Here is a 144179-nt window from a genome sequence, read left to right on the forward strand (position 1 = left end):
TCATTGCTAGGGAATGCAAAGAAAGGTAGAAGACTCATATCTGGGGCACCAAAAGGTTAAGGGACTTTCCCAACTACAGCCAATATGGGTCACATGGAAGACTTGAACCCAGGTCTTCCTGACTCCAAACCCAGCTTTCTGTTCACTTATACCATGACATCTCTTCTATTCCCATATTACAGATTAATAAAATAAACTAGGAGTCCATAGGACCCTAGTAAAGCTCCTTATTTCACAGGGTTTTTACTTTACTATTGTAAAGCATTATATCAAAGTGGATTGTTCATACCAGTGCGTAGCACTCAAAGTCTGGAAACCTCTAGAGCTGAGCAGCCTGGGTCAGGCCACAATGAAGTACTCACTTAGCTACTAAGGCCTAATTCTATCAGCAGTCCTTCTAGTGTTGGAATGGATTCCTCATTGTCCTGTCAGCTGCTGGAAGCTGCCAGACTGGAATGCCTTCTGCAGCCAGAATCCTGCTATGGAGCCCAGTTCAGCTTTCCAACCTATTAAGTCTGTAATGCTGGCTGAAGTAAAGCCATTTCGTTGCCATGCTCTTTAATAAAGGGTCCCCATCAAGGCCAGCCCTGTCTGAGACATAAGTAAAGTGAGGTTTGCTTTTCCAGGTCTCTTTTCCTCTCAGGCCATTTTTGTGTTCTCACTCCACCCAACATTGCCCAGAATTCTTTCTGAAGTACTTTCCACTATAGGCAACCCATGTTTAGACCTTTCCAGTTCCCCCCAAAGACAAACTTTACTAAAGAACGGGAAATTCTGAGAGGATGCCTGTGTGTGTGTTCATCCTTCATTGCCCAAAGAAGACCATGCCCAGCAGAGAAATAATGACATGACTTGCACTTGACTTTGTTTTGAGTGATGGAGGGCTGTGCAGGTCACCAGCCTCACTTCTCCAGAACCATCTGAATCCAGTGACCAGATATTCATCAGGATGCCTGGAGATGACCCAGGATGAGGCGATTGGGGTTAAGTGACTTGCCCAAGGTCACACAGCTAGTAAGTGTCAAGTGTCTGAGGTGAGATCTGAACTCAGGTCCTCCTGACTCAGTGCTCTATCCACTGCACCACCTAGCTGCCCCATGTGAGGATGCCTATCAGTTGGGGAATGGCGGAACAAGGTGCGGCCTATGATTGTGAGGAAAATTGTGCTCTAATATCATTCTATAAGAAATGAGGAACAGAAAAACTTGGGAAGACTTACATGAAGTGAGCAGAACCAGGAGAACATTGCACACAGTATAGCAATGTTGTATGATTGTAGGTTGTTACTTGTCCTTCATTCTCAAAGAGGACTATGACATCAGGAAGATGGTGCCATGACTTGTAGGTGAATTGGATTTAAGTGAGGGAGGGCTATGGAAGGTCACCAGACTCACTTTCTCCTCCAAAGTCATCTGGCTCCAGTGGAAAGATATAGATCAGAATGACTGGAGATGGCCTCCATCATGTGATAATCAGTTGTGAATGACTTAGCAATTCTCAGCAGTACAATGATGCAAGACAATTTCAAAGGACTCACAAAGAAAACTACTATCCCATCTTCAGGGAAAGAACTGATGGAGTTGAAATGAAGATCAAAGCATATTTCTTTGATTTTCTTTATTATTCTTGGGGGTTTTTTGTTTGTTGTTGTTGGGGTTTTTTCTTCTGCATTTTCCTTTGCAATGTGGTTAATATGGAAATGCTTTTCATGACTGCACGTGTATAATCTATATCAAATTGCTTGCCTTTTCAATGGGAGGGAAGGAGAGAATTTGGAGCTCAAAATTAAAAAAAAAAGAACATTAAAAATTTTGTTTGAATGTACTTGATAAAAAAGTAAGTAAAAAGGCAAAAAGAAAAACCTTGTTAGGTATTAGCTGGAGAATATGATAAGCCAACTGGGTAAGTCAATAACATTTATTAAAGATCTACTATATGCAACATGGAATAATGGAGAAGGAGCTAGACTGGGAGTCAGGAGCTTGCTTCAGACCTCTGACACATTCTGGCTGGATGACCCTGGGCAAGTTATTTCATCTCTCAGTTGTCCCCAAGCAACTCCCTAAGATTCTGGTGCAGAAAGACTGCTGATCTGCATTGGGAAAGAGGATTTCCTTATTAGAAGTTTCAAATTCTAGTGAAATCATTGATCTAGATCACCCTAGTCACTCTCCCCACAGGGAAAGACAGAGAGGGGAGGGGAGGTGTTAAGGAGCAGGGGAAGGGAGGGAAGGACAATGGGAGGAAGGGAGAGAGACAGAGACAGAAATGATGAATGAATGAATGAATGAATGAATGAATGAATGAATGAATGAATGAAAACATGCACAAACTACGTTTCTGGGTGCCATGGGTGCAAATACAAAAATGAAACAGTCCTTGCCTTCAAGGAATTTACATTCTACTAATTATATGTTACTAAGATTTGTTATAATGTCAATATTTCTTCCTTATAACTCTTCCCAAAGCAATGACTAATTCTATGGAAATTCCAGTTAATTAGGTTGAATAAGGAAAATGTGAAGAAGGAGGGCCTCTGTTCTTAGATCCCACCATGACCATGTATTAGATTCCACCATGGCATGATATATTAGAAAGACTGCTAGATTGGTGGTAGATAGTGGTAGGAGTCCTGGTCTCAACTTTGTCACCTACTTGCTTTGTGATGCTTGAATTTTCTGGGCCTCAGTTTTCTTCTGTTTAAATAAAGGTGCTAGACTAGATGATCTGTTTCCTTCTATTTCTAAACTTTATTTTATCATTCCACCATTCTATGTCATTTCTAGGAAGGGGCAACCACGAGCCAGCTCCCTTTATCCTAGAAAAATGGTTATTTAGTCTCTCTGTGTCCTTTAGCAAAGTCCTCCTGCATGACTTAACAATCAATATCCTTTGTGAGGAAATTAATCGCTGAAAATAGAAAAGGTCAGTGCAAGAATATACCCTGCTCTCTTAACTGTGTCTTTGAGCCTCCAGGAAAATGAATTATTCATGGAGAAATCTCAGACTCTTTCTGACACAAGGAAGTCCTGACAATCATTTTAAAAGTAGCTGAATAACTTGGATTCTCATTGGGTGCCCATTTTCTCTATGAGGAGAGACATATACAGTCACCTTGGGTGACTATAGCTGCACTAAGCCCATTGGGAACTGCCTCTCCATTCTGGGCTAGGAAGACTAATATAATCTACCTTCCAGGGTTGTTACAAGGAAAAAATACATAGCAAACCACTGTTAAGTATTAGCTACTAATAGTATTACTATTACTTCTACTACTACTACTATTATTATTGTTAGATCTTGATTCATTTTTCTAGTCTATGACTTTAGGTGAATAAATCATTCTGAGCCTTAGTTTCCTTGCCTATAAAATGGGAATAATAGCAGTATTACTTCCATATGCAACATACTCCACAGAGTATAACTATTTGGGGAGGAATATCTCAGCTCTGACACATCCTGGGCCAACGTAAGGGACTTCTGTCCTTTCAGCACAGTGTAGGGATGGAGACATAGCTAAAATTCCTCATTTTCCTCCCAGTCCTCCAAACCCCATTCCCTGACCTCAAAGGAAGGTGAAGAAAACTTAGGATCACAGAAGTAGACTCAGATGATGACAATGGTCCCAATAACAGATCACATTTATCCAGTGCTTTAAGATTTGTAATGAGTTTTCCTCATTTGATCCTCACAAACCTGGTGAGGTTCTTATTTTTACTTTATGGATGAAATAAGAGAGGTTTTATAAAGATTAAGTGACTTGCCTGGGGTCATGGATCCACTAAGCATCTTACAGATTGTCAAGTCAACTTTCTCATTTTATAGAAGCAGACAACTCAGAAATATAAATAGGTGAATGGACTTGTCCATGGCTAAAAAGTCATACTAGAGTCTCCTACAATTTGTACTGCTCTGGCAAGAGATGCAGGTTCCCAGGTTCTATGTTGCTGATCATGGCCCCTCTGGCTTGGGCAAGGGAGAGGTTTTAACTGGGATATTCCAGAACCAGTTAGTGGGACCAAGGGTGAAGATGGAAGCCTGGTATGAGTCAGCTGAGAAGCAGAGGTCAGGATCAAGGAATATAGATCATAAAACTGAAAGGGTCCACATGGTAGAATTACCTAAAGCTGGAAGCAGAGTTGGTATCCAGGATCTTCAAGCTGAATGAGCACCCAACTGAGTCAAAACTCAGCAGAAACTAGATTAGCCAAGGGTAGATAACCTGTGCAAATACAAGATGGGAGAGACATGGATAGATAATAACACCTGTGAAAAAAAATCTAGGAGTTTTAATGGACTACAGGCTCAATACCAATCAACAGTACGATATGGCAGCCTAGAAAGCTGATTTTGATCTAAGACTATATTAAGAGACATGGTATCCAGAACATGGGAAGCGGAAATTCCACTTCCTTGGTCAAGTCACAATTCAAGTACTGTGCTCAGTTCTGGAACCTACACAGGAAGGATACTGACAAGCTGTTCACAACCTGGCCACAACCTTCCTTTCCAACCTTATTATTTGTGAATCCCTTTCAAATCAGGCTTCTTACTGTTCCTTATATACAACATTTTATCTCCTATCTCCTTGTCTTTGAATTAGTTGTCTCTCATCCCTGGAATGCATTCTCCCCTCCCTCCATCTCTTAGAATCCTGTTTCCTTCAAAGATCAACTCGAGTGTTACCTTCTACAAGAAGCCTTCCTTAGTGCTACCATTTGCAAGTGCCTCCCCACCAAATTGCCTTATACTTATATTGTATATATTTTGCATATATTTATCTACAGCTATCTATATGCATACACACACACACACACACACACACACACACACACACACACACACACATATATATACAGATGTATGTGTTCATACTTTATTGTCAAAGAAGACCACGCCAACAGAGAAATGATGACGTGACTTGCACTTGACTTTGTTTTGAGTGAGGCAGGGCTGTGCAGGTCACCAGCCTCACTTCTCCTCCAGAGTCATCTAAATCCAGTGACCAGATATTCATCAGGATGACTGGAGATGACCCAGGATGAGGCAACTAGGCTTAAGTGACTTGCCCAAGGTCACACAGCTAGTGAGTGTCAAGTGTCTGAGGTGAGATTTGAGCTCAGATCCTCCTGACTCCTGCACTGGTGCTCTATCCACTGCACCACCTAACTGCCCCATATGCAGATAGAGATTCAGAAAGTGAGAGAGAGAGACACAGACACAGACACAGACACACACACACATACACACACACACACACGCACACATACACACACACACACGCGTCACTGATAGAATGTACACTCCTTGAGGGTAGAAGCTATATCATTTTGGTCTTGTCTTACCTAGCATAATTCCTGACAGATAGTGAGTGATTAATAAAAGCTTTATGATTGATAGGTTTCTTGTTGACTTACTGGGACCTAATAACTGACATTAAATATCTGAAAATCTGCTATTTGAAAGAATAATAGGTGTTCTAGTTCTCCCAGAGCACAGAACCAGGAAGAAGTTGGCCCAGTTCTAAATCTCAAGGAATAGAAATATAGTGACTGGCTCCTTAAAGTTAATACTACAAAGTTTATTGACAGTATGTGAATTATTGGTGGTTCACTTTAAAAAGGTGTATCAAATACATGGGTTAGTCTACTCTATCAGCCACCTAGCTCCTCAAATGTCTATACTAGTCCCTCAGAGGCATAGAAGCACATTATTGTTTCAGGAAAATCAGTGCTTTGCAGAATGATAAGGTACATAGAAATGGCAATTGCAATTAGAGGTAACCCTGCTTTATGCTCAAAGAGGCAAAGGGTGTTGGAATTTTTTTTTCCCAAATGTACCAACACCAAAAATAACCAAGAGAAGAAGGAAATTAGTAGGTTCCTGGGGAGGAAAGAAAGGTAGATGTACTCACAAAACTAAGTCATTCTAATTACTTCCATCAGGTAACTAGGTAGTGTCATGATGCAGAGAGGGCTAGGCTTGGAGTCAGGAAGATGTATATTCCTGAGTTCAAATCCGGCCTCAGACACTTACTAGCCGTGTGACCCTGGGCAAGTCACTTAACCCTTTTTGCCCAGTTTCCACATCTGTAAAATGAGCTAGAGAAGGAAATGGCAAACTACTCCAGTATCTTTGCCAAGAAAACCCCAAACACGGTCATGAAGAGTCAGACACAACTGAAAAATGACTCACCAACAACCAAGTTACTTCTATCTGTGGGACAGGGGCCATAGTCTAGCAAAGTTCTAACAACTAGCAATGAGTGAAAGTTACAAAGAGGCAGATTAGGCTTGATATAAAGAAAAATTTCCTAGAAGTTGGAGCTATCTGACAGCAGACAGGCTGTTTGAGAAGGCAATGAGTTCCTTGGAGGTTTTCAGACAAGGACTATGCTTTGGAGATGTAGCAGAAGAGATTCCTGTTTACATATGGGTTGGACCAGAAGGCTGGGTGATTCCTTCTCATTCTGTGATTCTGTGCACAGCAAAGAGAGGAGGTCAATAGGAAGGAGCCAGCGTTGCAGTATGAAGGCAGTGACAGGGCATTGAGCTAAAAAGACAATACTCTGATTTGTTTCAGTCCTTAAGACTAGTGGAGCTCCATCCTTCTGTTTCTCCTGAATTCTCTTCTGCGGGAGAGTTCCTACTGCCACCAGGAAATAATTTCCATAGTTATGATGGAAGGGAGAGAGTAGTGAACAAGGTATAGAATGGGGCTTGATATACCCTGCTAGCTTCCTTCACTTCTTTTTATCTATTCCAGGTTCATCCAACCTCCTTTCATCCCACTCCTACCCCTAAGTACTTTTTTATCCTCCCCAGTCCTGAAAACTGCCCAGAATTTCCTTTAAAAAGCTGACTCTCCCTGTAGGTAGAATGTGTTCAGACTTTTCCTATTCCTTCAAAGCCTTGTTCAGTATTGACTTGTGCATGTGAAAAACCAACCAATAGCAATTCAACAAATATGTATTAAGTGTATACTATGTAGGCAGTGTGGAGGATAGAAAGTCAGCTTTAGAGTCAGGAAGACTTAGGCTAGTATCATATAGGGACAGGGCACCTGGTACAAGGCAGAGAAATTCAATAAAGAACTGATGGTGTCACTGATAATCAGAGACAACCCTAGGGTATTTTTAGTCTGAATTATCACCACTGGTCCAGTACTTCAAGGATCTATGGGCATGCAGTTCCAAGGAGGCAGGAGATGGGAATTCTAGAAGAAGGTACCTCAGTGGTGACAGGTTCTAAAAAGCCTGGGGCTCATATGTATGAAATCCAGGCAAGGATAGGGTGTGGTAACTAACTTCAACCCAACTCCCCCTCACCCCCAGCCTCAACTTGTACATACCTCAAAGGCTGCTTGCTATCTTTTGTGGTATCTCACTCTCTTTTCTTCTCCTTCAAGTCTTCCCTTGATGTTCCTTTTAACCAGATTTCACCTAGATACAAATGTTTTAAACTTAAGGGAGAGGTTCACAAAATAGGTTTTCCCCTCCTTCCACCCACCAGGACAGTCATAATGGTAATGAGGTTAACAACAATAATGATGATGATAGCTCACAATTATATAGGACTTCAGAGTTGGCTAGGTTCTTTCTTCCAAACTGCCTTGTGATGGTGACATGAGTAAAGCTAGTACAGGTAGTTCCATTTTAAAGATCAGGAAGCCAAGGCTCAGAAAATGGAAGCAACCATTCTGATGTCAAATAATAATAATAATAGCAACAATAATAAATAGAAATAGCAAAAAGAGTATGTATATAGCACTTTAAGGTTTGCAAAACCAAAAATTGTTTCATTTTATCCTCAAAATACTACTGAGATTTTACTATTAGATTTTATAAAAACATGGAAAGATTTACACAAAACAATGAAGAGTGAAATGAGCAGAACCAAGATGTTAGACACAAGCTTGAAACACAAAAAGGTACCAAGGAAATTTATTAAAGTAGAGCTCAGAGGAACTGAACGCCTTGGCCAAGGTGAACTCCACCCTTCAGAAAGAGAAAGTGGGGGGGAGATGGAGGGGGAGAGTGGGTGGAGGGAGAGGGGGGGGAGAGAGAGAGAGAGAGAGAGAAAGAGAGAGAGAGAGAAGAAAGAGAGAGAGAGAAGAAAGAGAGAGATGGGAGACAGAGAGAAAGATATTTTTATAAAATTAGTGCAGGACATATCCTCCGATGAGGGGACAGTTTGGTCCATTCTCTTTCCAGTCACAATCTTTTGACACACCCATTATATGTCATTAACAAGCACAGTTGGATTTTTTTTTATTTTTTAAATTTATTTATTAATTTTTAGTTTTAAACATTCATTTCCACAAGACTTTGAGTTCCAAATTTTCTCCCCATCTCTCCCCTTCACCCTAAGACATCATGCATTCTGATTACCCCTTCCCCCAATCTTCCCTCTCTTCTATCACACCTCTCCTTTCCCTTATCCCCATCTTCTCTTTTCTTGTAGGGCAAGATAGATGTCTATACCCCATTACCTGTATTTCTTATTTCCCAGTTGTATGCAAAAACAATCTTCAACATTCCTTTCTAAAACTTTGAGTTCCAACTTCTCTCCCTTCCTCCCTTCCATCCCCACTGAGAAGGCAAGCAATTCAATATAGGTTATACATGTGTAGTTGTGCAAAAGACTTCCATTATAGTCATGTCATGAAAGACTAACTATATTTCCCTCCATCCTATCCTACCCCCCCATTTATTCTATTCTCTCTTTTGACTTTGTCCCTCCTCAAAAGTGTTTACTTCTAATTACCCCTTTCTCCCATCTGTCCTCCCTTCTCTCATCTCCCATACCCCATTTATTCCCTTCTACCCTACTTTCCTGTAGTGTAAGATAGATTTTTATACCAAATTGAGTATGCATGTTATTCCTTCCTTAAGCTAAATGTGATGAGAGTAAGCTTCACATTTTCCCTCTCACCTCCCCCCTTTTCCCTTCCATTGAAAAAGCTTTTTCTTGCCTCTTTTATGAGAGATAATTTGCCCCATTCCATTTCTCCCTTTCTCCTCACAATATATTCCTCTCTCACCCCTTAATTTTACATTTTTAGATATCATACCTTCCTATTCAGCTTAACCTCTGCCCTCTATCTATATGTATATAAGCCTCCAACCATCCAAATACTGAGAAAAGTCTCAAGGGTTACAAATATTATCTTTCCGTGTAGGAATGTAAACAGTTCAACTTTAGTAAGTCCCTCATAACTTCTCTTTCCTGTTTATCTTTTCATGCTTCTCTTGATTCTTGTGTTTGAAAGTGAATTTTTCTATTCAGCTCTGGTCTTTTCATCAAGAATGCTTGAAAGTCCTCTTTTTCATTGAATGACCATTTTTTCCCCTAAAGTATTATACTCAGTTTTGCTGGGTAGAGGATTCTTGGTTTTAATTCTGAGTCCTTTGACTTCTGGAATATCATGTTCTAAGCCCTTTGTTCCCTTAATGTAGAAGCTGCTAGATCTTGTGCTATCCTGATTGTATTTCCACAATACTCAAATGGTTTCTTTCTAGCTGCTTGCAATATTTTCTCCTTGACCTGAGAAATTTGGAATTTGGCTACAATATTCCTAGAAGTTTTTCTTTTTGGATCTCTTTCAGAAGGTGATCAGTGGATTCTTTCAATATTTATTTTACCCTCTGGTTCTAGAATATCAGGGCAGTTTTCCTTGATAATTTCATGAAAAATTATGTCTAGGCTCTTTTTGTTTTATTATGGCTTTCAGGTAGTCCTATAATTTTTAAATTGTCTCTCCTGAATCTATTTTCCAGGTCAGTTGTTTTTCCAGTGAGATATTTCATATTGTCTTCTATTTTTTCATTCTTTTGGTTTTGCTTTGTAATTTCTTGGTTTCTCATAAAGTAATTAGCTTTCATCTGCTCCATTCTAATTTTTAAAGAACTATTTTCTTCAGTGAGCTTTTAAACCTCCTTTTCCATTTGACTAATTCTGCTTTTTAGAGCATTCTTCTCCTCATTGGTTTTTTGAAACTCTTTTGCCATTTGGGTTAATCTATTCTTAAAGGTTTTATTTTCTTCATCATTTTTTGGGTCTCCTTTAGCAAGCTGTTGACTCACTTTTCAGGATTTTCTTGCATCACTCTCCTTTCTCTTCCCAATTTTTCCTCCACTTCTCTTACTTGATTTTCAAAATCCTTTTTGAGCTCTTCCATAGTCTGAGACTGTTGCATATTTTCTTTGGAGGTTTTTAATGTAAAAGTCTTGACTTTGATGTCTTCCTCTGATAGTATGCTTTGTTCTTCCTCATCTGAAAGCATGGAAGATAATATCTTTTTGCCAAGAAAGTCACCTTCTGTAGTCTTATTTTTTTACCTTTTGGGGGCATTTTCCCAGCTACTTACTTGACATTTGAGTCCTTAATCAAGGGGAGGGTATACTCAAGGGACCTGTAAGTTCTCAGTTCCTCCAAGGTGGCACAATCAAGAGAGAGGAGTTTACTCCTTTCCTGGCCTGCATTTTGATCTGGAAGCAACCACAAACTTTTCTGCCCAGGATCCTCTCCAAAGTCTCCACCAGCTCCACCATGCCCATACTCCTCCTCACCCCAGGACCACTCCTCAGAATCAAGTCTCAGATCGGCTTTTCAATTCCCCCAGGGTCTTTAGGCTGAGAGCTTCAAAAATGGACACTGTTGACCCAGTGGCAGCCACTGTCTTGGGGCTGGGATCATGGCCAAACCCTGCCCCCTTCTCACCCAGGTGAAAGAGCTTTCTCACTGACCTTTGAAGCTGTCTTTGGTGTTTGTGAGTTGAGAAATCTGGGAACCACAGCTGCTGCCCATGATTCTATGCCCTGAAGCCTGCTCCTGTCCTGGCCAAGGCTGAGCTGCTCTCCACTCCGAGCATGGTGCAATAGACCTTTCCTGTTAGCATTCCAGGCTGTCTTGGGCTGGAAATCTCTTTCACTCTGTTGTTTTGTGTCTTCTGCTGCTCTAAAATTTGTTTAGAGTCATTTTTTACAGATATTTTATGGGCTATGTGGGTAGAGCTAGAGCAGGTCCATCTATAACCAATGGTTCTACATGTGGATACACCATCTAGTTGTATGCATCTGGTATAGGACTCAAATATGAGTCTGGTGCTCTTTCCACTATCACCCTGATGCCTCTCAAGAATGATGACAATAGTTATTTGGACTCTTGAAATCCAATTTAGAAAATTTGACCATGATTTGAGAGATAATATTTAACCATGCTATTTCTTTCACTTAAGAAAATTCTGGTTTTGGGACATAATAGTATCTCAGTTCTTCAAGGAGCTATGCTTACATAGATATGGATATTTCCTTCACTGATATAGATTGCAATCCATCCTTCCATACATTAATTGGTAGTTTCAGAGGTCATTAAAGTTAGAAAATGGCGACCAGCTTTCTGGAAATGAGCTCCTCTTAACTTAAGCAATGAAGATTCAGTCTAACTGAACACATCTTTGGAAGCTTTGCTGCAAAGTAAGCTCTGCAATGGTTAGTACTATGCTGGCATAGTCTTAAAGAAGTCTCTGCTAGAATCCATGGGGAAGAATTCACTCTCCCAGCCCACCTTTGTCCACAGATCCCTCTGGCATCTTCGTTTCTCCTCAACTCTGCTACCAATGTTCTTTTCTTTTTTCCCCTCCTGACTGGCTACTGATTCCCCAACCATACCCCCTGCAGGAAGGAACACAGAGCAGCAATTATATTCTGACCCTCAGGTCCCCTTCCCCTTTCTGGATGGCCTTTGGCCCTCATGCATCCAACTTCCCGGCTGAGGGGGAGACATGGCCACTTATGCCACTACTTCTATGATCTGAGTTCAAATTTGAATTCTCCCACTTATTCAGGGAAAATCACCTAAGCTCCCTGGGTCTCAGTTTTCCCATCTATAAAATGGGAAGATTAGAGATACACCTTATGGTCTCTTCTAGCTCTGAATCTATGACCCTTTAATCTTATATGTTACCAATTACAATTGTTCTCATAAGACAGGGGCCTTACTATCTTCCCTGTGCTTGCTATCTGTCTTGCTACCTTATCCTAAAGGCTAGTCGAGCTCTTTGAAATTAGGGATTGCCTTGCTTTTATGTGTATATCCCCAGGATTTAGCATTGTGGTTGGCACACAGTACTTAATATGTGCCTTTTCATTCATTCTTTTGTTCTTAACTTCCAAACTATGATGACATCAGAGTAGGATTTTAATGTGTGTATGGCAGTTAGGGGGTGTAGAAGATAGAGCATGGGGCTTGGAATCAGGAAGACTCACCTTGGTGAGTTCAAATCTGGCCTCAGTTATTTAGTAGCTGTGTGACCCTGGGCAAGTCACTTAACCCTGTTTGCCTCAGTTTCCTCATTTGTAAAATGAGCTGAAGGAGGAAATGGCAAACCACTCCAGTATCTTTGCCACGAAAACCCCAAAATTGGGCATGAAGAATCAGACACAACTGAACAACAAAAATAATAGCTCATAATTAAACAATATAAAGAGTGCTTTCCTCACATGAGCCCTGTGAAACAGGCTGCTCAAGTAGTATTATTTCCATTGCACAGATGTGGACAATTAAGCTTTGAAAGCCCCAATGATTTGCCCAAATCTCATAGTTAAATGTCATTACAGCTGGGACTTGAAACCAGCCAGTATTCTTACCATTCATTATCCCAGCTATGATCCTAGACTTAGAGAATTCTAATTGCTATTTTTATTTTAAAACATCATCAGCAATAACTAGATTTCTCAGACTTTTCTGTTTGTCTACATATGAGGAGTATGATCCATCCACTGATTCAGATAAATGATCAGATTAGAAATAGTGACAACAACAGCTTATGATAACCAAGGCTTCATGCAATAATATTTATGTTCTGCTTCTCAGTATTTCCTTTTTGCCCAGAGGCAAAAACAAGATCTCTCTTACATCTTTTCCCAAGACCTCAAAACAACTGACTTCTACGCAGGGCACTAGATGCCTACTGCATCACCGTGAACTCCTGAGAGTTCTGGGGATCTGTGGTAAGGATGGGCAGCTATCTGCTCTCAGGCAAACCCACAATCCATCCTACCACACAGTCTCCAAACATAAAGCAGATCCAAGCAGGTTCTCAATCACCAAACAACTCTACATAGAAATTTGCAGCATTGAGGATCTTAGCATAGAGATCATTGAAACAGACCTCAGAGATTACCTAATTCAGAAGTTCTTAATTTTTGTCATGGATGCCTTTGGTAGTCTGGTGAACTCCATAGTCCTGTTCTCAGAATAATGTTTTCAAATGCAAAAAAAATATAGTTAGGTCTTCATTAGTGCTAATAATGACTCCCCTAAAGTGGTAAGTATTCACATTCACACTGTATATTTCCATTGGGTTAAAACCAATTACCATATTTTAAATTATCATAACTTTCAAACAGTGTGAATTCAAAAACATGTGACCATTACATGCAGTTCATTATTCACACCAATCTCTAACCTGGCTCTTAAATACATAGGGTTACAAAGGAAATCAGTTATTTGGAAATAAACGTATTTTTTTCATCCAAGTTCACAGAGCCCCTGAAAAGTCTCCACAGACTCTTTGGAGCTCCATGGATGCTGGGTGAAGATCCCTTGCTCTAATTGAACCATCTTGGTTTACAAGTGAGAGGAGAAACAATGGCAAACCACACCAATATCTTTGCCAAGAACACCCCAAATGGGATCATGAAGAGATGGACATTACTGAAAAAATGACTAAACAACAAAATTTATGGGTGAAGGACTTCACCAGGGAGAAGTGAAGTGAGGAAGGACTCAAACCCAGGGCTGCCTCCAATTCAGATGCTTGACCGGCACTATATTAATGATTGTTGACAGCTTTGGGGAGGGGAGTGAAATTGTCATTGAGACCCATGAGCTCTTAATAGAAGAGACGCCATATAAATGAGAGATAGACATTGCATCCCTGGGAAACCGAAATGACTTAAGTTCAAGGTGATATCCTGGCTGAGTGTTCTCCAGCCTAATCTATAATTGGAAACCTGGGAGTCTGTAAATTGGGAGTCTGTGGGAATCTTCTGTCATAAAACTTTCACTCAGAAGTGCCAGGACTCAGCTGAGCAATTAAGAATTCCTTTCAGGAGATCAAAGGACTGGCTGAGGTTATCTCAGGAACCCTCCTACCCTTGCGGAGAGGAAGGCAGGAGTCAGATCTCATTATCCTCATTTTACAGATGAGAAAAGGAGGTTTCCTGGTGACTAAGTTCCTTGCCCCAAGCAAGCAAGCAAGGGGTGAGACCAAGAACAGGAACTCCATTCACCTGATTCCCAGGCCACGGTCTATCCAATGACCCTCCTCATTCTGTTGGATCTCTGTTCTCTTGTTTTAGAATTGAGTCACCACATTCTGCCAGAATCCTAGATTGTTCTGAATTCCAAGTCACCTCATTCTCCCTGGCCTTGAGTGCTGTACTGTGCTTTAGAACTATGTCCCTTCTCCCTCCTCTACTCCCCACCCCCATTCTGTTCTTTAGGTCATCTTTAGAATTCCACACTGGAGTTTAGACCTGGAGAGTCTTTTATGTACTTACAATCCTGTTCTCTATCCCAAGGTTTTGAAAGTAAATTCATTACTCTGAGACCTGACCCCCTTTACAACAGAATGTAACTCTCTAAAATGATTTATTGATGGAACAAGCAAATGTTACCAAGATAACCTTCCGCACCACCACCACCAAATGATTCACAGTTTTGGCGTGATAGGGTAAAAAGAAAGACATCTTTGAGGTCACCAAGTACAATATGGTCATTTTTAAAGACAAGGAAACTGAGGTTCAGAGACACTAAGTTATTCATCCAAAGTCATAATCAAGGGTTCTTGACCTTTTTATTTATCGTGGACCTTTTGGCAGGCTAGTGAAACCTATGCCCCCTTCTCAGAATATTTTTAGATGTATAAAATAAAATGTATAAAATTACCAAGAAAAACAAGTACATATTAAAATTCAGGTTTGGGGTTTTTTTGTTTTTGTTTTGTCTTTAAGTTCACATATCCCAGGTTAAGAGCCCTCTGTTGAGAGAGATAGTGACAAAATCAAAATCTGAACCTATCCTAGATCCTTCAGCTCCAAACCCAGTGTCTGTTCAACAATGGCACTCAGTCTAAAGTTGGAAGGATGTCCTAGAACTGAAAGGGACCTTACAGTATAAATAAGAATCACCATATAATTATATAATACTTGACACTTTTCTCAGACACTCTTGGTAATACACACACACACACACACACACACACACACACACACACACACACACACACAGTGAAGATGATTTTGCAACCCTCTCATAAACATTGACTCTTGAGAAGTAGAATGACCTGGTCAAGATGATAGTCAGTAGGGGGCAGGGCTAGAAATTGAAACTTAACCCCAAGTTCTATGCTCTTTCTGTCAGAATCTTAAAAAGAAACTGCAGTGCTGGCATTAAAATATATATGGCATGAACAAGTACTAATAACGGGTGAGGTGCTCAGGATATCAAAACCAAAAAATTAAAAATAAAAATAAGTCTGACCTTAAAGAGTTCATATTCTGCTGAAAGGATATAGCATATGTACAGGTTAGTAACTATATAACATAGACACACCAAGTACAAGATAATTTGGGAAGGTTGGGGCAGCTAAGTGGTGCAGTGGACAGAGCCCCAGCCTTGGAGTCAGGAGGACCCAGCCTGAGACATTTCCTAGCTGTAGGACTTTGGGCAAGTCACTTAACCCTGTTTGCCTCAGTTTCCCCATATGTAAAATGAGTTGGAGAAGGAAATGGCAAACCACTCCAGTATCTTTGCCAAGAAAACCCTGACTGGTGTCATGGAGAGTCAGACACAATTGAAACTACTCAATGACAAAAAATTGGGGTGAGGGGGAACTACTGGGGAAATCAGGAAAGGTCTCATGTAAGTCATGGCACTTGAGCTAAGCTTTGACATGAGTTATGGCTTCTACAATGCAGTGTAGGAGAAAAGGCATCCTATCATTGAGTACAATCCCTGTGCCAAGGCAGAAGATGAAATATTGTGTGTGGTGAATCTCAATAAGACCAGATTGACTAAAACAGAGTGCATCAGGAGTAGTAATATGCAGTTCATTTGGACAACTGTGTTCAAACCAAATTGTGAAGGCCTAAAAACAAATAGAGGATGTGGGGTTTTATCTTGGAGGTGATCAAGAGAGACCAAGGCTTCTTGAATAGGGGAGTGACATGGTCAGATTTGTGCTTTCATGTCAGTTGGGCAGTTTCATGGAGAATGGACCGGGAAAGAAAGAGGCTGGCAAAACAGAGACCAGGCAAGTGGCCCACTTCCATAGACGTGATGAGGGCCTGCACAAGAGTGACTGTAATATAAATGGAGCAGAGAAAGAGAGAAAAAATCTAATAGAGAGAACTGACAAAACTTGACAGATGATGGATAAACCACAGATAGTTCACAAATTAGTCCTCTGGACTATGTTCTGAAAGTCTGTTTATCAGTTCTTTAGATCTCTGTCTCTTTCCACAGAAATCATGTAATAAACCATGATTAGGCTCCCAGGCCAGTCTTCAACTTCTTCCGCTGTATAAGCCAGCTAAAACAGGATCATAGGCCCAGGGACCTAATGTTGGAAGGAACTCTCAGGGCTCATCTGTCTAGTAGTATCAAACTCAAATAGAAAGCTTTGGAAGCCAATAAGGATCCCTAAGGGCTGCATATTTACTTAATCTTAAAATATAATGTTCCCTATGTTTTATTGTATTTTTATTTGTTTTGCTGAATACTTCCTAAATGCGGGAGCCTGTTCTGGGCTATAATCTAGTCCAGTTTTTTGTTTTACATACATAAGGAAACTGGGGCCTAGAGAGGTTGTTGCAGTAAATGTCAATGGGATTTGGCCTGCAACCATAATGAAGTCCCCCTTCATTTGCATTTATGTGTTTGTACGAATATCATAGACCCCAATTATTTATTTGGGAAAACTCATCTAGAAGTCTCAGGAAGCAATCAGAAAGCAGGGGTTACATCACCCTGCAGCAATCCCAGAAAGTGGAAAAAAAAAAACAACATGTCCCAGCTCCTTCCTGTACTTCTGTGACAAGCACTTCCTTTTCACCCTCAGGAACATGGAGCACTCCTCCTCTCTTTCCTTCCCCAAGAGCAGAAAAGTTTCCTCTTCTCAGGTCTTGGACAGAATCTCAGGGCTCTCCTCTTCTTTCTCTCACGATTACAGGAAGACCTTCCTTCTTTCCCTACCCCCCTCCCCCAGGGACATGGAGACTCCCTCTTGCCTGGATTATTGCAACAATCTCCTAATTAGACAGTCAGCTTCCAATCTCTCTCCATCTCCAATCCATTTCCCACATAATTATTAAAATAATCCTTCTAAAAGCAGAGGTTCTGAGTTGTCATCCCACTGCTCAAATAATTTCAAGAGTCATCTCTAATTGCTTCTAGACAATGGTCCTTAACTTAGAAGGAGGGAGAGAGATCTGTGAATGTGTGTGTGTGTGTGTGTGTGTGTGTGTGTGTGTGTGTTTCAGTAAAATTATTTTCCTTTGTAATACAATGTATTTAATTTTGCATATTTAGAGACATTCTGAGAACATAGAAGGAGAGAGGGAGATCTGTGAATATGTATGTGTGTGTATTTCAATAAAACTGTTTTCCTTTGCAATACAATGTATTTTATTTTGCATATTTGGAGATATTACTCTGAGAAGTCCATAGGCTTTATCAGATTGTCAAAATTATCAAAGACACTAAATACATTAAAAATTCCTGCTCTGGGATAACATTCCAGATGGAAGTCTTTCAGAGTAATGAATCTACTTTCACATCCTTGGGACAGAGAACAGGACTTTAGTCACATGGAATTGGCTCCATTCCCCCAGTGTGGAATTCTAAAAACCAATATGGCCCATGAACCATGATCCCATCACAACCTCTACACTCTAGCCAAGTTTTCCTCCACACTCCATCTCTTACCTCCAGCTCACTGTATGGTCAAGTCCACTAAGGCTTTCCTCACCTCTCCAAGGCTCAGAATCCCTAGTTTCTGTCAAGATTCAACACCTGTGGCCCCTCCTTGTAAGTACTGCCCACTGGTAAAGTGTTTTCTGCCTCCTGAAATTCTGGTTCATTTCTTGATCTGTTTACTTGCTTATAAACAGCACCTCGACATCACAGTTAGGGACCTAAGCTCAGAGTCAAAAGGACCAGTTTCAAATCCTGCCTCAGACACTATCTTGGTGACCCTGGGCAAATCACTTACTTTGATCTGCTTCAGCATACTCCCTAGGACTTCTCTACTAAATCATAGATGGAGTGTGATCTGCCCTGCTAGTAGGAATTCCCACACTGGGAATACCCCATTCCCACAAAAATTACATATCCTTCTATCATTCCCTCAGAAAATTCAAGGGTAGGAATTTTTTTTTCTTCCCTTCTTTCTTTTGTGCTGCTAGTGCTGAACAGTGTCTTGTTTATAGTAAACAATGAATACTTACGTGTTGATCAAATCAAGGGACTGTGGAGCCTTCTTCTTTCATCCCTCTTATATAAGGGCTAAAGGAGCCTCTTCCTTTCTCTTCTCCTCCCTTGGCTACATAGGGTCTTTTCCCCCAGGGATACAGAGTCCTCCCCATCTTGCCCTCCAGTAGAGACCTGGGGACCTCCCCTTGTTCCTCTTTCCATGGGAAAGAATCCACTTTTCCTTTTTCACACAAGGATACCAGGCCTCCCCTTGCCCTTCTCCCATGTCCTTCCACAAGGACAGAGGGCTCTCTCTGCATGGATCTGGAGGGATTCCCTCCCTGTTTGGCCTCCTCCTTCATCACAGTAACTGCAAGGATAGGTTGTTGTGTTTGTCCTTCATTCTCGAAGAGGACCATGACATCAAGATGATGACTTGCAGTTGACTTTGATTTGAGTGAGGGAGGGTTGTGCAAGGTCACCAACCTCACTTTCTTCTCCTGAGCCACCTGGGTCCAGCGGCCTGATATTCATCAGGATGACTGGAGATGGTCCTGGAGTCAACGTGAGACTCTGGCCCTCTCAAGCTAAGGTCTTATCATATTCTCACTTTGAGTGAGATACACCCATTCAGCAGAATGAGGAGGGGGCAAGATTTGCTCCTGCTGTAACCAACCTCTGTAAGAGCTGCTCCTAAACCAGATACTAGGACCTTAGGGACTGCCTGCAAACTTTCTCTCTTGCTTTGCTTGCAGGCTCACCAAAATGCCATTTAATTGACCCCAAGTGAAAAAGAAATCAAACTATCAAGATGGAGAAAAGTAACCAAATCCTGCCTTCCCCCCCCCAAAAAAATGAGAAGAATCAGCTGTAGAAATTCCAGGAGAAACCAGAAATGCAGTTTGGCCAAGAACAAAGTATTGGAAACACAGCGATATTTCCTACTTTGTGTCTCCCTAAACAAAGAAATACCTTCTTAAATGCTAGAGAATTCTCGCAGATTTAAAAGATCAGAAGGTATGTCTTCAGGAGGAAAGAAAGAGCTGACTCAAATTGATCTCAGCACAAAAGTCCCTTGATACCAGTCAGTCCCTGAAGAATAATTATTTGATAGGAAGGAAGAGGAGCCAAATGCTGGCTGTGGACACAGCTGCTCCTTACGTTAACCTTGGGCACCCTTGAATGCACATGCAGCTCGTGACAGAGACAACAACAGCTGGCATTTATATCGCTTTAAGGTTTACAAAGCTCTTACATACAACACCACCTTTGACTCACAACAACCTTGTGAGCTATATTTAGATTGGATCTGGCATTTTATGGCGGGGGGGGGGGGGGGGGGGGAGGGTTACCTGCGGCCTTGGCCAAAGAAAGGATTTGTTCTCTGAAGTTTGAATTCAGTGAAAGACCCACACTTGAGGACCTAGAGGGCCCCATGTGGCCTCGAGGCTGCAGGCTCCCCACCCCTGGACCAGGTAGAAGCTCCTATAGAGGAAACTCCTTTTACCCATGTAGCTCAGCATACTATTATGGGATTTAAAGTCTTAGATGTTTCTGCCACTTAGCTGTTAAGTAACCTGCCCAGGGTCACACAGTCATTAAGTGTCAGCAGTGGGACTGGAGCCCAACTCTGCCTGGCTTCAGACCAGCTCTCTATGCAGGAGGCCAATAGGCCTCTCTTACAAATACAGTAGAAAACAATCACAACTGCTATTCTAACAGTTTTTCACTCATTGTTTCTTTGGATATTCACAATGATAGAATAGTTATTATTATCTCCATTTCACAGATGAGAAAACTGACACCTGGAGTGGTAAAGCACCAAAACAACTATTTTTGTGGCAAACCTCAGGTTTTCTGATGTCAAAGAGAGTTCTTCTTGTACTATATCATAGCTGTTTCTAGCATGAAACTCTTAAATCCTAGTTCTCTAGCAAGCTAATGGGTCAAAGCAGGAAACAAAAATGAGACTGGAAAGGTAAAGCAGATATATTAACCCCTAGGAGAGGCAACATGTGCCCATGGGGGACAGTAATATTACTGGAACAATAAATGTGCTGGATCTATGAAGACATGGGGGAGGAGAAGAGAAACCAGTCTTCCTTACCTCCAACCATCCCAGGACTCTTTCTAGTGGATCTAGTGGATCAGTCAGGTTTAATGAAAATGAAGGACTGCTGGAAAAGGAGAAAGAAGTCACCAAAGGACAGCTCCCTTTGGAGGAACATAAGGGAAGAGAAGGTGGAGGCCTTATCTATTGTTTCTTCAGCATTCATAAACTCATCCTCTTTAGAAGAAGCTTGGATTTTTTTCTCCCTGCATAGTATACTACATGCAGATTTTCAATTTAGATCTGACAGGTCAGCTAGTCCAACTGTCTTATTTTAGAGACGAGGACACTAAGACCCAGACAGATTTAGTGACCTGCCCAAGGTCACATATGGAGTAAGTAAGTCTGGATTTGAAACTGAGTCCTCTGATTCCAAATCCACACCTTTTGCAACGTTCTTGATGTCCTTTTTGCAGCCTTTTTCTCCTTTTACTCTCTTGAGGAACAACTCAGCCATCAACAGCCCAATGCTTCCATCCTTCCACACTACTCTGGAAGCTCTGGACTAATCTGCAGTGCCTTAGGTATAACTTTCCTGTTCTGAATGGTTTTTCCCTCAGTTCGACAAGATTCTCCTCCTCCTAGCATTCTGGAGAGATTCCTAGACAGTTCTTAATCTGTAAAATGGTGCTGGTTACTGCTAAGGCCCCTTCTAGCTCAGACATTTTGTAATCTAATAGGAGTTGGGGAGTGAGGTGACTCTGGGTTTGGGATGCATATTTCTGAGCAAGCAGTTCTAATCCTCCATATCATCTCACTTGGGGTCTCCTTAACCATCCAAGAGGCCCCATCTCCCACAATACCTGGGCATCTGTTCAGAACTGACTCAGGGTGAAGTGGGTCCCTCATTGAATCATGAACACTGGCTCATACATTTTGGCACTCCTTGGTGTGGGGTTGAAGAGGGCACAGAAGAAGAATCTTCTGAACCACACACAGAGTATATTTGGCATTGCTGCCAAAGGGTCATCTCACAAAAGAAAATGAGGTCCAGGAAGGGAGGAGAGGAGAAGTAGTTGGATGGATCCATCTAGAGTCAAGAGAATTAGCTTCTATTCTATTAGGTGGCTCAGTGGACAGAGTACTGCACTTGGAATCAATCAATCAACAAATCAATCAGGAAACATTTATTAAGTGCCTACTATGTGCCAGCTGCTATGCTAAGGGCTGGATAGACCTGAGTTCAAATTCTACCTCAGAAATTTGTGCAACTCTGAACAAGTCACTTGATTTCTCTAAGTTTCAATTTCCTCATCTCTAAAATGGAGATAATGACCTCATAGGGATGTTTTGAGGATCAAATGAGATTTTACATCATGTATATATGTGTGTATGTATGTATGTATATGTGCTTATATATGTATATTTGTGTATGTATATATGTATGCATATTTGTGTGTGTGTGTGTGTATATATATGGGACATGTATGTATCTACCTATATGTGTATGTATATGGTATTTTGGGCGGTACAGGGGATAGAGTACCTAGAGTCAGGAGGATCTGAGTTCAAATCCAACCTCAGATACTTACTAGTTATGCGACCTTTGGCAGGACACAACCCAGTTTACCTCAGTTTCCTCATCTTTAAAATGATCTAAAGAAGGAAATGACAAATCATTCGCAAGTGGGGTCACAGAGAGTCGTACACAACTGAAGCAGCTCAACAATGACAATACTATATAAATACTACCTATTATCCTGACTGACTGCATCCTTTTTTTTTCTCTAGACCTCAGTTTTCTGCTCTGTAAAACCAGGGTTGGGGGGGGGGGTGGGGAGGTGGTAGATAGAAAAGAAGTCTAAATTTTCAAGGCGGCAGCAAATGTGGAGTCAAGAAATCATGGGCTGAAATCTAGCCTCCCATGCTTCCTGACTAAGTGACCAAGCCTCGTAACCTCAAAGGGCTTCAGTTTCCTCATTGTAAAACAATGGGGTTGACAAGGATACTCTCTAAGGCTCCCTACAGTGGCTCATTTTCCAGCTGATTCACATTTGAGGCTGGAGAGGTCAGTAATACTTTTTTTCTCCTTGTATTCTCTCAGTCTCCTGTAGGTGGTGCCATTAAGTTGAAAGGAAAGCAAAGAAGCTTCCAATTTTCTTTATTATTGATCCCAGAAGTAAATGACTTATTTATCTGTTGCAAAGAGATGCCCTAAACTACTAATTGTTCTATTTCCATCTTCACCCCCTTGGTATCTCAAGTCGGTCCTTATTCATTTACTTATTCAATTCAATCCAGTTCAATAAACATTCTGATGGAAGGAGAAGGGAGGTGCCCATACAGGTTACAGGGTAGAATGGGATTGGGGCAAAGATGAGACAAATGAAGTACTCTAGAAAATTTGGTGAGGGAGAGATCACTCTCGGTGAGAGGACTCAAGGAAGGCTTCACGAAAGAGGTGGTGTCTGAGTAGGTTCTTGAAGGAAGAAAAAAGATTCCAATAAATGGATGAGGAGAAAGTGTATTTCAGTCAAAGGTATGATAGTTAACATTTAACAATCTGCTCTCTGGAGGGGGGGATTGTATCCACAGTACACTTATATCATTAACATTTTCTCCATCACATTCTTAAGTGTACACAATTAACAAAACAATGGTCAAGCCCTGATTTGCAGCATTTGCCAGTTTGTGAGGTAGAAATGCTCCTACTGAAGATTCTGGTATGAATTGGCTCCGGCATGCCCTTGACTTCAGGATTGGGTAAGGCACTTAGGGCGGCAGGGAGAGTAGAGGATGAGATTGCAGAACAGCTAATGGGGCAATTTGTCTTAAAAGGCAGTCAGGTAGAAGGGAGAGCATGCTGGATTTGTTGTGTCAGAGGAATTGGGTTTGGGTTCCCATCTCTTCCCTTGTGTAAGTCGCTTAACCCATGAAGGTCAGAGTTTCCTCACCCATAAAATAAAGGGATGGAATAGATTACCATGAAGGTTCTCTCCAGAAGGCAGATCTAAATGTAAAATGTAGGAAATAAAAGAAGGCTGGAAAGATGCATGGAGCCCCATTCCATTTTATTTTATAGGTAACCGGGAAGCACTAAAGATTCTTGAGAGAATTAGTCAATAAGGATTTGTTAAACACCTACTTATGCACCAGACACTGAGCCAAGGGCTGGGGACAAAGAAAGGTAAGAGATGGCCCTTTCTCTCTAGGAGAACTACTTGTTTGTACAATTACATACAAACAAATTGCATACAGTATAACCTGGAAATGATTCACAGAGGGATGATAATAGCACTAAGGAAGACTGAGAAAAGGTTCCTGTAGAAGATATGATTTTTGTTGTGATTCAGTCATTTCAGTGGTGTCTGACTCTTCATGACCCCATCTGGGGTTTTCTTGGCAAAGATACTGGAATATTTTGCCATTTCCTTCTATAGCTCATTTTACAGATAAGGAAACTGAGGCAAACAGTGTTAAGTGACTTGCCACCATCACACCGCTAATAAGTGTCTGAGGCCAGGTTTGAACTCAGGGAGATGGGTCTTCCTGACTTGGGGCCTAGTGTTCTATCCACTGCATCATGTAGCTACCCAATTTTAGCTGGTACTTGAAGAAAACCAGGGAAGTCAGGAGGCAGAAATGAAGAGGAGAAATGTTCCAGTCATAGGGAGACAACCAGCCAGAGAAAATGTCCAGTCAGGAGATGGAGTACCTTGTTTGAGGAATAGTAGGGAGGCCAGTGTCACTGGATCAAAGAGTATGTGGAGGTGATCAAGGTGTAAGAAGCTGTAAGGGTAATCAGACTACACTTTCGGAAGATTACTTTGACAGTCAAGTGGAAGATGGACTGGGATGGGGGAGAGATTTGTGGTAGGGAGACCAAATACAAAACTGTTACATTAGTACAGGTCTGATGAGGTGGTAGGTAGTCTGTACCAGGGTGGTACAGAGGAGAGAAGGGAGTGCATACAAGAGATGCTAATTCCACAGGACTTGGCAATAAATTGGGGAGAGACAGACAAAAAGAGACAGAGAGAGAAACAGAGAAAGAATTTGAAGGTGACACCTAGGTTGTGAGACTGGGTAGCTGAAAGGATGGTGGTGCCCTTGACAGAAATATGGAAATATAGAAGGGAAGAGGATTGGGGTGGGGGCGGAGTGATGAATTCAGCTCTGGGTACATTAATTTAAGATGTCATCCAGTTTGAGAGGTCTAATAGGCCTCTTATAGTTAATAGTTTGTAGACTAGTAGACTAATCGTTAATAGACTTATAATAATAGTTAGAGATGTGAGTCTAGGGGTTAAGGTTTTTTAGGCAGGCAGTTACTATCCTGACTTGAGAGATATTTTAAATAAAATGAAGTAAAATAAGACCCAGACTCTACCTGCTAAGGCCCTATGGTCTACATGAAGAGATTTAATAAATATAGATATGACATATATGCATGTATATATATACATGTATGTATATATATATATACATAGACATACCGATATGAAGAAGACAAGGTGACATCTGGCACGGATAATCTGTGCTTTGATGAGTTCACAGGAAGAAGGGATCCCTTTTGCCTGGAGTGATAAGGAAAGACTTCAGAATAGAAAGGAGAGGGAACGAGACTAGAGGAGAAGGATTTTTGTAGGCACATAACTGACAGGGAAGGGAGAGGGTTTATCAGGCAGAGGGAATGCCATGAGCAAGGACAGCTAGAGACCAGGGGTAAAAAACAGGCAGACACATGAAATAAAAAATGAATGATTTGGCCTGCATGGAGAATTTCTATGGAGGAATAGTGAAGAATCAACTTGGAAAGGTAGATTGCTGACGATTTATGGAGGGCATCGAGCCCCAGGCCAACAATTTTAGACTTTATAAAGTGGATACTAGGGAGCCACTGATAGATTTTGATCAGTGGGAAGAGGGAATATGCTTTTTTTTTTTTTTAACTTTCCACCTTGTATTGAGCTAGAGAGTTTTTCCATTCAGATAGATCTGGTAGCTTTGGAAATTGAGCACACATTCAGCTATTAAACCCCTATGACGCACCTGGCTCTGTGCAAAGTTCTATGGTGGAGATATAAAGATATGAAAGACACAGACTCTCCCCCCTTCAAGAATCTTGCAGTACAACTGAGGAGACATCTGGAAAGGTTTTCCGGAGCCAGGAGTTTCTCAAAGGAAATAGACCATAGGATCATATATTTAGAGCTTGAGAGGACTTAAATCATCTAGAGCAACGCCCTCATCTTACATTTGAGGAAACTGACTCTCAAAGAGATTGATGAATGTCAAGACAAGGTAACAAGAATTTATTAAGTGCTTGTTCTGATCCAGGAATCCAGAGCACTAGGGATACAAATAGAAACAAAAGAAAAGTCAGTCCCTGCCTTAAGGAAGGAACCCAATACATAACAAGGAGCTGAAATCAGGGAATATGAGGGGGAAGATCTGTCTGAGGCTACAGTATGGAAGTCTGGAAAGTCAGAAGCAGAACCAGGAGGGGAATGAAAGTTAGGAGTCTTGGATCTCCCCCAAAAAAGGGAGCCCCAACAGGTACTCACAAATGGAAGGAATTAGTGAGCAGGATGGAAGGATGCTCCAGGGAGAGAATGCCTCAGGAACAGAAGGAAGTTCCAAGGTAGATGGTAGCTGAGAAATAGTCCAGAAAAAGTATTTACTCTGTGGCCAACACTGGGCTAAAGAAGAAAAAGAAGATGGCCCACACTTCACCAGGAGCTCACATTCTAATTGGAAGAGACAAAACACACAGAAGGATTCAGCTGCAGCAGGAAGGAAAGGCCTGCCTTATCAAGGTCAGGAGTCCTTAATATTCATTGAGGGAGTTTGCCCTCTCAGGAAAGGGAGCTGGAGGAAACAGTCAATGAATTTAAAAAAATTAAAAATAAAATAAAAAATACTTCTTAAAAACATATTCTATTCCAGGCACCATTCTAAGTGCTAAGGATACAAAAAGAGGCAAAAGATAGTCTCGTCCTTCCAGGAGGTTACAATGTAATGAAGGTATCTTCTTTAGGAAGGGGAGAGTGTACCTAAGGGTCAGACTGGAGCAAGAACTGTCCATGGGGAGACCAACCAGAAGGGGAAAGGGGAAAGAGGGCATTGTCAGGAAGCGGGGGGGGGGGGGGGGGGGGCACTGTATAGACCTAGGGAGAGGTTGAACAACATGCAGTGCAGAGATTCTAGAGTTTTTCTTTCTAATTTCTCTCTTTCTTTGTCAGAGCAAAGCTAAAATGAAATAGAAACAGGGAGATCCATTTCCTCAAAGGATGAGAAAATAAACGCAAGGAAAAAAATAAATGAAGGACAAAAAGATTATGCTTCAAGAGTCCTTAGTTCAACTGGGTTCTATAGTGTTGCGCTTTTAGTATTATAATTATTACTAACAATAGTAATAGTAGTAGTAATAAATTTCTATCAGCCTCCTCTTGGGGCATTAGCCATTATCATAGAAACCATTTAGAGTGAAGGGACTCTTAGGACAGGCTTGTGTAAGATGGAAGCAAAAAGAGACTTGAAAGTCTTCAGCCTCTGTTCTCACCCTGCACTGCTAGAAAGGAAAAGAAAATCTGCTCAGAGAAAAATCCCACGGAAAGAACCTGTCCCTGAGAACATTCGTCCAGTGGGAACAAGCTTTCATTGGGGATGTAAAACTTCCTGTCCCCAGCAGTGTGCAAAAGATTTCCCAATCAAATGACTTCAGAGTCATACTGCTCTGCTTTGCCTGGTAAATCATTTCCATTTCAAACCAGTGGAAAACGCCTGGTATGTAGCAAGAACCTCCTAATCACAAGATCTAATGGCCCCTTAGAGTCCTCTTTCTCCTTGACCTCTCTAAAGTATCCAAGATGGTGGACTACCCTCTCCAAACCCATAACCTCTCTTCACTGTGCTTCAGAAATAACACATTTTCCTGGATCTTCTTTCCATTCCTAACTCCACCTCTTTCTCAACAAATTTCACTCAATTCAATTCCGTCCAATAAACATTTATTAAAAGCTTGCTATGTGGATGTAGTTCCTGCCTACCTAATAAAGTTCAAATTTTCTTGCCTGTCATGGTAAGAACCACATTAGCTGATAGTTTTATAGTACTTTGAGGTTTGCAAAGGATGTTTCTCATGATTATCTTGTGAAGTAGGTAGTATGACTAGGATTGTCCCATTTTATAGATGAAAAAACAGAGAATCAGATAATATATTATTCAAGGAAAAATCTAAGAACCACTTTAAGATAAGAAATTTCTGAAAATCATTAATGGCATAGTAGATAGAATTCTGGGAAGTATGACATAGTAGATAGATTGCAAAATATGTAGTTCAGAAGAGCTAAGATCAAATATCACCTTGGATACTTACTGCCTATATGACCATGGGTAATTACACTAATTTCACTTTCCTTATCTGTAAAATGTCAGTAATAATACTTGAATTACGTAATCCCTTGAAGTTATTATCAGGATCAAGTGAAATAGCATATCAAGTATTTTACAAACTTTAGAGTGTTACATAAATATCAATTATTTTTATTCTTACAGTTTGCACACCTGAGTTTAAGTTCTGCCTTGGACATTTACTACCTGTGTAAGCCTGGGCAATTTCATCTAACCCTTCAGAGCCTCAGTCTCCTTATCTGTGAGGTGGGAATAATCTTTGCCCTACCCACCTCATAAGGTTGTTATGAGGAAAAGTCCTTAGCAAAAATGTAATTAATATTGTTAATCATGATCATTTTATATGAAAACTCATCTTTTTAACAGAGTTGAAATGGCTCTTGGACAAGTTATCTTAGAGTTCTTTGTATTTAATATTCTATGCACTATTGCCTGGGAGGGATAGAAGAGTTGTTCTTAGTAGCAGAATAAAAGTTGTAAATTATAAAAAGCTGTAAAATAAAAGAATGTACATTCACTTTCTTTGGGCTCACTGAAAGAATCCCAGATATAACTCTTCTAGTAAACAGGTTGACAGCAATTATAAATGTAACTTCTCCTATTGCCACATGGTTTTGATTTCTTCTGCTAGGTCTCTATATTCTAAAAGTGTTTTGTTTCATGGAGTGTAGAGACTGAATATTTGGAAGGCAATTTCCATCAAAAAATGCTCTTGTGTTTTTAATTGAATAATATTACACAATTGTGATTATAATCTATAATAATGCTCTGGTAGAATATATTATTTCAATTTCCAAAGATATTTCTAGGTCTTTATTAGCAGGATGGGGGGATTGTTAGCTGCCAGTCCACAAAAGACAGAGAGCTTCTGATTCTAACTACCACATCAAATCTTCCCAGTTATTTGGTAGGCACGAAACTAGCAGCCTGTGGTAACGTGTTGCACAACTACCAATTCCTTGCAAAATCCCTAAATGCAAGATTCTTAAGTACAACCCTTCAGTCATTTATGTTGAATGGCCATTATAAACCTTTCTGTATCCATGACCCAATTCACGTGACCTAGCTGTTTGCTCAACACTTCCTTATTGAAATAATTTTGGCTGAGTTCATGCAGATGTCACCCACAGAGGACCTTGTGATCCCTCTCTTGGCTACCATTTCCTAGGCTCCATCTGGAGGAAAACTGCTTTCAGTGACATTTGACAAATCCAATGCTGTGTACCTTATGGCAACCTTTTATTATTATTCAGTGATATCCTTTCTTCTAAAATCGTTTCAATAAGGTTTTTTTAATCTTATTATTATATACTCTGAGAAGGGAAAGAGAAAAGAACAAGCATTTATTAAGTGCCTACTATATGTCAAGTAGCATGCTAAGCACTTTGCAATATTTCCTTTGACCCTCTCAACAACCCTATGAGGTTGGTTCTTATTATTATTCCCATTTTACAGATGAGGAAACTGAGGCACACAGACTTTAAGCAATTTGCTTAAGGTCAAACTGCTAGTAAGGGGTCTTTCTGATTCTATACTGAGAGTTCTATTCACTTAGAGAGAACTGATTGATCCTCTGACCACAGTGAATGAATGAATCAAAGAATCAATGAATGCATGAATGAATGATTGAATGGAAAGTGTTAAATGCTCACTATATCCAAAGCACTGAACAAGGGAGTGGGAAACAAACAGAAAAGTCACAGTCCACACTCTCAAGAAACTCATTCTAAATGGGGGCTATCATATATACTATAATATAATTATGTATTATATTATTTTATTATATATTACTTATATAATTATATGTTACTTTATTATATTATATGTGTTATACATATCATATATCATATTATTGATAATATATAATCTGTATTATATTATTATATATTGTATATATTACATATATATTAAAAATATTGTCATGGGAGTTAAAAATCTTCCCCGCCCATTGATAGGCCTCAGGTGGGGCTATTGAGGGAGGCTTGATTGCAGGAGACTTGTTTTGTATGGGGGCCCATACCTTTTGCTGATTGCTGGTGAGGTACTGGGTCACAAGGGGTTGTGCCCTCCGGTTCTGAAAAGAGTATACATACTCTGAGGTGAGGTTTTGCTTTGGGACTCAAGTTTTTGGAAGAAGGTTCATGTGCCAAATGAGACTGAGCAGCGTTTTAAGAAGCCCCTGGCTTTGAAAACCCAGGCATTGGTGCTTCTCTCTCTGGTAATGATGTACGTATTGTCCATGGTCAGACAGTGGGAAGCCCTGTCTGTTGGTCCTGCTTGTATTTTCTCTGTTGGTGTATGTATTTCATTAAAGTTATTGTTGATCCCTCAAAAGCTACTTTCCTTTTAGAAAACCAGATCTATGAACCTGTACAGCAGGTCTTCCTAGATTCCAGGATGCTTACTGCTACATATTTTATATATCTACATATATATGAATATATATACATACACATATATACGTGTATGTGTGTGTATATGTGTACACACATACATGTACACACATGCAGATATATGAATTTTCAGCTACAAGCCAGATGGGAAGACTTCATGGGCTTTGTGGTGCAGAGGAAAAACAAATAGCATTTATTTCTGTTAATAAGACCTTATCAGTTTCTGATGTATAACCATTTATTTGACAGTACCAAGGACTTCGATCACGCGAACTTTCTTTTCTGAGTCTTCAGAAGCTGTGTCTGCTTAGGAAGTAGGGACTGTAGCACCTGCAGAGGGAGTTATCAGGTCATATCTCCAAAAGGTTTGCTTCCATGGACTATGGTTGTGGAAGCCTGGCAGGTGGTCTGAGGAGGTTAATATTCCCAGGACTCTTGGACTTACATACTCAAGACTCTTAGACTTACATACCCAGGACTCTTGGACTTATATACCATCACTAATGGTATGTAGTACCATCACTGACGATCAGTTGGTCACTGGTTGTTGGTGGTGATTGCAGGGGTGGTGGATCCTTTCTCCATAAAAGCTGCTCTTCTCAATGATGACTGTCAGGGCTGATCTAGAAGCTGTGCCAGTGGTTTAGGAGACAGAACTGGTGCCTTGGCTCTTGGGTACATGGTCCTGTAATCAAGTCATTCATATTGCAAGAGCCCAATTCATCAGTATTTCAGGTTCCTACCAAGCCTTCACACCTACCCTAATAGTCTGAGGGAAAATAAAGTCCCCATTGTATATCACTTTTGGTGATGTGGTTGATGTGTTAGACTTTGAGATGGTGATTACTATATTGTTACTGTTGTTGTTATCACATACTGAATTTCTACATACCCTTTACAACAAAACTCAAAGGCAATTACCTCTCTCCATAATCCCAGTCCATGGTAATAGCTCTTTTTCCCAATTATTACTCACAAAACACTGTCAACACTTCTGTAACATACCTATCATGCCTCCTTTTTATTAAAGTTTTGTGTATGTCATATCACCCCTACCAGACTGTCAAGTCCATGTGTGGTGGATGAAAGAAGAAATTCCTCCAGCACTGGGTACTGCTGCTGTGAATTATTTTAGGAGTCTAATCGCATAGGATAAGGAACTCTCTATTTATTCAGCAATAAACTAAACCTTGTTCAGTAAAGAACAATATTCATAGCAACATCCTTAAGCAAAACATATCATCTAATACATGTATGTATCTCAAAACACTCCGTATGTCATATGGTACATATCACTGTATCCCCAAAGTCAGGGGGTCCTGGGCTAGGGGCTGCCTTAGCACGATGCACCCTTAAGGGGTAGCAGAAAACACCACACCATCTACCCCTAGGTCACTGTAAGAACAATCTCTTTAATCAATACTGTATCCAAGTAAAGTCCTATTTCATCCTGACTTAAGACTGACTTTCAAGCCCCATGGCTCCTCCTCAGTGGGATGACCACCCCCAGCTCTTGCCTAGGTTCACATACAAGCAGCTCTGTGCTCCTGCTCCTCGTCTGAGCTCACAGGGACTGTTTTGCTCCAAATTCTTCTTGCTTCTCCCTGACAGTGGGCTCCAGTGGCTTCTACCTGCAGCTTCTGTTTCTAGGAAAACAAAGCTTAACCAGGCTATAACAATATTTATACACATTACCACTGCCGTCATCTCAATTTACTTTAACAATTTTTAAAAAGGGCTTAAGCTAAGCCTCCTTCCCATGTGTAGATCTCTGCTCTTCAGCTCAGTTCATTCATAAAGACCAACAGACAGGGCTTCTGTCTGAGAAATTACTACAGACCAACAGACAAGACTTCTGCCTGAGTAATCAGTACAGATCAACAGAGGGAGCGCCAACATCACAAACATTCTTTCTATTAGGCCTCCCCACAAGCAAGTTCCCCTAGCCCACTCATACTCTCTTCTCCCTCTCTCAGCTCTGCTTCCCTCTCTACTCTCTACTCTCCCTCCAAGCAGTACAATATAAATACTGTTTCCAATCAAAGACTCTTGATTCAGTCAAAGGCTCTTGATTCAATCAAAGCCAAGACTCAGTCAAAGGCACTTAATTGACTAAAACTCAATCCAGAAAAACGGCAAAAAAAAAAAGATCCTACTTTGTTTGTTGTTACAAGCACCTAACACAAAATATGTGACCTACACAAAATTGTCGTTTAATATGCTGTCACATCAACAAGCATTTACACAGATATATGTCTACACACACACACACACACACATCCATATATATTCATTATACATGGTGGCTGAATTTATTTGAATTGAACTTATGACAAAGAATAGCAAAGCAGTCTTAAAAATTAAAAGCAAAATTTCATCTGGTTCCAAGTCATGGGAGAAGTCTGATATGATGGCTTTGTAATGTATGTTTGTTTATTTACTACCCCTTTGTAAAGGAGTTTCCCAGCTCTTGGAATAGTTCACTGCTCAGGCACTTGGCTTTTTTTACCTCCTTTTAAGGTAAGAATCTTATAAAAATTTTATTCTACCTGTAATTATGAAAACTCTAAATATAAAATTATAAAACTCTAATTAAAAGTAATTATAAATATTTTATGTGAGACAGTCTTTGTGAGACAGTATTTTATGTGAGCATTATAATAAGTAATCCAGCAAGACCTCACATTCTTACTAGTATCTGTGCGACTTCATATTAAAATTCTTTATTTTACAGATTTAGTTGAATATAAGTAATATTTTAATTAAATAAATTACAAATTGGAAGATACTTAACTAAAAATCATATGTAAATTCAATTTAAATAGTGGGCTTTTAGATTTTAACAAAGGTTTTCAATATTTGTCTCAATACCAAACAAATATAGTCCTAAATATGATTTGCATTGAGTTCATTTCTATATTTTTATTTAAAACAAGAATAAAGGGAAAATGCTTGCTCACACAAATACATGGTAGAAAAGAGAATTTTGTAAGCACTCTTGCTGAGAGATGGACATTAATATGCTATTTTTAGATCCCTAATCAAAACACAAAAATAAATGTCTAGTTTTAATATGAAATATTTGTTTTTCTACTGGTTAATGAAAAGCACTGTATAAAATGAAAAATTACTTAAAGTTCAGTTGCATATACAGGTGTACTGCTTTGTTTTGTTTTCTTTTTTTTTTAAACAATGTTTTTATGTAAACTAACCTCTGGAAGAAAAGAATCTCTTCGGATGTAACTTTCTCTTCTCTATTACCTCTGACATACAAGTACAATTTCACAGTAATGGCTAAGTGTGCCAAGCAGTTCATTTGAAAACCCTCCAGATAGAATAAGTGAAGGATAAATTTAAACTGGAAAGCAGCCTTAATATTGCCATTAGAAACAATACAAGGTTTATTTATCCAGAACATTTTTGATGGTCTCAAGATGGCACCTTATAATGTGAATGCCCAGCAATCCTGGTTTTCAGTCTGACATTTGTGTTGCAGGAGGGCAAATGCTGACATCTTGTTCACATGATCACACAGCTAGTAAAGTATGATTACAAAGTAACAAAGGGAACTACTTCAGTTCAGAGTACAGAATGCAAATGAGAGTATATGTCTATGTCTCATCATCTATTGGGAATAGGTTTGCACATGAATGTTAACCCCTTGTGGCAGTTTAGAAACAATTTGATGACAGATTGAGTAACTGCGAAAAGCATTTTGTTTCTTACTCAGAAGCTTTCAGAGTTTTGTGTAATCTCTGTACAAACAGCAAAATAATTATGTCCATGATTGTGAGTTTCAAATAACTGCACATATGAATCTATAATGCTTCAAACATACATTTGCTGATTGTCACAGAGAAAAGATAGATTTATAACATAATTTATAACATAATTCTTTACCACTTAAGGGACCATTTTTTTTTAATCACAAAACCCTCGTATTATCACTGTGAACCCTTAAAAAGTTTACAAACTACTAAATGGAAATCTAGGCAGTTAGGTGGCAAGTACAATGGATAGAGCTTTAAGCCTGGAATCAGGAAGACCTGAGTTCAAATTCAACCTCAGACACTTACTAGCTGTGTGACCCTGGGTAAGCCTTGGTTTCGTCTTCTGTCAAATGAGCTGGAGAAAGAAATGGCAAACCATTGTACTATCTTTTCCATGAAAACCCCAAATGGGGTCACAAAGAGTTGAACATGACTGAAAGCAACTAACCAACAACAACAAATGGAAACCACTGAAGTAGAGGGTGGATGACCATTTGTTGAATACGTTATATTGGGGAATTACTTTACATTATTGGTTGGATGAGATGGTTGTTGTAGTGTCTTCCAACTCTAAATTCTATTGTCCCCATTGTGACATAATATAAAATATTAGTGCTGTAAAAGCCTTTAGAGTTGTAAAAATTATTTTCCCAAGGTCATACAGCTCACTATTGACAAAGCCTGGACCAAAAGTGAGGTCTCCATACTTGTCCAATGTTGTTTCTTTCCATAGCCCCTCACTGCTTTTTTAATAGATACTTCTTCCTATCCATGTATTAATTCTCTGGTCATGTACCAAAGGGACACTTAACATTAGTAGTAAAGAGGTCTGGAATTCACCTACTTAACTGACCAATGCCTTCCACCACAAATATACTCTGTTGAAGATTGTTAATTCTTTTCTCCAAAATACTTACACAATTCAAGTCAGAGGATAGCCCTAGTTCACATAGGAAGCTTGGGTGTGACAGCATAGGGAGTAGTCCCCAAAAGATGAGAGAGGTGCAGAAGAATCTGTTCTGCAAAATGAGGCATACCAATACTCACCAACAGTCTCTTACAGAAATGTAATGAAGATTCACAGGCTTTCTTTAATGCACCTTTTATGCAGAAGAGGACAACTAGGATAGTACAACCCTCAAAACACTCCATATGAAGATCAGCTAAGGGACTTGGGAGTGTTTGGCCTGGAGAAGGGAAGGTGGAAAAAAGAGATCTACCTTTAAGTGTCCAAAAAGCTATCAGGTAGAACAGGGATTAGATTTATACTGCTGTGAATCTAAAGGCAAGAAGTAGGGGTAATTGTTTGATGTTGAAGAGACAGATTGGGTTTGATATAAAGTAAACAACATTTCCTAATAACTAAAGCTATCTAGTAGTGGAATGGCCTGCCACAGGAAATATTGGGCTTCCTCCTTACTAGAGATCCTCAACCAAGTCAGCTGACAAATTGTCAGGTACATGTAGAGGGAATCTATTCTAGTTATGGGTTAGATTAGTTGTTTTGTAAAGTCCTTTCAACTCCAAGATTTTGCTATTCTATGAAATGTTTTGGTTGGTCCCTGTCCTCACAGAGTTTACAATCAATCTTATAGGAGTTGAGGTGGAAAGAGAGAGAGAAACAGACAGACAGACAGAGAGACAGAGACACAGAGAAAGAAAGAGACAGAGAGGGAGAGAGAGAGAGAGAGAGAGAGAGAGAGACAGAGACAGAGACAGAGACAGAGAGAGAGAAAGAGAGAGACAGAGAGAAAGAGAGACACAAGAGAGAGAGAGAGAGAGAGAGAGAGAGAGAGAGAGAGAGAAGCATTCAAGATTAGGAGATGATGAGTGCATGAAAAAAGGACAAATGTATTTAACAGCAAATTCAGGGGAGATCTATAGACAAATATTCACAAATAGAGCAAGTTGGTTCCTTGGTGTGTTGAAGAGAATACTAGGCTAGAAGTCAAGATACAAAGAAGGTCAAGTTGTGCCCAGTTAGGGAGATCACCTTGGTTTCATTGTTTATAAATGGGGCCAATGATAACCTGCAATGCTGACTTTATAGAAATATTGTGAGGAATCAGATGAGATGAGTTCTAGGGAAACTCTCTGAAAAGGAGCAAGTGTTATATAAGGAATTTAGCATTAGTGCTACTTTCTAAAGATCCTTCTTTCTCCCAGTGTACCTCACTACACACACACACACACACACACACACACACACACACATACATGCACACATACATGCACACACACATACACACACATACACGCACACACATACACATACACACACATACACACACACACACACACACACACACACACACACACACACACACACACACCCCGACAAGGGAAGGAAGGGTTGTTTTTCTCACTAGCGGGCCCCGGGGTTAGACATACATTTACCAAAGTTAACATTCTGTTAGCCCATTAGTGTTTCTCAGAATGAGTCATTATTTTTTTTTCAAAAATAACAAATGCTATCGACATCACTCTGTTTCAGCACTCTTGCTCAGATCTTGTAACTTCTTTTGCAATTGCATTCCAAACAAACCCAGCTACTTTCTCAGGCCTGAATGCAAGTTTCTCTTCCATTACAAAAAGACTATGAAGGAAAGCAATTTTTAACACTTTGCTAGGTTCACTTTCAAAGGACAGACCAGAAATGACTGGAATACAGGAATTGCTGGTGGGAGATATTCACCATTGGACTTGGGCAACTACTCTAACGTATTTTTTATTTCTGTATCTATCATTCAGTCATTCAGCTCATTTACTGAATACCTCCTGTTCAGTGCTAGGCAATGAGGCAGTTATAGTATAACAACAAAAATAAAACAATAAACTCAGCCCCAGGAGACCTGGGTTCAAGTTCTGATTCCATCACCAACTAACTGTGACACTGGGTGAGTCATCATTCTCAGTCGATATTTTGTCATCTGTTAAATAAGTAGAATGGATTAGATGTTCTCCAAGGTGCCTTCCAGTGACATTGCTCTAATAATTTTGTGACAGAGTCCGGGTCCCTGAACTCAAGGAACTTAGCAAAGTAACCAGGCTTAGCACACTTTCTCTTCACATCCTCAGTTATTAATCTTTCATTTCCCTTGCACCCCAAATCCAATCAGTTGCCAGATCACACTCTCTCTTGCCTCTACCCTCTTCTTCCCACTTTTCCAGCCACTACTCTAGTTCAGGTCCTCACTTTTTCTATTAAAACAGCTTCTCAATTGGTCTTACTGCCTCCAGTTTGTCCCCTTTGACAATCCATCCTCCACACAGCTGTCATCATATTCCCAAAGCATGGGTCTGACCATGTCATTCCCCTGCCCAAGAAGCTCCAGTAAGCACCTTTTGCCTGGAAGATACCATACAAACTCTCCTACTTTACTTGTAAACCCAACCCAGTCTAGCAGCAGTCTACCTTCCAAAGCCTCTCCTTAACTTTCTATGTTCTAGGCAAACTGACCCTGCTTGCTGTCCTCCTGTATATGACATTCCAGTTTCCATCTATAAAGGCTGTAGCCCGTGCCCACAATGTGCTCCCTACCTGCCTCTGCCATTTAATAGTATCCCTTGTTTCAGTTAAGGGATAGATCAAGTGCTGACTACTGCTGCATGAGGCTTAGCCTGACTCCCTATTGTTAGAATTCTGCCTTCCTGCTACTCCCCTTGTCATTACTTTGTGTTCATTTGGTATGGAATTCATATTTACTTTTCCGAGTACATTTTGTTTCCTCTCCTCCACCATCCCTACCTCATGGAATAAGAGTTATCTGAGCAGGAACTAATTTGTTTTTGTCATTCATTCATTCAATAAACATTTATTAAATATCTACCCTGTGCCAGGCACGATTCTTAGAGCTGGGGTTACAAAGACAAAAAAAAATGAAATAATTTCTGCTTCAAGGACCTTGCATTATATTGGGAAAGTGGAGGAAAATAGTGTGTATGTACAAAGTAATTTCTGAGGGGAGGGCATTAACAACTGGGAGAATTAGTAAGGGTTTTCTCTAGAAGGTGAGCTCTGAAGCTTCAAAACCGAGCTGAGCTTTGAAGCAAATTTGGAATTCTATGAAGCAGAAATGAGGAGGGAAAGAATTCCTGATGAGTTGGATAGCCTATGCAAAAACATAGAGATAGAAGGTGAAAAGCTGGATATAGGGAACAGTAACCAGGCTAGCATGCCTAGGATGCAGAGTATGTGGAGCCAGTCATTTTTTAGGCACTTAATAAATGCTTGTTGACATTTTGCAGATGAATTTGAAACTATGCCCAAAGGACTATAAAGCTGTGTATAACCTTTGATTCAACAATATTACTTCTAGGTCTATATTCCAAAGAGATTAAAAAGGGGGTGGGGTGAAACCTATTCGTACAAAAATATTATTGCAGCTCTTTTTGTGCGACTAAAATTGGAAAATGAGGAAATGCCCATCAATGGGGCAATGGCTGAATTAGTGGGGGTATATACTTGTAATAGAATATTTTTTGTGCTTTAAGAAATGACAAGCAAAATGATTTCAGGACAAAAACTGGAAAGATTTGTATGAACTGATACAAAGTGAAGTGAGCAGAACCAGGAGAATGTTGTACACAGTAACAGCAATTTTGTGTGATGATCAACTGTGACTGACTTAGCTATTCTCAGAAATACAATAATCCAAAATAATCCCAAAGGAATCATGATGAAAAATGCTATCTGCCTTCAGAGAAAGAATTGTCATTGGAATACAGATAGAAGCATATTAGTTTTCACTTTCTTTTTTTTTGTTTTCTTGCACAAAATAACAAATATGGAAGTGTTTTACGTTTGCACATGTATAACCTTTATCTGATTAATTACTATCAAGGATGGGGAAGGGAAAGAGAAATAAAATTTGGAACTCATGACCCAAAAAGAACAATGAATGTTAAAAATTGTTTTATATGTAATTAAGGGGAAAATAAAGTATTATTTAAAAACTAAAATAAATATTTGTTAAGTGAATGAATGTTCTAGCTTAGAGAATCATGAAACCTGAGTTATGATCTGCTGTTTTGACACTTTGCAACTTGTAGAATGGGAAGCCACAGATTCATGTTCATTCAGGAAAGGTAGCCTCCTGATTGGGCATCAGGGGAATATGCTCAGTCTGTTACATGGTATATTCCAGCCCTGACTATGGGCTGAATAACCCTCCAAAATTGTGTCGAGAAAGACATCTGAGTGCCTTTGTCATTTAGATATGGAGGGAAGGGTCTCTCTCTTCTCCTCTACCATGCCATCTCATTCTTTATCATGAATTTGACTTCTGTATCTCAGGAATTCTGAACAATCCTGGATCTGGGCCCACTCTGGAGTAAAGATGGCATGACCAAAGCCCCAAGGAAAGAGGATGGGATTTTAAGTCAGTACCTGGTATTGACATTTGCTTTCATTTTAACCTTGGGCAAGTCACTTCCTTTCCCTTGCCCACAGTTTCCTCATCTAAAATATTAGACTCTGGTGAACCTCAGCTTCAAGGCCACATGTGGCCCTCTAGGTCCTCAAGTATAGCCTTCCAACTGAATCCAATTCCATCAAAGGGCCACACTTGAGGACTTAGAGAGTTCCATATGGCCTCGAAGTGCCAGGTTCACCACCCCAGGACTAGATAATCTCTAAGGCCTCTTTAGTTCTCAATCCTACAGTAACAACAATAATACTATCTTATCTTTGTCTACCACTTTTAACTTAAAAAAATGTTTCCACATTTAACAGAGAGGTAGGATGATATTTTGGAGTTCACATTTTGAGTTCAAATCCTACCTCCAACACTTACTATCTATGTGACTCTAGGCAAGTTATTGAATTTCTTTCAGTCTCATTTTCTTCATCTGCCAAATGGGCATAATAATAGCACCTACCTCATAAGACTGGTGTGAAGACTAAGTTAGCTAATGTAACTAATCTTAAAATGCTATATAAAATATTATATAAATGTTATACTATTGTGGTACATTATTATGTCATTATTATAAAGGTTATTATTATGTCATTATTATAAATATTGACTCAAATTCAGTGGAATTGGATTTCTCATCAATTATCAAATTGTTTTTCTTTTCTAGGTGATATAAGCAGCTGTGATGTCCCCTATTTTACAGACAAGAGAATACAAGTTTCAGAAAGACTGGATGATCTCCTCAAGGCCACACAAATAATTAGTAGCAAAGTTAAGATGATAACCCAGTTCTACTGACTGCCAATCCTGTCAGAAGTCTAGAAGATTATATCCTGTGCCAAAAGAGACTGGCTCTCTTGCCCTTTCACACAGGAGTTAAGAGACTTGGGTTAGTGACCAACATTTAACAGTGGTGGTGGCGAGACTAAAACTCATGTCTTCTAATTGACATTTAAGAGGTTTTCGTAAAATAACATTTCTTCTCTTTGACTTACATGTTTGTTCTACAAATATTCATTGAACTTGAAGGGGATGAAAATGCCTGTTTGTTTTGGAACCTGGGAGAGAGATAAAAGGAGTAGGAAAGCATGGAATGGTAAGAAAACCATCGCTGCTTGCTGGTTTTCTCTTTGCTTTGTTTTTTTTTCCATCTCATCCTACAAGCCAACTTTGGTAAGGTGCTTCTGGGGTTACTGCAGGTGCTCCAGTGAAAGAAATGGTTCTATGGAGCTGGGCTGAGGTGACTGGAAATGTTCCAGATTCCCTTCAGGCCCCTGAGAAAGATCTTGACCTGAGCCTCAACTTTGCTCAAGCTTGGTCAGCTTCCCAGGGATTCTAGCTCCTTTTTGGAAGTAGGCCAGGAGCCCTTGCCCTCAGCCAAGGGCTTTCTCCTTTCATTATTTTCTTTTCTTTTTTTAATAATATTTCATTCCCCCCCAAAAAAAGAAAAATGCATGTTAAAATAATTTTTAAGATTCTTTTAAAGTTTGGAGTTCCAAATTCTATTACTTCTATCCCCTCTCTCCTTGCCCTCTCTGAGATGGTAAGTAATATGATATATGTTATACATGTGCTATCATGTGAAACATTTCCATATTAGTCATTTTGTAAAAAAAAGACTTGAATAAAAAAAGAAAGAAAAGAAAGGAAAGAAAAGGAAAAGGAGAGGGGAGGGGAGGGAAAGGGAGGGAGAAGGAAAAGACAAGAGAAGACAAGAGAAGAGATAGCATGCTTCAGTCTGTATTCAGACAATATCAGTTCTTTCTCTGGAGGCTTCATCATGAGTCCTTTGGGATTGTCTTGGACCTTTTTGTATTGCTGAGAATAGCTAAGACATTCTCAGTTGGTCATCATACAATAATGCTGTGTACAATGTTCTCCTGGGTCTGCTCACTGCACTTTGCATTAGTTCATGTAAGTCTTTCCGGATTTTTCTGAATTCATCCTACTTCTCATTTCTTATAGCACAATAATATTTCATCACAATCATATGCCACAACTTGTTCAACCATTCTCTAATTGATGGGTATTCCCTTGATTTCCAGTTTCTAGACACCACAAAAAGAGTTGCTACAAGTATTTTCGAACAGGTAGGTCCTTTTCATTATTTTCTAAAGTTCCATGAGCACTGAGCCCCAGCTAGACAGGTGTGGAGCTTCCTATCCTCCTAGGAACCCAAGTCTGCTTGACTCATAAGATTCAATTTTTACATCTAGTTCTTGATTACCAACATTCCCCCTCCCCCCACCTCCCATCTCCCCACAAACACACACATATACTCTGTCTCTGCCTCTTCTTTCTTCTCTTCTCCTCGTGTTTCTGTCTCTCTCATTATCTCTGTCACTCTCTGTCTCCCCCTCTCGTCTCTCTCTGTCTCTTTCTCTCTTTCCTTCTGTCTCTCTCTTTCTCCATCTCTCTCCCCCCACTTCTCTCTCTATCCTTCCTCCTCCCTCTCCCTCCCCCCCATACCTTTTCATTATGGCAACCATTCACTCTTTCCCTTTTTCTTCTTCTTGCAGGCAGTTACAAACTTTAGACCATAAGAGTGTGTTATTCTAGAGTTTAGTCAGCATGCTGTAGTGGGAGGTATCAAACAACAGTAGACAAAATATTGGCCTTGGAAGGAGGATGCCTGGGTTTAAATCCTGCTGTGTGACAATTACCAAGTCCCTTAACTTCTCTGAGCCTCAGTTTACTCATCTTTAAAACACAGATAATACTTGTGCTCAGCGAAGAGGCAGACTGGCATAGTTAATAAAGCACTGGATTTGGAATTAGGAAGACTTGAGTTTGAATCTTAGAGCAGCTAGGTGAATAGAGTTTGGAGAGGACAGAGGTGAACAGGCACTGAGCCTAGAGTCAGGAAGATTCATCTTTCTGAGCTCAAATCCAGCTTCAGATACTTACTAGCTGTGTGACCAAAGGCAAGTCACTTGACTTTTTTGCCTCAGTTTCATCATCTGTAAAATGAGTTGGAGAAAGAAATGGCATCACCACAGTATCTTTGCCAAGAAAACCCCAAATGGAGTCCTGAAGAGTCTGAAACAAATGAACAACAAATTGAAATTTAGAATCAATGTTGTTAAGAGAAAACAATGTGATCATGTATGGAAAGAACTTTGGAAACCATAAAATTAAATATATCAGCTATTGCTCTTCACAGGAGAAAAGAATTGTTATCTCTTCAGGAATATAGGTGCATTTAAAACAAATATACTTATAAAAGGGAAAGACATGGTCCTAGACTGAGTGATACCAAATCTTTAAGGAAAATATTCCATCTCTGAGATGCGCCTTCCAGATTTTCAACTGGCTAAGAACACACATCATGGCACCCAACTCCTTTGTTGCCTTCCAAACTTCTGGATTTCTAGTCCAGGAATTTGCAAGAGTGAAGTATTGTCACAATTTGGTGCTTTGCCTTCAAATTCCCAAGGTCTGTGGGACGTTGCCCTAAGTATGGGCTTGTTGGTCTCCAGCTAAAATCTGTATAAATGATGAGGCATTACAACACTCCTTAGGTTCCAGGGCTCAGGTCAATTGGCTTCTTCCTCTTCATGGCTCCTTGAGAACCTCAGATCCCTGGCAGATTTGGTGGGGGAGGAGGGTGGCATGTCTGTCACCTTTGCTGCATTCTGCTCCCAGTGATTTGAGATTGGATCTCTTAGGCATTCCGGCCTCAAGAGATTTATCCATTCTATAATCCCAGTCTCACCCTTATCCAGTTAGGAAACAGGATTCCTAATGCCTTCTACCTATTTTCTTATCTCCTTACTAAGCCAGGCCCATGCACTTCCTTTGCTCAAACAGAAAGGACAGAAAGAAATATCACAATTAGAGCTTCCCCTCCCCCCCCCACCATCCAGAAAACAGAACAATTCAGTCCAATACTCATTTGCAAAATAACAATAATAACTCATTTTAGAGTTGAAAGGGATCTCAAAGCTCACTGAATCTAACTTTTTCATTTTTATAGATGAAGAAACTAGCAATCCAAGAAATTATATGACTTAGCCATTGTCACATCGTATTGGTAGAGTGAATTTCCTCAGAGTTCCTTTGACCTACAAAGTCACAGTAAATGCTAGTCAGGATGTGAACAAAGATCTTTGGGCAGTAGATACCATGCTCTCTATATCAGAGTATCACAGCCTTCTGTGGAAAAGAGAAGAAAGGTCCCAGGAAAAGAAGACTGAGGCAACATTATACCTTTTTGTTTAATATGTCCTCATTTAAACCTCATCAGTCCTTTTGTGGTCACCCTCCTCCCCCACCAAATCTGTCAGGGATCTGGGGTTCTCAAGGAGCCATGAAGAGGCTGATTGACCTGAGCCTCAGGTCAACGTTGTAATGCCTCATCATTCAAACAGCTTTCAGCTGGATGCCAGGGAACTCATACTTAGGGCAATGTCCCACGGACCTTGGGAATTTGAGGAAAAGCACCAAACTGACAACACTACACTATTGCAATTCCTAGACTAGAAATCCAGCAGTTCTTCTAAACTAACTCAGCATCTTCTGTTTGTTCTGTTTGAAAGGAGAAGGAAAGGGTCATTGATTAGTGGCCCAATGCCCAGCCACCATTCCAGAGGACTCATGATGAAATAGGCTCCCTACCTCCTGATACAGAGGTAATGAACCCAAAGTGCAGATTGAGACATATATTTTTAGACATGTCCATTGTGGAAATTTGTTTTGCTTGACTATGCATGCTTATAACAGGGGATTCTGTTTTTCTTACTTTCTTCATGGGGGAGGGGTGGGGAGGAAGTGAGAAAGAGAGAAGGTAGCTCTTCATTTGGAAAAAATACCTCCTCTCCTTCTTGTAGGACTATGTTTGCAAACAAAACTCAGGTTTATGACTTCAAAAGAAATGTGAGACACACAAATTTAGAGCCATCTCCCCTCCAAATGTTTATATGTGACCAACCTATGGCAGAGCCTTCCAAATTTGTATTGGTCTGATCATCCACAGTTGGACACACTGTACCTTGATCCCAACACAGTGATGTCATTTTGTTCCTCTTCAAGCCTGAAGGACAAAAACCAACTGACCTTGTAATTTCTTTGGTATAAGGAACTTCCAGTGAGAAAAATCCCTCCTCCCATGCAGATTAGTATTTTCTCTGAAATATGCAACCTTTATAGGTTGCCTGAGGCACTAGGAAGTTAAATGACTTGCCAGGGACACAGTATATGTCAGAGGCAGTACCTGGACCTAGGTCTTCTCACTCCAAGATCATTTGTTATTTGGAGCCTCGGATATCCCTGCTAATCCTCATAGATAAGACCTACTGAGTTAACAAAGCCTGAGAAAAGTTGCAGTTAATAGAAATACTGATTGGTATTTTATAACACTTTTTTTTTGTTTTTGGTGTCTGGGTTTCCTTCTCTCTCCCAGGTTTGAAACCTAATCGAGGTCCTGCTCTTACTGCTGATTGGCATGGGTGCTTTAATCTGCTTCATTTCAACCAGGGCTGATTCAGCTCTCCTTAGGCAACCTATTGGCTCCCTACTCTTAGATTCACTATGTTGGTACAGTATTTAGTGCAGACAATCAATCAGCTTTGTGCTAACATACCTCAGAACTCCTATGTTCAAGTAATTCACCAGTCTCAGTTTCTCCCAGTAGCAGGTATTATAGGCATACATCCTCACACTTGGGCATATATGTCTGCATGCCTTATACTTCAGTTTTCAAAGCATTTTGTACATGTTATCCACCACTGTAGACTTGTAACTAAGACTTATTGCAGAACCTCAGAGCTAGAGAGATCACAAATATTATCTTGTTAAACACCTTCATTTGACATACGAGTACCCCAAGGCCCAAGGATTAAGTGACCTCATACCTCTATTAAGAACTCTTTCAGTCTGGACAAGAACACTCTAATGGTATAGAAGGTTCTTGTTATGTTCCCTATTCAGGGGAACACCAAGAATGAATGAATGAATAAATGAATGAATGAATGAATGAATGAATGAATGAATGAATGAATGAAAAAGCATTTTTTAAGCACTTAATTTAATATGCCAGGTATTATGAAGTGAAGGGGATACAAATATAAATGGCAGAGCAATTGCTGCACTTGAAATGCTTACTTTCTAATGAAGGAAGATAATATAGAGAGAGTAGTATCAAGGAAAGGGTGTTTTGGTCAAGGAAGTCACAGGGATTTTGAGTAGCGTCATACAACGATTGGTTGACATACTCTTTCCCAGAATGGTAGTATTGCATTCCCAAACACCCAGTCTTCTCCAAAGGCTAATAATAATTATAATAACTTACATTCATATAACATCGCATAGGACCAAAATCTAGAGCTGAAAGGGACTTGGGAGGCTATCTAGGCTTACTTGATCATTTTATGAATGAGGAAACTGAGGCCAAAGAAGTTAAAAACTTTTGTCCGGTTCCATTCTAAAAATAAATAGAAACTGAGATTTGAATCCAAATCCAACGGTCTTTCTCCTGTATCTGTGTGCCTTTGTGATTTTGTCAGATGAGGCAGTGGACTCTTGGGGTAGTGGAAAGCACAGTCAAAAGACCTATTTGAATCCCAGCTCTGTTACTTGCCTGAATTTCTCTACTTAACAGCCCTGTGAGGCAGGGAATGTAAGAATTATTATTCCCACTTTACAGAAGAGAATACTGAAGTACTGACAGGCTGTGTGACATAGTATATGTCATATCTATGGTCCCATAGATAATAAATGTCTGAGTTGAGAATTGAACTTGGATGTCCTCACTCCAAGGCCAGCTCTCTCTTTGTAACACACCAGAGGACCAGATCCTTGAGCTCCAAAGGCCAACTTGCCTGACACGCCATTCAAATATTCATTGGTGTAGAATGGGGAAAGTGGAGTTATAAGAAGGAAAATGCACAAGACTTAAGTCAGGAGGCTTGGGTAAAAGAGTCTGCCACTAACTGTGTAACTTTAAGCAAGTCACTTCATGTCTCTGGGTCTAAGATTCCTCTTTTAAATTAAAAACTTGGACTAAATGATCTTCAAGGGCCCTTTCAGCTCTCAAGAATTCTGTGATCCCAAGATGTGACTGCAGAATCAGCTCCAGGCAGTTATGAAAGAGCTCCTATATATATATACTGATTAACAATTTACAAAGTGCATTCAATTTAATAAACATAGATTAAGTGCGTACTGTGTGCAATCTGGGCTACCATGTTCAAGGCCCTTGTGCTTACTCCCATGCTTTGATATGAAGGCTTAAGCAAAGTTAGTATTTGGCATCAACCATCCCCCCCACCATATTCCCCTCCTCTCAGACTATCCCTGAGCACATTGAGATGTCTAATATGGTACTAGGGTTTGCTCTTCCTGCATAGGTTCCATGGTACATAGGGCAATGTAAGGAATAATGAATTCCAAGTCAAAGGACCTGGGTTCAGCTCTTGATACTGGCATGTATTATGTGACCTCAGGCAAGTTATTTCCTCTCTCTGGGACTCAGTTTCCCCTACTGAAAAAAAATGGAATAGGGCTAGTTGATCTCTAAGAAGTCTTCCAACTCTAAATGTATAATCCTATGAACTCCTCACATTCTATCCAAACTTTACCTATTTTTATACATAATTATTTTCATATTGTCTTTCCCCATAGACTGTTAGCTTCTTGAGAGGAGGGACTAGGTTGTTGTTTTTCTGGTTTGGGAGATGTGAGGTGAGGGGGTCCTTTGTATTTCCAGTGTTTAGTGCAGTAGCTAGAACATAATAGGTTTTTAATAAATGCTTATTGTTTTGACTTGACTTGACCATTAGGTCAAGGTCAATACTCTACTAGTATTTTTCTAAGATCACTTTTTTTTTCCATTAGTCATAGGCCTTCTGAAGACCATGCCTTAATGTCAAATCCAATGGCTATTTCTCCCTTGAATTCCTTATTTTTAATCTTTCTGTACATTTGACATCATTGACTTCCCATTCCTCCAAGGTACATTTTTCTCCCTTGTTTTCAGAGACTCCATGGCCTTCTGGTTCTCCTTCTACCTCTCACCCTGCCACTCTTCTGTCTCTGTCACTAGCTCCTCTTCTCCTTGACCCCCAAATGTTGGCATTCCCCAAGTTTCTGCCCATGTCCCTCTTCTTTCTTTATTTCCTCTCCATTGGCCATTCCATTCACTGTCATGGTTTCAACTGCTCTCTCTGTGCTAATGACTGTCAATCTACATCTACAGTCCTGACTTCCATTGTTTCCATCTGTCCATTCAAGATCTCTGTCAGATGTTCTGACAGCACCTGTCTCAACATATCTCCTACCCATGTCTCCTAGTTTAGTCCTCCAGCGCCTAACAAAACATATATGTATATATACACATACATACATATATGTATGTATATATATATGTATGTGTATATATGTAGTTATTTCTCCCCACATGCACATATGTAAGAGCCTTTCAAATATTTGAAAATAGAAATACGTCTCCCGCCCTCTAAATCTTCACTTCTCCTGATTAAATATGCCCAGGTTTTTCAACTGATTTTCATGTGACATGAACTCAAGGCTCTTTACTTTTCTGGTTGCCCATCTCTGGACATTTCCTTAGCTTATGAATATCCTTCTTATACTGTGGGACCCTGAAATTAACAAAATCATCCAAATGTGTTTTAATCAAGACAGGACAGAGTTCAATTGTTTTTTCAATCCTGTCTCACTCTTCATAACTCCATTTGGGGATTTTTTGGAAAAGAAACTGGAATGGTTTGCCATTTCCTTCTCCAGCTCATTTTACAAATGAAGAAACTGAGGCAAACAGGATAAAGTGGCTTGCCCAGGATCACACAGTTAATAAGTATCCAAGACCAGATTTGAATTTAGGAAGATGTCTTCCTGACTCCAGGACCAGCACTCTATCCACTCTGCCACCTAGCTGCCCCACAGGGCAGAATATGGGAGACCATCACCTCCTCAATCCTAGAAGCCTTGCTTCTCTTGGTGGAATCTAACATGGCATTCATGCTTTTGGCTGCCATATAACACTACTAACTCATAGGGAGCTTTTAGATTACTAAACCCTCTGAGTGATTTTCAGAACAACTGCTTCCAACCATATTTCCCCCAACTTTTGAAGTTGGTTTTGTGCCCATAAGTAAGATTTTACATTGATCCTTGTTGGATTTCATGTTATCTGCTTCATCCCATGTTCTAAGCTCTCAAGATCCTTATAAATCATGAACTCATTCATCCAGTGTGTCAATTGTCCCTCCCAGCTTTGTGTCATCTACAAATTTAATGAGCATGACATCAGTGCCTTTATCTAACTGAGATGCAAATATTAAGCAACATAGGGTCAAACAAAGAATGCTGGATTACTCCTCTGGAGACCTCTTGACAATTAAACATTGAACCACTAACAATTATTCTTTAAGTCTAACCATCCAGCCATTTCTAAATCCATCTAATTATATTATTATCATTATCATCATCATTACCATCCAAAGGTTGGCAATCTGTGGGCCAAGTCCAGTCTGAGGTCTGTATTTTTGCCATCCCAGGCTAAGAAGAATTTTTACTTTCTAAAACGTATTATGTATTTATTTTTAACATTCTTTTTTTATCTTGGATTCCAATTCTCCTCCTCTCCAGTCCCTCCCTCACCCATTGAGAAAGTAAGCTATAAAGCAATTTTACATATTAAATCATGTAAAACATATTTCTGTATTAATTAAAGAAATAAAGAAAAATTAAGTGAAAAAATTATATTTCAATTTGCACTCAGAATTCATCAATTCTCTCTCTGGAGGTGAATCTTTTTACATTTTTTAATTAAGTATAAAAGCCATAAGGTTCACTGGCTCAGAGTAGGATTTGGCCCTCAACTCATAGTTTGCCTGCTTCTGATCTAATCTACATATCTCAAGAACTACATAATTTGCCATACCCAAAGCTTTACTAAAACCTGGGTAACTAACAGCTAGAGCATTCTCACCTACTGCTAGATTTATAATCGTGTCAAAAAAAAAACTCAATGATATTAGGCTGGCATGACCTATTCTTATGGAAGCCATTCTGGTACTTTGTAGTCACTGCTTCTCTTTTGAGATGTTTGCCAATCATCCAATCCTTCTTGGAATTTTACCAGGAATTGAAGTCAAGTCACCAGACTGTGCTTTTTGATCTCTGTTCTCTTCCTTTTTTTGAAAATTGAAGCATGGATAGATCACAGGCCCTGAAGGCAGGAGGACCTGAGTTCAAATTTGACCTCAGACACTGAGAGAGAGAGAGAGAGAGATTGGAAATGAAAGCACAATTTGACCTTCTGCAATCTTGTAGTTACTCTCCTGTTTTCCATGATCTTTCAAATATCACTGACAATGGCTCAGCAATCATCTCTTTCTGGAATGTCCTACCTTCCTCCCCCTCCACTTCAGTCTTTGCCCATTGATATTTTTCAAGGCTTAATTCAAGCGCCGCTTTCTTCATGAATGTTCCCAGACTCCCAGACAGTAGTGACCACTCCAAACAAGTGAAAATGTTTTGTTTTGGGTTTTATTTTTGTTTTTTGCTGCTCCCAGCATATCACATGACATCTCCTAACTCCAATAATTTTCACTGGCTGTTCCCCACATTAAATCTCTCTCTCCTTGTCTCTGTGTCCTGGCTTCCCTGATTTCCATCAACCAAAATCCCTCCTTCCCTTTCCCTCAGCTAAAATCCCACCTTCTGCAAGAAGCTTTTCCTAGTACTTCTTAATCTTAGTCCCTTCCCTCTCAGATTATCTCCAATTTATCCTGTCTCTGGTTTGTAAATAGTTGCTTTCATATCATCCCCACCCCCACCCCACACCTCCTTTAAGAGTTCCTTGAGAGCAAGAACAATTTTTTTGCCTTTCTTTGTATCTTCACCAACTAGCACAGTACCTGGCATATAACAGTTGCTTAATAAATTTTTTTGACTTGATTTAACTTAACTTGTCAGTTCTTTCAAGACCTGAGATGTAGTTCCTCTCAGCCAGGTGACTTAAATTCATCAAGGGCAATGAGGAACTCATTCATCTGGGGTATCAACTTTTCCTTACTTATCATGGACATCAGCTCCCTGACAGTCATTTTGTTTCCAATAGAAAAATCGCTCTCCTTGACAAAGAAAATAAAAGCAAGATAAGAATTAAGCACGATTTGGGTTTTCTTCCCTTTTAGCAGTTACCGTAGACCCATCTACCCCAAGCAATGGTCCTGTCCTTTCTTTGATTATCCTTTTTCTGTCTTTCTGTCCTTAAGTTCCCTCATGAGCCTCATCTCATTCTGAGTTTTGAAATTGTATTTCTGTCACCTATCACATTAGTGTTTCAGTGCTACTAGCGTTGCTAGTTTAGTGCTAGTGTTGCCAAGCCAAAATGCCAGCACATACTGAGCTTAGGATTCATTAAACCTCCAAATCATTTCCACAAGAACTTTCACCTATTCATGACTCTTTACTTCTACAATTGAGTCCTTGATCCTAAATATAGAACTTTGCATTTTATTTGATTAGATCCACATGTTTAACTTGTTAAGAAATTTTGAGGTCTTGACTCTGTTTTCCAGTGTCAGCTATCCCTCCCAAGTTTGCGTCTTCTTTGAATGTGATGAAAACTACTGCTATGCCTTCATCTAAGTCACTCATAAAAGCATTGAGTGGCATGAGGCTAAGGATAGATACTTGGGGAACTTCACTAGAGACCTCCTTCCACATTGACATTAACCCTTTAATGACTATTTTGAGGGTTCCATCATTCAACCAATTCCAAATCTACCTGACAATGCTATTATCTAGCTCATATATTTTTTATTGTATCTACACAGTTTTAGAGACTAACAAAGATTTTATTGAAATCTAAGTCTACCAAGTCAACAACATTTCCCTGATCTACCAGTCTAGTTACCCTGTGAAAAAGGAAAATGAGGTAATTCTTGCACAGCCTGTTCTTAATGAAGTCATGCTAGCACTTACCAGTGCTAGCCCCCTTTTCTAAATGCTCACAAACTATTGCCTTAATAGTACCTCTTAGAAGGTCAAGTTCAAAGTCAAACCTGCTAACCAAAATTCAGAAGACCTTAATTTCTTCCCACACACAATCTTATTTTTTGTTTAATGGAAACATTTGTGCCTCACCAATTCTGTATCATTTCATCCTGTTCTCTATGATTTTTAAAGGTCATTGACAGTGGTTCAGAAGTCACATCAACCAATTTCTTCAGTATCTTAGGATCTATAGTGTGCTGGAGTCAGCTCTTGAAAACAATTGTTAATTTTTTAGTCTGAGTACTTACCCCTCAGAAATAGACAAATCTTAGAAATCATGGCTTGATTTATTATTCTGTTAATTGTTAAGACTTTCAAAGTGACAAAGAAAATGTTAGTAATGCAAATGAAATTTAAAAGTGTGTCAGCACCTTTCCAGAAAGTCAAGTGTTAAACATGCACCAGTATACCCCTACTTGGTGATGTGAACTCATCAGAGGTAGCACTATACACTTAATCTTATCATTTTGCTTACCTAGGGTTAACATTTAGCCACTTTTGTTCCCAAATGGGCATCTAGGTGACGCAGTGGATAGAATGCCAGGTGTGAAGTCAGACCTGAGTTTCAAATTCAACCTCAGATACTAGTTGTATGACTCTGAGCAAGCCACCTAACCCTGTTTGCCTCAGTTTCCTCATCTGTCAAATGAGCTGGAGAAGGAAATGGCAAACCACTCCAGAATCTTTGCCAAGAAAATCCCAAATGGAGTCACAGGGAGTTATGTTGAAAAACAACAGAACAACAAATTCCATTCAAAATATTATTTTCCTTTGTAGGAAAAAAAAAAAAGACTCAAATTAAGATCTCACTCCTTAAGTGACTTGCCCAGAGTCACACAGCTAGCCTTTGTTTTCCCTTCATTTTATGTATAGTATATTGCTTTCTTGCTCAGGAAGCTCCAATACCTTCCTGTTGCCTCTAAGTTAAAATACACACTCCTCTGGCTTTTAAAAAAATCTTTCCCCATTTGGCTCCAATCTACCTTCCCAAGATTACTGTATGTTATTATCCTTCACGCCCTCTGCAATTCAAACCAACGGATCTATTAGCTGCGCTCGGTGCAAGACAGAAATTCTAAGTGCCCACATTTATACCAATTAATTTTATCTTATTCTATTTAAAACACTGTTATGGTCTGTCAAGATCTGGGGTGTGAGGTGATGGGGAGTCAGGGGCATTCTGACTCTATCATCCAATATGTTTGCTACCCTCCCCCCCAGTTTTGTTTTGTGTTATATATGCCTCTCCCACTTCTGGGACTTTGCGTAGATTATGCCAGATGCTTAGAATATCCTCCCTCTTCACTTTCTGCCTCAGGATGTCTCTACTTCCTCCAGGTTTAGCTCATTAACGTACCACCCCTTATAGGGAGTCAGTCCTCATTCCCCTCTCCCTACTGTTAGTACCCTCTATCCAGAAATTACTTTGTATCTACTTTGAATGTATTCTATTTAATTTTCTATGTACAGCTAATTCCCCCTCCCCTCTCCCAATCCCATGCAATTGAATGTGAATTCCTTACAATATGAGATTCTTTTTGTCAGTGTATCCTCATGGCCTTGCACTTACTTATGTCACCCTCTACAAGTTCACCTCTCTCCAGCTTCTTCAATTTCTCTGGACATCCAAGAACACCAGTGGAGCTCATGGACTTGTCATGACTAGCCTTTGTTCTTTCCACGTAACAAGGCTCTTTTCTTTTTCACTCATCCCTCCCTCATTCCCTAATGACATCTCCTTCTCTATCTCTCCATAATTCTTTTTTTGTAATGCATTGATTGCAGCCTGCTCCTCACAAGCATGCACATTTTCATTATCCCACAGTTAATAAGTAACTTTCAATTCCTCAGAGACCAGTTTTCTGTGACTCAAGGATGTATTACACCACCAGTGATTTGTTCTTGTTTTTCAGTCATTTCAGTCACATCTGTCTCTTCATTATCCTATTTGGGATCTTCTTGGCAAAGATACTGGAGTGGTTTGCTGTTTCCTTCTCTAGCTCATTTGACAGATAAGGAAACTGAGGCAACCAGGGATAAGTGACTTGCCCAGAGTCACACAGCTAGTAAATGTCTGAGGTTAGATTTAAAATTAGGTCTAGCTGACTCCTGCACTGGTGCGCTATCCACTGCACTACTTAGCTGTAGCACCAGTGATACAGAATGATTTTTCAGACTAGATCAGCTTTTCCCTGTAGATTCATCTTGCAGTATCAAGTAGCATGGTCCTTTTTCCAAATGTTCTCATCATTCCCCCTCAAATAACCAGCTCCAGTGTATTGGTCAGGATCAAGTGCTAAATGGCAGTCTCCCCCATCATTACCAAAATGGCAGGAGTTTCCATAGTATATGTCACTGACTTTGGCTTCCCTTGCTGGTGAAATTACAAAGCAAATTCTTAAAGGGCTGATTTTTTAAGCATCAAGATGGGGAAGTGGTGACCTTTAAAGGCCACATGACTCCATCAGCCATGGGCCAAGCTAGACTAGCCTCATTTTATTTTGTTTACAGGATTGCTATATAGGTAGATCAGGGAAATATTATAGACATCATTTATCTAGATTTCAGCAATGGGTTTTAGACATTTCTCATGCTATATCTGTGGATAAGAAGGGGAAATATGGCCTTGGGATGGGGAGAAGGATATGAAATGATTTGAATGGTTGAACCCAGAGCAGTCACTAATAAGTTGATGCTAACTTGGAGGGAGATTGCTAATGAAGTGTCCCAAGATCAATCCTTGGCCCTATACTGTTCAACATTTTTATTAATAGCTTGATTGAAAACATAGATGGTGCGTTTATTAAATACGAATGACAAAAAGCTAATACGTTGGGTGACAGAGTCAAAATCCGAAAAGGTCTCTATAAACTGAAAGGAAGGGTGGAATCTAACAAGATGGGATGTAATAGATATAAAGGTCCTACACTTGTGCTTAAAGAATAAGAGGTAAAGGGTGAGGGGGGAGTTCTGATGAAAAATATTTGACAGCTTTCATGAATTATAAAATGGCCCTACTCAAGGCAGTCCCAAAGTCTTCATGCAGATTTAAGCTATTAAAGCTTAAAACTACACCAAGTAGTACACTCATAGCTTAAATCTGCATGAAGACTTTGAAGCCACTGTGTAAACCAGCAGTTTGACATAAAGACCAAAAAGAAACTAATGGGATCTTAGGGTCTTTAGACATGCCAAAATCTTGGGATTTAAGTATTGCCATGGACTTCAGGAATCATCTACCTGAATAAATAGCCCTTCTATGCCATAACTAGAAAATTGATATCTAGCTATGATTTGAACACTTCCACAAAAACAGGCAAATCTATTCTAATTGTTAGGATATTTTTCCTTAATATAAAATTTAAACCTGTCTCTTTGTAACTGTCATCCATTGTCCCCTGCTCTGTCCAAAAGACTATGTAGAACAAGTTCAATGCCTTTTCCATGTGATAGCCCTTTAAGTACTTGAAGATAGGTTCTCATGGTCATTCCCCATTCCTTCAGCCATTCCTCCTTTGGCACAAACTGCAGACACTCCAATCGCCTCATCATTCTGGTCACCTCCTCTGGACATTCCAATTTAGCAATGCCCCTCCTTACATGTGGTGTACCCAGAACAGAGAACAATTCCCCAGATATGATCTGAATAGGGCTAAATATTGTAGGACTATTGACTCCTTACTCTTAGACACTGTCTCTGTTAATTAATATAGCCCAAAATCACATTAGCTTTCTAGGCTGCTGTGTCACACAGTTGTCTCGTAGAAATCTTATTTCTCATTAAAACCCCTCAGATCATTTTCAGAAGAAAATAAAAAACTTCTGGATAGACACACTGCTCTTATCCTATGCTCCTGAAACTGATTTATTTGAATTTTTCCATTAATTCCTGTTAAATTTCAATTGATTCAATTCAGACCAATATTCTAATCTATTGAAATATTTTAAATCCTAAATCTATATTCAATGTGCTACCTATGCCTTCTAATTTTCTGCAAATGTGATAAACATGTTATCCATGTCACCAATAAAAGTGCTGAAATGCCAACCACAGACTCTTGGGACACTCCCCTGGAGACCTGTCTTCCAAGCTGACATCTAACTATTAATAGCTGTTTGAGGGACTCAGACATTCAATTGGTTTTAAATCTATCCAATATTGTTCTCATCTAGTTCACACATCTCTAGATCCACAAGAAAAGTATTAGAGATTTTATTAAATGCCCTTCTATATAACCTGATTAAACTTTACCTACAACATTGTCCTGTCAGCAACCCTGTCAAAAAGAAGGACTTAAAGTTAGATTGTCATGCCCTCCTCTCAACAAAGTAGCATTGGCTTTTTAAAAACCCTTGACTGAAGCTAATGAATAGTTTGAATCCCAGGATTCTGAGCCTCAATAGAAATAAAATCAATTAGATCTCTACACCAAGCACCAATATGATGAGCTCCCAGGAGTGGGAGGCCATCAGCTGCCCTAAGGAGGCACAGACAAACCCAGGTCAGAAACAGAGTTTGTCAGAGCTCCCATGCTGATCAGCCTTGGCATTGGACCTGTAAAAAGACTCCTATCCTTAGAAGCTGGGCAAGAATTTTTGAATTCCTTTTCTGGATATTGATTAGGCATCACTTTCATATTACATCCTAGATTTTGCCAAAAATAAAGTCCAAATCAGCAAATTGCAGTTTTCAAATTGAATCTCTTCCCTCTGTTGAGGATGGAGACCCCATTTTCACTTCCTCCATTTTGCAACACATTTCTCATTCTCCCCATCTGTCCAACGGTCAGCACAAATAGTTCTTCACCAATCACATCTTTCAGTTATTTTAGTCCATAAAGACATCTCTCATCTGGGCCAGGTGACTTGAATTCACTAAGAAGAGCTGGACATCTCTCACTCTCTCTACTTATCCTCAGCACCAACTCCCTGTTGGTCTTCAGTCCAAGGAAGAATGCAGAGCAAAACAAAAATTCATCAGCACTCCTACTCTTTCTTTGCTCTTCCTCTTCTCCTCAATAGAGGTATTTAAATCATTTTTAAATCCCTTTTTGTTGTCCTTAGCTCCTCTGAACTTCAGTGCTCATGGTCCTTATCCTATTTTTTCACAATGAAATTCTTTTATTTGAACTTGTTTTCATCTTCAAAATACTGTATGAAAATGCAACTTGGTTGAGGAGATGCCTGTGCTACCATAATATTTTTTCAGGTCCTTTTTGTCCTCCTCTTTGGAAAGCACAGCAACAAGAATTTTCATCTCCTGGAGACAATTGCTTTTAGAATATACTCATGGTGGAGGAGTTAAAAACAATGAATCCATTTGAACTGAGTCTTGTCATTTCAACAAAAGTCTCAATGAATCAATGCTCTCCCCATAGTAGGTACTCCTACCATCATTGCAGAGTACAACATGCTCATGCCTCTCTAATCCATGTGTCTTCCCATCTGTTCTTCACAGGTGGTCCACTCTACATGCTGAGAATCTCCTCCTTTATCACCTGACAGAGTGCGGGTATAACTGAAGCATACAGGCCATCCATCTGTCATCCTTCATTGCCACTAATTACCAACCCACTTCCTTTTCCAGTCATGAATCTCTTTGATGACATCTTTATACCATTTCCCACACATAATTCATCATTCATAATGTACTGTGGCCTATTTTCACCCATCATGTGTTGCTAAATAACAAATTTGAATGGCTTATAGTTTGGGTTTCTTGGAGGCTATGGTATTCTTTAATTTGTAGCTATATAGCATCACCAGAAGAAAGTTGTTGTGTAAGATGAATGAAGTCCATCATTAAATTCACTATTTTAAAAGGTTAGAAGGCACTTTGCAACAATTTGCCAAATCATGGGGATGATCACACTTCACAGACTATAAGACTAATCTAAAGATCTTATCTAAGGCTGGGCATGATGGTGCACACCTATAGGCCCTGCTACTGGAACCAAGGCTGGTGGATGGATTGAGCTTGAGAGTTCTGAGCAACAGTAGGGATAAAGCCAATTGGGAAACCACTAAGTCTGGAGCCAATATGATGGACCTCCTGGAAATGAAGGACTTCTAAGCTACCTAAAGAGGACATCAAAGCTACCATGCTGATTAGCAGTGGGATTGGGCTCTTGAGAGGCTGCTGCATTTATAACCTGAGCAAGATAGGAAGACCAAGTCTTCAACAACAAAAAGATCCTATCCAAGGAAACTAATCTGTGAAAAAACACTAAAACCAGTGGTGAGTATGCTCCATGGGATACCCCCTCTCCCCACTCCCTCACACACAAATATAAAACATCAATTTCATGGACTGCCTCATTAAAATGTCATAAGAAGATAAGAAATACTCGGAATCATGTCTCTTCCCTAGTCTTTAAGGACCATTTTTCAGGAGCTCAGGGGATAAGGGGAACAACAGTGCCATTCTCCAATTTGCTCCCTGCTTAAATCCTCTCTTTATTGCTACCCCTGAGCTGACAAAAAGCCATCTCTCTAGCTTGGCCCTCACTGAGCCCCTCTCATCCATGTATCCATTACCTTATGTTAACATTCACATTCAGTCTGCAGTAGCTTGGCTCCAAATTTAGGAAGAATGAGACAAGATAAAATATACAATCACTAGCACCGCAAGTGTTTCTAACTTGGCTTTTTAGGATTAGTGTTCGCTGCTACTCATGGAGGTAGTAGGTAAAAGGTAACTATTCATTAAGTGATCCAAATCTCATGTCTGAACGTTCAGTCTTTCTATATTGGACAGCTTCTTCCTCCAACTTATCCATTATATAATGGGCACAGAGTTTCTGCCAAATCCACCTGGCTTTGTCAGCATGCCATCTAGCATTTTGTGTCCTGACTATATGGAAGCTCAGCCACTAACGGTTAGTGAAGTCTCCAAAACATTTCCTTTTAATGGCCCTTCATGGACCATTCATTCCTGAATCAACCTAAATTCTTTTTGAAACTATACTTTCAAAAGACAGTGTGCTGTGGTAAAAAGAATGCTGGGTATAGAATCTGCACTTTGCCACCTCTGGAATTTTGACCAGATCGTTTCATTGGTTTCTCCTCATCTGTAGAAGGGAATTCATTATGAAGACTTTTATGATCCTTCTCTGCAGGGATGTTATGGGATTTACTCCATTTGGACAATTATATTAATTTGTCTTTAAACATGAGCTATAATTATTATTATTCTTGGCCTGTTCTATCTCTTTGGTTCTGGATCAGACGTATGATTTCATTGGTGTGGGGACTATCTACTAATGCAGGTTGGGACCTGCTCTATAACTTATACTCTTAGAGATTTGTGAAATGACATGCCTGGGAATCACACAGTATTTGACAGAATCAGTATTGGAATCAGTGTCTTTCCTGACTCCAAGGTCAACTTTATCCTCTATGTCAAACTGCTTCTGATGTCTGAGGCAACTAGGTGGTGCAGTGGATAGAGCACCTTGCCTGGAATCAGGAACACCTGAATTCACATCTGGTCTCAGACACTTACTGGGCAAGTCATTGACTATTTGCCTCAATCTCCCTAGACTGTCAAATGTGTTTAAATAACAACATCTCTCTCTCTCAGTGCTTCAGTGAGGAGAAAAGAAGTAATATTTGTAAAGCTCTTAGCATAATGACTGAAAAATAGTAGGTGTTTAAGCATGCCTTTTTTCTTCCTGCCTTTTAGCATAACAAATTTCATAAGAATACTGTTACTTTATAAAGTGGTATATCTTTTCATACAAAGGATTGTAGATTTCCTTAGTATGAGGAATTCCTTTCCTTGTGGACACCCCTCCACCATCACAAATCACAACCCTCTATGACTTTTTAAATTGGCCCTGGAGAATTGACTAAAGAACATAGAAGTAAAATTACTGATTAAGGTCATACAACCAGTATGTGTGAGAAGCAAGATTTGAATCTGGAACTGAACTTGACATCTTATCCACTAAGTTAATATAACTGGGTTTTTCCCCTAAGAGGGAGAATTTTGTGTTTGTGCATATACAGAAAAAGATGCAAGTGGATAGGTGGAGAGAATACCAAGTCCAATGTGACTCTGAGTACCTGTGTAGGGTGAAGAGTTGGTACTAGAGCTTCAGGAGAGAAATAGACATGTGTGGTTCCAAGCACTTTTGGGAAGAGACATATGGAAAAACTTTGGAGGTTTTAGACACATAGGGGAAGCTGGTAGCTCAAAATGTCCTTTATTTCTAACTTATCTCCTTAGAGACTTTCCCTTGGGTGAAATTGGACCTTCTCTTTTATTTGAACTGAGATTTTATCTCACAGAAGAGCTAATTTACCTGTATATTTTCTGGTGAGTCCTAATCTACACATGCCAATTTCAATTTGCCATGTTGTTTGCATAAAGGAGTTTACTCTGTATTAACTGCTTCTGATAGTCATTTACATAATCAGAGGCTGATGAGAAGAAGTTAAGCTGGCAAGTGGACATTAAAGGTTGGAGAACAGGGAAGAAGCTTTTGTTCTGAATCTACTGTACCCCTAGAACAGCATTATTTAAGGGAAACAGATGGATATAATTCTAGTCCTATATCCCTTTTGGTGATACGTGAAAGAAGGAGCAAACACCCTGATATGGCTCTTCTTCTCCCCTCCAAGTAGAAATAAAATATTCCCTAAGTAGGAGGTTGGTCAAGACAATTCCAACAAACTCATGATGTAAAATTATTCCCATCCCGAGAGAGAACTGATGGAGTCTGAATGCAGATTGAAGAACACTAGTTTCACTTTGGTTTTTTTTTTTCATTCTTTTTCTTTTGGTTCTATTTCTTTTTTTATAACATGACTAATGTTGAATACTGTTTCGTGTTTGCACATATATAACCTATATATCAGATTGTTTGCTATCTTGGGGAAAGAGGAAGAAAGGGAGGAAAAGAGAAAAATTTGGAACTCAAAATCTTATAAAAAATGAATCTTGAAAATTGTCTTTACACCTAATTGAGGGAAAATACTATTCACATTTTTAAAAAAAGAAAGAGGTTTACCAGATTCCAAAAATACCTAATTATGCCACCAAAAAGCCTTATTTAGACAACCCATGTAGATATATATGTATGTGTGTGTGCGTGTGTGTATATCTCTGACATAGATACCCACATCTTAAAACAGAATGCCTCAGCTTCCTATTTATCCTAAAACTGTCTTTCTCAATCTTCCGAGGGTGGCCCAGACAGGATTTGATGACTGTCTTTGTACATTCAATTTATGTACTTATATGGTTTTCTTGTGTCCCAATTACCTTATCCCTTTACAGGAATTTTAAACATGAGGACAATAAAATAATCTCACAAAAATTTAATTCTGTAAACACTCCATTTTTGGTTCCTGTGAGTTTTTTTCCTGGGTATCTGAATAGACAGAAAAGTTCTAATCTTTCTAGTTTGACTAAAAATAGTCAGAACATCTCTGTGTATTCTGCCTGCTCAGCAAGTTACATTAAGGAACTGGAGGATTGTGAAAGGTGATCTTTATTCTAAACAGAGGCCAGATGTCCTTTTGTACTCTGTGGTGACTTGCAGAAGATGCAGAGGAGGCCTGAGTGTATACTGGGTCATCTTGGGAACTTCCTGCCTGGGCCCAAGGGTTGAAATATAGAAGGGGAACCCAGTTGGCATACAGTTTTTCACAAGGCCTTGCATTCAATCAATTCAAAAGTATTTTTTGAGTACTTATTATATGCCAGGAACTGAGCTAAATGCTGAGGATACAAAGCACCCCCAAGGTGCTTACATTCCAATGGGGAAGAGCCCATTTCTATAAACAGTTAAATAGAAGATACATAGAGGGTAGACAGAAGGTAACTGCAAAGAGGAAGGTTCTAGCAGCTGGGAAAAGTTGGAAAAACCTCCTGAAGAAGGTTGTGCTTGTTCTCAGTCTTAAAGAAAGAAGGGATTGAAAGAGATAGCGAGAAGCAAAAGAGAATTATAGGCAAGGAGACTGAAAGAAAGGCCCTGCAAAGGTACAGAGTAGAGGGATAGAAGATCCTGTAAGAGGAATACTAAGTAGACACTAATGCCTGACATAAAGCATAAGAAGACTGGAAAAGTAGAAGGGGTCCAGTCTGTGAAGAATTTAAAGTTCAGACAGAAATCTTTATACACAATCCTGGAGGTAATAACGATCTGCTGGAGTTTGCAGAGTTTGTCTCAATTTCCTTTCGTGGTCAAATGTGTTTAATAAAAGCATTTCTCTCCCAGGGCTGTTGGGAAGATCAAGGAGATAACAGTACAATGCCTGACACATAGTAGGTGCTTAATAATGCCTACTTTGGCAGCACACTTGTGTGAAAGATACATTTGAATAGAGAAATACTTGAGGTAAGGATACCAATTGGAAGGTTATTGAAATAGTCCAGACAAGAGACGATGAGAGTCCCAAACTAACGGTGGTTTTGTGAATAGAAAGAAAGGGATGTATACAAGGAATGATGGGAAGGTAGATATAACAAGATTTAGCAAATGATTCGATACATGAAAAGTCAAGGATGATACCACAGTTGCCAACTTGGGTGATTGGGAGGGTGGTGGTACATTTAATAGTAATATAGAAGTTTGAAAGAGGGGAAGGTTTGGGGAGGAAGAAAATGAATTTTTTTCTGCTGTGTGGAATTTGAGAAGCCTATGAGACATTCAGCTCAAAATTTTTGATAGGTAGTTTGTGTTATGGGAATACAGTTGAGGACAAAACCTAGGAGTCAATATAGATATAGAGATATAGATTTATTATCATCTGCGTAGTCATTGAATCCATGACATCCGATGAGATCACCAAGTAAAATAGTATAGAGAAAAGAGAAGAGGGCCAAAGACAGAAAAACATGGGGTCAGTCATTGTTAAGGAGAATGACCTGTTGAAGATCCAGCGAAGGAGGCTAAGGAACACTCAGACCAGGAGATAGAGAACCAAGAGAGAGATTTTTCCATGAGTGAAGAAAGATATTTTTCTCTTCTCTTGTGAAGTTTTCTGCCATGTTTTGGAATGGCAGACCAGGGATGATACTAGGTACTCAGATACTATCATCCTTCAGAGTCCACATCCAGACAACAGTCGTACGTCCAGTGATGGTATTGGGCTATGTAACTTATATCAGTGACATCCAGGGAAAGTCAAAAAGTCCATGAAACACAATTTTCTTCTACTTTATGAGATAGTGAGGCAGCTAGGTGGTATAGTGGATACAGCAACAGGCCTGGAGTCTGGAAGACCTGACTCCTCACACACTTACTACCTGTGTGACCCTGGGCAAGTCTCTTAACTCTGTTTGCCTCACTTTGTAAACTGAGCTGTAAAATGTAAACCCCTCTGTAAAAATAAGCTGGAGCAGGAAATGCCAAGAAAACCCTAAATGGAGTCACGAAGAGTTGGACATGGCCAAAAAACAACTAAACAGCAATAAAAAAAATAATGAGATGGTGAGTTTCTGTCATGAAGTGCTCATGCAGAATTTGGAGGACAAGCACTGTAAAATTACAGCATCTTTTTTTGGGAGAGATTTCAGGGGTCATCTAGTCTGATGCAGACCTAAAGAAGAATCCCTTCTAAAGTATACTGAAAAGTGAACCTCTGGCTCTAGCTACAAAATTTCTACTGAGAGGGAAACCAACCTACCTCCCAAGGCTTTCCGTTCCACTTTGAAATAGGTTGAGATGTTAGGAACTTCTTCCTGAAAGCCTAAATTTACCTCTTTGCAATATCCACTCTCCACTCCTAATTCTGGGATCAAGTAAAACAAATCTCTTGTAAATGAGAACCTTCCCAACGCTTGAAGATAGCAGCCATATCTTCTCCTAAGTCATCTTCCTTGAGTTAAATAATGCCCTGTCCTTCAGTCAATTCTCACACAGAATAATCTTCAGTCTTTCAATAGCACCTCCAAGAAGCTGTAGCATACACAGTGGCCATGCCCTGGGAAAACCATCTCAGCAGGTTATGGGTAACTGACAGGCCTCAAACCCATCAGTGAGTTAGGGGGATGTCTACCCCATGCATATGAAGACTTTTCACTAGTGGACTGGGCGGGATGAGAGCAATTTGCTCCAACAGCCATGAAGGCAACTGAAGCAGATGCTGTAGACCAAGGTCAGACATGGAAGTTGCCAAGGTCATTCACTGCATCCTGGTCCATCACCAATTGTTCTGACTTTTGTCTTGCCACTAGACTCTGATGACTCTGGAAGAGAGAGTGAGGTTAATGACTGTGCAACTCTGCCTCACTTAAATCTAATTCCTGCATGAAATAAGAGGACAATGTTATATCATTGGTCCCCTTCAAAAACAGAGGGCAAACCACAATCCTTAATGGCTTTGATAAATAAAGTGTGGCATCTTAAAATGCACACAATACTCCAGATGTGCTCTGACCAGAGCAGATTAGTATGAGACTATTGCGTGCTTTGGCCTGGGTGTTATGCCTTTTTGACTCAAAAAAAGAATTACTGAGGTCTTTTGTTTAAGCATCTCAGTCATTTCTAGAGATGTTCCACCTCACCACCCCCTCCAAATTATACCTCTCTTCAAACTAAAATCTCCAAATCTTTTTCAACAAAACTTCCATATAGCCATATCTTTCCTATCTTATCCCTATAGTGTTGAATTTTGAACCTTTGCATAAAACTTTACATTTATCCCCACTAGATTTCATCTTCTTAAATTTGGCCCAGTGTTCTCTCCTGTCATGATCTTTTTGGATCTTGACTCTACTATCCAGCATGGGAGTTCTCCTCCCCAGCTTTGGGTCATCTGCAAATGTTATGAGTATGTCATCTATGCCTTTATCTAAGCCATTCATAAAAAATGTGAAATAGCGTGAGAGATTCTGTCAAGTGCTTGACTGAAAAGTAGGCAAACTGTATCTACAAAATTCCCCTTGTCTACCACTATATTTAAAAAGGTTGTTCAGCACAGTTTTTCTCCCCATTTCCCAATAGTGTCACTGCTTCTCTGAAAGTCTCCAACATGCCTCCAAATTGAATACCTTCCCTTGGTCTTTACCCATCGAATTATAAGGTCTTTGAGGGCAGGGACTGTCATTTATTTTATTTTATTTTTTGGTATTTGTATCCCCACTGCTTAGCATAGTACCTGGCATATATTGGGCACTTAACAAATGTTTATTGACTGGCAATCTAGTAACACTTTTAAGAAATGTAAATGAGGTTATTCTGACATGACTCATTCTTGATGAAGCCATGCTAGCTCTTTGTGGGCACTGCTTCCTTTTCCAATTGTATTCCTGTAATGTTAAAGTAAAGTTAATGATGAGTGGATCCATTAATAGGTCTCAATACGTTTTGTTAATTTCTGTTGAGGCACTAGGTCAGAGGGTCCTTCCCTTCAGCTCTGAAAAGTGTATAAATACTCTGAAGTGAGGTTTTACTTTGGGGTTTACTCATTGGAATGTTTGTTTGGCCAGACTAGACTCTGGGTAGCTGCTAAGGAGCCTCTGGCTTTGAAAACTCAGATGTTGGTGCTTTTCTTTCTGGTAACTATGTATGTATGTGATAGTCAGACTGTCTGTTGATCTGTAATGTATGTATTGCTTATGGTTAGACAGTTGGAAGCCCTGTCTGTTGATCTTTATTTCTCTGCATTTTCTCTGAAGTTCAGGGTGCTGACTTTTTCCCCTAAACTAAGTGAATGATATATGTGCTTGATTAAAGTAGATTGTTAACCCCTCAAAAATTGCTTTCCTTTTAGAAAACTGTACAGCAGGCCCGCCTATGTATGCCGGGGTTCTTCTGTTACAATTCCTTAACCATTCCCTAAATAATCTTCTCTATTAAGCTATTCATTGGAACATATTTAAGAAAGAATTCACATATCAAACAGAAAACTGAACTAAATCTCTGAAATCTATTCTACCTCTGAGGTTCCATGAATTTATGCCCTTAGAGTTACTTTGACCCATGACAAGGTCTACCTTATATATTCTCTTCCTCAACCCACACCCTGGTAGAGGAACTACAGTCAAAAGGGCAAAAGGCCCCCATGCCAGAGATAGAATAAATATGGATGATTCAGAAACTTACACACAAAAAAAATCATGAAGTCCCACACAGAGCTGGGACTGATAAATATCTGAACAGTCCTCCCCTACACAGCATTTATGTATAAATTCATCTCTTCTAGGCTTGAAGACCTCTGAGAATGGAGATCATGCTATCTCTGAGACATTCCATCCTACTTTTGGAGAACTCTAATTATTAGAACCCTTTTCCTTACACCAAACCTAAATCTCCCTCTCTGAAAACTCCAAGCGTTGCTCCTAGTTCTACCTTCTGGGGCAAGGAAATTTAAGTTACATTTCTTCAGCATGGCAGCAGGCCTTCAAATATCTGATGAGAGTTGCTCTCTCATCCCCAACATTGCTCTTCACCTAGGCTACATGGTCTGCCAGTCCTCTCATTCCAGTTTAAGACTGATTCTTTTATGAAGGCAAACTAGGCCATCTTTTGCCTCAGTTCTTACCTAGCCTTTAACTACTGAATGGGGGTTGCCTCAGACAAACTGAGACCTAAATCTTAGCTTAAAAAGGCCTTTTCCTACTACATCTAGGGCCATCACCAGTCATCCTGACCTATGTCTCTCAAAGAATGACTCTCAAAGAAAGATTGAAGCTGATGATTTTGCATAGCTCTCCCTCACTTAAATCTAATTCACTTACAAGTCATCACCCTCCTGATGTCATTGGGCCTCTGCAAGAACAAAGGATGGACAACAACAATATCAATATCTTTCCTTTGAGGGAGGCAGAATGGAATAGGGGAGAGGGATCTGATTCGTGGTCAGAGGACTGGAGAGTGAATGTGGGCTCTACTACTATTACTCGTGTGACCTTGGACAAGTCAATAATTCTCTGACCTTCTGTTTCTTTATTTATAAAATGAAGGTTTTGGACCAAAAGACCTCTAAAGTACCTTCCAATTTTAAACTATATATTAAGAAATGGGCAAAATTGTTTTTAAATCTTTCTTCTCCTATATGCAAGCTTTGGGCAAAGCATGAAATCTGAGAACAGCAAAAGAGTTCTATCCCTCCACCTAGTAGAGAGAGAGAGAGAGAGAGAGAGAAAGAGAGAGAGAGAGAGAGGGAGGGAGGGAGAGAGAGAGAAAGACAGTAAGAAAGAAAGAGAGAAAGAAAGAAAGAGAGAGAAAGAAAGAAAGAAAGAAAGAAAGAAAGGAAGGAAGGAAGGAAGGAAGGAAGGAAGGAAGGAAGGAAGGAAGGAAGGAAGGAAGGAAGGAAGGAAGAAAGGAAGGAAGAAAGGAAGGAAGAAAGAAAGCTTTCATCACCCACCAGTGAAAACAATACAATGAAAAAATATTGGCGGACTCAGGAAGGGAAGATGAAGGCCAATAGACAAGGAATCCCCTTGCCACCAAGTATAGCCATGCCTTTCCAGGATTTTGTCCTTAAATTCACAACCTAATAAACTAGCCTTAAATAACTCTTCTAAAATGAACTGTTGGTTTCCCTGATTGCCACATAGATGAGACAGATAAGAAAGAGAAGTAGCAATGTTATTTTGAGGAACCACTCAGAAAATCTACTTTAGTGCATCTCCTGCCTTCTCCTGACCTTCCTAGTGAGTCTATGAACATTCATAGAAGTTTAAGTGGACTTTCCTTAAAGCCAATTTAATTATGAACATCTGGATTTACAGAGGAGAGGGATTTGGATTTGGGTATTGCTTCACAATTTTTAACTTTACAAAGGGATTCACAGGAGGAATCTTTTCAACAAACTCCCCTAATGAGTGAATTTAATATGGAATTTCATTTTCAAAACTGCAGTGACTACTCCAACTCACAGAAACTGGGGACTCCTCAGGACTGGGAGGCTGAAACATAGAGAGTGAGCTGATGTTCAGCATGGGGGGTGATGAGCAGCCGAAGCAGAAACTGATTGATTATACTTGTATATCTTCCAGTTCTGGGGAGTGAGAAAACAAAGAGCCTAGAATATGGGTAGTTTGTTATAAGCCTATGTGACCAACTGAATTTAATGGCAAGATAGCACTATGAGCAGGTTACTTGGTGAGGGTCAACAAAGTGTTAGAAGACAGGCCAGTAGGACCTAGATGATACATGAACCTCAGTGTCCCTGGTGTTTGATTCCGGGTTTTCTCCTAGTCTGTCATCTATAAAGTGAAGGAGGTGTGTGTGTGTTGGGGGGGTGTTCACAGAGACCTTCATCCTAGGTCCATGGCTAGTGATATTTTAATACACATATATAGCATATGCCATTCGGGAAGTAAGTAATAAGGAGAGCTGTTGTCACATTCAATCTAGCATTGCCTAACTGAAGTGTACCAGCTGAGCTTGCACCCACTTTTCTTTCCCTAGGAAAGGGTGATTGAGGAGTACTAATAAAACATGGCATCTATTATTCAGGAACACATCCATGGTATAAAGCAAGGTATAACAATAAAGGAATGGGAGAGAAAATACGGGGAAATAGGTTGGAAGAGACACTGAAAGCTAATCTAAAAATATGAGTCTCTCTAGCAATATTCCCCACCATGGATGATTCTAGATGACAAGACTTATAGAGATCATCCACTATCAAAGAAATGTCAGCATTAAAAGGCTCACAACGTTGTTTTTGCTCAACTTTAATCTGAAAAAACCACCTTTGAAATCATTTGAATACCCAGAACAAGAATTTCTTCTAGGTGGTGGGCCTGGAGTTAGGAAAACCTGAGTTCAATTCCAGCCTCAGTCTCTTACTAGAGGTCTGACCATTGGTAAGTCACTTTACGTCTGTCTGGAAAGGGAAATTTAGTCAATTTCCTTGACTAAAAAATGTAGATGATAGCACTTGGATCCGATTGTTATTACAAAGATTAGATGAGACAACACTTACAAAGGGCTTAGCACATAGTAAGTATTACATACATGCTAACTATTATTAACAATATTACTAATAATCAAGAGAGACAATAGGTTATAGAAAGAATACTAGATTTAGAATTAAAAGATATGGGTCCAAGTCCTGGAGTTCTGTTACAGGTCACTTCCCCTGACTGAGTTTTCGTTTCTTCAGATATAAAATTGGGGTATTAATAGTTGCAATAAAAACAGGGTGATTTTTTAGGATCAAATGTAAGTGAGCATTTAGTAAACCATAAAGTGTTTTTGAAATGTAAACTATTAATATTATTCAACCCTAATTTGACATTAACCCTGAATTAATACTTTTTGAGCCAAGACACAACCCACTCTGAACTAAACCTGCCTGCTTCTCTCTCCTAGGAAGATAATAATCATTTCCAAGTCATGGGAGCAACAAGATGGAGGACCAGATACTTCCTCTGATCCCCACAACCTCTCAAACCTCCCCAAAACAAGAAGTATGTGCCAAAGATAAAGCAACATCAAGTGTCTCCATGGTCTAGGACATTTAGAATCTAAAGCTGACACTCACTGACCCTGAGCCCGCTCAGCACCCCTCCCCCCACTGTATATACTACTAGCAACAGTCTATACTAGCAGACCCTAAGATTTGTGACAAAATTCAACCACACTCGCCAGTCATCCCTCCATATTTCAAGTGTTATGGAGACCCTGGCTTCAGGCTGCAGAAATTGGTTCAGGCAGTGAAAGACGGACAACATGGCAAATGGCAGCCCTTTAGGAGCAAAAGCCTGCTGGGGGCTACAACCCTGTAGTACCAACACTGCAAAGTTCTGAACTGCTGTTGTCAGGAAGGATAACTCTGGGGGACCAACTCAAAAGTTCTCTGAATTACTGGTGCTGGGCCAGAGAACTGGGAAATAGAGGAAACAGGACAGTATACCATGGTGGAGTGAGGGTGAGGAGGAACATGGTGCAGTACTGCACCAAACCTGAGGGAAAGAGTGTTGCATCTAGTTCTGATCATCTAAAAGTTACTTGGGGAGGAAACCTAGCCTGGTGAACCATGAATTGCACAGTGTGGGAGGAGGTTGACATGCTTTGAGATCCAGTCCTCAAGGAAACCACCATTAGAGGGGACAGTCAGAAAAGTAATAGAGAGAAATGGGGGCAGGAAGAAACTAAAATTACCAAAGATCTCAAGAAGACAAAAACTCAAAAACCTTGAACATAAGCATATAGGTCAATAGGGAAAACATTAACAACTGAAGGAAATACAACTTCAAGATCTAATATATGAGTTCAGGCATCTATTAATAAATACTGTAAAACATAGGAAAATGATCCAATTCTGGAAGAGAAAGAGGACTCTGTGAAATATGAGGAGAACATGGAACCAACCACAAAATGCTATTCCTGATTTGTTCAAAAAAGAAATAAAAATTATGAAAGCAGAATTTAAGGTTTGCACAGCAAACATAATGGGCAAAACAGAAACTAGAATCTACCATGGCAAGTAATAATTGAAACAAAAAGAGAGAACAATAGATTGAATATGCAAATTAATAGACATGAAAGACAATCTAAAAGAAGAAAATAAAAAATATTATTAAAAGAAAATATGCTTACTAGGCAAGCAAAACATACTTATCTCAAAGAGAAGGTGCATAGAGACAAATTAAGGATCATAGATCTCCCACAAGAATATGACAGGGCAGAAAAATTTTACCTCTATAATGCAGGAAATAATAGAAGAGAAATACCCAGTACTGAAAATAAAATATCAATCAAAATAATTCACAGATCCTCACCAGGGGAAAAAAGCTACAAATTTCAAAATGCATAATTCAAATCAAAACAAAAAGTTCTACAAGAGATCAGGAGAAAGACCTTCAAACATAAAAGAAAAGAAATGCAAGTATCTCAAGACTATTCTGCACCACGAAAAAATGTAGGAGGGAATGGAATAATGTGTTTCAAAGAGAAAAGGTACTCAAGATATAGATCAGAGTAACCTACTCTGCAAAACTGAGCTTAACCATAAATGAAAAAATAGGTGGATGTTCAATAATAAAGAGGTGTTTGAAATCTTTTTATACAGAAAACCAGAACTGAGGAGATAATTTGCTTCTCAAACACCCCAAATAACAGAAATATAGGAGATAATAAATGCAACAGTCAATGACACTACAGAGTGACAATGGGGAGACCAGTAAGAGACTACTTTCTAAATATACAAAGGGAAAAAGGGTGAAGGCAGAAATCTGGTAGAGGTCACAGGGAAGAGTAGGGGTGGGGAGTGGGTAGGGGCATTATGAACAGAACCTAGTGACACCATGTCTATGGGAAAATTTTATGCGATTTTTTTGTGAAACTGTATTACAGCATGGGAGTATACATGAAAGGCATGGAGGGGAGCAGAGGGATAGAGAGAAGAATGTAATATGCCATGGACAAATGAAGGGGAAGGTGACCTTTGTGATCTCAGAAAGAGAAGAGCCTTCAGGGCAGTCAGTGAGAATGGGGAAGGATTATAAAGGGTGAGGGGGAAAGAAGCCTTGCTTTGGTGGTGAAAGGGGGTGAAGAGAGATGGTCTAATAAGGGATTTGAGAACTTTGCACTAGGTGTGGACTGGAGAATTTGGAGTTTCAAAAGTCTACTTATCCTACATTGCAAGTGGGAAAGTTGGAACTCCTAGGATCAACTGATACCTGGGAGAGTTGGACAGCATGGACCCAGGGAAGAAATTTTGAGGCAAATGGGGGAAAAATAAGTAATCAGGAGAATGCATAATTCAGTGATGGGCTGCATAATCAGAGACATGGTGGGAAAAGTGTCCTACCCTGGGTCAGTGTCCACTCCAACACCTGCAATTATTAGCCTTGTTCTGAGAGCGAGGCACTATGGAAAAGAGTAATCCAATCTGTGGGGCAAATTCTACAAGGTAGTGAGAGAAGGTGCCCAGAGGAGGGAAGCTAGAATGCATACCTTGAAAGTTCTGCTTGCATAAGGAATATAGAAAAACAAGAGAGACTAGATAATGACAGGAGTCAGGACTCAGAGAGTAAGGGTGTAGAGTAAACAAAGAGAATGTATAATGAAAAGAGTGAGAACAATCCTTTTGGAAAAGAGTGTACCAAAGGAAATTTTAAAAATTAATAAACAGGACAAAGTAAAGGGGAGGAGAAGGGAGAAATCTATTTGATTAACTGAGAGGAAGAAAAGGGGGAAGGGGGTGGGAAGAATTATATAACCAGATAAAAGCAGGATAGAAAAAGGGACTAGTATGCAATGCCCCAAGGGGAAAGGGGAAGACTGCAATCTTTTCTCTTCAGAGAAGATTTAACCAGCTTTGTGATCACACCCCTGTGTTCTATTCCTCTGTACATGAGGGTACCCATAAAACCACAGAATCTCAGAAGTAAAAGAGATCTGGCCCCTAGAGTCTGGTTTCTTATCCCATTTTCTCTATAAAATTTTTGTTGCTGTTCAGTCATTTTTGAATCATGTTCTGGTTTCCATGACCCCATTTATCATTTTCTTGGCAAAGATACTGCAATGATTTGTCATTTCCTTCTTCAGCTCATTTTACAGATGAGGAAACTGAGGCTAATTCAATTACCCAGGGTCACACAGCTAGTAAGTAACCTGAGGCCAGATTTGAACTAAGGAAGAGGAGTCTTCCTGACTCCAGGCCCAGCACTCTATCCACTCCACCACTTAACTGCCTCTCCATAAAATAGAAATCATAATATTTACATTCCCTCCAACTTCCTCAAAAGTGCTTCCCCCCAAGTACAACTCATTTTGAGAAAAGTATTTTGCACACATTAAAGCCTATAGAAATGCTGTTAATTACTATTAAAGCACCCCTCAGGTGGTCAAAAGTCCAAAACCTCAGGAAGACATTAATCTGGCCTCTTTCTAGTCCTGGTCGGGTTAAGTACCTCTAAAATGTGACAATGACCATGCTTCTGATTCAGACGTGGGGTCTGTGCAGAGAGCTGGCACCACTGTTTCTGCTCATTGGTTAGGAGCTGGCTAAGATGCAGTAGCTTTTGTTCTGTGACATTTGGCAAAAGTGCATAACCTTTTTCCTAACTACTTCATCATAGCAAGCTACTGGAAGGTGCAAATGTGCTTTCCAATTAATGTTTTGAAAAGGACATTAAGTGGAGGTGGAGGTTGCAGAAATATGGTTATGGTTATGAAGGTAATCCCTTCTCCCTGAGAAGTGAAAAAAATTGAGAGGAAGATTACCAAGGGACTAGGGCAAAGTAGAACTTCCAGTTGTCAATATTTGGAAATCGTATACACTTACCTGTGAGTCAGAAAAGCAAGGAGATTTGCCAGTACTCACACAGCTAATATGTGTCAGGGCAGGATCTGAACCCAGTCCTTCCTGACTCTAAGTTCTGTACTCCATCTGCTACAGTATCATACTGCCTCTCTAGAGCCCCTATATTTACAGATAACGATAAATATCTGTATAGTATTTAAAAGCTTACAAAGCACTTACCTAACCATTTACCTTGGAGGTAGGTAGTAATTATTATCATCCTTTTACCTAGATCAAGCTGCTTGTCCAGAGTCAAAGTATGGCAGTACGTAGAACTAGAAGAGACCTTAGAGATCATATAATCCAAATACTTCATTTTACAAGTGAGGAAACTGAGATCTAGAAAAGAGATTTACCCAAAGTCCCACAGGTCAGAAGTATCTGAACTTGGGGTTGGACCAAGGTCTTCTTAGTCAAAATGCAATGCTTCCTCCTGCCCTTCCCCACATACATATTGCCAGGCTATCTCTCAATCATCTAACTTTATAACCTGTCAGTTCAGTCCAAATGGTCATGGAGGTCATGCATGTAGATCACATCATACTAGATGGTCTAGTCTTCAATTATTACAAGGGTTATGATGCAAAGTTTGAGAACTTTGACCTCCATATGCACTGAGTCCTACTGTTCCTGTAGAATTTTCTGCTTTGCAAAATGTTTTCCTCCCAACAGTCCTTTGAAACAGATAACACAAGGATTATTTATTATTCCCCTCTTAGGGGAATAACAAATGAACCTGTGCTTCCATGGAAATGAGGAGCTCCCTAACCTCAACAAGTCAGCACCTTCTGGGCAACTCACAATATTAGAGAGTTGTTCCAAGAGGTTAAGCAACTTGTGGGGGTCAACAGCCAGTAGAGATCACTACTAGGACTTAAACCCACATCTCCCAAAAGTCAAGCCAGCCCTTCCCTGACTAAGCCATTTCTGTCACCCATATTTTACAGACAGGAAAACTGAGGCTAAGAAAGGTAAAAATAGATTGTTTATGATCATGATCATAGAGCTAAGGTCAGAGCACTGAGTAGAGCACAAAGCTTTTGACACCACTAAAGTCAGAACAACAATAGCTACCACTGATAAACAGCTTCAAGGTTTCCAAAGCACTTGATGTAGGCTAACTGATTTGATCCTCACAAGACAGTTATCCCTCCCATATCACAACTTTCCCCATTGTGATTTCAATATATCATAGCTCAGCATAAGAAATTAAATAGGAATTTTGAGGGAGTTTTGAGGAAGTCACAGACAACACACAAAGATCAGCAGATGACCAGAGAAAACATTTAGAAAATCAGAAATGCAATATACATATATATATATAATTGTATAATGTCAACATATTTTGTTTTTTAATACCTTAGTAACATAGACTTTTTCTCTGATACAAAGGGTGGGCCAAAAATCTTTACCTGGATTTTCAAGATCCAGGGGTAACATGTCCCTAACCTCCATAAGGTGGAAGAGATAACTACTCATGTGAGGTAGATACTATTATTATCTTGATTTTATAGGTGAGAAAGGTGGTAGCTTACCCAAGGTCCCAAAGCAATGGAGAGGTTTAGATGAGATTCAGGTTTCGATCTTCCTGACTCCAAGTCTGGTACTTTATTTCCTGTACCACCTAGTTACCCAAGAGCATGATGAAATGACAAAACAACAAAAAAGAGACAGTGTCACCGTTCCCCCATGTGAAATAGTATATGTGGAGACTGCCTGAGAGAGCATCAAAAGCTTCTAACTCCCTCTTGGTCCCCTACTTCCACGATCTCATGTCAATTGCTAAATGTCATTCTATTACATCCTCCAGAGACTCTACTATGACAAAGGGATCACATTTATCAACCATGGCTCAGAGTCTATTTTGTTAGCACTGCTAGTTTACACTCATTTGATTGAGGCATTTTGGGGACTATGGCTGGGGGTAGGAAGAGGAAGCAGAATTCTAGGTTTCACCCTCGTGCTTTACATAACCCCACTGGTCAACTATTGAAAAATGAACCCCCTTAGAACACTGCATTTATGGTGCAATGTTCATGTGCTTCCCTAACCTTCAACTTCTGCTAGGAAGCATTTTTGTAGGGAGTTGTTAGTTTTTGTCTTGTTTTTTGCCTCTTCTGGCTAGTTCCTCATTATTAATTCTTCTTATTCAGCCCTCTGGGATTTAGGTTTATGATAGAGAGTAGCAATTTTATATTTCCTTTCCATTCCAGTTCCCATTGGAAGAGTAAACAGTGTCTCCAAATGTTCAGCCAAGGTCTCTCCAGTAAGAGGGGAAAGGCTAGTCATTAAAGAAATCAAGGTCATGGCTCCATAGACTGACTATAACAGTAACAACCTACCCTGAATCCCATGGTGTAATACCCTGCTTAAGACTGGAACTCTTCCCTCCCCTTGCAATACTTGTTATCAGCCAGGTCCCTGTCTGTACCATGCGTTATGAAGCAACCTGATAAAAATCATCCATATGGTTTGCTAAGAAAAGTAATGTAACAAGATGGGGAAATTTTAGGTGACACATCTTTGAGTTGGCAACATCAATGAATGCCTCCTCACTTCACTTCCATTTGACTAGTGTCTTTTAAGAGTCTGCCTTTTGCAGAAGGCCTTTCCCAGTCCTTTCAGCTGTTAATGACTCCCTATTTCAAATCATCTTCATCTGGATAAATCTTATATTACCTAGTTATCTGTATATTGTCTATTGGCCAACAATAGGTCCTAGCCCAAACCTCTCTTGGTCGTTGTTTGGGTTCTAATTGCTCAGAGTGAGTGTAAATAGCAACTATTTCTCTTTTGGCCAGAAACCCTGAGGATCTCCCCCTCCCAGACTCATTTTTTTTAACTAGGCAAAAGATGTCATTTTTTGCCTCATTTCTTACCTAGCCTTAATGACTGGATGTGCATTCCCTCAGCCAAATTAAGAGCCAGGAAAGACCTTAGCTTAAAAAGGCCAACGTCTCCCACTGCATCCAGGTCCATCTCCCATCATCCTGATTTGCATCTTGCCTCTGAATCCAGATGACTTTGCATAGCCCTCCCTCTCTTAAATCCAATTCACTTGCAAGTCCTGACATCACCTTCCTAATGTCATGGTTCTCTTCTCCAATGAAGGGCAAACAACAAAAACCCCATTAGGATGTATGTTCCTAGAGGGCAGGGACCACATTGTGTCTTTCTTGGTATCCCTGGTACTTAGCATAGTGCCTAGTACATAGTCGGTGGCTAATAAATGCTTATTAACTATGTGCTAGATTCTGAGAATACAACAAAAATAACTCCTGCCCTCAAGGAGTTTACAGGAGGGGAGAGAAGGGAGGGGCAGTGGGCAGGGAATAGAACCCACTCACACAAAAGAGTACAATAGCAGGGTAGATGGAGTGCTTGACTTAGAGTCAGAACAATCTGAGTTAAAATCCAGCCTCAGACACGTTGGAATAATCTGAGTTCAAGTCCAGCCTCAGATACTTATTAATTGATGATGGGCAAATCACATAATGTGATTTGTCAGCCTCGGTTTCCTTATTTATAATGGGAATAATAAGAGCACCTACCTCCCAGAGCTGTTGTGAGGATAAAATTAGATAAAATATAGATAATATAGAAAACATTTGATAATATCAAAGCATTTCACAAACCCTGTTGTTATTATTATCAGACAAAGTCCTCTAGGAAAATTTGAAGGGGTGATTAGAACTAGTAAATTGTGTACCCCCCAAAGGAGAGAACACTAGTGAATTCTTTGACATCTTACTAATAATATTTTTCCTAGAACAGTGTCTTGCACATAATAGGCACTTTTAGCAAAACCAGAACTAGGAATAGGCAAGGCAAGCAGCCACCTAAGATTGATAATCAGAATGCTTTCCATCCTCACCTCTACCTTTTGGCATCTCTGGTCCAAGGGTCATGTTCCACATGAGGTCTTTTCTGGTACCTTTACCAGAAAACAGACAGACCTTCTAATTTGTTATATCTATTTCTTATGTATATTATAATGTATATTATTTTCTCCCTTGTTAGAATGGGACCTCTCTGAGGGCAAGATTTTTTTTCTTTGTTTCCCCAGACCTGGCACATAGTAGCAATTACATGAATATTTGTTGATTGGTTGAATGTGATCTTTTACTAATAATAGTTAGCATTTGCATAACATTTTAAGATTAACAAAACACTTTACAAATATTATCTCATTTAATTCTCACAATAATCCTAGGAGATAGGTTCTATTATTTTCCTCATTTTACAGAGCAGGAGACTAAGGCAAATAAACGTTAAGTGACTTTGCCCAAGGTCACACAGCTAGTAAGTATCTGAGGCCAGATTTGAAGTCTTCCTGATTCCAGGCTAATACTCTCCACTGTGCCACCCAGCTACCTATATGCCCTTTTAAAATATACATAACTTTATGCTTTAAAAATATGTCATTCTTCCTGGTACTGCAGGTATTTCTTTTATGATGCATCCATTTGCTTGGGCTCAGGAAAGTTTCAAATATTCTCATGGGAGAATTTCATCAGAGACGGTGCAATTTTCAAAGTTTTGTTGAACTACATGAATGCTTCCTTTGGGATCTGGAATTTAATAAATCTCTATCAAATTGAATTGGATGATATTACAGGAGGAATGGGAGGGAAGCTTCAAAAAGTAGATTAATTTATCAGCCTTGGAAAAACTTTCCAAAAATCATTACCTATTTATTACAAAAATCATGCAACACTGATGTTATGCCCTCATCTCTCTTGACTATCTCTTTCTTCAGGTCCTAAGATCTCTAAGTCTAAAGGTATTGACAAATATAAGATACATGGAGTCATGCATAGACTACAGTTGTAAAGAAAATGGTCGGAGAGATTTACAGGACTGCAAGCTTGACATGAGTCTCTAGGCTGATGGGAGTCAAAAAAGCTAATGCAATCTGGGCAGGAGTAAGAGGAGCATATCATTCAGGAAGAGGGAAGTGAGAGTTCAACTGTCCTGCCATCAACAGATTTAATCTAGAGTATGGTGTTCAGTTTTTTAAGAACTAGGTCCCATTATTTTAGAAATTCATTGATTAACTGGAGATCATCCAGAGGAAGGCAACCAGGATTTGAAACATGGAAAGCCACAAAGTTCAACACTAGGCCACCAACACTGTAGAGTTGCCACTAAAACTTACCAGACTCAGTCTAGATCAGGAATTCTTAGCCTGGAGTCTATAAACTTATTTTACTTTGTTTTTAATGTTTTGATACCTGCATGTCAATATAATTGGTTTCCTTTGTAATTCTAAGTATTTTATTCTATGCATTTAAAAACATTATTCTAAGAAAAAGTTCTGTCTACAGAATTAACTTATGGGGTCCACGTCATAGAAGGATTACGGTTTCCTAATCTGGATCAACAAACATATTCAAAAATGTAAAATGACTAAGAACTTTGAGACAGATTACATGCTTACAGTCAGTGTTGTTGAGTTGTTTCAGTCATGTCTGACTCTCTGTGATCCCATTTGGGGTTTTCTTGACAAAGACACCGGAGTGGTTTGATATTTTCTTCTCCAGCCTATTCTATAGATGAGGAGCTGAGGCAAACAGGATTAAGTGATTTGCCCATGGTCACGCAGCTAGTAAGCGTCTGAGGCCAGATTTGAACTCCTGAAGATGAGTCTTCCAAACCCAGTGCTCTATCCACTGTGCCGCCTAGCTTAAAATCAGTATTAAATTGATTAATCAGTTTAGTAAGTTTACTACTTAAAATCAGTGTTGAATGGATTAATTAAAAAATTAAAATCAGTATTAAATTATTTAGGGAAATGTAGAAAAGACAAAGGCAAGTAAAAAAAATTGATGAAAAAGTCTTATATATGTATACATATATCCATATATATAAAATAATCAAACCAAGTCTTCCAGTGCTATTAGTCTGAAGTTTTGGTGCTGGACGTAGCATTTTCATGGAGATTTGGCTGAAACCAAATGTGACAGGGTGCAGAAGATGTAGAAAAGGCCCCAAATGAGGTTTCCCCACCTGGAAAAGCTCAAGAGTCTGCTTCCAGGAAAGACATGATGACAAGAAATGGAAATGCCTTGGAGAGACTGGGGATGCATTTTATAACTAGTTCCATTCTGCTTACCATGTGGTTAGGATAAGCCTTTTTTTATAGGCTATGTAACCAGAACCGAGTGTGTCTTCAAAAAATTCTAAATCAGCCCTGGCTTACTATCATTAGTCATTTTTTCTTCAGCTTTATTCTTGGTTGATCTTTTGGACTTCCTCACTGATAGCACATAGTGGAAGATAATACTATAATCAATCAATAAACATTTATTAAGTGTCTACTATGTGCCAGCCACAGTGCTAGGCCCTATAAGGGAAGAGGTCTGAAGCCCTCCCCAACAAGGCCACTGAATAAAGACCTAGCTTCTTTGTCTGTCTTGACATTTGTTCTTTCCAATTTTAGGTAAAGGAAGAGAGGTATCCCTATGTACCATCATCTGGATTTTGCACCCAGCTCAGCATCAATGCCCGAAGGGGCTAGGAGTGACCTTCAGGACAGTCTAAAACCCCCCAGATCAGATCATTATCACACAAAATCTTGCCTAGCTATGTGGTATGCCATTCTATAATTAGGCAAATGATGTTTTTAACCCATGTAGGACTTCATATTTATGCCAATACAATTAAATTTTCTTAGATTAGGCCCATCATTCTTGCATATAGAGATCTTTCTCAGGTCTGCGATCTGTGATATAGGGTTTTAGCTATCTCCCTATCTCAACAGCCCATGTCATCCATCTACAAATTAGCTAAGCATGACACATAGAGCTTCAGAATAAAAAAGGAGGTTAAGATGGACAAGAAGTAAACAAATCAGAGTGTGGAGCCTGGGGGAGGAGGTTGAGCAGCAAATGGGCCTCTATGGTTGGAGAATAGTCTTACCAGTTTACATGTTATCATTCAGGAATGTTGAGCCTCATTATTTTTTGCGAGGATTTTATCTACAGGAATACAGGGGGAGATAGGACAGAAGAGACTGACCCAAAAGGAGGCCCCCAGGAGACCACAGGAATGCCAAACTATTAGGCACCAGGTCACCATAACCCAGCAAAGAGCTGAGGAAAAAAATACTAAGAGTGTTACCATGATGAGAGAGGCGTCTGCTACCCAGAATTTGGACTGAGCATGTGCAGGACCATGCCAGTGAATGCCAGTGATAGTAATATGTTGGTAAACAGTTTGAGTTATATTTGTGGAGGTGGGAAGGGGAAACAGTATCTTTGTGTGGATAAAAGGAAGGAAGGATGTGCCTTGGGGAAGGGGAAAGTTAGCTATGTGATGTGCCTTTTCCCCACAGCTGCTAACCAGAGGTATGAAACCCAATAAGAAACTTAAACAAATCTAATTTTCTCCTGATATTGCCCTTGGAAGCAAGGCAGATGGAAGGCCAGAAGCAACAACCTAAATGCTTGCCATTTGTAAAAATTTTCAGTAGCACAAGAATAAGGAGAGATCCTTGAGCCAAGCCACTAAAGACCTCCCTCCAAACTGATTGGCCAATCCATTGACAACTCTTTGAATGTTTTTAATTTTTAATTTTTTAACTTATTTTTTTAAATTTTGAGTTCCAAATGCCCTCCCTCCTTCCGAGACCTCCTCCACCCATTCAGAAAACAAGCAATAAATCAATCATACAAATGAAGTCATGCAAAATGTATTTCTATATTAGCCATGTTGCAAAAACAAAAGAAAAAAAAGCAAGAAACATAAAGAAAGTGAAAAAGATATGCTTCAATATGCACTCAGAGTTCATCCGATCTTTCTCTGGAGGTGGATAGCATTGTTTATCATAGGTTCTTTGGAATTTCACTGACTCTTTGAATTCAATTATTCAATTTGCCCAATAAAACTGCCTAGTTATATTATCATCCAGCCCACACTTCTCCATCATTCTATAAAGATAATATGAAAGAATTTTGCAAAATATTTCCTGAAAGCTACATTTTCTGTGTTTATAATAGTCTATATTTATAGTATTCAATGTATAATAGTGACTACCCTGACCTCACTCCCTAAAAGCCAGGTATGTTACATTTCATCCCTCTAACAGGGTTCTCTGGTACCTTTTAGGAGGTGTGGGGATATCTAACCTCTCTGCCATTCATTTAAGATCTCCCTGACTATACTCCCCAAATTTTTTGGTGGGGGGGGGGGGGGGGGCCTGCACCTTAGTTCCATTTAACTACTTAACCATCAGAGTACCTTTCACAAAGATTTACTTCTAAAGTATAGCCAGAAAAACTATACAAACACTGCCTCAAGACCTGGGGCAACATAATCCCTTCCTTTCACCACCTCAGTCTCTGGGAAGGGGAGGAGGATTAGATTCGTAGCTTAATTCAGTTCACATATAGCATAGTCCCACCAAGTTCCAAATCCAAAGCCCTGCTGGGCCCAAATTCTGGCACCTGGGATCCTCAGGGCTTTCCTGCTAGGCCACCAGCAACATCCAACCTAGAATCCTGCCTCCAAATTGCCATACCTCAAGCACGTGGGTCTGAGGACTCCACTCTCTGTGCCTAGAATCACAAAGAACAGATCACAACCTCAAGCCCATTTCAGGGGACCAAAGGGACTAAAAAAGGTGGGTTAGTTCATGGAGTCCATGCTGTGAACAAATAAGACCTTCACCCCCTAGATGAGGTGAAGAGTTTTTAAAGACACAATCTGTTTTGGCCATGCAGCCAGTGGAAAGAGGTACTTTTCCTACTATTGCCACATGATAGGAAAGTCCAGGGTATCTTCTCCCAAAAGCAGATCCCTGCCATCTCCCCCTGTGAGTGCCTCCATCTTGAGTGATCTGGAAACATGCAAAACTGGATTACATATGTATATAGAAGTTCAGTAACTCTGAAATGAGGTCAGTCTGTCATGTGACTTGATATGACTGACTCTTGGTGTTCTCCACTCTCTCTAAATGCTCACAAACCCACCTTTTAAAATTGTGTTCTAGAATTTTGCTAAATAGAAAATAAAATAGTGCAGGCTATAGAGAAGACTTTACTCACTTTACTCACTTCTCTATTTTGGATTATCAGAATACTTGTCCTTTTTCCAATACTATGGCATTTCCATTTTCCATAACTTTTCAAAAAATATTAGAGCAACTCAGCAATTACATCCGTCAAGTCTTTCAGCATGTTAGGAGAATTTGCATTTTTGACAGTGGTCAAAATATTAAATTAATAAGGAGAATAACTCACATTTATAGTGCTTTAAGCTTTGCTACACGCTTGCCTCAGAACAACCCTATGTAATAGGTAGGCATAAAGTTGTATGTTTTCCCTCAAGAATCCACAGATGGAAGTTATTTATTATTTAGGGTTGTCAGGGCCTCACTATCCCTGAAATCACATATATAACAGCTTATTCTTTTTATAAATAAGACTGACCTTGACTGCCCCCAAAGCTAGCAGCAGTTCAGAGCTCATTCATCCAGCCTCCAGTCCTCTTGGCTTCACAAGAGCATTGGAGTTGGAATAGGAGAAGTCAGGTTTAAATCCTACCTATGCTATTTACCACCTGTATAATCTTGGCTCTTGGATCCAGAGAGAAACTTGGAACCATTGCAGAGGCTGCAGAATTTTCCAAAGTCAACCCAGTCTGTTTATTCTGGGACCAATACATCATCCAATGACAACGTGTACACAGTATCTATCCAAGATATCTAAACCAATGGATCAACTTTATGTGTTGTCTAAACAACGCATGAGAAAATCTTAATAGATATTATATAACTACTATTATTTTCCTGACAAGAGTAGGCTGGAGTCTGTTCAAAACAACTCACAAGGGCTGCTTATTAATTTTCAATGTGATCATTGGCAGTTCAGAAATTGGCAAATACTACAAATCAAGGCTCAATTTATTGTTTTGTTGATTGTATAGACTTAAGAAAGTGATGGCAAAAATGTCAATATTGCAGATCAAACAAAAATTTGTTGTATGAACTTTTTTTTTTGCAGAGCTTGTTGTTAAACATTTACTAGCATATCACTGTTTGTAGGGATAATTGGGCTAGATTTGTTTGTGTGATTGTGGATCTTATTTAAGAGTTTTTGCAGTGTTTCAGGATTTAATGCAATGAGTACAATGTAGCTGCAAAAAAATATACCTGGAGTATCTCTACACTGGATACCATCCATGACCATGGCAAATTACCTTTACTAAGCATGTCTCATTTTATATTTTGATTGATGCTATGGCCTTAGTAACAGATGGAGTCTGGTTTCTGAGAACCACCCTAGCTAAATACAGAGAGACTATTCACTGGTAGGCCCACCATTTGGTGATAAAATATTGAGCCATGGCAACCCATGAAACAAAGAGTAATATGCAATGACCCTTAGTCCCATGTAGCTGACTTCCACTTTTGCAGTGGCAGAGTAATGGGAAAGGAAGCAGACCATCTATAAAAATTCAACTAGTGGTTCACTACTTGCAAGATCTTTGTCCAATGACCAATAAGTAAACAATACTACTAACCTTTTATTATGTCATGCACTTCTTTAGTAATCTGGCCAAGCCATTCTCAGGGAAATGTTTTTAAATGAATGAAATAAAATATATAATATTATAAAGGAAACAAAATAATTAATTAAAGATGTAATTTTTCCCATCTAAGTTCCTGAAATCTCCTGAAATCTATCTGTGAACCTCTTAGTGATAGATACACCCCCAAATTAAAACCCTGTAATAGAGGAACTAAATCAGAACAAGGATATTCTTGCTGAAAATGAAACCAGAAGACAGAAGGAAGTTACCACTACATGGAAGGATGACTCATATGTCTTTGTTTGAGAAGCAAATAAGTTGGCAGAGCTGGTTTTATTGTGAGTCCAAAGACAACTAGAAATATAATTTCATGGGTCATTTGGTCATGTCCTATTGTAAGTGGCATTTGCAAAAAGACTACCGTAAAAATATAGGTAGTTTCTAAGCCTACTGTAGAGGATGGAGAGGTAGAGGAATGTATTCTACAAAGACCTGCATAAAAACCTCCAGATTAAATCAACATAAACTTTATTACTTTATTATTTATCAGTTCCTTCAATGCAAAATAGGCAAGAATATTAAAAAAAAAAACATGGAAAAGTATGCATCTATAATGAGGATTGAGAAAGGCCAAAGACTTGTAGACTACACAGAAGCCTTATACTACTTTGTCATGGGTAATTTCTTCAAGAAAAGAAAAAAAAGCATGCTAAACATGGTTAATTAATTATATTTTAATGGACAGGAAATTACTTGTTACTGAAGTGAGTCACTCTCCAATCAGCTGCCTGTGAACAGTCAAACCAACAATTTTTTAGAGAAAAGATCAGAATACATGGAAGAAAAAATTAAATAATACAGTACGCAATTTGATGATTAGAGCCTGACCTATTTATGCAATTTATTTATACGAGGGAAAAGAGATGTGGATGGAAGAAAGGATAGCTACAATAATTACAACAATTTCATACAGAATTGTAACTGATAAACATTGATTGTAATACCATACTAAAGAGATTAAATGAGTCTTAAAACCACTGTAGTAAGCAAATGCTTCACCTACTTGCCAAGCAAAGAGATATGGCAGTCAAAGGCCACATTCGTTTGAAATACTTATTAAATGTTATGGGTAAGGATGGTGTAAGTTGTGAGTAATAGTATCTCATTAAACAGGACAAAGCAGTGGAGGGTAACATTACTTTAAAGAAAGCTTGTCAAGAAAACCAATTAATCAAAAGTATCCTGAGAAAGATGTGGTAGAAGGGACATGTAGAGGGACTGGACCTGTGATTTCATTGATACAGGGATCAATGAATGATGAAATTCTTTCTATTATTGAAAGTTGTCACCTTCTTTTACATTTGCAGTCTTAGATGTGTAGATGACAGAAAGACTGTGACTTGACCAGGGTCTCAGAACTAGTTAGAGTCCCAAAGTGGAAAAATCAGATCTTCCTGTCTAAGAAGCTAACTCTCTTTTCATTCTGCCATGATTCCTCATAAACCTGGAAATAAGGTATTTTTTGAAAGATAGAAAAGATCTGTAGTTTTATGTTGTTATTTTTTTTTAATTTTAGTAACAAATGCATCTTACCACCTCCTCCTACTGGCATTTAAAACCCTTTATGGCCTGTCCCAAATCTACCTTACTAGGGTCACTCTCCAGCATTGCTCCTCCCCCCACTCTGTGGTCCAGACATATTAGCCTTTTTGCTGTTACTGGCACATGGCTTACTATCTCCCATCTCAATGTCTTTGCACTGGCTATCTCAAGTGTCTAGAATACACTCATAAATTCTACTCCCTCCCACCCTGAAACCCTTCCTTCTTTTATTACTCAACTCAGGGGCCACCCCTTCCATAAGACCTTTCCTGTCTTCTCTCCTCAAACTGCTTTGTATTTATTTCCTATATATTCTGCATATATCCATTTATATACATGTTGTCTCCCCTAGTAGAACAGAAGCTCCCTGAGGCCAGGGATTGGTTAATTTTGGGTTTTGTATTCCAAGGAATGAACACAATGCCAGACACATAGTAGGTACTTAATAAATGTTTGTTAATTGATGGATTAGTTCATAATTAAGGAAAAGTAGAGTGCTTGTACTCTAATGTGTCCTATATATGCTTATAAAAAAGACAAATTTTGCTAAAAAGAGAAAAAAAAGGAAAAATCGCTGACCTAGGCTAAGGATACTGCAGAGACAATACAAACTGCAACTGACACAATTTTGAGGACATTAGATATCTAGGTAAACTATTTCTTAAGCTCTTCCTATATGCCAAGCACTGTATTAAGCACGGGAATTTAAGGGGGGGAAATAAAAACAGGAAAACAAAATGGTCCCTGCTCTCAAAAAACTCACAATCAAATGTAGCAAGATCATACATAAAGTTGATTTGGCTTCAGGATGGAGCCATCCTCAGCAGGGCAAGATAATGGGTGGAAAGGTGGAATCAGCTGGAGAGACAGTGAGCAGGGAGGATATGTCTTCTCAAGACATATCAGAGAAAGGGGTGAGGGGTATGGAAATAGTATGCTTCTGTTTATATTCAAACAATATCAATTCTTTCTCTGAAGGCAGATAGTATGTTTCACCATGGGGCCTTTGGAACTATCTTGGATCATTGTATTTCTGAGAATAGCTAAGTTATTCACAGTTGATCATCATACAACATTATTCTTCCTGTGTACAATGTTCTCCTAGGTCTGTTCACTTCATGCAAGTCTTCCCAAGTTCTTCAGAAAGTATCCTACTCCTCATTTCTTATAACACAATAGTATTGCATCACAATCCTATACCACACTTTATTCCCCAATTGATGGACATACCCTTAGGCATCATAAAAAGAGCTACTATAAATATTTTTGTACAAATAGGCTCTTTTCCCTTTTTTTATCTCTTTGGGATACAGAGTGGTATTGCTTGATTAAAGAGTATAAACAGTGATATTACCCTTTGGGCATAGTCACAAATTGTTCTTTAGAATGGTTGGACTCATTCACAACTCCACCAATGGTGCATTAGTGTCCCAGTTTTCCTATATTCCCTCCAATATGTATCATTTTCCTTTTTTGTCATTAGCCAATCTGATAGGTATAAGGTGGTATCTCAGAGTTATTTTAATTTGCATCTCTCTAATCAATAGTTTTTTTAGAGCATTTTCACTCAAATAGAGAAAAAAGAATCTTTTTGAGCAAAGAATTGAATGGCTTTTTTTGAATTACCCAGAAAGCCAACCTTAAGAGATTTGCAGTTCTCTGAATTAAGGGAACTGCTTGTCCCTGAACAAACACAATGTTAAAATATATGTGCTAACAATATCTTGTTAAGGGGAGGGAAGTGAGATAAAGGAGCTTGTCATTACTACATAAAGTCAAAAAGAAGAAGACTAGCTTTGTCTAGCAGGGCGGTGGTAAAAACAAGAAGGGGAGTAGATACGGACAAGTCAATATTGAAAGAATCAATGACATCTAGGCCTGTATTATGAGCTACCCTAGGCATATGAGTTTTCTCACTCATATGTCTCCCTGATATGTTTCAGCAGTGATGATGATGATGATGATGTTGATGATGATGAGGAAGAGGAGGAGGAGGAGGAGAAGAAGGAGGAGGAGGAGGAGGAGGAGGATGGAGAAGGAGGAGGAAAAGGGAAAGAGGAGGAAGAGAAGAAATTCTTTCCCATGTATCTTCATAACCTTTTCTAAGACTTTACTCCATAGTTTTGAACCATTTATGGTTCATCATCAATCACAGGACAGCCCATCATCTCTGTCTGACGGAGCTTGATAAACAGTATTTGTTTGGGAATATCTACAAGTTCATCCTAATCTACTGTTGGGGTCCCCTAGACCATTTCAGGGATCCCTAAACCCTGACCCAAGGTTCTTGTCCAGCAAGGGGCCTTGATCTAGTGAGTAATGAAATGAGGCGGGAGACAAGGTGGTGAGAACTCCGTTTATTCCAGCTAGCTCACATGCATATATAGTCTTAATTACGTGAACATTCCTAAGCCTATGCATTGAACCTATCACCTAACACTATTTCTTATATGGGTGTCTTCTCCACTGGACATCCAGAACTGGACAAAGAACTGCCACGTTGCCAACAAAGACAAGACCTTTCCTCCTGAAATCCTTCTAGTTCCACCCCTACTGACAAGCCCCCAGGTTATTTTAGGCCAGCTCTCAGTGTGGCGTCCTGCGATGGACAGGGGTTGGCTCTAACTCGTCCCGTTACAATCTACCACTGAGAATTTAGGGAGTCACCAAACCTGAAAGGTGGAAGACAACTTAAAACTCATGAAGCAGTTTTCAGAGTTCAAGCTCTAGTTTCAGAGCTAGAAGAATCCTTAGAGATCATCTAGTCCAACTCGTTCATTTTGCAGAGGGATAAAAGGAGAATCAGAAAAATCACCTTTTTCTTAGTCTCATGTACCCAAAATTTGTTTAGTCATTCCCCAATTGATGGGTATAGGATTTGTGCCTAATTTTTTGCCCTCACAAAAGTGCCACTATAAATATTTTTGTATATAGAGGAACTTTCTTCTTATCAATATCTTCCTTGGGACACAATATCTCTGTCAAAGGGTATAGACATTTTAGCAAATTTATTTGCAAAATTCAAAAATATTTTCAAAATGGTTGTACTAATTCACAGCTCCACCAATAATGCCCATCTTCACACAACCCCTAAAACATTATTCCTATCTTTTGTCATCTTTGTCAATTTATGAGGCATGAGGTAAAGCCCTAGGTTTCTTTTGACTTGCATTTCTCTTTTTATTTGTGATTTAAAGCTTTCTTTCTTATTGTTAATGTCTTAAAATAATATTTTATTTTCCCCTAGTTACATATATTTTTGAGTTCGAAATTTTCTCTCTCCCTCTCTCACCTCACCCATCCCTACTATTACCCTATTGAGAAAAAAAAGATAGATTTTTCTAACCAACTGAGTGTAGATGTTCTTCCCTCTTTGAGCCAGATTTGATGACAATAAGATGCAAGCAGTGTTCATTTCCTTCCTTTACCTCCATGGTTACAGGTTTTTTGCACCTCTTCATGTGGTAAAATATACCCCATTGTACCTCTCCCTTCCCTTTTCTCCCAGTGCAATCCTCTTTCTCACCCCTTAATTTTTTATATCATCCCTCAAAGTCAACTTACCCACACCTTCTGTCTATGTATATTCTTTGTAACTGTCTAAATAACGATACAGTTCTTAAGAGTTATAAGTATCATCTTCCCATGTGTAAAAGCAAGGACCCCAACATACACAGGAGGGCCTGCTATCACAGGTTGTTTGATCTGCTTTTCTAAAAGGAAAGCAAATTTTGAGGGGTCAACAATAACTTTAATCAAGCACATATGTCATTCACTTAGTTCGGGGGAAAAGTCAGCACCTTGAACTTCAGAGAAAACACAAACAGAAAAATAAAGATCAAGAGACAGGGCTTCCAACTGTGATCACAAGCAATGCATACATCACAGATCAACAGACAGATCCAACTGTCTGACCATTACATACATACATAATAACCAAAGAGAGAAGCACCAGCATCTGGGTTTTCAAAGTCAGGGGGCTCCTTAGTGGCTGCCCAGAGTCTCATCTGGCCAAAGAAACACTTCCAAAGAGTAAGGCCAAAAGTATAACCTCACCTCAGAGTACTTATACATTTTTCAGAGCCAGAGGGCATCACAACCCTAGAGAAACAATGTCTCATTAGAAAATTATAAAAAGGTGTGAGTTTTCCTACAAATCTTCCTTAATCTAACTCCCCTTAACAGGCAAGCCCATTAAAGGATGGGGAAGATCTCATTAAAAAGCAAAATTATATTAAAAATAAGCAAAAATGCAATATCAATACATGTAGGGAAGTAAACAGCTTAACTTTATTGAATAACTCATTTTTTCTTTCCTGTTTACTTTTTTTATGTTACTCTTGACACTTGTCTTTGAAAATCAAATTTTCTCTTTAGCTCTGATCTTTTCATCAAAAATGTTTGAAAGTCCTGTATTTCATTGAATGTCCATTTTTTCCCTGAAGGATTATCATCCATTTTTCTGGGTAGCTGGTTCTTCATTATAATCTAAGCTCCTTTGCCTTTCAGAATATCATATTCCAAGTCTTCCAATCCTTCAGTATAGAAGCTGCTAAGTACTGTGTAATCCTGACTGTGGCTCTTCAGTGTTAGAATTGTTTCTTTCTGGCTGCTTGCAGTGTTGTCTCCTTGACTTGAAACTTCTGGAATTTGGCTAAAACATTCCTGGGAGCTTTCATTTTAGGATCTTTCGGGAGGTTATCAGTAGATTCTTTCAATGACTACTTTATCTTCTGATTTTAGGATATCAGGTCAGTTTTCTTTGATAATTCCTTGAAAGATGCTATCCAGTCTCTTTATTTGATTGTGGCTTCCAGGAAGTCCAATAATTTTTAAATTGTATCTTCTGAATCTATTTTTCAGGTCAGTTTTTCCAGTGAGGTATTTTACATTTTTTCTATTTTTTCATTCTTTTGAGTTTGTTTGATTGATTCTTGATATCTCATAGAGTCATTATCTTCCAGTGATCCAATTCTAATCTTTAAGGAATTATTTTCTTTAATTAGATTTTATATCTCCTTTTCCATTTGACCAATTCTATTTTTTAAAGAGTTATTTTCTTCAGTGAATTGTCATACATCTTCTTCCATTTTTTTGTGCTTCATTTACCAAGCTGTTGACTCTTTTTTCATGATTCTCTTGTATAACTCTCATTTCTTTTCCTTATTTTTCTTCTACCTCTCTTATTTGATTTTTAAAATCCTTTTATAACTCTTCTAGCAGTTCTTCTTGAGCCTAAGACCAATTCACATTTCTCTTTAAAGCTTCACATGTAAGTATTTAAATATTGTTGTCCTCTTCTGAGACAGAGGTATAAGGGGCACTATTCCAAGGTTCTTGCACTTTGGGCTAGGGGCTTGGCCACTGGTTTGCTGCAACAGGGTCTCTAGGCCTGAATCCTTGCCTGATTACATGGGGCCCCCAGACGTGGCAGCTTATCAACTGTGCCAGGGCTTCTGGGACTTGTGGTCCAGCTGCTATGTTAAGGTCCCCTAGTTTGGTCATACCTGGTATGTTGGGTCCTGCTGGCCTTGCTGCTTGCCTGCTGCACAACGGGCTGAAGGCTTCACAACTGACTTACTTGGGGCCATACTGCCTTGGTTGCTAATCTCATCTGATGTGCCCAGACACCACTTGCACTGAGCTGTGCTCCCCTTTTTACCCAAGTAAGGGATACTTTCTTGCAGTTCTGCTAAACTGTCTTATGCTGGAAAATTGTTTCACCCTATCCTTTTGTGGGTTCTGTGTCCAGAATTCATTTTGAGGCATGATTTAAAGTTGCTTGGAGGGGAATTTGGGAGAGCTCAGGCAAGTTCCTCCTTTTTCTCCACCATCTTGGCTCTGCCCTCCTATATTGTTAACTGTTAATAATTGTTCACTGATAACATTGTTTGCAATTCTTTTTTTGAAAACTCTTTGTTCGTATGATTTCTTAATGTTTTCTCCTGGCCTTGATGGTAAAATCTGTGTACTGAGTCCCCCACCCTCTTTTCTATAGAATGGAGGCATGAAATACAGAATTCCTTCTTTTAGGTAGCATCATCATTTTTATGATATTGGCAAAGCTTAGCCATAAACAATTAATATTTCTCTATAAATCTCTCTTCCTAAAATTGGTAGGAACATCATATGTACTTCCTCATTTTACAGTCTATTGATTTCAAACAATAATAACAACAGCCCCAGACTCTCAGTATAAATGCCTTTTTTGCCATATCATTAATACATTGGACTCCCATCATCATCAATACCATCATTATTATTATTGACTAATAGTCAAACTATTGCACCCCTCCCCTTCCTCCTTTCCACCTCAACACTGTCCTACTATTACTAATAATAACTCATATATATTGTATAGTGTTCTCCTTATGTATATCATAAACTGCTTTCCTCACAACAACCTGTGAAGTACATAGTGCAAATAATTTTATCTCCGTTTTACAAGTGATGAAACTATGACTAAGAGAGATTAAGTAATTTGCCCAAGGTCCCACGGCTAATCAAGGTTAGAATTCTACCTAGGTTACTCAATCCTAGGCCAAGTGTTCTTTTTATTATCCCAGAATGCACGTCTTTAATTAATGATTATGAAACCAAAAATCAAATAAGTGAAAGGTAAACTTTAGCTCAAAAAAGAGAAAGGGATATAATGATTAGCGCTTTCCAAAATGGAATGAGTTGCCTCAGAATGGAGTGAATTCCCCATTACCAGAGGACATAGAATCATAGATTTAGTTAAGGGTTTTCCTGTAGTGATTGTATATCACTTTTTTGGAGATGTTGTAGAGTTGTGTCCTTAATCAAAGGTCTGAGAACTTGTGTTTTTATGTTTTAAGAACTATACTTCAAACTATTTGGTTTCCTTTATAATTTTATATATTTTCTTTTATGCATCTAAAAATCTTAATTCTGAGAAAGGTTCCTAGTCTTTATTAGATTGCTAAAGGGTCCATGACAAAAAACAAGATTGTTGTAGAGGATTATGGATATCATAGGGTGAAGCAGGAATTAGACTAGACTAAGTGACCTTTAAGGTCCTTTCCAACTCTGAGATTCTATGATTCTATGGGTCATGAATTTAGAATGGCCCAAAAGAAGAGCAGGGACTTGATAAATGTTTGGGGTGGCTCTCTGATAGTTCTCTTTGAGTTTCCAGCATGCTTCTCATCTTCCACGTCCCCTTATAAGCCTGTTTCAAACACCAACTCTATCCAAAGTCACCTCTAGGGTGAAAATCCTAAAGTCAATTGAAATAGTGCTCCTCAGGCCATTTTGGGGGGAGCCCTACACTGAGAAGGCTGGCCAATGACTCGGGAAGACATTAGATTTGTAAACATTATGAGAATAGGGACTGTCTTTGCCTAGAGTTTAGTACAGTGCCTGGAGCTAGTTGGAATGATTGTTGGTGGAATTGTGAACTGATCCAATCATTCTGGAAAACAACTTGATGCTATGCACAAAAGGCTATAAAACTGTGCATATGCACATATGACCCTGCAAAACCACTACTAGGTCTGTATCCCAAAGAGATTTTTTAAAGGGCTGGGGGGGGGGGGGGGGGGGAGGACCTATTTGTATGAAAATTTTTATAGCAGCTCTTTTTGTGGTAGCAAAGAACTGGAAATTAAGGAGATGTCCATCAATTGGAGAATGACTGAACTAGTTGTAGTATCTGATTGTGATGGAATATAATTGTGCTGTAAGAAATGACAAGTAGAATGTTTTCAGAAAAGCCTGGAAAATTTACACAAATTGATACAAAATGAAATGAAAAGAACCAAGACAGTAAAAGTAACAGCAATATTGTACAATGATCAACTCTAAATGAGTTAGCTATTCTCACCAATACAATAATCCAAAACAATTCTGAAGAATTTGTGATAAAAAATGCTATCTACCCCCAGAGAAAGAACTGATGGAGTGTAAAGGCAGACTGAAACATACTTTTTTTTTACTTTGCTTATTATCTTTACTTTTTTAGTCTGTGTTTTCTTTTGCAAAATATCAGCTATGGAAATATTTTGCATAACTGCAAATGTATAATCTATATCTTTACCTTCTCAAGGAGGGGAGAGAAATGGGAAGGAGGGAGAGAATTTGGAATTCAACATTTTAAAAAATGAATGCTAAAATTTTTTGTTTATATGCAATCGATAAAAAAACTATATGAAATGATAAAAATAAATCACTAGTTAACTGACTGAAGGCATCTAATATTAACAAAGCCTAAAGCTCTTTGCCCATAGCTGATTCAGAAGTCCTCTCGCATGTAAAGAAGACCAACCCTCTTCAAATCCACAGGGCCTTAATGCTTTCCTTACTATTCAGTATTGCCTGATTTTAACCACATAAGCAGGGAGGCCAGGAAGTGAGAGAGAAAAGACATAATGGGAATCATCCCTTAGACACCTTTCTAACTCCAAGTCTACTTACCCATAAAATGAGAAGTTTGAACTGTAAGGTCTCTTCCAGGTCTGAATCCTATGACCTACAACCGCTTAAAGAAGAACCTAGTGTCCTTTTCAATGAATCGCTGACCATGACAGACCTAAAACTAGGACAAATGGTTGGAGGCTTTGCTCCATTTCCTATAAGCTTAGAAGACACTTTTCCTTCAACATCACAAAAACTACTGAGCTTAGCACCTAAATACAAGAATATCAAGTTAAAATAGGCAGCTGATAGAGGGTAAGCTTCCTCCACTCACTTGCAACCATTCAAGAAAGTTGTCCATTCCCCCCTCTATTTTGCATATAACAGGGTAGCTTCAATGTCTCCAGGGTTTCTGTCATCCTCCCCTTCTTCCCACCCATCCCCAAAACCCTGAATTTCTCTTTGTTGTTTGAGGTTTTTTGAGACTTCTCCCAGATGTTTTAGAGATGCTTGCCCCAAGTGTGAGAAACTGCTGAATTTTGAGCCTGGACAAAGTGATCATTTTCTTGATCAATACCTCATCTCCATTCGTTTTCCTGTACCAAGCACCTTGTTTGTGTCCCGTAATCTATTTGAAATCACTCTTTTTGCTAGTAAATCATTTCCATAGTGAAACCATGGCCTCACAGAATCATAAAATCATGAACTTGGCAGGGTCTTTCGAGGTCATCTAGTCTAAGGTGCCTCACGTAGGAATCTCTTCCATAGTGTCTATAAGCAATCATTCTGTACCTGGCTTATATACTTCCAAAGATGAGAAACTCCCTGCTTCTCAAGGCAATCTATTGTCTTTTTTCCCTGATCTGACACTGATTTTACCAGTGTATTCCAGTATTAGTGGTCTCATAGTCCAACCTATTCCTGAAACAAATTCCCACTATTACATAGCTGACAAGTGGTTTTCTAGCCTCTATTTATAGGGGATTCCTGGTATGGTAACTCCTTCTACCTGATTCAGGTCAGCAAGTTATTTGTAACTCATAAGTTTGGAGAGTCAGCTGGGTAAAAGGTTAAATGACTTGATTTATAGAGTCATATGTGTCAGAGATATGGTTTAACCCTAGGTCATCCTGACTCAAGCTAGCACCTTATCCACTATACTGTGTTGCCTTTCTACCTAGTTAGACTGTCCTAATTATTAGGACATATTATGGACATATTACTTACTAAAGTTTTCTATCCACATAACTTCTGTTTATTAGTTGAGGTTCTGCCCTTAGAAACCACACAAAATAAGTCTAATCCTTCTCTCATTTGCCAGTCATGACATCATGAAAAGATTCTTAAATTTGGAGTTAATCAATCAATAAACATTTTCAAGTGCCTACTATATGCCAGGCATTATTCTAGGCAATGGGGATATAAATGTAATAAATGGCACAACCCCTACTTGCAAAGATTTTACATTCTAAAGGAAGACATAAGAATATATGTAGATACGTAGAAAATAAATATGTAGCATTGGCCACCCTGGAACCTATTGCCTTAAGGCCAAGTACATTACGTTTCCCCCAGAGTTCTCTCTGATCCTTAAGATGGAATGGGAAGGGTCTAGGCTCTTTGCTATCAACTCCAGCTTCTACTAATGGTATTCCCTCAAATATAAAGGGAACTTCCCTGCACCTTAGTTCTACTTAACCACTAATAGCTGGATTAGCTTTTGCCCCCCAAAAAAAAATTCACTTCAAAAGTATAAAACAAATACACAAACAGCTTAGCTGAGTTCCTACACAGCACAGTACCTATTCCAAATCCAAAACCCACCTTGGGCTCAATTCCCAGGCACTCTGGCTTCTCAGGACTTCCCTGCTAGGTTAGCTGGATGCAGAATCTCACTTGGAATCCTGGCTTGAACTCTCAGGTCCAGTGGGGATCACTGTTGGCACCTGGAACTGAAATAACAAAATGAAACTGAACAAGGCAAAAATCTGTGGCTCTGGAGTCTAACATAAGAGAGGGGGGAAGGGTACCCCTCCCCAGATCTGCTTTAGTTTAGCTGGAACTAGTTATGTGAGTGAATCATGATCTTCACTTTCTGGACACAGCAGGAAAGATAGCCCAGGAAAAAGAGAGAGAGTGTTTCAATATGTCTAGTTTTTAAAGATGCAGCCTGTTCTGGCTACACAGCCAATCAAAGGAGACTACTCCCAGACATATGGACACTAGGTGCCTCCATGTTAGGACCATGTTAGGTCCAAAGACCCCATTACATAAATTTCCCAAATTAGAAATTTGATATCTGTGGCAAGTAGGCATGGGTACATTTTTTCTTGTTCCAGATTCAGAACAATGCTCTGTGATCTTTGAGAAGGCATAAGCAATTTTCATTCACTTGCTTCCCCAGTGTCATACAATACAACCTGAAAACAGCCATTGTGATATGATCATACACAATCCCACATTGTGGGATATATATATAAACATAAATAAACATCACAATTATCAACAAATTCAAAGTTTTGCAGATTCACAAAATTCACAAAATAAGGAACATTTCACAAACTTTGCCAAATATCTCTGCTTGCTTAGCCTTAGTCTTAGAAGGCTTTCTCAACCCAAAAGCAAAAGAAAGGCAAAGAAATCTGGTTTCCAATCTAGGATGGAAATCTTGTCTATGCTGGCCGTTCTCCTCACAAGGGCCTAGGATGTGGGGATTGACTAGGTGTTACCTCTTTCTTAAATGACAAAAATGACCTGGGTGGAAACTCTTCCAACAGTTCCCTCAGTTCATAAGGCCATCCAACTGAATTGTGCACCAAAAAATGTTCCTTTGTACATAGGGCACACCAGAATTCTTTCCAGGTACCTCTAGCATAGAAAATCCCCAGAAAGGTGCAGGCAATTGCCTCTAGGACCCATGTTCCAAAGGGCACTCAGAATTCGCCAATGGATCCTTGCTACTGCCAGGAAAAAACAAATGAAAGTATAAACTCACCTATCAGGAAGAGAAGAAAATTAGGCTCACTTAGAGAAGTAGCAACGAATGTTACCTGTTTCCAGATTTTAGGCATGAGCATCTCATTGTAGGGTCTTTTGAGTTTACAAAAACTCAAACCATATTAGTCTGTTTAAATGCAAAGAACCATGTGAACATTTCCCTGAGACAGTAGCAACAGAGTGATCCCAGATCTCTCACATTAAACTTAATATCAGTACTTATATAGGTCTCAATAATACAGGATGCGTATCAGTGTATCAATACTTATACAGAATTTAATAATACAAAAATATCTGGACTTAACAGTCAACCAATCATAAATAAAATTTTCAAAAATCAAACCAATGGAACTGACCATTAATTAAACCAAGGGAACAAACACAGGGCGGGGGTAGCAGGTATCAACTGCACATTTATAGTCTAAAATTTTCTTTTTGTCAAATTTCTATAGGATCTTACAGTCTAGGATATCTCAAAAATCAAAAGTTCCAAGGAGAGAATCCCTCCAGCTATCCCCACAAAAGCAATGGGCCTGAATTGATCCCAGACAAGTCCTCACATATAATATTAACTACCTTGGCCCCCAATACCTGAAAGAGAAGTATGTTACATCTCACCTCTCCTTTAGGCTTTTCTGGTATCCTTAAGGGGACTGGGGTGGATGGGTGTCCAAACCCTCTGCAAATGATTCCAGGTCCCAACAGTGATGACCCCTCAATTGCAAGGGATGGTCTCCTGCACTCCAGTTCCAATTAGCCACTAACAAAATAGCTTTTTCAAAGGAATATTCACTTTAATTGGTATAATCACAGATATGCCAATTTATTCCCCCAACACATAGGAGACATAATCCTCCTCCACTACCCTTACACCACTTCATTCCTGAAGCTGGTTTCATAGCTTAGCTTAGTTCCTGTAAAGCACAGTTGCAGGTCCAAATCCAAAATCCCCTTTGGGATTAATAAAGAGAGCATCCGTGGGAGACCAGGGGAGGGGAGGGGGTAGAGAGAGACAGTGCAAGGCCACAGAGAGTGAGAGGATGAGTGTCATGTGTGAGAAACAGAGAAAAGAACTGTTTGGCTAGAACATAGGAAGGCAAGTAATATACCCTGATGCTATAAGATAGGTTAGAGACAGAATACCTGGGTTCAAAATCTGCAATTGCCATTTACTACTATATAACCTCAAGAAAATAATTTCATCTCTCTAGATTTCAGATTGTCTTATCAATAAAATGAGAAGAAGCATACTAGCAATATCTATCTCATAGGATTGTTGGAAGGAAGCACTTTGTAAACCTGAAAGCCCTGTATAAATGTGAATTATTAAAGGAAGAGCTATGCAGGAGTGGGAGGGGGTAGGAATGGTTATACAAAGAGATACTGGAGAGGTGGCATTGCAAGGATGAAGGAATATAGATGGACTTAAAATGCATTTCCTTCTAAATCTTCAGTTCATCCAGTCTGTACATATCTGTCCCAGTGTCCTCCCTCCTACCACCTTGTATTTAACTACTTTACATTTATTTTTATTTAATCTCTTTGTTCATCAGCAGAACTGAGTTGCTGAAAACAACACTACCACAGAGATTGGGAACTGTACTAATTCACAAGAAATCTCCAATCACTTTGGACAAAGAGATTTAATAGAAAGAATGTTTGCTGGTTTCCGATCCAGGAGAACTGGATTTCAAATCCAGGTTCTGCCACTAACTTGTGTGATCATGGGTGAGTAAACTGTAATGATAATTTAAATGGGAAGATCTTTCCCGTTCATTAATAGGCCCATGTGACCTTCCTGGATCACATGGAAGTCTGAGTCACATGGACCCTGTGGTAGGAGGAGTTTGCTAAATAGATAGAACAGGAAGAAGTGGACCTGGAGCCAAGCTGAGAGGAAGTTAATCATGAGAGCAGTCAGAGTTAAGAAGGTTGCAGAAAAGCAGGCAGCTGGCTAGCATGACTGAGAAAGCTTGTTTGTGATTTTGTTTAATGGAGCTGGTTTGTGGGAAGCCTAGCAGGGGGAAGACTTGGGGCTAGTGTTGATCTCTGTATTGTTATTGTGTGTAGATTATTGTTTCTATGATGGATTTGGCTTTCTGGTATCAGAATAAATGTTTTGGTTCTGTCTTCCATGTGGAGAGTCTGTGATATTTCACAATTCAGAATTGTGCTGGGATATTCATGGCCACTGTAGGCATTGCGAATATTGCATTGGCACTACATAAACAATAACTTCTTTGTATAAATATCCTCTATTATCCTTTAAACCAGAGATTTTTAACCTAAGGTCTGTGAATTTATTTTTTTTTAATTTTGATAACTGTGTTTTGATACAGTGTTTTCTTTTGTAATCCTATGTAGTTTATACATTTCTGAGAAGGGGTCCATAGGTTTCATCTGTCTGCCAAAGGAGTCCATTACACATACAAAAAGCCTAAGAACAGGAGCCTTCAATCAAGGATAATATTCAGCCTTAGTTCCCTGATCTATAAAACCTGATAGGGTTGATAAAAAGCACTATACAACTGATAATGATGACTATGAGAAAAGTCTTTGGAAATCTTGAAATGTTACAAAAGGATTATGGATTTCTTCAATGTGCGTACTCTTTCCACTAATGAAAATTGGGATTCACATCTTTTAATAGACAGAGTTCATGGGGAGCTATAGCAGAAAAATTCCTCACTCTGTGGCCAAATCTCTGAAAATAATGTCTCCACAATTAGTGGGACATAGTCCTCAAAGGACAGACATGTCATGCAGTCTTTTATTGGAACCATACTGACAAATCTTACCATCTCAATAAGACCAGACAGAGCTCACACACTACAAGTTCAGCCTTCAGAAACCCTGGGTCATTCATGTGCCAGGATGAAGCATCCAAAGAGGATTCAAGTGAAGGAAGACCCTAAACAAATACAAATTATTGATGAGTACTCTAACACTATTTGGTGCTCCCACACTTCAAACCTGAATTATCTCTGGATGTGTCATATTTCCCATGACCCAGACTGCCTCATACCCATCTGGAACAGCTCTGGAGAAAGTCACAGGACCAAAAGATTTAGAGCTGGGAGACATCTTAGAGACCATGCAGCCCACTCTATTTAGCTAACAAATGAGGGAATTGAGCCCCGTAAAGGACAGGTGACTTAACCAGTCACATTGCTGGGATTAATAGCTCCAAATCCAATGGTGTTTTTTATTTCTTTTTTCTTATTCTAAACTTACCAACCACCAATTAAAATGAACATTACCATATGCAAAGTAGTAAGAGAAAAAGAAGACTGTACATGAAATTATGAATCTCTATTACATACAGCTTTTTTAAAAAATATATAATGAATTCAACTTGTAACTTTGAAAGCTGACCAGATTCTGTGTCTGTTTCAGGCATTCTGTTCTTTGTGCATTTTTTCAAATTTTTTTTCTTTCTCATCTCTCTCTCTCTCCTCTCTCTCCCCCATTCTTTCTCTGTCTCTCTCTACCTCTTCCTCCCCTCCCTCTCTTCCTCCCTATTACTAGAAAAACTGGATTTTAAGATACCTGGAAGGACCAAGCTGCATCAGTTAATACAGTGTTTTTTTTTTTAATTAAGGAAAAAATTAAGATAACAAAATGAAATTTTGTATTTGTAAGTAAAATTATAATATATGTTTGAAATTATTTGAATTTAAAGTGCATCTGCACAAATAAGAGAAATTATAATAAATTATAATAATTTTTAAATGTTTGCATCAATTGACATATCTGTTCCTTCTTATTAATATTCCCCCTTTCTCTCCTCCCATTCCACATGGGAAAAAAAAGATGAAAAACAAATGCTTAACTACAAATTCAAGCAATGGAAATCCCCACTTTGGCCATGTCTAAAATTGTATGTCTCTTTCTACACCTTGAATCCATCGCCTTTCTGCCAAACAGTGGGTAATGTGCTTCTTTAAGTTCTCTGCAGCTGTTTGTCACTGAACAAAGTTCCTAAATCTTTCAAAAGTATCTTTTTTCTTTATGGTATTGTTACTGTATAAATTCTTCTTCAGGTTCTACTCACTTTCTTTTTCATCAGTTCATCCAGCACTTTCCAGGTTAGTCTGTGACCCCCTCTTTCATCATATTGTATTACTTTCATATTCCACAACTTGTCCAGCCATTCCCCAGTTAATAGGCACCTTTTCCCTCAGTTTCCAGTTCTCAGTCATAACAGAAGAGTTGTATTGATATTTTTGTACATATCGGTCCTTTGCTTCCCTTTTTGTTCTCCTTGAGATATACACCTCCCTACAAGTGGGTCAGTTTTCTTCTCATTACACCAAATGGCTGCGTGGTATAGTGGATAGAGTAGTGAGCCTAGAGTCAGGAGCACCTGAGTTCCAATCCAATCTCAGACACTTAATAGATGTGTGCCTCTGGGCAAGTTACTTAACCTCTGCCTGCCTCAGTTTCCTCAACTATATAAAGGGGGTGATAGTAGCACCTGCCTTCCAGGATTTTGTGAGTGTAATCTCCCAACTGTTAGTATAATCTCCCAACTGTTAGTGTTTGCCACTCCTCTAAATTACCCAGGATTCACTTTGTATTTCAAAGCAGTAACATGGCATTGTGGATAGAGAACTATCCTTGGAATCAGGAAGACCTAGGTTCAGTTCCCACCACTGATAATATACTGGTTGTGTGACCTTGGGCAAATTCAAGTTAAATACTTTTACCTAATCTTTCAGGGCCTAAGGTAACTCTCTAAGATTAAGTTGCAGAGCAGGTATTAATTTGCTTTGGTAGAGGGAGTTTCCTCATGAAAAACTTCCTGTACTAACAAAATCATAAGTTTAGTTAAAAAAAAATACATATGTTTTATATTTACTTCTATCTGTGTGTGTCATATCTCCCAGAAAAAATGCAAACTCTTTGAGGGCAGGGGCTATCTCATTTTTGTATTTGTATCCCTCAGCACCTAGCAGGGTGCCGGGCATACAGTCAGTGCTTAATAGATGCTTGTCCAATTAAATTGAATTAAATGTCTGACTGAAGTCTACTCCTCCATTAACAGAGCTCTCCTAAACATCAGCCTGATTGTTCCCACAGAGCAATATCCCCACACCCATAGCCTGGGCTTACGGGTAGCAATCTGCTGGGAAACTCATTTTTCAGCCTCTAATATTTACTAAGCTTGCACTTTCCCTCTATCTGTTGTCCTGGTCAAGGCTAAGGGTAGTTTCACTTATAAGATAAAGGTTAGCACATCCAGGTAGCACGTAGTCTATTTGGTTCACTAAGTTGTTCCAGGAGACAAGATAACTATAGGCTGTTTCTCGTTGACTGCCCAGAAGTACTTCCTGACTCTCCCTGGGGCCAGCTGTTTTGTCTTGCTTCGAGCATGTCACTGTTCCCTTGGATCCAGGAGTCACCAACCTTGCCACTCTGGGTGGATCAAATAAAGCTTCTGAAGCTGCTTGTACCATCAACGCAAATGGAATCCTGCCCCAGGAACTAAGAGCTGCCACCTCTTAAGCCTAGTGGGACCCCAGACTCACCCTGTGAATCCAAGGGATGAATTTGGCTCTTCTCTGGGATAGGAGCCAGTCCTTGGCAAAATTGCAAAGCTAAAGAAGATGAAGGTTTTTTTCAAGGACACTTTTTCCCCAGTGAATCATCCTAGTAGAGACATAATACTGTACAAACAGAAAAGAGTCCTCCTGTTTCTCATTTTGGGTCTGGTCCTAACACATTGTGCAACTTACAGTTACAGGTGACCACACAGAAGAAAGAAGAGCACTAGATTGGGAATCTGAAGACCTGAGTTCAAGTCCAAGTTCTGTTGCCTACTCCTTGAGTGACTTTGGACAAGTCAGTGACCCTCTTGGGACCTCAGTTTTCTTATCTATAAAATAAAATGGAGAAATGAGGTGAGTTCTGCGGTCCTTTGGAGATCTAGAATTATTCTTCCAACCTACCTGAGATTCCTCATTGTTTCCAATGTCTGACCCATCATTGTCTTCAGTACGCAAATTTATGAAGGATCTATTGAGTCTGAATTACAAAACGGGATCCCTGACTGAGGGACTACTCATAGATAACAATGTCCCATCTTCTCCTTTTGATCTCGCTGTTGAAATCTAGGACAGCTAGGTGGCACAGTGGATAGAGTGCTGACCCTGGTGTCTGGAAGACTCATTTTAATGAGTTCATTAATTCATGAATGGCACAAAAGACATCACTTAACGTTGTTTGCCTCAGTTTCCTCATCTGTAAAATGAGCTAAATATGGAAATGGCAAACCACTCCAACATGTCTGCCAAAAAAAACCCAAATGGGGTCATGAAGAGTCTGAAACAAATGAGAAACAAATTGAAATTTAGAATTAGAGAAGGATATTGTTCGAAGGAATCTTAGAGACACTCGAATCCAATGTACTTACTTTGCCAATGAGAACACACAGGCCTAGAAATAGGGAAGTGATTTGCCCATGTCTATTTACTCCTCGAATAACCTGGATCAAGTCTCATCACTTTCCTGGGCTTTAACTCATCTGTATAATGAGGCCTTGAACCAGATAGCCGTTAAGATTCTCTTCCTGCTTCCTTCAGATCTATGGTCCTGTGATCCCATGGAACTTGATGGAATGAACAGAGCACTACATAATAGCTAACATTCATATCATACCTACTCTGGGCCAGGTGCTGTACTAAGCACTTTACAATTATTATTTCATTTGAACTCTGGAAAAAAGTAGGTGCTATTATTACCCCCATTTTTCAGATGAAGAAGCTGAGGCAGATAGCAGTTAAGTGACTTGCTCAGGTTCACAGATCTAGTAAGTGTCTGAGGCAGGATTTGAACTCAGGTTCCAGATCCAATGCTCCATCCACTGAGCCATATAGCTCAGAGAAGGCAGACTTGAGTTTGAATTCCAGCTCTGTTGTTGCTACTTAACAAGATTTCTGGCAGGTCATCCCCAGAGTGGGCCTCAATCTTCCCATCAATAAATGACAGAGTTGGACTAAACCAGGGTTTCTTAACTTTTTTTGTGCTATGAACCCTCCTGGTAGTCTAAAAAAACAATCAGGCAACTGGCACTGTGCTAAAAGCTGGGGAAAAGCAGTCCCTGCTTTCAGAGAGCTTATCAGGCTTGGGAACCTGAAGCTTGAGGCCACATGTGGCATTCTAAGTCCCTGGGTGTGGCTTTTTGATTGAGTCCAAGTTTTACATAACAAATCCTTTTATTAAGGGGATTTGTTCTGTGAAATTTGGATTCAGTCAAAGGAGCACACTTGAGGACCTAGAGCACCACATGTGGCCTTGAGGCCATAGATTCCCCACCTTCTAATGGAGGAAGATTCTATACATATAAAAGGGAGTTTAAAAGAGGTGGGGGGTAGGGGGATGTGGTAGAGGGAAGTAATGAAGGGGAGATGGATGAAGTAAAAAGAATCAGAAGCAGTTAACAATGGAACAAAACATGACTCACAGTTGACCTGGGTCTGTCCCCAAAATGGAGGCCTCTGGAAGGAATTCACCATTAGAAGAAGAGGACTGCCATGGTAGAAGGATGTTTCAGAGTAAAAAGGCCCCAGGTGTTGTTGAAGTCCATGGACCCTTTCTAAGAATAATGACTTTAAATGCATCAGATAAAATGCCTAAGATTACGAAGGACGCTAATTCTCTTGAAACACAGTAATAAAAAAAAATTCAAGCTCACACCTTAAGAATTATTGATCCCTAAGATACCTCCTACCTCAGACATCCTGTGATTCTTTCACGTTAATGCCCTTGTGGAAGAGGGTTGGAGAACTAGTTCACAGGAGACACTCGTTGTAGTAGTGGCTTCCAGCAGGCAATGACCTACTTTCTGGAGCATTTCCTGGGCCAGTCAGTGGAAAATGTTTTTCTAGATTTTAGAGATGTAAGCGAGATAGTATGCTTTCTATGTCTTTCAAGCCATGCTATGTTGCCAAGTCTGTTAATGCATACTAGTCCTATCTGTGCCTCACTTAGCTGACCTACAAAATGACCAAAGAGCCTCAGCTCAAATGTCTTCTGTGCCATTCATGAAGCATTTGGAAAAACTGGTAGAGGACAGGGGAACAGGAAGAGGGAACAGGCAGGATGATACACTTAGCTTAATCCTGTATTCCCCTTGTTTCCTGCTGAGGCAAAGCTTGGGCAGGAGGAGTGAGATGGGGCATGACAATGTTTTGACAAGCTGGGGATAATCTTTCTGATTCAAAACCGGCAGGCTATACTTGCACCCATACCTCTGAGCTAACTAGATGAACCTTGAATTAGGCTGCCTTCCCAGCTGTTCCTTGGAAGATGACTCACAACTTTACTTGGCTAAGGCCTTTTTTAATGATACAGGTCCCAGTGCCCACAGAAAAGGACTTTACTTTTCTTGTTTTATTGGGGCTGAGCACACAGTCAAGTTACGAAATGCCACCCTTTGAATCTCGCTTGGTGATATGCAGTCCTGGAAACCTGTTGGACATCAACCACAACTGTCTTCATCTCTTGATTATCTTTTATAACAATTACCTATTCATTTCCCTTACGTCAGGCTATCTCACTCCTCTCCTCCCCAGAATCCAGGCCAGCTCCAGGGCCTGACAGATCACACAGCAACTACTCGTCTGCAATAACATCAAGAGACTCTTAGGCCTGAAAAGTCAACTTGTTTGTTCCCAGGAGTGGGAAGGAGAAGCTTTTGGCCCATGAAGTTACCTGAGCTTGGACAACTTTGAGTACAAAGCTTTGAAGGTGTTATTCACTCCCACTCCATTCTAGGGCTAATGGGATCATGGGATTCAGGGCTCAAAAGAACAGTAAACAGAGATTCCAGCCCCTTACTTTACAGATGAGGAAACTCAGAGTCATGGAAAGGGGAATTGACTTGCCCAAGGTCAAACATGTGGCAACAAGTAGAAGAGCCAGGATGTAAACTTGGATCTTTAGATGCAAAAATCAGTACTGTTCTCCTGTACCATGTGTCCTCCTCACAACAACTTGAGGAGGGAGGTAGGCAAAATATTGTTATTGCCATTTTACAGATGGAGAAACTGAGGCTCAGCAATATTAAGTGCTTGTTGCCACACAAGCTAACCCTTCAATGTGACTAACTTCCATCTTTCTCCAGTTTATGCTATATACATTTCATCTCTATCGAGTTATTTTTATGTTGTCTCTCCTATTACACCTAGAGTTCCCTCAGAATAGGGACTGTTTTTGCCTTTCTTCGTATGCCCACCACTTGCCACAGTGCCTGGTACATGGTACAGGTGCTTAATCAATGCTTGTTGATTTAGTCAAAACTGACTGACTCCACAACCTTCTGACTCTTTTCACTGCATGATACTCTTTTGGGTCTTGAATAGGACTAGTTGACAGTGTGATAGTGACAGCTCCTTCTCCTCATTTCCTTATTTTCCTCCTCCACCATAACATTTTCAGCTATCTGGAATCCCAAAACATTTCAAAGTCCTTTCCCTTCTCCCAATCTTATCTCCACTCTGATTTGTTATACCTCTCCCCTCCCATCCCCAGAATGGATTTGTCCCCATCAACTATGGATTCCATGTCCTGGCCATCATTCCTGTGATAATCCTCCCTTCATTATATCAAATCCCTTTATAGAAAAATAGGACTTTAGGATTAGAATGAACTCTCCCAAAGTTCTTATTTTACAGATTCAAAAAACGAGGCATAGAGTATAGGAGTGCCCACAAACATCAACAGAAAACCTGGGATGAGAACCTCCCAAATCCTAATCTAGTGTTTTTTCTATTACACATTCTGCTTCCCTTAGCTAGGATCACAGCCTTACTGGACAGAAAGATGTCTGTATTAGGGGTTCTCAAAATAGGTTTGCACCTTGGTATGGTGGGAAAAGCAAAAGATTGGAAATTAAAGGATGAATTCATTTTTATTGATTTTTAATGAATTACAATATTATATAATAAATTTCTAATATAACAATTAATATAATATATGATATATTATAATAAATATAATAATTTCTAATACTAAAATTAAATTATTAAAGTAAATGATTTGAGTTCAGTTTCTCACTCTCTGATATCATGTATGATCTTGTAGCGAATTTCTGTGAGTCTCTGGTTTTTCATCTACAAAATAAGGAAATGAGACTAGATGATTTCTACGGGACTTTTAATCTCCATAGTTTGTGAATATGAATCCTATGACTTTAACTAAGTACTTCCAAGTGATATGCTGGCTATCCTATTATAGTCCAAATGTTTATAATATGAAAGTCTTTCTCATTCTATTTCTGGCATACATTAATAATTAACTTTCAATAAAAAACACCAGATATCACCTTATTTGTGTTTCATACAAAGCAGTACTATTCTACCGTGGTGAGAAATGGAAATTATGAGAATGTCTAAGGAAGAGAAGGAAATGGAAATCAGGAAGACAAATTCAAATCTGGCCTTTGACACTGTGTGACTCTCTGTAAGTCACTTAACCTCTGTCTGCCTTGGTTTTCTCACTTGTAAAGTGGGGATAATAACACCTACCTCCCAGGGTTGTTATGAGGATCAAATGAGATAATATTTGCAAATCACTAGGCACAATGCCCGAAACATAGTAGGTGCTTAATTAATGCTTCTAAGGGATCATTTGCTCAACCAAAGTGTTCTATAGAATAGACATCTCACAGAATCTTAGGTTTAAAAAGACCTCAAGGGTTATGTATTGCAACTAGTAACTAAACAGGAATACCTTCTAAAACATAATCAGCAAATGTGGGTACAATCTTTTTTGTTGTATCTAGAGGCAGACCGTTCTGCTATTGGATAACTCCAATTTTTAGAAAGTTGTTCCTTATATCAAGCCTAAGTCATCCTCCTTCAACTTCCAGCTCAGCCCTCTGGGGCCATATCTAATCCTTCTTTCACATGACAATACTCTACCTATGTAAGACCTGCTATCATGTTCTCCCCTTAACCTTCTCTCCTTCAGGCTAAACTTCCCTAGGTCTTTCATATGGCATAATCTCAAGGCCTTTCCCAATCCTTTACGTCCTTCTTTGGAAACTCTGACCCTTATCAATGTCATTCCTTCAAGATGGTACCCAGTACTAAACACAGTATTCCCAAGTATAGTCTTGCTGTAGAAGGCTACAATGGAACTATTACCTTCCTCTTCCTGCATCCTTACTAGGCAGCCTAAGATTGTAGCACCTACTGATTGAAGCTTTCAGTTCAAATGCCCAGATCCTTTTTTTTTTTCAGATGAATTGCTTTGTAATCACAAACCTCCTCAGTCTGATAAAGTTGAATCTTTGAAGTCAAGCGTGAGATTTATCTCCTTTAGATTCAGGCCAATGTTCTAGCCTATCAAGATCTTTTTGGATCCTGATTCTATTATCCCTGTCACCTCTGTCTCATCTAGAAATTGGATTAGTATGCCTTCTATTCCTGAACCAAAGAATTTATAAAAATATTAAGCAGCTTTTTGACTGGAGCCCCGCACTAGAGTAAGGAGGGCAAAATGCTACAGAGACTTTACACAGAACATCACCCCAAATGAAGTGGCAGATGCTAATTCTTCCATGCCATCAGAAAGAAGGAAGGAAAACTGAAAAGCCAACCAGGGTAAGAGGCCAGAGTAGGTGATTTCAGTGACTGAAGGCAATGAGTCTCAAACCCAATTGTGGCTATTTCTTTTCTCCGTTTAGGAACTACTCAGGACAGGAACCCAGGTCATCCTATCTTGTACAATAAAGCTGAGATAGCCTTTTAGTGTAGCTTTGGTTGGGGGATGGGGAGGAGGGATGTCTATCCATTAGCAAAGAGAAAAGACTGGAAAGTGAATGAGTGGGAAATCCTTTTAAAAGTCCATGGCACAATCAGATAAATCAACGGAGAAGATGTTATAATCAAAAAAAAAAAAGTTTAAGACCACAAAGAGATCACAAATCCCTTACCAAATATTAAAATATTAAAAAAAAGGAATCAATACCTGACGAAATACAAAATCCTGTGGTCTCCCTGGACATAAAACACAATAATCCAGAATGGTTCAAAAAAGAAATAAAATTCATAAAAGAAAACATTTAGAGTGAATATAGGACAAAATTTAGAGTCTTCAGTACAAAATTAGACAATTCAATTAGTAAATGAGAAAAAATTAAATCCATAGTGAAGGATCTCCTTTAAGAAGTATAAGTGAAATTAAAAGATTTATAATTCAAAAATACAGAAGCTGATCAAATCTCAATGAAAAATGACCCAAAAATTTAAACCTGCATACTCTAATCCAGGAAGTCACGAAAACTGCCAGGAATATCTGAATATAGACAACAAAGCAAAAAAAAAGAAAATATGCATCAAATTCTATGACTCCTTGTAAGCAAGTTTAGCAGTTTCAATGATGGGCAACAGATTTTACAAGTGACCAGCTGAAAGACCTTCAACTCTGAAGGGAAAGAATTGAATGATATAAGCCTCTAAGAATCATGGGAGGAAATAGAACAGTATATTCCAAAAAACAAAGGAGCTTAACTTGCTTTTTTAAAAGACAAATATTCAACAAAATAAAAGTATTTGGTTAACTCCTGCCAAAGGAATAAGACATGAGTAGAACAGTCAACTTGTAAATATATCAACAGAAACACAAGAATGGTAAATGGGTAAACTTTCAAGGAAAGAATAAGTAATGAAATAAATTAACCTATGTTCAGAGTTTTTTGGGGGGAAAGGAGGGAAAGAGAGGGGGGAAATAAAAGATAGACAGACATACAAAGATGCAAAAAGAAAGAGACAAAAATATAGAGAGATTTTCCTTAGGTGCAAAAAAATAAAATAAAAACCTGTCAAAGTATGTTTTTTAGACTGTAATGATCTATTCTTGAAGAAATCATATTAGCTCTTGGCAATCACTATTTCCTTCACTTAATCTTCTGTTTAATTATCGGTTCTAGATGTTTACCAAGAATTTGAGTCATGTATAGAGGTTTTGGAGAATGATAGAGAGAGAAAAAGACAGACAGAGACACAAAGAGACAAAGAGACAGATACAAAAATAAAAACAGATTTTCCTTTGGAAAAAATAGTAAATAGGACAAGATCAAGAATCGATCTCTAAGGCAATCCACTGGAGACTCCTTCAGGGGTGACATAGAAATCATTAATGACTACACTCTGGTTCAACCAATTAAAGAATTCAGAATACAACCATTATCAATCTAGCTAATATCTCTCCATCTTTTCCCAATGAACAGCATAGGAGACTTATTCAAATGATTGAGTAAATCTAGGTAAACTATATCTATAAAATTCTCCTAATTTACCAGCTTAGTAGACCTGTTTTAAAAAGGAAATAGATTTAGACTTTTCTAATTTATTCTTGATGAAATCATATCAGTAGTTAGTGATCATCGCTTCCTTCATTTAATCTTCCCTTTAATCTCCCTTTCTAAAACTTTACCAGAAATTGAGGTCAAACTCACTGATCAAAGCTTTGCAGACTGTTCTCTTTCCTTTTTTGAAATGGATCATTTGTCCTTCTTCAGGCCTGGGGACCTTCTTCCCTTCTCTGTGAATCTCCAAAGATCACTGATAATGTTACAGAAATCTTCTGTCTTTTTCCATTTCCAAGGAGGTAGTTCATTTTTTTCCCTAGCAATTTGAACACAGCATACAATGGGAAAACCAATGACTCTGAAGTCAGAGGTCACAGGTTAAAGTCCTTCTCTGCTACTAACTGATTATCTATGTGATCTTTGACAAGTCATGACCCTCCCCAGGCCTCAAATTTTGCATCTTTACTGAAGAGAGCTGGGAGAGGGAGAGGAGAGGGGAGACAGAGACAGAGAGAAAGAGACAGAGATAGAGACAGAGAGAATCAGAGACAGAAAGACAGAAAGGAGAGAGAGACAGAAAGAGACAGAGACAGAGAGAGAGACAGAGAAAGAGAGACAGAGAGAGAGAGAGACAGAGAGACAGAGAGACAGAGAAAGAGACAGAGAGACACAGAAAGAGAGACAGAGAGAGAGAGAGACAGAGAGAGAGACAGAGAGAGAGCACACTAAAGCAGAAGATGTGAGTGAAGGAGCTTTACTAGTTGACCTAATGAAGCTCTTTCCAAGTGTAGATCTAAGATCCAGTGATCAAGGACAGCTAAATATATAAGGTCATATTATAGGACATAACTACTCATGCTAACTGCTCATCAGTGCTGAAAGAGACTTTAGAGGCCAACTAATCTAGCCACTCATTCTATGATCTGGGTATTCCTTAACTCTTAGATAGTACTATACTCGAATAATCTCAGATAGAAGCATCTACTATATCCTTATAAAAGCAATTTCCAGGGATAGATGTTTTATTGAAAATGTGCCTCCCATAACATTGAGGATCTAGCATAGCACGTCTGGCTCTATGTCCTAATTCTGCTATGTATGAACTTAGAGGCAGATAGGTGGTGCAATATATAGAATGCTGGGCTTGGAGTCAGGAAAATTTGAGTTCTTGTTCAGCTTTGGACACTTACAGATGCACGTGACCTTAGGCAAGTCACTTAATCTCTCTCAGGCTCAGTTTTCTCATCTGAAAAATGAGGACCCAGATAGCATTAAGTGGGAAAGACATTGCTTTGGTGACTTGGGATAATCAGGCAAGAAGGATGATATCCCAAGGTGACTGGGATTCCTTAGACATCACTTAGTGACATTCAAGGTACCCTCCAGTTCTAAATATATGATTCAATGATGTCACTTCATGTCTCTGAGACTGTTTTCTCATCTGTAAAATGGGAATAATAGTACCTTAACCCACTGCCTATCTCACAACATTGTTATGAGAATACAATGAGACAAGGTATGCAAAGTGCTTTGTGACCATATGTTTCTATCCGAAGATCAGCATGCTTACACAAACTGATGCAGGGAAGTGAACAGAACCAGAAGATCATTGTACACAGTAACAGCAACATTGAGCATTGATCAGCTTTGATAGACTTAGCTCTTGTCAGCAATGCAATGATGTAAGACAACTCCAAAAGACTCCTGATGGAAAATGCTATCCACATCCACATCAAAGCAGATTATTTTCTCGTGTGTGTGTGTGTGTGTGTGTTTTCTTTCTTGTGATTTTTCCATTTTGTTCTCATTCTTCTTTCACAGCAGGACTAATGTGGAAATATGCTTAATACGATTGTGTATGGATGGGGGAGGAAGAGAGGGAGAAAAAATTGGAACTAAAATCTTATAAAATTGAATATTGAAATCTATCTTTACATATAATTGGAAAAAATAAAATACTATTAAGTGGAAAATTAAAAAAAAAAAAGATTAGCATCATGATTGTCTAGATTCTAAAGAAAGTTGTGCCTTTCTGGAAACACCCTTTGTATTTTTCTTTGATGATCTTCCTGCATCCATATTAACTACTCATATTAAATCTCTCCTGGTGCTGAGTCCTGTGAGATCACTTCAGTGATTTCTCCTAAAGAAACCCAGCTTTATGGGCCCCTTCATGACTTAAATTCTTACCTTAGAATGCTCTGTCTTCCTTACCCAATGATCCATACTCGCCAATGCAGTTTTTAATTCCTTTCCTTCTGAATGTCATCTAGCTCTGTCTGAAGATCCCCTGGGGAGGCATACCTCAAGTCTAGAATTATTTAGCCCGGGAAGGACAACTAAGCTGCCACTCACATCTTCTTCTGCTTAAGTGTGCTCTCTGTCTCTGTCTGTCTGTCTGTCTGTCTGTGTGTGTGTCTCTCTCTCTCTCTCCTTTCTGTCTCTGATTCTCTCTGTCTCTATCTCTGTCTCTTTCTCTCTGTCTCTGTCTCCCCTCTCCTCTCCCTCTCCCTCTCCCAGCCTCCCTCTATCTCTGCCTTCAGGACCACAAAGGCAGTGATATAGGCTCACAGAATTTTTGCATTGGAAGAGGCTTTAGCAGTCATAGACCCCAAAGCTTACCCAAATGGAATCCCTACCATAAAGTGCTGCCTCTGCTTGAAGACTTCCAAGGAAGTGGAACCCACCACTTTTGAGGGAGCCTTATCTGTTTTGTTAAGTATTAGGAAGTTTTTCCTTGTATCAAATGCACAATGACCTTGTCTCAACTTTTACTGGGGTAAGAGTTAACATCCGTTTCCATATAAGCTACTCTCATCTTTCCCTGAGAGGCAATGAAGCTGCACTGGAGACTTAATTACTTCAGGGAATTAAGTAAATCAATAAGCATGTATTAAGCCCTTACTATATTCCATCAGGTCTGTGGGATGTTCAGAGAGGACTAGCACTTCAGGTGCGAGGGCTTTTAAAGCCCTTTTCAGGGCTCCTCCACCTTTGGTAGCCACCTTCACCCAAGCTCCAAGAAGCTGTAGTAGGTGCAATGGCCACGACCCAATGAACTGTCTCAGCAGATGGGCTAAACCAGCTTGAGGATAATCGATGGGTTTCAGAACCTTCAGTGAGTTAGGTGAAGATGTCTCCCGTGGAATGAGTCGATGAGAACAATGTGTTCCAAAGACCATGAAGGCAGCTAATGCAGATGCTGTAATGCACTTAAAGCCAGACATGGAAGACACCAAGGTCATCCACTGCCTTCCAGGCCATCACAGGTTGTCCTGACTTGTGTCCTGCTACTGGACTTTGATGACTCTGGAAAAGAGAGACTGACAACTTTGTGCAACTCTGCCTTGCTTAAATCCAATTCACACAGGAGTTGAGAAATCACCTGTGATGTCATTGGTCCTCCTCAAAAATGAAGGATAAACAACTATGTTCCACACATTGTACTAAGGCTAAAATACAAAGAAGGGTAAAAAGAAAACTATCACTATTCTCAAGGAGAGCATATTCTAATGAGGGAGAAAGGATGCAAACTAGGTACACATAAGATCCATACAAAGTGGATGGAGGTGATCTCAAAGGAGAAGGCTTTAGCACCTGGGGGGCAGAAGAGACAACCAGATGACTAAGACTTGAACTGTCAATTGTTAGTGTAGTTTCCTATTCACCTAAGTATTAAAGTCCAGTATATGGGGAATCAATGAGGTCTCATAGTTGATAGATGCCTTACAGCTGACATTTTCCTCCAGGTCTTGTTCCCAACTTCCTTGGAATTTCAAAACCGTGCCGCATCTACTACTGGATCATTCTGGAACTTTTTTCAGCTCCTGGGAACCTCCTCACCTGGAACAGTTTACCATCCCCATGGCCCACTCACCATGCAATAGCTTTTTCTGAAACCCACTTCCCTACTCCCTTTAATGAGGTCCTCTTGGAGTCACCATTTTGTAGAAGGGCCAAGCAAGACCAGCATGCTTTCATTCTGTCCCCAACCCTGTTCCTGACTTCCTGTGGATTTCAAAGCCATACCTTTGCACCAGCTCCCTTTTACTACAACCACACAACCCCAACCCTACTCTGCTCCTTTATGTGTATTATTTACTCCATTAGAAATTAAGCTACTTGAGGGCAGGAACCATCTTTCTTTCTGTTTGTATTTGCAAATCCAGCACTTAGCACACATTACCTGGCATATAGTGAATACTTAATAAATGTGTCCTTCCTTCTCTCCATCAGGCGCATCCATCTCTTTATGGTGGTGAGGAGAGCTCTATTCAGTTGAACCAATGTTGCACCCTTATTGAATATTCTTTCCATAGTCACCCTATTGTTATATAATCTTTCATTAAATGTAATGTGGTATATAAGTCTTATTTCATTCCAGTTCAGAAAATGAAAGATCACACTGGCCCATTGTATTAATTCTGCCTACTGAGACCAAATAACCTAAGTCTAATCCTTTCCCAAGTGGCAGTGCCCACAGCATGACAGAATAGAAGCTAAAGGAAAAAATCAAACCAAACAACAACTATAAGAAATTATTTTAGAAAACACAGCTCTTTGTAATAGCCCAGGAACCTATCATGAAGGAGCTGAACATTTGTCATTGATTTGTTTCTTCAATTCAACAGATGTCACAAGAAGAGCTTTGGATTTTAGGTGTGAAAACCTGGGAATAATTTCCTTTCCCTTTATGGACCTCAGTTTCCTCCTCTGTAATTAGAGAGGATGAACTGAATAATGTCCAAGGTCCTGTATTAGTCTGAAACTCCTGAGTGTCCTATCTCCGCCATTCCGTTAGCCAGATCTTTTATCACAGGGGATCATGGAAGAATCAGGGACAATATTTGAATTGGACTTTAAAAGAAAAATGAGAGTATGTTCCCCAAGTATTATGGGGAAATGAAGGAAATATTTTCGGTTTTGTTTTTAACTATATCTTCAAGAAAAATATTCCTTAGGAAAAGTCAATTGATATTAATTAGTTAAATGGTATGGGACACTGGGCAGCTAGGTGATGCAGTGGATAGAGTGGTGTCAGGAAAACTTGAGCTCAAAGTGGACTTCAGATATCGTGTGACCCTGGTCAAGTCATTTACCCCTATTTGCCTCAGTTTCCTCATCTGGAGAAGGAAATGGCAAACCACTCCATTATCTTTGCCAAGAAAATCCCAAATGAGTTCACAAAGAGTCAGACACTATGGAAAATGACTAAACAACAAAACAACAGGCAGAGAATTTGCGTGGGAGACACTATGGAACGGGTTTGAACCATAGCATTACAGAATAGACACCCCAATATTTCAGAGGTACCACCTAGAACCCTAAGGGGGAGATGTGGCCAGTCTTAAGGAGAGTGAGGCCAGAGTGCTCAGCACATGCAAGCCTTCCTCTGGGTTCCTCACATTTGCTGTGACCCCTAGAGAGATTCTCTGAACCCAACTTTCTTCAAGTGTAGGGATAATATGAGAACTCTAACTGTCATGAGGAGAATGATGTCTTTTGTAGAGGCACTGACCTTCATGGGGCTCATTCCTTCCCTTGTAGGACACTCCTTCGCTCTTTCGTTGCAACAACCACTACCTCCACACCTCTCAGTGAGCTCTTGAGAGGTACAAGGTACACCTGTCACAGTGTGACAGCTGAACCCACAGCACTACTGTCCTCCACACTACCACACCCTGCTGCCCTCTGCACTCACCTCCAGATGAATCTGCCCCAGGTGCAGTTTCAGTGAGTTATGACTCTGAATAATATTGCCCTACTTACTTCACAGGGTAAGTGCTCTGTAAACTCCAAAGCTCTATATCAATCTATTGTTATCAAATTTACTGAGTCCCTATTCTGGGCAAGGAGTGCAAAATGATTAAGGCCCAGTCCCTGAATCTAGGAGCTTACAATCCCACAAAGAACATACTCTCACGTTAAAATAATGTAAAGTAGGCAAGAAAAGCAAGGAAGATTGACAGTCAAAGACCATTTCTGACATTTTGATCCTTTTACCTTCCCTGAACCTCCCAGGACTCAGGGGTGGGTGACCTGCAGCCTCCAGGCCACATGTGGCCTTCTAGGTCCTTGGGTGCAACCTTTCGACCAAATTCAAGTTTTACAGAACAAATCCTTTTATTAAGGAGATTTTCTCTGCCAAGTTTGGATTCAGTCAAAAGGCCCACCCTTGAGGACCTAGAGGGCCACGTGTGGACCTTGAGGCCACAGGTTCCCCACCACTGTCCCAGGTTCTCACTCCACCTCTCCACCCACCAAAATAACCACTTTTTTTTGTTTTGTTTGGAAACTTGCTTTTTGTTTTGTTTGGATTTTTGTTTTGAAACTTGTAATGATTCCCCAGAGATAACTTTATCTAGCTTTTATTTTTATATGAGGTTGGCTTGGGGAAAGGGAGAAGGGGAGAGGAGTTGGGGAGGATGAGGCAAAGACAAATGTTCCTAGGTAGATGCAGTAACCCTGGAGTACTTTTTGAATAAACCAACTCTGTCTGGTTGTCCAGGAAACGTGGCTAAGTTAGGTTAGGCTGTTTGACTCCCTACAGACAGTTGTGAGGATTGTGCCAGGAGCTGGACAGCATCCAAGTCAGGATGTATGCGTGCATGTACATGCATGCATGCACGTGCGAGCGTACACATGCACACATGCACACACACACTCTACACTTAATCAGACATATGCACATATCTTTGTCTGTGAAGGACTCTCCTTATACATCTGTAAAGTAGAGGTGATGATGCTTGCCCCTGCCTACTTCACAGGAAAGTTAGGAAGATAGATGAGATACCAAATGAAAGTACTTTGAGCTTGTAAGAAGAAAGAAGCTATAAAAATCCAGGGTATTATTACTATCATTATTACATAGTCCTAAATGACTAAAAGGATCCATATGCATGAAGAATCATTAACTTATCCTGCAAAATAGCAACCCCACTCATCTTTTTTTTAATTATTCATTTCTCTTACAACAGATAAGCTCTATTCTCATCCTGTGAAACTCTACTAAAGTCATTCCTGACTATCAATATTCCCCTCACCATGGGCGTTTCTCTTCTTCTCCCACAGTCCCACAATCTCTTACTCCTACATCATTAGGAAAGACTTTTTGCCCAAGGTAAAGTCAGGGCTGATACTCAAATGAGTGTGCTATTCCTTGGTTTTCCATTCCCTCCCACTATGGAACTCTCTTTGCATCTAACTATACATGGTAGGATGAGGTAATATAAGGAATCCTCAATCCAGCGGCTAGACCCCTTTTTAGTCATTTTAACTCCTTCTCCCCTTTAGCACCTTCAATCAGCACTTTTTTCCTCAAAGTACTCCCAGTTTCCATTCTCAAATCAAAGTACAGCTTCCTCTGAATTCAAAGGGGCATTTAATACCACAGGATTTGGCCCTAGAGAAGGCTTTATCAAGTCCAAATCTCAAATTTTACAGATGAAGACCCAGAGAGCTTACCCAATTTGCTCAGTGTTCTATAGTCAGAGTTGTAAGTAGGAGAAACTGACTAATAGGTAGAGCTGAAAGGTATGTCAGAAGCCACCTAGTCCAATTCCCTCAGTTTACGGGTAAGAAAACTAAACCTTAGGGAGGTTAAGTGACCTGTCCAACATTACACAGTCAAAAGTAGGATTCAAACTCAAAACCTCTGCCTACAAAGCCAGTGTTCTTTCCAACGTCCTACACTGTCTCCTTCAGGATTTTAACCCACATCCTTTAGGTTTCAGTCTGGATAGTCTTTCTACTACACTACACTGCATAACAATATAGATTAAGCCACATTTTATATGCAAAGCTCTGGGCGAGGCACTCAGGTCAATTTGGAATTTAGATAAGGAATAATCTTCTGCCTCATGACCTCTGCGGTCTAGTAGGGGAATATGAGACAATACATATATATTGTGAGCACAATATTTCATGATAAATGCATTAGAAAACTTTAAAATGAAGGATTTCATGAAATGGGAAGGGGAAGTCATTATAATTTGGGAGATCATGGAAGATTTCATGCATGGGATAATATTTGAATTGGACATTAAAAGAAAGGAGAGAGTATAGCCCACCATGTGTTTGTGGGATAGGAGAATGTTTATACTTCTGCCCTTGCTATCTATATCTTCAAATAAAAATAAAAGCTAGTCATTGTTATTTAGTTAAGTGGCACTGGGATGAGACCTTGAGCCTAAAGCATCAGAGAATACATACCCCAATCCCTCAGGACCTATAATCTTAAAGGAAAGATGTAGCCCAGGGTTGGGGAACCTGCAACCTCAAGGTCACAGACCTTGTCAAAAGGCAGCACCCAAGGACTTAGAAAGCCACATGTGGCCTTGAAGCCATAGGTTCCTCCTCTCTGATGTAGCCAGTCTTACATAGAGAGAATGAAACCAGAAGACTCATTACATTCAAGGCTTCATTTGGGATGAGACTGGACCCTTCACATTTACAGGGACCCCTACAGAGATTCTCCACTTAGAATTTCACTATTAGATACCCTAATGTGTGGGATTCTAGAAAAATAAGCAATTTTTTCCCTGTCTTCATTTAGGATGGAACTGTACAGGCATTTTTTTAGTGGATGTTTCCCTTATAAGTCAGTTCATTTCGAAATAAATTTCACAAACTTTTGCATTTGCTGATTTGTGAAGTGATTAAATACTGATACTTGCTGTATTCTACGCTAGTATGGGAAGAACGGACTTTGCATCACTAAATGCTACTGCCAAATTGAGAAATGCTCACATTTTTCTTCTTATTCACATTTAAATAGTAAGTCAGCTTGCCTTATCGTGAATCTCTCATGGACCCCACACCCATAAAATAGGGTTTGTCTGCTTAGCTTAGAAACTCCCAAGGAATAAATCCTTGGCACTTCATTCTTTTTCTTCAGAACTGACCTTTATAGCATCAGAGAAGTGACTTGTCATCCCTTGAGGGGTACCCCTAGAGCTCTGAGGGGGTGAGATATGATGATATGATGATAAGGGGACCTGCCCTGCTCTGTGAGAGTGAGGCAAGTGGACTAACTGTATGTATATATACTTTGGGATCTTAAAGATTGTTAACTGTTTTTACTAAAAAGAATTAAGGAAAAGGAACAAAGACCCTACCTCTTTCATAGTGTTGCCTAGGGCCTCCACCGTTTAGAATCATAGAATTTGAGGATTTTAATACACCTTTCAAATCATCTATTCTAATCTTTTAATTTTACAGAAAAGAAAATAAGCCCAGAAAAGTTACAGGACTTGCCCAAAGTCACAAAACAAGTGTATGATAGACACAGACCTGGTGCCCTCATCTCTAGATTCCCAAGGTGGCAGTCTTGCCACAGTTTCACGCTGATGCTCAGTAATGTTACTGCCTTAATATTATCTTGAAAATGTGACCCTCAGTGTAAGCACAGTGGGATGCTCTTCCAACTGAGAGTTGGGTTCTTGGTTATAGGGAAGATGATGATGATGATGATAATGATGATGATGAAGATAGAGCATCTATTTTAAGCATTTACTATGTGCTAAGCATTGTGCTAAGCACTGGAGATAAAAAACACAAGCAAAGAGAGCAGTTTCTACCTTCAAGGAACTTATAATCTATTGAGGGGAATACAATATGCAAAGGGAAGATGGAGAGCTGAAAAGGGCAGGGGAGAGTTATGTAGTAGTGGCATGGTTGAAGATGTTCTGATAGGCGGGAAGCTGAATAAAATAAAGCTGAAACTGGCTTATCAAAGGTAGGGTATCTCCAAAGAAAGAGTCAAATCTCAAGTGGGGAAGGAATCCAGTCAAATGCAGATGGCATGGCTATGGATTTCTAGGAAGATAATAATAATAACACCTATTTCCATAGCGATTGTATAATACAAAGATTATTGCCTCCACTTTTAAATCTGTTAACCTAATTCTAGAGAGGTTAAGCGAGTGACTTGGCCAGGGTCTCCCATAGCCAAGCAACGCTGGAGTCAGGATTCCATCTCTGATATCCTGTTCAAAAAACAGTGGTATGAAATCACAGACTGACAAAATTACAACCCTCATCAGAATTTATGGGACTTTTTTCAATGTTGAAAGTTGTTAAGTTCTACAAGCAGTCATAGATAAACCCTCCCTGAGCTTCTACCCAAAACCAGAGGGCCTCCATATGGATTCAGCAAGAAGGACTCAAGAATTCCACTCATGCCAAAGAGAGATACAGCCATCACTTCTGTTCCTCTGCCAGAGAGGGCATTACAAAACTCAACTCAGCACCTGCCTCTCCATCCTCTTAAAGCAATGATTCCCAGCCATTGGGGAATTTAAGCAATCTAAGCTTGTTGGTTTGATTCTGCAACACTACACATGTCAATTGATAAGCATTTTGAAGCACTACCATGAGCAGGAAGACACTCTGCTAGGCACTAAGGGTTAGGAGAGTAAGGGACCAAAACTGTGATGTCATTTAGAAGTTCCTCTGCCAATACAGAGAGTCAAGTGCTCTGTAATTTATGGTCTAGGAGAGATGTCTGGGGCACTGAGGGATCAAGAGACTTACCCAAGGTCACATGGCTACTAGCGTTAGAGGTAAGACTCAAACACTCTGGCTCTTCTCTCACTCAGTCACAATGATCCTTAGACACTAGAGTACAGATTCAAAGGTGAAACAGTCACTGCTACCATGAAGTTTACATCCTATTAAGGGGACACACCTTGTATATATATCAGGAAATACAAGATAATTAGAAACCGTTTCCTCACTAACACCTAGGGCTCATGGAGTCAAGGAAGGCTTGAGGAAAGAGGTGGCACCCAAGTTGGACTTTTAAGGAAGCAAGGGATTGCATGAGATGGACACAGGGAGGTGCTGATAAATGTTAACCAATCGGCTCTCCGAAGAAGAAAAAATTAAGTTTAATCTACAAGATTGACAATTCTCTCCATCACTTTAAGTCTAGACAATAAACAAAAATAAACAAGTCAAGCATTGATTTCATTGATTTTGAGGGCTCCAGCCTCCCTCCAGGTGGAAGTAAAGATGTAGTGCATTCAAGGAATGAGAGGTAGCCTGGACAAAGGTATGATAAGTAAGAGAGAGCATTAAGTTGGGGGAACAGCTAGGAAGCCAGTTTGGGTAGAAGATGGGGTTCATGAAAAGAAAAATGTCTGGAAAGCCCAACAGAAGTTAGTTTTGTGGCAAGCTTGAAGTGCCAACATGAGGAGAAGTATTTTATTCTAGAAGTAAATGTGAAGCCCTGAAGATTTCAGAGTAAGAGAGTGACATGGTCAGACCTATGTTTTAGAAATATTAATCTAGCAGCTGTGTGGAAGTTAGATTATAGAGACTGGTACATGGCACAGTGGAGAAAATGTAGAACCTAGACTCAAGAAAACCGTAATTAAAATCTGTTCTCAGACATTAGTAGCTGTGTGACCCTGGGCAAGTCACTTAACTACTGTTTGCCTCAATTTCCTCAATTTCAAAATGGGAATAGCCCCTACTTTCCGTGATTGTGAAGATCTCATAAGAGAACTTTTGTAGAAGTGCTTAACACAGTGCCTGGTCCATAATCAGTATTATATAAATGATAACCAGTATTTTTATTAAATTTATCAGGAACTGGAAGCAGGGAGACCAACTCAGAAGAGACTGGGGTGTGAAGTTGAAGAAAATGTGAAAGAGTTTATGTAGACAGAATTAACGACTTGACCAGTGAGCTCTAGTTTCCTTCTCTGTAAAATGAGGGAACATACTAAATGAGCTCTAAAATCCCTTTCAATTCCAAAATTCTATGATCTATGACTCCCTCCCCCCAAAAATATTATGTGACAATTTTTATAATTAAAGCCAATTAAAGCTGATTTATTTGTTGGAGAATTTCTCAACCTGCTCCTGAGATGACTAGAAATGGGGAGTGACTGTGGTTCCAACAATGGAAAGATTGCCTTAAAAAAGACTAATCCTAAGGATTAGGTTTAAAGTCTTAAAGCCAGGCTTGTCAGATTGCTGCTTGGGAAAGTGCATGACCTTCTTCTTTGTTTTGTTTTATCCTGTTTTCTGCAGACAGATCAGAAACAATCAGACCTATAGATGTAAAACTCCATCCCAACAGCTGTCTTCATAGGCCCTTGAAATCATATCGAGTCTGTTTTTCCTAGGCCCCCAGTTTGACAGAGCATGTCTTACTCAGCAGACACTGTGTAAATCTGTACTGAGCATCGTCCTCGAGCTAGGCTCTTCAACTATACCACCAGCATGAAGGATAGTTTAACTTCCAGAAAACCACCTGCTCCTAAAGGGCTCCAGGAATAATCTCCATAAACCCATAGACGGTGAAGGTTTTTGCAATAGAGAGTCAGAGATTGGGAGTGGGTGGCAGGATTATCTCACATTTTCCCAAGAAATGTTCTCCCCACCACACATTGCATACTTCCCACTCTGTTTTGAAGGGTGCAGCTTCAAGTATGTGTATTCGTTTCAATATTTCAAGGACCTCGGATTTCATCATTATGGGGCATTCCACCTACCACTCGGATCTTGAATGTCCCCATGTTTCTGAGTTGGTAGGACTGAAATAATAATAAAAATAATTCATCCCCCCGCAGGAATGCACCTCTTCAGTGCTAGAATGGAGCTTGGACAACAGATAAAATAGAGATGAAAAAGAGTATAGAGATTATCTACTCTAATTCCTTCCTTTTAAAGGTGAGGAAATTAAGGCTGAGAGAGGTTAAGAGACTCACTCTGGGTCACATAGATAGTAACAGAGGCAAGATTTGAACACCTGCCTTCCTGACTCCATGTCCACCACCCCATCCATTATGCCAGCTAAGTCCCTGGATACTAGCATTCAAACCCTTTCCAATTTGGCAAGACTTGTCAGGATATATGCATCATCAGCATAGCCATCAGGACTACAGATTGATCTCCATGCCCTGGTGAACATTCAGAGAAGGAGAGCTGGTGTACATAGGATAGACTACTCTTACCCCAGGGACTCTAAAGTGGAAGTCATGTGTGAATGAATGATCTCCCGGAATAGGAAGAAATTTCTCCAGTGATTATAGTATTCTTGCCTACAGCCATCAGGACTTAAAAAAATAAAAGTATTTGCAAGTTGCTTTTTTTTTCCTCGAAAAAAGCAAATAGATCCAAAAAGAATCTCAAAAAGACCTCATGGGATAATTAATAGGGCCCTAGACTTGGAATGAGGAAGACTTGGATTCATAGCTGTATGAACCTGGGCAAACCACTTAACTCTAACCCTCAGTAACCTCATTTGTAAGATGAAAGAGTTGAACAAAATGTGCTGTCCCTTCCGGGTCTAAATATATCATTCAATGATCCTTATAATTTGTCCCCAAAAAAGTCAATTACTAACATGAAAACTTACTTGAAAGAGATAAAATAGGATTTATTTGCCTACAGGTATACCTAGTTTTAAGGAAATCCAGTGTATGAAAATCTAAACCTAGAGATGCAGAAAATGTTAGAAGAAAGGATTTTTGAGAGATAATAATAGCTCACATGTGTGCAGCCTTTTGAGGTGTACCAGTCATTTCCCTCACCTTGATTTTATGAGGTAGGTGATGCAAATATTATTATCTCCACTCTATGGAAGAATAAATACAAGCTCTAAGAAGTTAACTGATTTGCCCAGCATCATACAAATCAACAAGCATTTATTAAATGCCAATGTGCCAGTCACACAGACAGTAGTAATTATTGAAGTCAGTATTCAAAACCAGATAATTCCTGACTCCAGATTCCACCCTCTTCCTACTATCATATGGCCTTCCAAAAAGCCAGCTCTCCCATTTTGCAGATGAGAAAACATCAGGTCCAGAGAAGGAATAAAAGAGGGAGCAAAAATAATGAAGTACTTAACATCGTAGTAAGAGCTGGGGCTGGGGCGGGGGGGGGGGGGGGGGGGTGTTACAAACACAAAAATGAGACAGCCCCTGCCTTTCAGCAATTTACATTCCAATCAAAGGACACAACACATGAAGAGAAATGGCAGTCAGGAAGGGAGTTACAGTCTGGAGAGTGAACATCATAAGTAGAACCATAAGGGAAGTTCATTAATAAATCTTTTTCTATTTTTTTATAGGAAATCAGGGCTAAGTAACTTGGCTAAGGTCACATAACTACTAAACATCGGAGGTCTGATTTGAACTCAGGTCCTTCTTACTCCAAGGCTGGTGCTCTATCCACCATACCACCTAGCTGCCCCAAAAATCTTTTTAGAGGCAAAGGGTTACTGTTTGTTCTTTGTTCTTGAAGAGGATCATGACATCAGGGAGGCAATTCCATGACATGCCAATGAATTGGATTTGAGGGAGGGAGGGCTAAAGTCACTAGCCTCACTTTCTCCTCCAGAGTCTTCTAGGTCCAGCAGTCAGATATAGATCAGGATGACTGGAGATGACCCAGGATGCAGTGGGAGACCTTGGTCTTTTCAAGATAAGGTCTTTAATGCAGCAACCTCTTTTAGAGGCAAAGAGAGTATGGATTTGAGTAGAGCTCCCAAAGCAAAAGGCAGAAAGTGGTGGTGGTGGTTGTTCATCCTTCATTCTTGAAGAGGACCAATGACATCAGGAGGGTGATGTCCTGACTTGCTTGATTTGACTTAGACTTAAGGGAGGCAGAGTTTGCACAAAGTCATCAGCCTCACTCACTCCTCCAGAGTCATCAAAGTCCAGGGGCAATACAAAAGTCAAGATGACTGGTAATGGCCAGGGATGCCGTGGATGACCTTGGCCTTTCTGAATTAAGAAAGTGGTATGGGGGAAGGGTGAATGTCTCACATACTAGAAATGACTGGGAGAAGATGAGTCCCAGAGAGAGCCAAGTGAAGTAGAAAAGAGACTGCTCCAAGGTCCCATACCTAGTGTGTGGGAGAGCCAGGGCTTTAATTAGGGGTTCTGACTTTAATTCCATTATCATTATTATTATTATAAAATAATTTACCATACAATTTCCTGTGAATAGCAAGGATTTGGTAGGTTTAATAAATGATTTAATTTAAATTTAATTTAATTAAAAAATGATTTAATTAATTTAATTTAATGAGAAATCATTAAGGGTTTAACTATGTGCCAGACACTATGCTAAATGCTATGTGCTAAATTAAAAATTGATAAAGTATTTGCCCTCAAGGTACTTATGTTCTACTATTGGCAGATAGCACCTATAGGGAATGGTGGCTAGGTAAAAGAATTTTAGTCTGGGGAACTCCAAGGGCAGTGCACTGATTTACAAAACAGTCATTTGACACCCCCTTTCTAAAAGCACTGGGATTTGATTACTGAGCCCAGAGCAAGAGGTGAAAAGTGAATGGAGAGGGTCATAAGATGATAGAGATAAAGCTAGAAGAAATCTCAGAGGTAATTGATTCATTTTTACTGGTGAAGAAACTGAGGCTCCCAGAGGTAAAATGACTTGCCCAAGGTCACACAGGTAGTTAAGTGGCAGGCACAGGATTTAAACCCAAGTCCTCTGACCCCAGAAGCATTGATTACTTTCCACTGCATCACAGTGCCTGCAAAGAGAGGTACCCATATACATAGAAGATGTCACAAGTCTTAGTAAGTGACTAAATAAACTATGAAACATGGTCTGGTCTGGTCCAGGCCAAGTTAGATATGATGTGCTAGACAAGTTTTCAGTCACCCAGTTATTAAACAAAATGTCTTAACTCCATTAAAGGAGCTACAGAGCTGAGGGAATTAACTTACCCAAGAATGGGTACGCATTAGGGCAATCAGTTGTGAAAGGTGCTGGTACAGGTGAGGAAAACCAGGACAACAGTAGCAGGGAAGATGGAGGAAGGTGTCCAGGGTGGATGTACGGAAGGGACATGAAGCTTAAAATAAAATCTACCTCAATAAAAATGTCAGGGTCTATGAATGTAGAATGTGGTGTACACCACCAGAGAGGTCCCTGTGTCTCTTGGTTTCACTTCAATATTTTTCTTTGTGACAAAGGAGGGCTCCATTATTGAGGAGAGGTGGTATAAAAACAAAAGGCATCACTAAAACTTTTTGTTAAAATCAGGGCTTTATCCTTACCTTGCTGCATAACCAAGAACAAATTACTTCCCCTTTTTCCACCTTGTTTTATCAGATGTGAGATGAGATTGGATGTGGCACCTCCTAAGTCTAACATACTGCAGTTCTATGATCTATGAATTTACAAACATCCCTTCCAATCCTCAGTTTCCCTTCTGCTTGTATTAGTCAGTAGTCTGATTTCTATTGCTATAGATGAGTGATGAAGGGGTTTATAGGGAGTCTTCTTAACACAGGATCAAGAATTTTGAGTTGGATGGGACCTTACACATAATCTGCCTCTATTTCCTCTTTTTATGAATGAAACAACTAAAGTCCAGAGAAGGGTTATAAATTTCCCAAGGTCACATAGCTAACCAGTAGCATATCAGGAGTTGCAACATCTAAGAGTTTACTATATATCAATACATAGACTCTATGTAAGTTTACCTACATAAACTCTATGTAAGAGTTTATTACATGTCTCTAACATTCCCCATCCCAGTAGTTACTTGGAATTTGTTTGCACATAAAGCAGTGTTATAAGCAGTGGATTTGTAGGGTTTGAGCTAGGACGGTTTTCAGGAATACTACTTCTATTACTAATAATAATAATAACAAAGGGATGGATGTAAGAGTAGAAAGATGCACATACTCTAGCTCTCCTCCCACAGTCCATAAAACAGCTGTAAAAATGACTCTCAACAAATTCTAGAGCAGCAGAAGCCACAGAATGATGGAGTGAAAGAGATTTCCAGCCAAAGGTAACCTGGAAGGCCGACAGGAAAGGTCTGTCTCATGGACACTGAGCAGAGAGGAGCCCAGCCCTGGCTGCACAGCACTGGGAGGAACAGGACCAGAATAGCCCTCCAGGGCAAAATCCCCAGCAGGGAGGGTCTCAGATTCCTCAACCCACAAGCAACAAAAAAAGCTTCAAAGGTCAGTGAGAGGGCTTTCCCAACTGGGCAAGAGGAGAGCAGTGTCCCTCCCAGCACTGGCCCCAAGCAGCAGTGGTGGTAGTGGCAGCAGCAGCGTCTATCTGTGAAGCACTCTGCCTAAAGCCCCTAGGGGAATTGAGCAGCTGATCTAAATCTCAGCCATGAGCACAGTCTTGGGGGGAGGAGAAGCACTAGGACCCTCTTCTTCACAAAGGATTCAGAAGTCAAGTAACTGACTGGGAAAATGCCCAAAAGGGGGAAAAAATAAGACCATAGAAGATTACTTTCTTGATGAACAGATATTTCCTTCCATTCTTTCAGATGAGGAAGAACAATGCTAACTGTCAGAGGAAGTCAAGGCTTCTGCATCCAGTACCTCCAAAATGAATATGCAATGGGCTCAGGTCATGGAAGAGCTTGCAAAGCAAGTCAACAGCTTACTAAAGGAGACTCAAAAAATGCTGAAGAAAATGACACCATTAAAAATAGGCTAACTCAACTGGAAAAAGAAGTCCAAAAAGCCAGTGAGGAGAAGGAGGCATTAAAAAGCACAATTAGCCAAATGGAAAAGGAGGTTCAAAAGCTCACTGAAGAAAACGTTCTTTAAAAATGAGAGTGGAGCTGAGGGAAGCTAATGACTTTATGATAAACCAAGAAATTACAAAACAAAACCAAAAGAAGGAAAAAATGTAAGATAATGTGACATATCTCATTGGAAAAGCAACTGAAATGGAAAATAGATCCAGGAAAGACAATTTAAAAATTGTGGGACTACCCGAAAGCCATGGTCAAAAACAGAGCCTAGACATTAGCTTTCATGAAATTATCAAGGAAGACTGCCCTGATATTCTAGAATCAGAGGGCAAAATAAATATTGAAAGAATCCACTTATCACCACCTGAAAGAAAGCCCAAAGGTGAAACTCCTAGGAATATTGTGGCCAAATTTCAGAGTTCCCAGGCTAAGGAGAAAATATTGCAAGGAGCTAGAAAGAAGCAATTCAAGTATTGTGGAACTACAATTAGGATAACACAGGATCTGGCAGCTTCTACATTAAGGGATCAAAGGGCTTAAAACAGGATATTCCAGCAATCAAAGGGGCTGGGATTAAAACCAAGAATCATCTACCCAGCAAAACTGAGTATAATACTTCAAGGGAAAAAAATGATCATTCAATGATATAGAGGACTTTCAAGCATTCTTGGTGAAAAGACCAGAACTAAAGAGAAAATTTGACTTTCAAACACAAGAATCAAGAGAAACATGAAAAGGTAAACAAGAAAGAGAAATCATAAAAGACTTCCCAAAGCTGAACTGTTTACTTTCCTACATGGAAAGATAATATTTGTAACTCTTGATACTTTTCTCAGTTTTTGGATAACTGGAGGGATTACACACACACACACACACACACACACACACACACACACACATACATACTCACACACAGATAGAGAGCACAGGTTGAGTTGAATCAGAAGGGATGATATCTATAAAAAAAATAAAATTAAGGGGTGAAAGGGGAAAATATTGGGAAGAGAAGTGGAGAAATGAAATGGGACAGACTATCACTCATAAAAGAAATAAGAAAAATCTTTTTCAATGGAGGAGAAAAGGGAGGAGGTGAGAGGGGAAAAGTGAAGCTTATTCTCTTCACATATGGCTTAAGGAGGGAATAACATGCTCACTAAATGTGGTATAAAAATCTATCCTACACTACAGGAAAGTAGGGAAGAAGGGGACAAGTGGGGTAAAGGAGATGACAGAAGGGAGGGCAAGTGGGAGAAGGGAGCAATTAGAAGTGAACACTTTTGGGAAGGGACAAGGTCCAAGAAGAGAATAGAATAAAGTGGAGACAGGATAGGATGGAGGGCAGTATAGTTAGTCTTACACAACACAACTATTATGGAAGTCTTTTGCAAAATCACACATATATAGCCTGTATTGAATTGTTTGCCTTCTCAGTGGGGATGGTGGGGTGGGAGGAAGGGAAAGAAGTTGGAATTCAAATTATTAGAAATGAATGTTGAGAATTATTATTGCATATAACTGGGAAATAAATACAGTTAATGGGGTATAGAAATCTAAAAAGGAGGGAACATTGAGAGAAGGGGTAATCAGAATGAAAGATGTTATGGGGTGGGGGAGGGGAAAGATGGGGAGAAAAATTGAAACTCAAAATTTTGTGGAAATGAATGTCGTGATCTAAAAATAAATAAACAAATAAAAACAACAGTAATTGTACTTATAAAATGCTTCAAAAGCTCTTCACAAAAATTATTTTATTTTCTCTTCTCAACAACCCTGGATGGTAAGTGCTGTTATTGTTTTCAATCTTAAGATGAAGAAACAGACAACAAAGGTAAAATGACTTAACTAGGGTCATATAGCTAGTGTCTGAGGCTGGATTGGAACTCAGGTCTTCCTGACTCCAGGATCAAGAGCTCTACTTTCTTCAACAGATTGTACGAGAGTGCCAACACATCACCAATAATTTCAAGTCTCCAGACCTGAACTACATCATCCATTACTGAAAGTACTGGCAGATGATCACTGAGTCATTGTTAGTGATCTCAGAGATTGAGGAAAACAGGAGAGATGTTATAAGGCTGGAGAAGAATAAGCCTTGTTCTAGTTTTCAGAGAGGGAGAGAGAGAGGGAGGGAGAGAGACAGAGAGAGAGAGAGAGACACAGAGAGAGAGACAGAGAGAGAGAGACAGAGAGAGAGAGACAGAGAGAGAGAGAGACAGAGAGAGAGATGGGTAAAATTTTTAGATCATAGACCTCTCAGCTTTTTCAGTTCCTGATGAAAACATAGAACATGGGATGATAGGGTCATACACATTTTTAAAGGGATAGTTGATAAACATGATCACAAAGAGCCAGTATGACTTCTTTAAGGACAGGCCATAACAGACTCATCTAACTTCCATTTTTGAATGAAATTGAGATCATGAGGGAAGTTCTATGTATATAAATTGTCTAGGCTTTTTCAAAGCATTTGACAGCTCAGGCTGCAGAGAAATATGGGCTAGCTGACAATACAACTAACTTTATTCTGAACTTGTTGAATTACCATCTACAAAGAGTGCTCATTAATTAATTATCTTATGTCTAGGTAGTGCAGTGAATAGAGCATAAAGCCAGGAGTCAGGAATACCTGAGTTCAAATATGACTACTGACACTTACTGGCTATGTGACCCCAGACAAGTCACTTAATTTCTGTTTGCCTCAGTTTTATCATCTGTAAAATAGGAGTGATAAATAATAACACCTCTTTCCCAGGGTTGTTAAGAGGTTCAAATAGGTTAATATCTGTGAAGTTCTTAGCACAATGCCTGACACATAGTGAGTTCTATATAAGCATTAGCTATGATGATGATTGATGATGATGATGATGATGATGATGATGATGATGGCATCATCTGGGAAGGAAGTCTCCAGTAGTGGAGTGTCCCAAGAATCAGTGCTTGGCCCTGTGATATTCAACATTTTAAGCAATGATTTAGATAAAGGCACACATGCCATATTCATAAAATTGGAAGATGATACAAAGCTAGGCAGAATCACTAAAATTTTGGATGACAGAATCCAGATCCAAAAAGATCTGATAGAATACAGAATCAAATGAGATGAAATTTAATAGGGATAGAGGCAAAATCCTATAAACAGAAATTGGAATCACAGAGTAGGCTAGACCACTGTGCTGGGAGCAACTCCATGACTCAAACCAGGCACCATAAAAGACAGAGTTCTACAAGTGCTGCCAGACCACAGTGAGACCACAAGACAGTCCAGGCCACATCAGTACCACAAGGCAGACCAAACACACCATTCCTGTAAGGGAAAACTGTAACTGAGAATGTCCTATTCACCTGCCATCACCAATAGAGCTGTTTCCACCTCAAATTCATTCCCCAGTGGTTATCAGTCTTATTCTCCCAATCCCAGCTGCATAAGAGTAAACTGTTTTCTGACTATTGCTGCCCATTCCTTCATCCCCATCCATCTCAACCCTACCCCTTCAATGTTCCTCTCCAGACCTACCTACCCCTTCCACTGTGCCCTCTGGGATTCTGATGCCATGATTAACAAACTTCCTTTTATCTTAGATCTTTTCTTCTCAGGTACCTTCCATCCTTTGTCACTCAGAGAATTAGCTTCCCCCAAATGACACAAAATCCTTTGCCATTCTTTTGGGCACTTAAATACATTTCTATTTCTAGTCATACCTCTCACCTCACTAGTTGTAGTGCAGAAGTCAGAATTCTTCTTGGTCTCCATTGGCATATCTAGACTATCCTTCCACTGACGTTACTCAGCAACATCTCCTCCTCTCAGGTTCCCTTGATCCAAATTTTTCACCCATTTCAGATACTGAGAATTGCTATCTACCAATTCCCAGTACTTTCTCTCTCCTTTTTCAATGGGGCATTATAGCACAGAGGAGAGAAGGAAGAATTTAGAATCAGAGAATCTGGGTTTAGTCATTTACTATCTATGTGGCTCTGATTTAATTTAATCTCTCTAGATTTGTTTCCCTTTCTATAAAATAAGGAGGCTAGACAAGGTAGCCTCTAAAGTCTTTTCCAGCTTTAAATACATGATCATATGATCATCTGAGGTCAGTGTCTGGCCCAAAGTCTACTTCTCCATCTCAGTTTCCCTCTTTATATTAAAGGACTTTAACATACATGTTGATGTTCCTTCAGAGTCAACAAATCACATGTGTTTCATATACATATGTGTATATATACACATATATACACATGTATATACCTATAGACATAATATATGTGTGTATATATATACTTTTAAGCCTGGACTCTGTCCAATGAACCACACTGTTTCCTATAGCTATAGCAATCTATCATATTTTAAATATGGCGAGAATTTATTATCTGTGTCAATAGGGAAAATCAGCACTCTAGAATAAATTTTTTAAATCATTCACACAATAGCAAAATTTCCTTTATCCAAACCATTTACTAGTGCTAAGAGATGAACATTAAATTCCTCCCTTTACACCTTCATATGTGTGTATGTATACATGTATATACACACAGATAAATACACACATATGTATATGCATCTTTGTTTGTTGGGTGCTGTGGCCTGCTCCCCAATAAGTCAGGCATTTTAGTACTTACTATGGCCTAAGCACTGTACTAAATCCTGGGGACACAAAGAAAGGCAAAGAAAGTTTGTGACCATGGAGTTGACATTCCAGTAAGGGAGACCACATGCAAACAACTGTGTCCATCCAGAGTAAATTGGAGGTAACCTTAGAAAAAAGTCTGTAGTATTACAGAGATCTGGCAAAGGCTTTTTGCAGAAGGTAGGATATGAGCTGAGACATAAAGGAAGGGAGGGGAGCCAGGAGGCAGAGGTGAGGATGGAGAGCATTCCAAGCATAAGAGACAGAGTTAGAAGAAGGAGTATCTTATGTGCGGAGCAGCAAGGAGACTAAATGTCTCTGGATCATGTTGGGGAAAGTGTAAGACTGTAAAAGTGGGACAGGGCCATGATTTGAGGTTATAAAGGACTTTCAAAGACAAACAGAAGATTTTCTATTTCATCCTGAGGGCAATAAGGAACCAGTGGAGTTTATTCGATGAGAGGCAGTCAGAGCATTACTCCAGGAAGATCATTTTAATAGCTGAGTGGAGGATGGAACTGGAATGGGGAGAGACCTAAGACAGGGAGACCAATCATAAGACTATTGTAACAGACAAAGAGAGAGGTGGTGAGGGTGGCACCTGAGTGGTGGCAGAGGCAGTGGAGAGAAGGAGGCATTTCCAAGAGATGCTCCCAAGGTAGAATCAACAGGACTTGGCAACTCATTGTATATGGGGAGGGTGAGGAGAAAAGGGAGATGAGAGAGAGTGAGGAGCCAAGGTAGTGTAGACTAATGGAAATAGAGCTGAGATGAGGTAGGTTCAAATGACAAATACCTGTGGGACCTTGGGCACTTTGTGCCCCACTTTCTTCATCTATAAAATGAGGAAGATGAGACGAGATAGCCTCTGAGATCCCTTCTGTTTCTAAATTTCTAATTCTCTAATCACCTCCCATCATTGCATACACTATATACATTGTAGAGGGAGTTAAGTTGTAGACTTGATGGAGCACTAGACTTGAGGTCAGGAAGACTTGCATTCAGATCCTGCTTCAAATCTGCACTTAACTGTGTGATCCTGAGAAAGTCATTTAACCTCTGTCTTCCTCAGTATTCTCATCTGTGAAATGTCTGTCTGCGACCAGGTATTCATTAGGATGACTGGAGAAGGCCCATGAATAATAATATAAGGAAGGATGATCTGAGGAAGGGAATGATTCATGAATCTTCGAGTGCTATTTAAAAATATGATCATGGGATCATAGATTTCAAGTTGGTAGGGAATATGGATATCACCTGACCCAACCCCTTCATTTTATAGATGAGGAAATAGAATCTGTGAGCAAGTTGCTCAAGGTCACACAAAGTGAAATCATTTTATGGTTGCCTGTGTACTCATCCCCTATTGTTTGTATCTGATTCTTTGTGACCCCATTTGAAATTTTCTTGGCAAAGATACTGGAGCTCTAGCTGTATAACAATAGATATAAAACGTTGCCCAGCCCTTCTTTGACCAAATAGACCAAAAATCATTACAAGAGTTGTTACTCAGTCATTTTAGTGTGTCCAACTTCTCATGACCCCATTTGGGGTTTTCTTGGCAAAGATAATAGAGCAGTTAGTCATTTCCTTCTCCAGCTCATTTTATAGATAAGAAAACTGAGCCAAACAGGGTTAAGTGACTTGCCCAGGGTCTCATAGTTAGTAAGTATCCGAGGCCAGATTTGAACTCAGAAAGAGGAATCTTCTGTCGAGTACTGTTCTTGCCACTAGGAAATAAGAAATACAGGTAATGGGGTATGGAAAGTTATCTGGCCCTACAGGACAAAAGAGAAGATGGGGACAAGGTTAGGGAGCGATGATAGAAGAGAGGGCATGTTGGTGATAGGGGCAATCAGAATGCTTGGTGTTTTGGGGTGGGGGGAGGGGACAAATGGGGAGAAAATTTGGAACCCAAAATTTTGTGAAAATGTATGTTAAAAGTTAAATAAATAAATTTTTAAAAAAATAAAATTTAAATTAAATTAAATAAAAAAGAAAGAGGAGTCTTCTCTACTCCAGGTCTGGCACTCTATACACCACACCACTGATGTGTACTATCCACCACACAGAGGTAAGTTGTAAACTCCTGGAGGGCAGAGATGCTTTGCTCTTTTTCTTTTATTACCCAGTAACTGTTCTAGCCTATTGAACAAGGAAGCATTTAATTAGTGTTTGCTGAATTTGAATTTGAACATGAACTCCTAGAATTGAGCCTCAAATCCCAAGTACCAGACTAATGCTTAGACCAAACCTTTTGGCATGCTTGTGAATACTTGGGAGTACTCAGTGCACGGGGTCCAGGTTTTCAAAGAGAGAAAGTTTTCTTATTTCTTCCCAGTAAAATGTAAGTTTCTTGAGTATAAAGCCATCTTCATTTTTGCTTTGTATCCCCAATGCCTAAAACAAAGCCTGTGTCATTAAGTACTTAACAAAGGTATAGTGAACTGAATTCTCACAAAAGAAGATCTGAGAGGTGGTACTCCATTCTCATTCTCCAGAACTTGTAAAATTGAACTTCCCCTAAGTATCCCAAGTTCTTGGCCCATTACTTGAATTTGGCCACTGATGAGATGCTGGACTGAGTCAAATAGAAATATATAAAGCAAACTATTAAAGAATGGCAATGTGAGCTTGGCAGTTTGGGCTCATTTAGTAGAACTGAACCTTCCCCCCAAGGACACCCTCCCAACCGCCTTCACAGTCACCAGTGTCAAGATAGGTTACCTCAAGAATTTATTGGCAGGTGAAACTGCCTGGGTGGGAGGCAAGATGTTGCAACATAGAAAGAAGCATCCCCACCCTGAGGCATTATGCAACATTTGGACAGACAGGCCACAGACAATGTACGTTCCTACTCAAAAACCAGAGCTCCAGGGAGCCGGGCACAGCTGCCAGGTCACTGTTTCCAAGTCTTATATGTTGCGTATCATTTGCCAAAGAGAAATGGTGTCTCCTGTGAATTCTTAAAGTCACAGGAGACAGAAATGTGACTTAGGTAAGCTTGTCCAATACTGTCAGTCCTCAAGGATCTCCAAGTGAATTACCTATCTTGTAAGGTGATCTGTGGCAAGTAGAGGTCCATCCCTAACCACTGTGGGAAGGCATTCTGGCCCAACAATAGGGCTAGCTGGGTTACAGTCAGAAATGGGGTGTGTGTGTGTGTGTGTGTGTGTGTGTGTGTGTGTGTGTGTGTGTGTGTGTGTGTGTGTGTGTGTGTGCATGTGGGTGGGTGCACACACAGGCACACCCTGGTGCATCTATGACTCAGGTTGGGTCTACCCAACATTAGCCAGCTCAGAGGTAGAGGAAAAAAATTCAGGCAATCTACCAAAAGAGAACAAACTTTTCATTGAATAACCAGATGTTTTTCTTCCACTGAACTGAAGATTAAGGGTCATGTACTACGCACTCATACGCTCTTGTGTATAACTGTGGATGTGTATGTATATCTGACTGAATTCCAAGTCCTGGCTGCTTTTTCATCAAAGGGCATTCAACTTGCCCCTTTGCCTTACTGACCACCAAGAGTATTTTAACTGGACCTCATTTTTAACAACTGGAAACATGAAGTTTTCTCACTTCTAGGGCTTCAGATTCCTGCCTCCAATAACAGTGCAATTCAAGGGCTACTTCCTACACAAGTTCTGTCTGATCTCATATTTCTTACTGTTTCCCACTCCACCCTCCCTAAAATTACTTTGTGTTGAGGATCATAGAATAATAGGTCTAGAAATAAAAATTACCTCAGAGACTATCTGATCCAATCCTCTCATTTTACAGACAAGGAAACTGAGGCTAAATGAGGCACTTGACTTGTCCAAAGTCACCTAGGTGGCAAGCATCACAGATAGGATTTGAACCCAGACCCTCTGATTCCATTTGCTTCACCTATATTTTATATGTATTTATCTGTATAGATTTTGTTTCCTCCCAGTGGGATGTAAGTTCTTGGAGGGCAGAGACTATCATTTTTGTCTTTTTTATTCTCAGTGTCTGACACATAGTGGGAATTCAATGCTCATTTAACTTATTGAATTGAATTTCTGTGGGATAAAAATACATGGTAAAGGATGTGATTATTCTTCCACTCTCAAGAAGTTTCAATTGAAAATTCTGCCACCAGGCTAAAACTTGGAAAATTTGGGGTTGACTGCGATGATATAATTGACCCCATCCCAAAGTTCTGAACCCTCAGATAACTCAGTATGAACCATGTGCTTCAGTTAATTATGAGTGGAGGGAGCTGGTAGAAACTGGCAAGAGAAAAACTGGTCAGGTGGGGCTGGAACAGTGCCTCAGAGATATTTCACAAACAGCTTCGTGTCGCAACCTTGCCACCTGAAGCTGCCGAGTTTGCTGTTTTTTTGAGGGCAAACGATGGATGATGAATCTGAAGCTGACACAGTTTGGACTCCTCAGCCAGCTGCCATCTTAGGGATTACACAACTCCCTGGTGTTGGAAATGTTTCCTGAGAATTCCATGGACTCCTCAGCCTAGCCTGGTGGCTTCCTCTGCCTTTTGTTATGTAAAAGCCCTGGCAAAGTCCTTCATAAAGAAATAGAAGAAAGTCCCTTGCCCCTCAATCTAGCATTCAAGGCCCAGAATTGGTTAGGATTAACCTACCTTCCTAGTTTTGTCTCCCACTGCTTCCCTATACTAACAATCTAATTTAACCAGACAGAGGTGCTCTCGTCACATAACCCTACCTCCCTAACTTTGTTTAAATGGCATCTCCCACATTGAGTGTCCTTCCCCTTCTGACTAACTAAATTGGATCCATCCTTCAGGAACTGGCTCCCCCTCAGAGTCCTCCCAGCCTCCTCTAGGCCAAAGTAATCTCCTACCCACTTCTGAAATCCTAATCCTCCTAGTCTATCACCTGAATATGCACTGCCTTGAGATCTCTTGTATTTATAGCCTATGTTGAGATTTCATATTGCACCCGTCTCTTCTGAGTGTTCTCCTGACATACCTCACCTCCACTCCCTGGGATCCCTGGTTTCCTTCAAAACTCAGCTCAAACATCACTTTCTGCATGAAATCTTTCTCAGCTCCCAGCAGCCACCAATGCCTTCCCTTCTCAGATTGCTGTTCTTGTGTTTTTGTTTTTGACTAGATAAAGAAGCATGCCTCTGCCTCATTTTTTATTAAGCCTTAATCACTGAATGAGCATAGCCTCAAACTGAGGCCTGTTAAAGGCCTTAGCTTAAAAAGGCCAGTGTCTCCCACTGCATCCAACACCATCTCCAATTGTCCTGATCTATATCTGGCCACTAGACCCAGATGGCTCTGGAGGAGAGAATGAGGCTGGTGACTCTGCACAGCCCTGCCTCACTTCAATCCAATTCATTTGCGTGTCATAGCATCACCTCCCTGATATCATGGTCCTCTTCAAGAAGGAAGGATGAACAACAACAATAATCTATGTAATTGATTTCTATATCTTTATTATAAATATATATATACACACAAATATACATGTATACACACATATACATATGTGTGTGCAAGTGCACGTTATCTCCTCCATTAGACTGCCCATTACAGGGCAAGGATTGTTTCACTCTGTCTTTATGTTCCCACCCCCTCTTAGCACATGTATTAGATATTTAATAAATTCTTGTTGGTTGATGGGTAGACTATAAGCTTCTTAAGGGTAGGAGCCCTGCATTGAGGGGCACAGTTTCCAAGGCTAAGAAGGTGAAATTTCTGCTGTTCTCTGGTCAAATCCAGCCACATCTAGAGTATCATATTCAATTTTGGACATGACCTTCCAGAAGGACATTGATAAACTCAAGAGTATCCAGAGGAGGGCCATAAGGATGATGTAAGCCCTTGAGAGACCAGACCATGTAAGTATTCAATGAAAGAAATGGGAATTATTTGACCTGGAAAAGGTAAGTGGGGGGACATGATGGCTGCCTTAGAGTTCAGGGTGTCCTTAATATCTTGGTGCAGTTTCAAGGCATTAATGCTAAAAGGATTGTTATGTTGAAGAAGGATTAATTCTATTTGTCTCACAGGACAGAACTGGTGTCTATGCGTCAAAGTTGCAGATATATAAATTTGGCTTGATGTCAGGAAAAACTTTCCAATAATTAGAACTCCCTAAAATGTAGTAGCTTCCTTGAGATGTCCGTTAGTCAACAAGCATTTATTAAGCACTTATTAAGTTCCAGGCAGTTTTGAGCTTGGGCAAGTCATTTTCCCTTAATGGACTTGTTTTCACAAATGAGGAACCTGGACTTTCTGAACTACTACAAATGGTCTCCCTGCCTCCAGTCTCTCTATATCAGGAGTGGGAACCTGTGGCTTTGGGGCCACATGTGGCCCTCTAGTATGACCCTTTGACTGAATTTGAACTTCACAACAAGTTTTGATACAAAGGGCCACACTTGAGGACCTCAAGGCAGCAGTTTCTCCACCTCTGCTCTATATCCTTTGCAAAACCATCAGGATGTTAATAAAAAACCAGGAATCTATTCCATCTCAGTATGGAAGTGGGGCAAATGTCCCTAAGGGGCAAATGAAAAGAATTTCTAAAGTCAGCAACAATAATGTTTAAGGCATTTACATCAGTAAGTTGGAACACGTGCAAAGCATGACCAAGAGTGAAAGGTCAAGGCAACAAATCATCCAAGGAGCTGTATGAGGCACTAAGGATACCCTGGAGAAGGGAAGGAGAAGCTGTGATCACATCTTCAAGAGTCTGAAGGATTGTCAAGCTAAAGGCAGTTTAGTGGACTTGTTCTGTTTGACCCCAGCAGGTAGACCTTGAACCAGTATCTAGAAACTACAGACAGGTGGGCTTCAATTTGACTCAAATAAAAACTTCTTCACAATTAGAACTGTCCAAAAGTGAAATGGACTGCCTCTAGATGCTAGTGGTTTCTCATTTAATGGGCAGGTTGATTTCCACTTGTCAAGGACGTTGGCAAGGAGATTCCTATTCAGACGCAAATTGGACTAGGTGCCCATTGAGATTCCTTAGAATTATGAGATTCTGTGACTCTATAATGAACAGGTCTGATAGAGTTATTCCCCTGCTCACAAACCTTCAATAATTCTCAACTGTTTATTGAATAAAATACAAATGATTTAGCCTGACATTTAAGTTCCCCCCACCATGTGGCTGTTGTTGTGTTTGTCCTTCATTCTCAAAGAGGACCATAATATCAGGGAAATGATGATCCTGGGCCATCTCCAGTCAACCATGTGGCTGTCATTTAACTCAGTCTACTACCCTTCATGCATTCCATTCCTCCACATTATTCATCATTCTCCAATATCACCTCACCTCTTTGCCTTTGTGTTTCCAGTGGTTAAAATCATCTCAACATATCCACCAAAATCTTTCCTTTCCTTCAAAGTCTAGCTCAAATTCCACCTTCTCTATGAAACCGTTCCTGACCTCTCAAGAAAGATATTATCTTCTAAAAAGTGTTGCTTATTTTAAACTTTAAAAATGTAATCTAATGCAAACATTTTAATATACAAAAAATAAGGCTGGGTATGAAACTATAAACAGTTTTTAATTTGTCTGAAATTGAACATAGAAGTAACAAAATTTCCCTGGTATGTTCCTTTCTGGATATCTTTTTTGTTTTCTACTAGATATTTTTGTTACTTAATTAGTTAGGTTTTTTTTTTAATTTCTGTAAATACCCACTTACTCCTCCTACCACCACAAATAGAAGACCTCCCTTGTTAAAGAGAGAATGGGACATGAATGAAAATGCATACTCTGCTCTGCACTGGTAGTTTATCACCTAACTCTGACAAAAAGGGGAGTCATGCTTTGTCATCAGTTCTCTGAGGTACTAAATGGTCCTAGCACTGGTCAGAGTTTGGGATTTTTTCAGAGCTGTTTTCCTTTATATTACTGTGGTCATTGTGAAAATCTTTCTTCTGGTCTGACAATTCTCTCTGAATCATTTCACGCAAATCTTCCCACCTTCCTCAGAATCCATCCCTTTCTTCATTTTTTACTATACAATACACCAATGGACTACAATTTATTTATCTATCCCCCAGCTATTGATCACCCACTTAGTCTCCAGTTCTTTGCTACAACAAAAAGCATTGCTATAAATATATTTGTATATATTGGTCCTTTGGTTTCTTTGGGGTGTATGCCCTGTTGTGTTGGGCCAAAGGGCATATACAATTTAGTGAGTTTTAGGGTGCATTCCTAAGTTGTTTTTCAGAATTGTTGGTTATTATTTTGTACCAACAGTGCATTGGTGTGCTCATCTTTCCATAGCCCCTACAACAGAGGGCCATCTCCATTTATCCTGACCTATCCTGTCCTTTCTGCTGGACTCCAATGACTCTGGAGAGTGAAGCTAGTGACTTTGCACAGCTCTGCCTCACTTAAATCCAATTCACTTGCCAGTCAAGACATCGTCTCCTGATGTCAATGGTCCTCTTCAAAAATGAAGGATGAACAACCACAGCCCCTACAGCAATTTCTATTTTTGTCATTTGTAATCTTTGACAATTTGTGAGGTAGAATTTCAGAGTTTTAAATTTGCATATCTTTTCTTATTAATGATGTGGAGAATTTTTCATATTAACTTATTTCAATTCTTCATTCTAAATACTTCATACCTCTTTTTTTGGACCTTTTCTATGTGTTAAAATTATATAACTTATTTTCTAATTATCTGTGTAATTGTCTTGTACCTCATACTAGATTAAAAGTTCACATACTTTGCACTTCAGTGCCTAGCATAGTGCCTGCTACATAGCAGGACCTGAATAAATATTCATTGAAATGATGTGAGGTCTCTTTTATCTCAAGAGTTCTATAATCACTGATTTATGGACACACTATTTGCCAAAATAGTAATACTGAAAGGAAAAATAACATGGAGTTCTGAAGATTATAGATGTCAGAATCAGAAAGGCCCTTAAAGATCATATAATCTTTATAGACAAGGAAACCCCAGTAAGGGGTAGCAGGGCTTATCCACTGCACCAGACAGGTGTTTTCTTTCCTCCTTGATTGACCCTAATCATGCATTCCAGAGCCCCTCAGAACATCACTGTGACTTCCCACCCCTGTGCACACTGAGTGACTAAGCAAAACAGAAGAATTCCCGGCAGGCACCATCCTTCCAAAACTATGCGCTGTCTGTTAAATTATCATTCAGTTATTACCCCCTGTCTGTGGGGACGAAACCAAGTGAAGCATTTGGGACATAATGTAGCTATTACTGCAGGGTGAATCTCAGATATAACTGAAAAGTGATTGGTCTGTTCCCAGAACCTCCAATCCTTCCATACACCCAGGATCCTCTAGATCTGCCTTATTTCTCCAAATACACTGGCCTGATTAGGCCAGTGGAAGATCCACCTGCTCCTCCTTCTCCCATGCAAACTTCTCAGTCTTGGCTGGCTTCTACCCAGTACGTGTTGCATAGCCTAGGATAGCCTGGAACATGGACTCAAAACCCAGCTATCACACTAGCTTGGCTAAGTCCCACCAGGCATGGGAGACAGCTAGTGAAAACTCTTGGAGTCAGGAATTTGAACACCATGTTCAAGGAGAAGACCAGCATCAATAGATTAGTCCCAGAAGGATGCCAGTTCTTCAGGCCTGTTTCTGCCCCCTATGCATACATGTAGTTCCTTCTGTCCTTTAGTTTTCTATTGAGTGGATTCCATCCTTCCTTTAGCTTCCCCTCTGCAAGTGTGTAACTTCAGAGTTAGAAGCTTCTGAGCAGAGGTTTCATGACAATCTCTCAGGGATGCCAGAGAAAGTATTCCTTCATCAATGTGGGAGACTCAGCTAGACATTCTCTAAGGCAGAGAGATCAAACACAGGTATCAGCTGCTATATTCCAGAATGGGGACAGAACCAGATTAAAAAAGCAAATGGGAAATGTTTAGCAAAGTAAATAAAAATATAATAACACAGATAATGTTAATATGTGGTTTTCTAAGTCAATATGCACCTGCAGGGATCCTTATTTAATAATAATAATTGCTAACATTAATATAGCACCTAAGTTTCCTTATCTTTAAATTTCCATACTTCATAGGATGATATATTCCAAGTTGAGAGGGACCTGAGAGAGCATTTAATCCAGGCTTTTTGATTGACAAACGAGAAAACTAAAGGTTAAGTGATTTGCCCAAGGTCACAAAGGTAGTAAATCATAAAGCCAAGATTTGCACTTGGATTCCAAAGCCAGTGCTCTTTCCACTGTACACTCCTTATGATTTTATCTGTATGGGTAGCCCCTCCCCCAAGGGAGATCATAACCTCTCTCTAACCTGGCAGTTGGTCTTCAAGAGAAAGGGATGCCTGAAAAGTCATTATTTTGAAACCAGTATGATGTTAAGCTTCTCCAAACTTAGAGAGAAGACATACTGTTGCTCACCAGACACTCTCAAGGTCTTTCCAACTTGGTTGGAGCTTTTTGGTGCTCCACTGATAGAACATTCAAGAACTCCCATGTGTGCTTTTAACTCAATGGTTTACTATCGGTTCTCCTCCACTGTCAGACTGTTCCTTCTCAGTCTCCTTTGCTATATCTTCATTTGTGTAACACAGCCTAACCGTTGTGTCTTCCAAGTCTCTGTCTTCTTTCTCTCTCACACTTATGACCTCACTAACTCCCATGAGTTTAATCATCACCTCTATTCCGATGATTCCCGGACCCATACATCCAGCCCTTGACTGTCTTCTGAACTCTAGTTGTAGTACATTACCAACCACCTAATCAATACGTCAAACTAGGTATCTTATAGGCACATTAAATTCAATATGTCTGAAACAAATTCCATTTGCATCACCTCAAAAATCAACCTTTGTCCTTCCAAACATCTTTATTAATTCTTCTCAGTCACTCAGGTTTGCAGCCTCAGGATCATTTATACACGCAGAGACAGACACATATATATACGTATATTCAAAATGTATCATTGTTATTGTTCATTTGTTTCAGTCGCATCTAACTCTTTGCGATCCCCGTTTGGGGCTTTCTTGGTAAAGATATTGCCAAGCATCTTTTGGTTTGCCATTTTCTTCTCCAGCTCATTTTACAGATGAGGAAACTGAGGCAAACAGGGTTAAGTGATTTGCCCAGGGTCACACGGCTAATGTGTCTGAGGCCAAATTGGACTCAGGAAGATGAATCTTCCTGATTTCAGGTCTGGTGCTCTATTTACTGCACCACCTAGATACCTACATATATGTGTATGTACATCAATGATTTCTTTAACCATTTAATTAAATATTTCTCAATTATGTATAAAAAATGTGAGCAATCATTTTGAGGGGGTTTCAAATTTTCTCCCCCCTCCTCGAGAAGAAAACCAATTTGATATTGATTATACATGCAAAGTGATGCAAAACATATTTGCATATTAGCCATGTTGCAAAGGAAAACATACACATACAAAAAGAAAAAGAAAAAAAGTAAAAAAATGTGCTTCCTTGAGCACATAGCAAGCACTTAATAAATGTTTGATGATTGACTGAGAGCCTAATTAACCACTGTTGAAGGTGTTTTAGACAAAATTCCTTTGTAGGTAGAGTTTGGACTAGATAAACTTTGGGGTCCCTTCCACCTCTAAGATTCTATTATTGTATATGAACCAGTGTTCACAGTGAGATCTGAATAATTTTAGTGGGGATAATACTCATACTACTTTCCTTTCTGAGCCTCAGTTTCCTCAACTGTAAAACAATTATAATATTCTCACTGTGATAAAGAAAACACTTTGTACGTTTTGAAGAGCCACAGAAATGCAAGAGGTTGTTCTTATTATTACCTAACTACCAGGAGAGGGGCAGCTAGATGGCTCATGGGTAGCATGCTGGGCCTTGAGTCAGGAAGACTTGAGTTCAGATCTGGCCTCACATGCTTACTGGTGGTGCAACTCTAGACAAAACACTTAACCTCTGTTTGCTTTAATCCACTGGAGAAGGAAATGACAAACCACTCCAGTATCTCTGCCAAGGAAATCCCGTGGACTGTATGATCCATGGGGTCATGAAGAGTCAGACACCACTCAAAAATAACCAGAAAGAGTGTGTAGACTTCCAAAGTGGAATCTGTTCTTCTACCTGATTAATTCAAGAGCAACATTTAGAACATTTCCTTTAAAGCCCTTCTTTTGCAATCTAACTTTCAAGCTACTTTTTCAGCCCTGTTATATCTATTCTCCTTCATGGACTCTATAGTCCAGACAAAATAACCTACTTGACATCCCTCACATTTAACATCCCATCTCCTATCTCTGTGCCTTGGCTCAGGCTGTTCCTCATGCCTGCAACAACACATTCCCTCCTCATTTATGTTTCATAGAGTCTCTACCCTCCTTCAAAGCTCAGCTCATGAACCGCCTCCTTCAAAAGGCCTTTCTTGACCCTATTAATGCCTCCTTCTCCAGAAATTATCTTAGATTTACTTGACTTAGTCCCAACATCCATCCATCCATCCATCC

The 144179-nt window shown here is 39.6% G+C and overlaps 2 long non-coding RNA genes across 2 annotated transcripts; both read right to left on the reverse strand.

The window, feature by feature from the left end:
- Positions 1-3301: 3301 nt before the first annotated feature.
- On the reverse strand, positions 3302-75356 carry LOC140498237 (uncharacterized). Its single transcript, XR_011965032.1, has 4 exons — positions 74304-75356; positions 42433-42564; positions 7351-7441; positions 3302-4222 (listed from the first exon to the last, which is right to left on the reverse strand). It is a non-coding gene; the product is annotated as an uncharacterized lncRNA (long non-coding RNA).
- A 7897-nt stretch (positions 75357-83253) lies between these two features.
- LOC140500509 (uncharacterized) lies at positions 83254-104327 on the reverse strand. The gene is made up of 5 exons (XR_011965767.1): positions 103742-104327; positions 102015-102154; positions 99075-99187; positions 95104-95231; positions 83254-84089 (listed from the first exon to the last, which is right to left on the reverse strand). It is a non-coding gene; the product is annotated as an uncharacterized lncRNA (long non-coding RNA).
- Between the last annotated feature and the right edge of the window lie 39852 nt (positions 104328-144179).

Source organism: Notamacropus eugenii, chromosome 4 (genome assembly GCF_028372415.1).
Source record: "Notamacropus eugenii isolate mMacEug1 chromosome 4, mMacEug1.pri_v2, whole genome shotgun sequence".
In the NCBI taxonomy this organism is placed as follows: domain Eukaryota; kingdom Metazoa; phylum Chordata; class Mammalia; order Diprotodontia; family Macropodidae; genus Notamacropus; species Notamacropus eugenii.